Source organism: Myzus persicae, unplaced genomic scaffold (assembly GCF_001856785.1).
Source record: "Myzus persicae strain clone G006 unplaced genomic scaffold, MPER_G0061.0, whole genome shotgun sequence".
Taxonomy (NCBI): Eukaryota; Metazoa; Arthropoda; class Insecta; order Hemiptera; family Aphididae; genus Myzus; species Myzus persicae.
Genome location: NW_019104477.1, coordinates 427601 through 571779, shown reverse-complemented (window position 1 = coordinate 571779; position 144179 = coordinate 427601). Strand labels below are relative to the sequence as shown.

Sequence of the window (144179 nt, the reverse complement as noted above, 5' to 3'; positions counted from 1 at the left end):
AAATTCTACAAAATAGGATATTTATACAAAAAATTCCGATTATAGTTATTTTGTTGATCACTTTGAATAATTTAATAAATAAATTACATCGATATAATAACTTATAAGTATACACTAGACTTTTTATGAAGAAATTATGGTAGAATATAAGTAATTTCTAATTACTATGAGTAGTTACGTTAGATTCATTATTACTTTTTCATAGATACTATCACAATTAATATATTCGAACAACTTTCCTATTCAGTTTATAGTAAATGGTAACCATTAGAATCCGTAATCATTTTAAAATCATGGCACATGTCCATATTTAGCTAATATTTCAAGGCTGGAATCTTTATATTATGTCGTTAATATTTTAAACGTTTAAATTAAGACTTGTAAGTTATTTCTTATTTCATATTTGTATCATAATATAGGTAAACGTAGGTACATATTTGTGTCATAATATATTTTTTTTTTAATAAAATATTATTTTTACGTAATAATAAAAATGTTTATAATACTTTGTTTAAAATATAGCTTCTTAATATTGAAAGATTAAAATTTACACGGAGAAAACAACTATTTTAACGACAAAACATTTTATCAAATTAAATAAATATCAAACGTGTGCATCACAACAAATTTTAAACATTTAAGAAATTATGAAATCGAGGATATTAACACAAAGTTAATGATAAACAGTTATAACTGCCCTTAACTTCACCACCTATCATTTTCCAACTGTTACAGAAAATATGATGCATAAATTGTAGTGCAACCACTGACTATTGCTATTCAAAAGGAGATGAGAACCACAGAATTACGATAATTTGTATGTTTCTAATCAGATTTTTTTATACTATCATTTGAACATTTAACTTTTATAAGCGTTTTAAATGGTGGTACAAAAGGTGACTAAATCCAAGGTTTAATAAAGTGGTTGCAAATAATAATTATTTACAATATATTACATGGAGATATGTGTATTTCCATGCTATTTGCATGCGTATAAGTACCTACCTATGGAGTTAACATACGATTTTCCAATTTCAAACAGCTGTAGAAATACAATATAATATTCAAACAAAAGAATATCAAAATAAAATCACTACAACATTCATCAATAATTTTCGTTTAATATAAATGAATAATTTTATGTATAGCTTTAAAATGTATAGGTAGTTAAGGTACTGACATACGGTATAGTATGTGTACCTATATGAAAAACCTGTATTCATGTGTAGTATAGTTAATATGCTTGTAGCCCATATATATTATCAATATATTTAATATGGTTAAACTGTTGAATGCTTATAGAATAAATAATAAACGCATACATTTCAATTAGTTCCGCTGTGTATATTAATTTAGTTTGATTAGCACGTTTCTATTTATAAACGGTATAGGTAGATGTAAATATGTAACTAGATACCAACTTGTAAACGGTTCATTAAATTTTCATTTTCATTCTATCAGATATGCGTTATAATTTAATATGATTTCACGTACCAGATAAATATAACTTGTAAAACACTTTAATTACAGCTGTTTACTTTTTAAATGCAACCGATTCTGTGTTTTCCATGTTTGGCGTTCAAATAATTGTTGCTCATGTTATGCCAGTCACACTTCGTTTTGCTGGTAAGTAAACGAAGAATCAATTGCAAAATCATATTAGCATCATGTTTTTTTCTTTTTTAAGATTCTTCTTTAATCGTGTCAACTTTACCAAATTGTATCAATAGTAGATATTATTATAAAATTGATATTTGAGAATCCAATTCGCGTTCGCCTGGAGTCCGACAAATACGGCAACACAAAATGCGCACCGGTATATGTCGTTACTCACGGTGAACGGCCACGGCGCAGTGGAAGGGGCGTCAGTGGCGACGGTCAACATCCCATAATAATATTATCGTGTATGAAATAAAAATATAATTTTAGTGTTTGTCGCACCGGGGTCACATACATAGGAAACGCGATCCGCCAGTGCGCACAAACCATGACCGAACCAGTGGTTTATTTGTTCCGGCCGGTGAAGTCCTCGTGTATTATAATAAATACAATATACCTACGTAGCAGCAGTAAGTAATAATGGTGAAAATTATGATGATGACGATGATGATAACATATATTATCATGATTAGTAACGACTTAACTGTTTTTGCCAAACAGAGCACAAACGTTGTGCGTATAGGTATATTATTAGACCTACGTACTGTCGTTTTATACTAATCCTTTATCTCGCTTAACACAATAATAAAAATAATATTGTTGTTGACGGTATTTGTATAAAATTGCGCAGGATGAGCAGTGATGAGTACTGAGTATCACTGCTTTTAAGACTCATTTTCACATTATATAAAGTGACTACCTAGGTATTTGGTTTATTTTAATTTATCATCAAAATAATGTTTGATCTCGAATAATTCAAAAAAATTTAACTCATTAACATGTCATAACTATAAATGTGCCCATGTCGGTACGCCCCGTGTTTAAACAACTTTAGGCAATTTTGAAGGGGGTCTTCAAGATGGTGTAAGGTAATTGGTGCAACAAAACAAAAAACGAAAGAACAATTATTATATTATTAATTTAATTATACATAGATCCATATTAATTGTAAATAAATAATAATCAAATTTACCAAGTGCATATGTTTTATCTCACTATATGCAAATTTTGTTTATACATTAATGCAAACAATCCGTAAACAGCGAATAGGGTGTACCTTATCCAACTTGTTGAAAATTAACCTTCCAACATTATATTATTTGATACTAGTTTTATTTTCATTAGTTATTTTGTTTATATTATCATAATATAAAAAGGTCGTCAACAAATAGTATTCATCGTAATTTATTCTCAACATTAAGCTTATATTGAAGACAACTGTGCGCCGGGAATATAATGTGGCGTGCGGATTCATGAAATCGTGATATCAATTATTTCACGCTTTGCGGCCTTGGCTTAACGTGAAATATGGAAACTGCACCACGACTCACGAGTGTATGAATGATCCAGCAAGCTTTTGGTGACGGCAGAGCATTGTTTGAAATCGATGTTCAGTATAGGTACCGAATACCTCAATAACATATTCTATCTCGTCAATTATATTAATTATTGAATATTCTACCATCGGTCAATGATCATTAAAAGCAAGATCGTAACATTTTCGAAAATTGTCAGTATAGGTTCTATAAAGGATTAAATCGTGTACAGAAATCCACAAAGCACCACTTCACCGGAAACATCAATATCGAAGCGAAAATGGTTTGATCGAAAATCGAATGGCACGACCATATCATACAGACTAATATTATATAGCCTGATAGCCCGACGTAAGTGGAGAAAAAGGCTGACAGCCGCTGAGTTTTCCTTACACTGACTGGCCGACGATAGTAATTAGAGTGTGGTCACTTCCCCGCAAGCACACTGTACATACAATATGGATCGTGGCTTATGTTATAGCAATTAATAGTGAGCGGGTAACTACGATATTTTCCGTTGGTGGGTCTAAATGAAAATTGTGGCTGGCGGCGCAGACTGTTTTTCTCAACGCCGTTCGATTCTCAATGATTCCTTAAAGATTGAACAATGGGTAATATATACTCGTTAGTGAATAATCACTTTAATTTTCGCGTTGACGGTTAGTCTGTCAGAGGAAAACACGATAGTTTCCAGCCTTTTTCCCCGCACTTTATGGCGTTTATGTGTGTAAATGTGTTGAGCGTGCTTAAGATTTCACCCATGTATTAAACCAGGAAAACGAGATCAAGATGTTTTTAGAAAGATGGGGTGTTATAAGAGAGCGATTTCTCTAGTAGCATACCAAGGGTGGTATATTTGTGATATTTACACATATTAGATATATATTGTATGCGTTTATAATTGTACGTAACCAAATATATTGTATCTTACTGGAAAATCTTATTTTTATTAATCTCGTTAATATTCTACACTGCCGAGAACGGGAAAACACCTCGTGGTGTTTAAATTTATATGTATGAAAGGGAAATACAAGAGCAACCCGGTGCTCTAAAAACTTATTTAAGAACATTTTTTGGTCAATATTTTAAATATAAGATTTTATGATTCAACTAAACAAATATAAATTTAAATAAGTTATTTAGTTATTTAATTATTATATATATTTAATTGTTATTGACTACATCATAGTTAAACGCACGAAAATGAAATGAATATAATTATTGCTTTGGCACGAAATACCAAACAAGTATCGTTAGCGTACGAAGGAATAAGAGCAGTTCGTAGGTATAGCTGCAGTTTGCAGAAAGCGAAATCGCAAACATTCTAACGGCTCCAGGATTATTTGAAATCGAAATTTTGTACCTAATCAAGTATAATGCCATCCAGGATTTTTATTGTGTATTAAACTAACAGCTGATCACAGTTTTTATCGCTACATTTATAACTCCGAGAGTCACATCTCCAATTCTAACAATAAAAATAAATAACATTGTATAAAAACTTTTTTGTTTATTTTGCCCTGACTTAAACGAGTTATCTGGTGAGAAGAACGATTCTTCTGCTATCACGTGTTTGCATAAAAATTGATTTTTTTGGGCTACTAAAAAATAAACCTGAAATTTACTTGTACAATACGAATATAGGTACTTACTCAAAATATATTACACATAATAAAAATAATGTCACAGGATTGTTAGAAACTATTTATTTTTTAAAATGTCATAATTAAATATTTTCATGTTTTATTTATTTTATTTTAAATCCATCCAGTGGTGTGTATTGGTACCTATATAGTGTTGTAGTACTTATATTAATGCAATGTACTTATAGTATAGTAATAAATATGATCGAATGACGTCCAATGTCCAAACAAAATATTAAAATGTAGTAGATTTAAATACCAAAACTAGTATTTGTGGTCAGCTGTTTTACACAGAACGAGTGGAAAGTTACAAATCCACTTTCGTTGGTTTGTAATTTCGAACGTCGTAAAACGTTTTAATGTTATTGTAATTGGCGGGCGCGGGGAACATTCCCGTTAGAACGGCACAATTCAACTATAGGTAAATCGATTTATGGTATGATTTTCAATGTAGAGATCGTCAAATTTATTATTACGACAAACACGCATATGGATAAACGTGAAAACAAAATACTATTAAAAAAAGAAGGTCAATAGAGATGAAGATCTATCATTATAAAATGTACAGGTTTTGCGCTATGACGGACCATTTTGATGTGACGTCGGTAGATGTAAGTTATAAAACAATATCAATTAATGTCCAACAATTCAAACATGAAGATTAACTATTAAGGGTATATAGTGGATCTTTTAAACTGTTAAATATTCTAATACTGTTCATAACATATTAATATCTGAGGCAGGTACTTGAGTACAATATTCATCTAATAATTGTCTTTAAAATATAAAAACAATGGCAACAATATTATATACAAATAAATTATTGAAATTGACAAAGAAAACATCGTTGAATAAGTCCATCATAGTCCATACACTAACACTATTCTACTATACATAGTAGTTTTTGGATAAAATTATGATGAATTGTGTACGAAAAATAAAAAGAAAGAAACAGGAAAGAGAAATAAGTATAATACTTCCACATGGTTTGTAAAAGTGTCTATAGTTTCAACTAACCATAAATTCTCAAAAGAGAAGAAAAAAATCTCGGCTTTAGAAATTAAAAAAAAAAAAAATGCTAAAAGAACAATATTAAATTAAGATACCTTCAAGTATTTGTAATTAGAATTGTTTTGGATTTAGTATCGTAGATACAAGGAAATAAAATACCAATAAATATTAATAAGAATATTGTGCTAGGGCTCAACGCGTTTGGTGTTAAGTGACCACCGCTGTGGTGACCGTCATCGTACTGAGGTCGAATCCGTATGGACCGTATGTATATTATGTAGGTACAGATAATGTGAGTATACATATATAGATTTCGTATGTACTATATTCTGGAAACGACTAGATATTATCACAATATTGGGTATAATCTGTGAGCACTGGCGTACCTCAGGTTTTCCACTTTGACGCGACACGATTCGGAAAGCACATGCCGATGTTTTGTGACGACTTCGACTGTCCGACGGCGGATGTGGCGCGGCTGCAGCTGGCGTTGATGCTGGTCATCGTCGTCTTCGTCGTAGGCGGGAGTCAAGCTGTCCTGGAACTCTTCTTGGATGGTCTCAGTTCGGTCCACGTGTTCAGCCCTGAGTTCAATCACGGTTGTGTGCACCCCGGCGCCGTCAGTCCGGTCTTCGTAGTAAAAGTCCGTGTCCGACACTGACGAACAGCCGGCTGCCGTGTCTGAAGCCGACGCCGACGTCGAAGATGATGCCGATGACGACGAGGACGACGACGAAGAAGACGATCCGCCGGTCGCGGAGTGAGTGTCACCGTAAAAGCCGTCGCCGGTGCCACAAAGGTCGTCGTCAACGGCATTTGAGTTGGCGACGGTCTCTGCCGCCGTCACCGCAGGCGCCATCACTTCGGTGCCGTACGAGTCCATCCGGGTCCGGACTTCGACGGTCGGGTACCTGGAGCTGATCCTGTGCACGCGTACCTTACGCTTGGAGCCGGATTGCCGCCGCAGACTGGCCGGCCCTCGCCGTTCGCCGTCGGCGGTGACGACCGGCCGTTCGGACGGCGAAGCCATCACCACGGACATCAGACACCGGACGCTGTCCAACATGACGACCCGCGCACGACTGGCAGCAGCCCGACTCGATCCCGGCGCCGAACTCGACTGTATAGGTGTACACCTAACCTCCCGCCGCCACCAGTGTCCGGCCACTGCAGGGTCACCGGAAGCCCGAACAATACTGCGTGCCGTATGCAGCGTAACCGTCGTGCGTGTCTCATTTGCGTTCATTGTGTACACCGGGCCAACGCGTCCATGTTCGGTTGTACGACACATATTTTTATATTATAATTTATCGTTTTGTGCACTAGCGCTGCGAGTATAGGCAGCTACGGCGTATAGTCGTTGCCCGCCGTCACAGTATTTTCGTTTTATGCACCCCGTGTGCTTTGTCACGGGATTTGTTTTCTTTTCCCCGTCTACGTCGATTACTGCGGTTGTGGTATTCCGTTGGGTAACCAGGTTATTTAAGTGTTGATCGTCGGTATCAGTGTCGGGAATAATGAGGGGTACTAATATGCGAGGACGACAATGTTGACGATTCATTCAATCGCCATCGCTAAAATTACTTATGTAATTTATGTAAACGCGTTGATGATTAATACATTCCACCAACTATAATGTATTTTATACCTGTCAATGCCATGCTTGATATACCGAAAACAATTGATTTTTAACCGCGTCAATGCCGCCAATGTGATTAAGTATAGTAATAATAATAATATTAATAATAATTATGCTCGTTTCCTACTCGACTATTGTGATATTATTATATACATCGTGTAAAATATTTGATTTATGATTTATAGTAATAATGTAATAGGTATATTATACAAAATATTTGCTAGTATTTTCGTTTCGACGTCGTGTGTTGGAAAAAAATAACAAATAAAAGGTCAATATTTTGAATAAATAAACGGTATAAAAAAATTTCAATAACGCCTGGTGAAAAGTAAGTACATTAAATTCATAGTAAGGCGGATAGGGCGACATAGATAACTGGATCTACATTACCCCTGTTATACGAGTGGTCAAAACACTCAAAATTCAAAAGACTTATAATTTTACCTATTCATTCATCCAGACGCCTTCGTAACTGTCTGAGAGAAGACAGATGTGAATTGTTATTTTTTCTTAAGAATTTATCAAACGAGTTATCGAACAAAAAAAGATAACTTTGAATGTCTGTGAACCTGATTAGTGCAGTATTGTTAATGTTGAAATAAATGTATTTTCCATTGTCAAAACAATATATATTTAAAAACTTCGAGTAAATGGTGATATATTATTTTAGAAATAGCTTAATGAATCACAGGTTGACATTATAGACTTTAAGTTATATATTATACTCGTATGATTGAAAACTAACATTCTGCCTAAGAAGTTTCATCTGACTATAAGTCAATATAATTACAAAACAATGCTTTACGTTACGAACAATAAATACGTTAATTCGATATTAAAAATTAATGAATTTGGATAATGTTAAATGTTAATACTTATATTTGAATAAAAAATATTTTGTATTTGATGCCGTACCCATTGTGAGCATATACTTATTTTAGTGGATATTAGATTATTTTAATATTAATGATATGATCTTATGGTCGAATGGTTCATATAATATGACAGTAAAGTCGTAATCTGAATAGGGGAGCGTCACAGCCGTTGGGTATGGTAGTCGACTATTACCCACCCTCTCATTTCAAATGTACGTTTTTAGAATTATTAATAATTATCTAACTATGGTCAAAGCTATTTCTATTTTCTAATAAATTACATTTATATCAACCTTATAAAATTACTTAATGACACTAATGCAATTCAATTAAACCCGGTGTAAAAAGGTTTGAGTGGTTAATACTACGAACAATGCGCTTTTTAAAATATTCAGTAATAAACTACCTACCTATTAGATCTATCAAGGATTTCTGCTATTTCTACGAGTTATGTTTGACTGTTGATAAGATTATAATAATGTATATTCAATATCCATTTTTAAACAAAATTGGTTCAAAAGAAATATTGGGGCACAGCTCCATTAGATTAATAATTGCATATCATTTGATACTATATAATTTCTAGGTAAGTGTCACTACAACACGACTGCATTATTCAATTTACACGGGACGTGCTTATAAGTTGGTTCAATAATCGTGATGCGATATTTTATACACGGCAGTGCATATACGATAATTCACTTAAGTAGTAAGTAGTAGTTGCCTATAATACAAAACCTATTAGTTACAATTGTGTGGCACTGCGGCGGCATAAAGAAGTTATCATCATCGCTATATTGCCATCACTAAGAATATTAATACTTGAATACTTTGTAGTAAATCTCGATTGTGCGTATAGAACATGTGTATAGATCTATGTGCAGATACGTTTTCTTTTCGTCTATTGACCAAATAATGTATAGCACATTAGCTTCCTTTTGTGGTCATACTCTGATAACAGAATAAGAATTTTTCACGGTGTACCTACCTACCGTCTAATATTATTTACTAATGCATGATTTGCACTTGACGCACAAGTGTGACGGCATTTGGTATTTTTGGCCAACTCTGTATCATAATATACACATACATCATTCATGTCGTTCTTATATATATTATCATGTATCATAATTGACGAATTATTATATTATTATTGTTATTATTGATGTTTGCAGGATTCACTTTCGCCCGTGTCCGAATATAATGTGTCTGGTAAGCTTATATGAAATTCCGAAGGTAAATAACGAGAAAAGTGAACGCATATAGTATATTATACGAATACCATACGAGATTATAATATTGTACTTCACTAGTGCACGTTTCCTCTGAACTAATGCACGCGAATTCTGTTAATCACATAGCCGTCTACCGTAGAAATTATGGTAGGTAGGTACCATATTATAGAGATAGTATATAAAGTATAAACCCACTGTCTATACCTACATAATATTAAAATAATAATAATAATATACTATAAGTTATAACAACGCTATACCAACTATAGGTATATCTAGAATATGGATTAGATTTAAAATCACACTGGCATTGTATTGGTCTCTTTAATCAATTTTACTGGAAAATAAAAATAAAGGAATTTTCGTTTCGTGTACAATGTTATTATGAACAGAATTTCTTTTTACCTTAATCAAAACATAACAGATATACATATATATTATATATATACTTATTGAAACTATAATCAATAATAATGCAAATTATACCACATACATTCGTATGAGAATTGATTTTACCATATTAATCTATCCTATATGTGCTTATTTTGATAACTTTTTATTTTTCCAATCCTATTTTAGTCTTAGAATCGTTTGAATATATTTAATATTTTTTTTTTTTTAATATTTGCATCTATACACATTTTTGGGCCTAGATAACAAAAAATAACTAGAAATAAATAAAGATAAATACTATCTATTATACTTAAATTATAAAAATGTTTGTAGGTACCGATAATTTATATGCTTATCGAAACGTAAACAATCGTCATTGTAAACTAACGTTTATGAAAACCATCTTATTTTTCAAGCTCTGGTGGTATGGTTATTTTATACAAAGCTGTCAGAAAAATATTCAGGCTTACAGCTTTAAAAAATTAAGACACAGTTAAATACCTACGTAAATCATTCAATGTACTACAATAAATATCAGATCCGCTTGTAAAACGTATATGAAAAAGGAACGTGCGTAACGCTTCCATGTTTACCTCGTATACCTAAAATAATGTTGATACATACGGTATGAGGCTATGAAACGTTCCATTGATAATAAAATATTATAATAATGATGTAGCGTGCTTACATGTGCTTGAATATTGTAATTTTCGGTTTTATTTTTCAGTTTCGTAAACAATTATTGTTTAAAAATTAATAATAAATTAGAAAAATCTACTTACAAGTATACTGTTTTCCAATTAATATTATTAATATATATATAATATGTATATTGTATTATAAAGGTATATGTTTATTTTTACTTTATATTTTAACCAACTTATTTTAGCTATTTACGGTGGCTAAAATACTATCGGTTCACCCTATGGTTCCTCAATTGTCAAAAGGAACCAAAGGACTTTAAAACTTATATTTTCTACTATGTTGTCTGATTTCCAGAAATACCTAGGTAAAAAAAAATTGTAATTATTTCCGGATGGCTATCAGAAACTTACATGAATTGTTATTTAAAACACAACTAAATAAGAACTAATAACTACTAAATAACTACTGTTTAACTTTCAGATACACTTATTAATTTAAATATACAATTATTATAGAACTATATAAATATTTATTATTACATTTTATAAGTTTTTATTTTTTTTTAGGTAAGTTTATTATTATTTAATATGCGAACAAATGCGATTACAATTTCAAATGATAGCCCGTATCTATATTGTATATACGTACATTACCTTTACAAACTCCCAATTTAGTGTTTTTCCGGTACCTATCTATTCTCAAAAATAACTATAGAATCACTGCGCCATTTGTATTTTATATTACTGTACCTGCTCTACAAGTTACAACTTACTATCGCATAGCGCTCAATCACGCGAAAGATGGGTCACCAACCTATACGTCTTGACGTTGACCAAACACACTATACCCGCACTATAAATCGTAATTAATTTTAATGCTTGCAAATTGATGAACATCATTATATTATTATGTCAATATGATAACTATATTAATTATTTATATCTTTAGATTGTAAATGTGGCCATATTATATGATATGGTAATAACCATCATAATTTAATAATTTTTGCAATAAATAAATAAATGAATACTTGGCGTACATAGCGTAGCGACTGTAATCGCCAACTCTACTTTACGACTTTAATACCTAGTCAAATATATTATTACTATATCATGAGTTTGTTCAAAGAGACAAACAATTTATTAATTTATTCAGAAGCGTGAAATGATTGTGTATTTATATTTTATTCTTTGTCACTGTATTTTGTGATCAATTTAAGCGACAGTTCCATTTGGCAAGATGGCAGCGCGCTGACTTTGTTTGTTAGAATCTAGCTCCTCAGTCCCGATTCTATTTATTTTTATCTATTTATTATAAAGCTGAGATTTGTACTAATATTATTACCTAAACAGTAGCTGCAAATACATACCAAATACCACTGTTCCCATTTGTATTAAGCTACTAGAGTACTTGCAAAAATGCTGACACACCAGCATGACAACATCATGTCGGACTACATATACCTAATACATTATACAAAATACACACACACACAAAATGCATCCTCGTAATTCGTAATTATTGTCCTGCGGCAACTCCCCGGATAATACGCGCCCCCGATGATGACGTTCTCGGCAGTCGTCGTGGACGTATGGTTGATGGTGCAATGGTAGGTAAAGTTATACGAATAATTCAGTTAGGCCAGCAACATCATAACAATACCACCCGACCATTAACACAAACTTCGCAAGTCGTTGCATGTCCGTCGGCGATAGGCGTATGTCAGAAGCTTAATCAGCCGCAGTAGATTCGAATTTCGTTTAAACTTTGAGATTGCCGGTCTAATAATTACGAGTTACGAGGATGAATTTTGTGCGTGTGTGTATAATGTACGAGTTATCGAAATGTAGTCAGACATGTGGTCATGTTGATGTGTCAGTATTTTTACGAGTACTTTTGTAATTTAATACAAACGGGAACAGTGGTATTTTAGTGTGTATTTGCTAGATGCTGTTTAGGAAACAATATATAATACAAATCTCAGCCCTTATGGTTCAACAACAACAACAACAATAATAATAATAATAATAATAATATCTGTAGGTGACAATATAAATCATAATATTATAGAGATGAAAAAATAAAATAAAATCGGTAACTTAGGTGCTAGGTACTAACAAACAAAGTCAGCATGCTGTCACCTGGCCAGAATGGAACTGTTGCCTAAATTGATTACAAAATACAGAGATGAAGAATAAAATATAAATACTCAATAATTTCACGCTTCTGAATAAATTAATAAGTAGTTTGACTCTTTGAACAAACTCATGTACCATAATGCAATTTGACTAAGTATTTAAGTCGTAGAAGTAGATGAGCTAATCGAATTATTTACTAAGACACAAATAATGAAACAAAGGACAGGTATTATTGGTGATTAAAGTCATTATGCTATGCATGCAATTCATAGCATAAATTATTATGTAACAACCACATTCACGATTTAGAAGTATAATTAATATCGATGTTACACGGACACATTGGTTTAGTGTGGTACATTGGTACATTTAAATGGGGCGGGAGTTAAACAAAATTCTGGGATTATATAGCTACTACCCCCCCTTTAATCCTCCCCCATTCTACGCTTAAACACCGACTCTAAATTGACAAATATCATAATTAGTTATAATTGTGCGTGTGTGTGTAGTGTGTCTGGTCGACAACATGTATACACATTGATGGCCCACTTTTCTCTCAATTGAGTAGTGCGAGTTAATTCTTGAAAAATAAATAAAATTAAAATTCCACTCTTAGAGATATATTAAATATAATTTTTCTCAAATACGTTGTAAAAAATAATATATCATCTTTTATAGTGTCGGATAGACATACATTGATACGTAACAAAGCATTTTCGTTGATTAGCTCTCAACACATTTCTGCAGACGTTATGTATAAAACACGAACAAATTCACAAAATAATACAGTCTAAATACCAGTTACAATATATCGAATAAGAAATCACGTACCGATCGCAATGGATCGTTTGATGCTTTTCGATTACTAAAATAAAATAAAGCTGCAGCGTCATCGTCTGTGTGGTTAACTGACTTTGTTTACTTTTGGTATTATTTCCCAATCCATGGCGACCTAACCCATATCTATATTATACAGGTCTAAATACAGACTGTATATTATGAAGATTTCATATAGTCTGTGGTTGTAGTATATCAGTGGTGCTACAGTATTAGATGTTCGGTGCCTATCGCCTATGACAATAATATTCTACTTGCGGTCGTAAAACTGTAAAAGTATAGGTACTACACTACTACGTATATATATTATATTATATTTTAGCGAGCACGAACGATGACACGATGGGCGGCGGCATCGAGGTTATGGTCCAGACCGAAAACGAAAACCAATATTATAACGCACGCGTATTTACGACTGCGTCAGTATTGTTGCCCGGTGCTTTGAGTCACGGATGTAACCGTAAAAGTGAAACGCGGCGCGGTGAACTCGGCTCCGGGGCAACAAATCGAGTAAAAGATTAAAAAAAAACCGCGAACGCCGCTGTCTGTATGCACGCGCGGTTGACCTTATATACACGAAACCGACTGCGTATAATCGTCCGGCGAGATAGTTTGGATCTCTTTTCTCTGCCGCCGACAAAGGCGACGTTTCGTTTCTCATTTTTGGCGATCAGATTTTTTATTTTTTCGTTTGTCTTTTGTTCGTTAAATTATTTTAGCATTCGTAAAATGTAGGTGAAACCAACTTGTTAAGTCCCAGGGTGCCCAGCGTTTGCTCAGCACGTGGAACCGATATAACAGCTGTGCATATCGCGTAACACACAATATTCACATGGGCACGGGACCTAAACGGCAATAATTAGCGTGGACTGTATGTGTCTCATAACATTTTCTAACAACGAAATTTAAGAAACTTAAGAAACGTACTCCGTATACGTGTCTACTCTCGAGAAAGAGATAGAGTGAGACGCACAGTAAAAATATGATTAAAAACAAGACTCTGAGCAGTGCAACGCTTCGTCGTCACTGCCATTATGCACCTAGGAAATGTTATCGTATACGAATTACGAGTACTTACTACCTGTATACTACTGCTGGAATCGGCATGTATATCGATGTTGTATAGGATATATTATAGTTTATAATATGTTTCGTAGTTTGTACTCTGTATGCGATTTAGTCAGCTGTTTTTCATGAAAATCTCTATGAAATATCTCGACGAAGTAGGTCGATATATTACTCGATGTGTATGATATATATAATATTAGACTTTATACTTTGAAACGGCCATAAACTGCATGGAACCTTCTGGTTAGCATTCCAATTACCAGTTTCCATTTCTTCCAGCAGATGTGTTTTAATTTTTTTTTTTACCTTCCAGCGTCTTTTCCCATATTCCGGTTTACTGGCGATTCGATTTCTTCGACCCACATCTTGGGTAAATATCGAATCAACATGATAATACTATAGCTTACAATTCGTCTAGTGTGGTGTGGATATTATGATGCATAATGTTATAATATTATTATTAAACTGGAAGGTCGGCAGGTTGTTTCGATTTTTTTTAATTAGACATTCATAATTTTTGTTTTGTTTTGTTTAACTGATCTACCATCATAAACTATATTATACAAAATCGGCGTTCGTTAATTGAATTCAAAGTATAATATTGAAATTAAATAACCCGCTGTTTTTTATTAATTGCGTATTGTATATAGTATACACCCAATAAAGATCAGAATAGTATAATCCCAACGATATTTTCGGTTTTCCAAAACGTGAATTGTTTTCAATACGTTTAATCTAAATTTTGTGTAGATTGTCAAACTTTTACACTTTTATCATAATTTATAACGTCATATGTATTAAGTAAAAAAATCATTAATTAAATTGTATGTAACTTAAGGTTACACAGGTGAATGTTTTTTTAGAAACCATCTGAATCATTCAGTATAAAATATATAAAGTATGGGTTACAATGTTTTATTATCTGATTATAAATGAAAACCAGTATTCAGTGTGCGTTATAGATCATTAAACTCGACTGCGAGTGTTTGTAGTCATAGTATAGTGAAATCATTGCAAGAAACTGATGAGTTTACATAGTACCTACTTACCTATACACTATATTATGATTTTTTACACTAATAAATTGATTGACTTTGACAGTATTTTTCATTAAATATAAAATTGTTATACCTATATAATTTTTACTAAATCTATTTGATTAGATAATATTCATTCAATTTAACTGGTGCACTAGGCAAACATTTAAATTCAAATCGACGAGAGAAAAATAACAGTTAGTTTCATGTAAGTTTATGAAATATGTACAAAAAAATGTACTTAGTGATGTAGTTATCTTATCTAAAAAAATGATCATATTATACCATTGTCTTCCATTTTACTTCGATGAATATAGGGCATCGGTTAAAATGTAAAAGGCTATGAAATGTTTACTCTGATAATATCATTTTTTAACATCTTCATCATAGGATATTTGAGTTCATCGAACCAAAAATAAAATTGTCTTAATATGAAGTCATTGCAATAAATTAAAAAATCTGTGTATATAATACGGTACATTCCTTTGATCTGATTATGTGAATCTCACGCCAGATTATATTGATTATTTATGACTATCGGTGATGTTGGGACAACAGGCTGTAAACATTAATCGATTAGTTTAGGAAAACACAATAAAAACGGGTTTTTGGGGTTAATGAAATACGATTTAAACAATGATCAATTCAATTTGTTTTGTTCGACAGAATTGCATTGACCATTGATTTATTGCAAATCCGGGATTGTTATATGATTTCGTCGGCTCATGTCACACATCGTTTCCGGTTAAAGTAAGCTTTCCAATACTCCTCTTGTTCACACTTTACTTCATCACATTAAATTATTACTAAATAATAAAATTGAAATTTTAAATGTTATTTCCAATTGACTGATATATAAGGTATTTAAAATTATCCAAATCAAAACTTCACTATAATAGTTTAGACTGTTTAGATGTTATGCGTACAACTATAACTCTGAGTTAACCATTTTCAAAGAATAAATATAGAACACGATATAGACAAAGGTATTAAAAGTTATTTTTTTTTCAAAAATATATATTTGTATTCTTAAAATTATAAATACCTACCAATAAAAATACAATATACTCTATAATAATTAAGATATACAAATAATTTTAAATAACTTTTGATATTCTCATACACCTATATGTTTTTAATATATTATAACATTATATACAGCGCTGTAATCTTTTTTTATAAATTCGAATATTACATCTCACTGTATTAAAAACTAAAATAAAACAATAGGACCATATTTGAGGGGGGGGGGGAGTATCAGTACAGTTTTATATATTTATAGAAAAAAATATTAACCATTTGGTATTTTATACTTTTATGACAACTTTAGAGAGACCGTCAATAAATATGGGTACTAGACATAGGCGAATCTAGGAATTCATAGCAGGGTGTGCCTTTACCTCAAAAAGGCCCTCTGTAGTTCAAAATACCTCTCAGTTATCACACGTTTAAAATATGTTTCCCATTTGAAATCACAATATTAATAATATTAAATAATATTAAGATGAATTTTTATTACCTAGTTTAGATGCTATTTTTCGTGCTGTAAANTGGTACTAGATGATATATTCGATAAAAACTTGCAGATGATTTTCTTTCGATATTGTATAAAATTATCATGAATGCCGTACAAAAGAAAAACAAATAAAAGTATTTAATCTAATCATAAGTTCCTCTTTGCTTCCCAGTAAATAAATAACTTATATATTCCTCATAGAAAGCTGTTGACATTTTATCATGTGACTTCGTATGAAACATTGGCTGTCAAGAGCCCCCGAGTGAAATTCGTGTCATCAGTTGGTCTGAAAGAAAGCGGTCCTGGTGCATTTGCCTCGGGGTCACCAGCTTCACCCCACCGACTTTCCCACTGTCTAATACTTTAATGCGACTAATGGTATAATTGATAGTAATGATAACCTTCAAAGCGTCTGCTTACTAATAGGGTATATTACTATAATTATAAAATTGTTGTTGCAACCGTCCGGAATTTGAAGATTTTAATGGAATATTTTAGTGTGTTTACACGGGTAAATGGCAATACGCATATTTGTGTAAAAACTGGGTATAACTGCGATTATAACAAAAAGAAAGTGATGTCTAGTCATGATTATGTTTTAACACTTCCAAATTAAATAATTATAATACAACTATTATTTTAATATAGCTAAGTGTACCTAATATCATATGTAATGCTTAGGACATATTTTATAAAGATAGTAATTATAAGTCACCCTTTTATTAAAAACTTTAAATTTTATAATTTATAGGTTAACAATAAAGTGTTTGTCTACTGCAGAAACAAGAGGTAGTTATTTATTTTGATCAATAAATTATGTTGTTTTGAAACTTAACCACTGCTTCTTATAAAACTATATTTACAATATTTAATAAATAATAATAAACTTCATACGTGCAGTTGTAGTATACAGACATAATATTTGATTCCATAATCTAAAATCTGTATAGGTATTATTATTTATTATAGAAGGTAGTTGAAATAAAAGATTACACACGTTAATCTTACATGTTGTGCACTTGTCTTTATATATTTTTATAAGCATTGCAGGGTTTTGTAAAATATTTTTCTTCATCATTTCTATGATAGTGTACTAAAACTTTAAATCCTTAAATATTATTCGAATCCTTGTGGAACAATGGATGTATTGGTATTTTGTCTTTTCCATGCTTTTGGAGCATTAAAATGTTTTAATCTCAACTTTGAGTGTATTTTAAGCAACGAATTTCCCGTATTTTTCTTAATAATTGGGCGAACGAACATAAAAAAATAGGGAAAAACAGAAATGATAACGCAACACGAATTTGAGGTAGAACCGAATTCATTATTTTGACAACATTGAATATTTGCATGTAAGACAACAACACATTTCTTCAAATAATCACAAACATTATTGATATGAAAAATATCTTTAGAAATACAGGATAACGGACTCCGTTCAGAATCATTTTTTGTATACAATGTGTAATGATGATATGATATGATGATTGAGTTTAAATTTAACACATCCATTACAGTGAAATTCTCAATGACGAAGTACACTATACAGCAGAGCGAGTTCATCATTTTTTAAAAGTATGATAGCATAAATTATGTATCTACCACACTAACATAAAAAGGAGAAACGGTTGTTAATATTATGCTGTCACTTGGACATCATAATAAAAGTTTAATGTTGAATACTTGCAGTATATATGAACCAACGCTTATAATTTCAAACACGTATTTTCATTGTAAACGCGTATTTATTGAAATTAGATATGATTTCAGTAGTGTTTGCAGATATTGATGAATGGATAAAAGTTAATTTGATACAGACAAACCGGTCATACTTGAGTGAATAAATTCAACTAAATCCAATGAAAAAGATATGAGTATTGCTGGAATATTGATTCAAAATTATACAATGAATTTAGAAATTTTATGTTTGGACCTATAAGTGATCGCGATATATAAGTATATTAATATAGTATTTATGTGATACCAAACATGGACTATAATATTATCGTACTTGATTTTAAATTTATTTGAATAATTTAATATGTAATATATAAGTTAATCTTTACATATCTATTAATATGAAATTGTTACAGTAATGTCTTAATAAAATTACTTAAACATACATTTTTGTATTTATCAAATGAGATTTAAAGGAAATAAAAAGCAATAATATGATTCACTTTTATATTAAATAATAATACGCTAACTGGTAAATTTAATTTTATATTGACGCAATTAATGTATACGTAATGAAATAATATTCACTGATATAGTGATATATAGGAAATGAATATTATAGTAAATGTATGCAACATATATATATATAATTTACACATAATTTATTTTAAAAGGTAATTCATAACAATAGTGTAGGACATAAGTCATATTTACAGAAAACGGATAAATATTGGAAAACATTTGTTCTAGAGAAGCCACCCACTAATGACACTCCTTTAAGGTATTCGATTAAAAGGATTATGTGGAGGAGTAGGTAACAGTTATTAAGGGGGTGGGGATAGGATTGCCAAAATTGAGTTGAGATAATTTTTCTGCAAGTTGTATAGGTGGTTCTTAACGTCAAACAAAAATAAAACTATATAAAGTCACTTAGTCACAATTATTTTGCAAATAAAAAAATTATTATTATTATTTTAATTTTCAAGTTCCTATAGTACCTATATATTTTTCTTTTAATAAATGTAATTAATAAGTTCAATCCTTGACTCTTTTCTACAACCTAAGTTATACACTTATACGTAATCATGGAGTACATCATTTATGCATTTTGCCTTAGCCCTAAAATACATATAATTATAGATTTTAAAGAATTTCGACTGTCACAATAATCGTGTTTATTAAGTACGGCCTTAAAGTCCCATGTACAGGAAGAGTTTTTGCAACCCTACCAGCTCTAATTCAGAGAAAAATGTTAACTCAGTATTGAGTCCTAAAACAGAATCTGGCTACAATGGATGATGCAAAAAATTGTAAAATAAAACTGTAAATTAAAGTTATTTAACTTGGAGTGATATATATAAAGTTATAAAAAAAATCTGAACTGGATCAATAAAATTCATTTATCGTTTATGAGAATTTCAAATAATAACCAGTTATCACAATGTTATCGTAGGTATGTGAAGTCTTAGCAATACGAAATTAATATGCCAGATAGAAAATAGAATATGCTACCTAGTGGTGGATACTCATCAGTCATCTCACTCATTCACTTTAACACGAAAAAAGTGAGATATGGTAATATTAATATGGTGTTACATTTGAAAGTAATGATAAACATCTCTAAACATTCGATAAACGTTAATGAGTGGAGCTTTAAAATTATTCAGTAGTAGGACTTTTTTAAATGTAGAGAAAGTATTAAAGAGGAATGACTTCCAATTAACGATGTGGCATTACAATTTTTAAGCATTTGTTGTACCCCCAAAAATGTTAAAAAAGATAAATTTATCTCTCCGATAAAATATTCGTAAAACCATAAGATTTTTTTAAATGTTACTTAAGTTACCAGAGTTTAGTATAACATAGTTCTATTAGATTTAACTATTAAATTGATAATCGTTTCTGTTATTAATGAAATCTTAACGTCGGTTATCATTGCTACATAAATGGTATATTTCATTGATTTAAATTAACCTTAACTAATTTATATGACTGCAACTTAAAACAGTTAATTATTAAAATTTTAATCTTGAAGTTCTATGCAAAATTATAGTTTTGTATTTATTTAAAAATATTTTAATATTTACATAAATACACCATAAAAATATAATTATTAACGTTTACCAAAATATTTCTAATTCGGATTTGTTTGCACTATTTTTTGACGTAAAAGTTAACCAGTTCAACAGTTTATATTATAAGATTAAAAAAATAATTTCTTGTAAAACATAAAAGTTGTTAAACCAGTAAAAACAAATATATGATATATTTTTATTTTTATTTACGAATAATCTAAGGATTTTCCATATTTTAAGTTAATTCATATAGGCTGCAGTTTTTGAAATAAATAATGAATTTGAATGTGAAATGATACTACTATACCATTAGTGTTACAGTACTATGTGTTAAAAAAAGATTCAAATTATTTAAATACATAACCAAAAACTACTTTTAAGCCTCCAAATTATTAAAATGTCCAAATATTTCAGTTACTGACATACACAAGAAATATGATAATACAAAAATATTCATAATAGGTGCCAATACAATTTAAAGCGCTTATATAATATTCTATTTTATAAAATTATAAATTCGTGATTTGTATTTATAGTATAGTTTTAACAATGGATTGAAACTTACATTTGAAAAGTGAATTTCTATCTGGATTTTAGTTCCGTCGAAAAAAATATCACGTGTACAACAATAACACTTCACCACCACAAAAAAATCAAAAAATTTAAGTAAAATAAATGAATTAAAGATAAACGTTAAAGAAAAACAAAAACAAAAATACGAATGCAAAAACACCCTTTTCACCACAATAGATACCGCGAATAATACGATTAAAAAAAAACAACCATCTGAGCGCATTCGAAGTTAACGGACAAGTGTGTCGGGCAAAACAATAAGACAGTATAGCGTATGGTTGTTGATAGCGGCATCGTCCATTTCTCCGGAGGAAGTTCCCTCTCACTCTGTCGGTCGGTTAAGGTTGAGGTCGTTAAGTAATGAAATTATTAATATCAGTCAACGATCTTTCTTTTTTTCCGCAGACTAGTTTTAAACACAGTAGGATTAAAAATAATAATTTCAAACATTTTCTGAAATGTCTCATGTTAAATGATATATTTAATAGCTAGATTAAAGCTAACAGGTTTACATATAATAATATTGGCATAAAAACATCGAGCATAAAACTTTGAATACTAACGATAAAAGTGTAATTAATTTGTCACCAATCAACGGTTTAGCAATTCTTACATTCTAAAATCCACAAAAGAAACTTAATTGACTATTGCAAAAATTTAACATATATTGATTCTTTTATCATATTTTTTTATCGATTGTAAACAATAGCTTCTTACAACATTATTGTAATTATATAATTCTATTTATATGTAATATACTAAATACAATACATATTGATAATTCTATTTCTATACATATATTCATCTCTCGAATTTGGATAGGTACGCGTTATAATGATAATATGATTATAGGATTATGGTCTAAATTCATTAATTTTTTTTTCATACTAAATATTTTATATATATGATCCATAAATATGCATAAATCAACATATATTTATATTATTTATCTGCTTAAATTTTATTATGCTGAAATTAAAGATAAAAAATAAAGATTAGTTTTGAAGTTACGTACTAATAAACAAAAAACAAATAATTATAAAATAATTTTTTTTTCAAGAAACTTGTGGATAAATTCACTATTTTCAAATAAATAGTAGATTATACGATCAACACACATATAAATTAATAGCAACAGGCAAAAACCAACAACTATCAGCAACTAATTTTAACTCGTCTTATTTAATTAATTTATAAATTATCAATATCTAATAAAATAACAAAATACAGTTAGATGAACAAAAATTAAACTGTTTTTAATTTTTAAGTATTTTTATTATTTTTATTATTTTAAATTGAATTAATAATAACAGAGGATATAATAATATGACGCATATGGATTAAAAAGTTTTAAAATTATTAATTCATTTTTATATAAATAACTGTTTACGTAAATAACATTTACAATTTATAACTGCTACTAAAGATTATAAACATAACACTATCACCATCTTTAGCATTAATCTTTAACAAAAATTAAAAAAATATCTTCAATAAATGCTTTACTAATAAATAATCGGAGCTTATATCTTGTACAGAATGCAGTCTGTTGTAACATATAAAAATATTAATATTATCTTATAGTTCAGCTTTCAGATGAATCAGGCAATAGGTAATTTAATAATTGATTAATGTTCGAAATTTTTTTCTGAAATTTACGAGATTTGAAATTTCTAATTTCTGTTAGATAATTTGAAAAAAAAACCTGTTTATAAATAATTTATCATCAGAATCAGGCATTTAATAAAAATTAATTATTGTACTTTTAAAAATGAATCAGTAAAACTTGGAAATAATATTAATTTATATAATTATATTTATTTTTCCTAACAATAATATACAATGACACTTTGGATTAGGTAAAATTCAAAATCAATTAAATAAAATGTTAAAACTAATGTATCCAAATTATATATTAAAGTCATTTTATTTAAGCTTAACAAATAACAATTAAATAATCATTATATTTATATATATGTTTATAAATCTATCATTTTTATTATTGAGCTACAAAGATTATTCAAAAATATAATCAAATAAATTAAATAATAAAAAAAACTTTGCAAAATGAATTTATAAATACTGCACAATATTAATAATATTATTGACTTTAATACAAATTATCCTAATTCATGAACATTTTAAAGCTCATCAAAATTGAATCTTATTTTCTGAAGCATATTAGAAACGTAGTATAGGATACCTACATAATGAAATCGAGCCGTTCTACTTTATTTTACCGTGTTCACTGAATTTGAAAATTAGTCAAAAATTAGTATTCTACATTTTATCTTGAAAACATAAAACTCTATTTTATTAATTTAAATAGTACGAATTCCTATAGTTGTTTCTGCCTGGAAAATTAATGAATATATTAATATGAAAGGTTATTAAATGTGTTAATTAAATAATTACCTATATTGCAGAGCTATGAAATTTTAAATGATACTAATTTACATGGTTTTCAAATGTATTCACATTTCACTTACACAAATAATTTCAATGAACTATTATTCTTTGCAAACCTACACTAACCATAATCTTCCAAGAGATTGAGACAATGTAATAAATACCTACACACAAATGGTCTGGGAATAATAGAATTTTTAGATTATTAGATGATGTACAAAAAAATGCACCCAAAAAGATGGTTGGTATAAAGAATATTTAAATTCTAAATAATAAAATAATGTAGAAAATAAAGCAAGCAAAAATGTCAAAACCTACATACAAATAATAATCAAAAAATTCCATCAGTACTTTTTGATAACTGCATCTACGTGTTATGACATACCTATTGGCTATTAATTATTTTTATACTTAGTTAACATTTTTACATATTTAACACATCTTTTACAGTTTTACCAATAAATGAATTACCCATTTATCAGTAGCCTTTAAATAAGTTTTGTTATAGCCAACATCTAATGATACATTAGGCATTAATTGATTAATTAAACATAATACTTAGTACATTGTTTTACATTTGTATTGACTGTATCTGTATATTATTGAAGTAAATGTTTTAATATTAAGTGTCTAAGTTATAACTCTTAGAATAGGTAACTAATAGTAATAATGTATAGTATCTATTATATTTACATTATATTTTATTTTATACATTTAAATAGTACTAATTTAAATTAGAGGCCTATAAATATATACCTATATTTTATGATATCTATAAAATAAAACAGTTTATTAAATAGGTGCCTATATTATTTACGGTTTGAACCATTTTTATGAGGGCATATGAATTCTTGAATCATAAAATGTAAAAATGTCAGTAGACGTCTAATACACTTTCACAAATAAAATAAGTTATTTCCCACTTTTGTGGTAAATTCATTAAATAAGACATTTGAGATTAAAACTTAATGTTGATAATTGTTTTTTATTTTGCTCAATTTTATAATAAAATATAAATGAAAATGACCCATTTGTTTCAAACAAAATAATAGGAGCATGAAAGACGTTAATAAAGCTTTTATATATTTTGATTAATGACCGATTAATTTCAATCAGATTTCATACTTTCAGAATATCTTAGGCTATAAGCAGTATGAGCTATAACCTATAGGTATTATTAAAGCATTCGATATCTTTATAGTTTCAGTATCTCTTGAACAATCCAAAAAACTGATACAATTAAATATTTAATAAATAAATTATACTTAGAAATGAAATATTGTTATAATTTTTCATGGGGAATTTTTTCGGTAACTGTCTTCACTGATTATTGAAGAATTATTTTGCAATTAAATTATATTTTTAATGAAGACCAATTTTTTTTATAACTTTATAACAAAAAATATTTCTCTCATACATGTCTGAAATACTATATCAATATAATCTATTGATAAAAGTTTTATTAAACAATTTGTTATGTCATAACATATTATATTAGTTTAATATTTTTGTTCTAAGTTTTGTATCATACATATTATGTTGTATACATTTGTTTGAATACATACCTACTTATAATACTATTATAGATACATAAATATATTATACAATAATAATTAATATTTAAATATAACATAGGTGTATTATATTATTTTCTTTAATGAATGACCCCATAAATTATATTGTAACACACACTTGATGTATTGATGTCATATCTGAATAAATTTCATAGCTACCTACCTAATAATTAATAAATAATAGACATGGCACATTGGCACCACATGAATTTCAACTATAATTTGGAGAACAGATTTAATTATAGATATAAATGACAATAGAATTACAAAATGATGCTAAATCAAAATTTTCAACCGTAACGAAGAAATAATCACTTTTTTTACCAAAAAACCTCAACAATTACTTAATTGTATGTATTTTTTTAAAACTATATTTGACTTCAAACATTTTACATTACCATTCATCATTGATTTTTTAAGTAATTAAAATATTAAATTAATGGTAAAACAGATTTCCACAAAGGAATATATTAGTATTATGTTTGTTCTATATTTTGTTGTATTTAACACTTAAATACACTAAATAGCGATCCAGAATAAGTATCGTATTTCATATTCTTATAATAATATCTTTTAGAATAGGTAAACTAGTATTGGTAGGTACAATTTAACATGGACATATAATACACTGTTGTCTACCACGATGGGTGCTAGGTAGTCGTTAGGGAGTTGAAACCACAAAATTATTGATACTTGAACGGCTGGACATGTCTTATAAGAAACCACAGGTGTGACGCACTTATTTTATTTTAACAACTACTGCTTATTTGAGTGTAGGTTTTTTCGTTTCGTTAGGCTGGGAAGGAGAATTGAGTATTTTGAGAGTTGGTTGTAATGACTAACGGACAACAAATTGTTGGAGACAAACTCTCCACGGGCAAAATGTGGAAGAAGTACAATCAGCTTATTATCCTGAATTTTACTTGGTGGCTTTTGTGATGTGCATAATAATAATAATAATAATAATAATAATAATAATAATAATTAGTTATTATTAATTAATATACCTAAACGTGTAAATTGTATACCTAAACCTTTTTTAGTAAGAAATAGTCGCTAGCTGAAAAATAAATAATAATCGAACTCGACAACCACAGATGCTTCTAGGCAGATCGGTATCGACGTGGAATAATAAACAATTATTATAATTATTTAGTGTAGCTAGCAAAAAAAAAAAAACAATTAATTTTATCTGAATATCTATTATTAGTATTTATAATCAATGGTGTTACACTAGTTGTTGGTAAAAAATAACTAATAACTAATCGAATTTTCACAAATTGCTTGCTAAGGTGGATGGCAGCTTATCGGTGGATCCACAGTAAAAATAAAAATAAAAAATATTATTCATATAGAGTATTTACCTAGCGTGGGGTACAATGATAATATTATAATAAAATATAATATCCTACCTGATAATATATTGCTCGCATTATAGGTAATAAGCGAGTCTCGTGTATAGATTTGGCATTTTCAACGGGCAGCGAAGTGCACGGGATCAGCTAGTAAAAGTATAATGCTAAAATATTGATTGCTTAGTTATAACTTATTAGCCTCTTTAAGTTGTATCATTTTTGGATATCAATGCATGTGATTTTGTGATTCTATTTGAATAACATTTACCTACTGGCTACCGGTTACCACCATACAATTATACACAATTATATAATTATTAGTATTATTGACTCGATATTTGTTGTTTTATTTATTTCATATAAACATATCTTACATAAAACTGATAAAACTGTTGAATATAGTTCTATCTTTTATACTTTTATTAAACATAATAACCATAGACCTTGTTCTATACCTACAAATTATTTAAAATAAAAAACACAGTTTTTTTCAAAAATAAAAATAGTAAAACGATAGGTAGTTAATAATATTTAGGGTGTGTGTAAGTGTAATAATTACTCTTATTGAAATTTTATTAGAATTAAAATAATTCACGTTTCAGGTACGATCGACGTTGCGAAAGATAGTGTGCACAAATGGTCTGTTCAAGTTAAGAAATGTAGTGTTTGACGACCAGTTTTCGTCAGGCCGATGTCAGGCATTACCTGTTATTTGTCACCACCACCCAGTCAATTATCTGTATACCTGCCTAATAGCATCACCACGTCCCCGAGTACAAGTGTGCAGCTAACTACTTTTCTTAGCTTGAACAGAGTATATGTAGGTTATAGCCTATGTGTATAATACATAGGTATAGCTTATATTATATATTATTGGTATTAGATTTAGTACCGAATATGATATATTAATTTAGTATAATAATTAACTTGACAAACACATAATATATTTTGTGATGTGTAGGTTTGGTTAGGTTAGCTAGGTACATAATTTAGGTGTAAAGGTATATTTACGCTGACTTTATCTGTAATCGTACCTAAATATTTATATGATTCGACCGTTAACGACGTTGACCCGAATTCAACAAACGACGAAATAATAATATCAGATGACGTTTTCATATATGTATTAATGTATCATAATACCTAAACGATTTGATTTCTGTTTAAAGTAATATTAATATTCATATTATTAGGGATGTTGCTAATAACGAGTATTCCACACTCCACAATGTTCAGTCGAAAAGGCAGTTCGAATATTTGATACTGAAACCCATTCACCACATTATTAATTGTTATTTATTTCCTAGGTATAGGAATTCGCGATATTCATATTATGATGTATGAAATGTATGAACTATGAATGAAATCATGTTCCCTACTTAAAAAAATAATTTTTATCCATCCACCCACGTGGTCGGTTGTTCAAATAAACTTCAAGAACGTACTCGATACCATTGGGTTTTCAGGTTATAAGCCATTAAACTAATATGGTAAACGTAATCACACTCGAAAAACGCTGCTATGGCCATCAGCGGGTAACTGAAAAACTGCCAGTTTTCTGAGAATAATCCGTCGTAGAGAAATGAGAACGATATTATTCTAATGCCATCTACATAACAGATATGTCTCCAGCGTACAGCTGTGAGAGTATTCTAACCGTTATACGTACCGTCACAGCTAGAGGGCAGTGCACTATACGTAAAACCGAAATGCCATATTATGTTCGTTTTGCGTGTAAATTGTAAGAATATTTACTACCCATCTACAATTTTATTAGGAACTAAAAACATGAAACCGCTCTACTAGTATACTGTACGGTAGGAGTCAAGTTTAACTTGTCATCGAGTAGGTCACTGTAATGGATATTGTGTTAAATTTGAATTCAATACTTCAATGAAAAATCATTGCATACGAAAAACGATTCTGAGTTGTAGATACTGTCTGTCGGCCTATTACTTATTGAAGTAATTTATTCTATCAATTATAGTAAAACAATGTAGACTATAGAATGACTTGGATGGAATAAAATCAATCTTAATGTTTTGAAAATGTCATTGTGTAAACGAAATAAAATAAAATACGTATAAGTTTCTAATTGCCACGAAAAATATTTTTGAATTATAACAAAATAATTAAAGTCGCTATTCCTCGTTCAGCAAAACACTTTTCATTGACAATACCTACTTAAAAAGCTAAAAAATAAATTGAAAATTTCTTATGCTTTTTAATAGCTCACAAAGTGATAGAATTTTCTATCATAAACCACAATTAAAATTGAAAATCGAAGCATTTGTTCTATCATGGTTTGTTTATACGATTGCAAATAAAAAAACACACATCATTGTAAAATCAATACATTTACCGCTTAGCTCAGGGTCTATTATACACTAAAAACAACAATTTAAAAAAACTCTTGTGATCGATTGGCCACAGTAATTTTTAATATTTCATCCGTTTCAACCATGTTTGTTTCCTTTTCATTGTTGGGCACGTCTGATCGAATAAAATAAAATAACACTACATATTATTTGCATTACAAAAATTTTACGAGAATATTTGATTATAATAACTTTTATATTTGTGGTTTAACGTAAACATAATTTTTAATCTTAATTTCTTATTGGAGGAAAACGATGTCATATTTTTGGAGGAAAATGGCTTTGGCCATTATTTTAAATAAAATTTCCGTCTTCTACTTTAGTGCAAAGGTTAGATGTACGATATTATTTTGTTTTATTCATTCGATTTACACCGAAGCGTAATAGTACTTAATATCTTACTTACTGAACTGAAACAAGTTACATATTTCACCGAGTTAAGAACAACGGAGCAATTAGGAATTGTATATTTGACTTATTTTCGAAGTTATAGCCATTTGAAGTTTATCATTTATCACGTTAATCACGTCTAGTCTGCAGTACCAATGTAGCAAGTGCACATAAGTACCTATGTAGGAACATCCTACCTTGATGAAGTGTCCGGAAATGACACTCGTAACGTGTCATCTGGGCGGAGGTGATCAAGATTCATTTCACCAGTGCACAACGGAATAATTTTGAAACGCATGGTTATAGATCAAAAATATCGTCTTATTACATAAGACTGTACTTCAAAATTAAAACAAACTCGCGGACGCAAAAGCGGCGTCGGAAAATGTGCTGGTGATTAAGACAAACTAGAAATACAGGATTGGTTACCTTATGAAAAATCGGTGTAAACTTATATGATGAGGTTTTATTAGATTTTATGATGTCTGGGAAAGTTTCCTAGATATATTTTTTTAAATAGGTTGCTATAAAAGAGAAGTTTATTTGTAAAAATATTTAAAAATTAATGACTGTCAAATGTTGAACCCACAATTCGTCAAAAATGTATGTTGTTTATAATACATACATTTTTTAAATTAATTTTTATTGTAATCAACCGACTATTATTATGAATATTATAATACCATATAGGTGATATTTGATATTATTATTCTATTATTATTATTATTATTATTATTATTATTATTATTATTTACACGACAAATACGTGTATAACGGATATAATGTAAAGGTATAAATTGACTTGCAACACTTATTATAGGTAATACTAGACAGTCCTAAGTCTATGTAAAATGGGAAGGATATTGTTGTTGGTTGAATATATCATAATAATTTGATGAGCTAATTTAACATGGTTGTATACTTGTATATCATCATAATGAAAGCTCATCAGAACTAATTCACATGTCACCTGTAGCCCCTGTAGGCTATATAGGCAACCCGAAAACCAATTCGATAATTGGGAACCAATTCGTAGTCGTCTAGAAAAACAGCTGTTGAGACTAGGATTACAGTGAGCTGTGTTTATAATAATGCTCAGCGATTCCTTCTACCGTACTTAAAACGGTCGGACCGCATTGATTAGAAATCTCATCGGATTTACCTTTAAAGCGCTATTTCACATCTACCATGTTCACGTAACCGTGTGGAACGATACTCCCTGATTGGTCAATTCATTATGTCATCAATCAATTGATACCACAACAGTTAATGCTGTAAATTTGAAATATTCCAAATGACTAGTGGTTACATCGTTTACCAAAGCCGAAATAACCCGTGTAAAATAACCCTGACCAATATCAAACATAATATACTAAATCCAGAATATCAACAATGAGAAAAACGTCGTACGCGGCAAGGTGTTAGCAGAGTAGCAATTTTAATGTTTTCGGCGGCCACTTTCAAAAGTGCCTGTCAGTTATGGCAACCGTGGTTGGTCACTACCAGTTGCTTCGACCACAGTCTATTACCTTATGACGTATATGGTATATTTGCAGCGAGAGGGAAACCCTGATATTTTCAGTAGATTATAAATTCATAACTAATAATGGTAAGTATTGATTACAAATAAGTCTACCGACAAAATTCGTTATCGTTAACTTTTATTTCATTCACATTCATGATCCATCTCTCCAGATTAACGAAGATTTTTTACCGAATGTATTCGAGTGACAGTCTGAGAGTGAGTTATGTGTACTATAATATATTATGGCGATGTGCAGTACTATATGGTCTACGACTAAATTTGATGAAACTTTTGTTGATTGAAACTATTGTCTTATTCATATCAAATCCGGTCCGACAAAATTCACTGAAAGTTTTCCAAGGATTACTTGCCGAGTGGCTTAAAAGGTAGAATTTAGTTTATCTACAACAGTAAATTATATTATTTACAGGTTTCTTCTAGAAATAGCCGCAACCATTTCGACGCTTATTTAGAGTTTATTATGATATATGTGTATTGTCTATATCTTATAGGTTTTATTAGGTATTATTTTATTGTGCATAATCATTTTCTAACTTCGAGTTATTGAATCAAATGTATTTAGTTTATATAGATCATATATATTTATCACATACTATAAATCTGCTGCGTTATTTTATTATTGTGGTTAACAACAATGCAATTAGTTAGGATAGATTTTAGGATGTGCATGTATTTTTTAAGGTCATTTCACCTTAGAGTAGAACTTTCAGAATTAGAGTATAATTGTTTGATAACAATGATTAACTATAAATAATAATAAGTAAGGAGTAATTCAATATATTCCACGTTATCAAATCAAAAACTTAATCTTGTGCATTTTGTCTTTCTGAAGTTTTTTTTTATAATTTCTAACTTTTTTATTGATTTACGATGACAATATGACATGTATTTTTTTTAAATTAAATTATCTTGTAATAGGTATATTATGGTGGGAGCGAAGGCCTCCGAAGGTCCTCCTAAAATAAATTATTTAGTATTCCTTAACTTCACACCTAATGTGCTTCTATGGCTACCTACAATATAATTTAGGCTGTAAATTTATATCGACTACAGCTACTCGCATGTTTCACAATAATATTTTGTAGGTACTGTGTGATAATTCTATAAATGCATTTTATTAAAATCAATTTTAAAGTTTTTTAATTTTTGCCATGCTTTAACATTAATACGATGTTATATTGTTTTATTTGAAATGTATAAACTATAAGTAGAAATTAAATGGTCGTAGAACACCTATGCTACTTTTTATTTGTACTGCAAAAAAGTGCATCCGGAAATTAAAATAGAACATTAAATAATAAACTATGAAACTGAGTTAGTAAAAAATACTAATTCTGTGTTAATTTTTCCGACCTAGTCAAATAATAATATGTCTATAATTAGGTGTTTAATATAATGAAAGTTATTTCCATAAAAAGTAGCTTGTAAAAATATACAACGTAATGTTGATAAGTAATTGTTTGTATGTAACGGTTGTGATTTTTATGCAATCACGGCTAATTATTTTACACTTTTCAAATGTGATAACAGTATTATTATTCCCAATTTACTTTTACATGTAATATAATTTAAACAACTGATAAAACCATGACTCATTCACAAAACGAAAAAAAATGAATGCTGATGAAATGTAACGTGTACAATGTACACTGTACATCGTACACATCACACGCGGAACTCAAATAAACACATGATAATAATTATAATTTAAAATTAACATTTTAAACCGCATTGTGTTTACTTTTTTTATAAATTCCCAAATAATGTATAATTATATAATGTAAGTCAAAACGATTAAATAAAAAATAATTTTACTATAGAAACTAAGTGTTCTTAGTTACAACTATAGAGCATCAATCACTAGGCGCTATATAACAGCTATATATTCGGTATAAAAACAATTTTTTTTTTTAAACAATTTAAAACGTTAAAGTTGTTTTACAAGATTTATTAAAGGCAGCAATAATTATAGATGTTTATATTCAAACCAGTATTTCGTTTTTTCATTGTTGTATTTTATCAACAGTTTTGTCAGATCATGAAACTCAAAAATTTTGCCAAACTTTTAAACTTTTTACGTATCGACCAATATTTTTTCATTTTACAATTATCTTAAATGCTTTTAATTCCAGATTAGTAAGGTACAAATTGTATAATATCTTTGGAAAAAAAATTTATAGAACCTTTTAAATTAAATATGGGATATATATATATATATTTGTTTTACTCAAAGAAGAATGTGCAATCTGTGTTTGATGAACACAATTAGCGAATGAGATGGTAACACAAAATATATACAATATATAATATACATAATATATATAACTTATATACACATAAGTACCTATGGTAAGTAAACTTTTTGAAAGTTAAACACTATGTAAAATTTGAAATGCAGTGAAGAGTATTCAGTCTATTAATTTTTTAGTTTATGTAGTTTAAATTCAAAAATATTAACCATATTTTATTTACCAACGTCGGATATAAGAATCACATTTTTACGAATCAATATTTGAGGTACTTTTAATAATTAAACTAATTTATACTATATACTATATAGGTATCCAAATCTATATTTTAACAGATTACCTTCTACTGGCAAGGTATTCTTATGTTTTATTTAAAATGCTTAAATAGAAATTATCAAAATTGTTTTTATATAATCGGCACTTACTTGGACGATAAATGAAGAGCGTTGCAACCATCCACGTCCTTTTCTGAAGGCTTACATCCCGAGTACCTGATCAGCCATTCCATACAAGCTACATGCCCGTTGATGGACGCTTCGTGCAAAGCCGTGTATCCCACGCACGATTTCTTGTTCAGGTTTCTTATACCTTGGATTTTTAGAAATCTACAAACGAATAATTGTAGATATTTTTATTTACGATACGTCTGGTAGAATAATTATATGATGGCTATTCGCTGTACGTGTACAGTAAACCAACTGCGTGTTATAAATAATAATAATAACAAAAATAATTAAATATAAAATCAAAACAATTTCGCAAATTATTATAAATATCCGTTCATCGTATCACCTCAGCACGGACAACTGTCCGGTCCTAGCGGCGTAATGCGATCCCATTGCACCACGCGAGTCCTCAGCGTGGAGACGGTCGGAGTCAGAGTTGGCTATGAAACCTAAAAAATTGAAGTCTCCCACCCGGCAGGCACGCAAAACTTCCGCGTCCAGTTGTTTGTTACTGATCAACAGCACTTGTCGGTTGTTGTACATGTACGATGCGTCGGACATGACTGCGAACTCCGTTGTGAGCAGACTGAACGGGAAAGAACGAAAACGGATGGGGAAAATAAACTGAAAAACATCCTCTCGGCCGTGCCACGGCGATCTCCATACATACACACACACGCCGCTGAAGAGATGCGTATCGGCGACGGCGGCTAACGTTTCGAAACGATTTCGTAACTTTACGCGGCCAACTATGAGCGCTCGCGACTTTTACGCTCTGCGGGATTCCATCGTCGTCGATCGTTGATTTCGATAAAACGCGCTCGAGTTAAGCTTTTTCACGTGTGGCAAAATATAACGGTTTGTAATAAATAATGTAAAATTGTTTTGCGATAACACGACGCGAGCGAACTACCAGCCCGTGATTCCCGTATACAAATAATTTATCATAATAATTAAAAATATAACATAGAATTTTAGAAAAAACGTCTGTTACAATCCTCATGTTTGACCAAAACACAAAATAACTTGCATACTAGCTAGTGCATTACCAGTCAATGGACACTAATTTTCTCCAAAGACATAAAAAGTTATTTATATTCGTCGATAAACTCTATATTACTTTATAGGTACAACTACAAAAATCAAATTGTTGTAATACATGCAGTCGCATACTTTTGTATTTTTAGAATCCCCTATTTACATGTATTATCGAATGTTGTGCACGGGTTTTAGATCATGTTTTCTAATGCACTCTTGCATGCATGGTGCAATTTTTTAATTAACTAAACGCATATCCCGCGGAATAATAATACATACTACACAACTATATTGACTTGCCTGTTATTGTCATGAGCCGGGAGAGCTAAAGCCGGCAGACCTGAAGCCGGGGAAGCTGGAGCAGGGAGAGCTGGAGCCGGGGGAGTTTGAGCCGGGGGAGCTGGAGCCGGGGTAGCCGGCCGTGGAGCCGAACAGGGGCTACACGAGTCTTCGCACACGTTTTCCAGACTGAATTCACCGCTAGAAATGCCACTGTCGGACATATCGTCGTCCGACGACGTGTGATGCTGCTTATGCAGGTCTTCTCTCCCTTTGCAGTCATCCGAGTCCGATGAGTTAGTCCGCGTCCAGCCGAGAAGCAGCAACTTCCATAAACACATGATGATGTCCACTGTAGATATTCCCCGAACGTGGCGACGCACCTCCACGAAAGTATGATATAAGGTTTGACAACGGTATATATAGATATTTATTATAAGGCACTAAGGTATAACGTTTTAATATTATATCGCGCGAAATTGTATTTGGGCATGCGATGTACACTATAGACGCACCGCGCAGACCGGCGAGACGGAGACGAATGTGCGCTGCCGTGTATATGTTGCAGTGATTTTCGTGCGTACGACGATTTTCTACGGTGGAAATCTTTCACCGCGGCGATCAAGTGATTTCGGTAGCCTCAATGCTATTTTGTCTGTTTTCAATTCTCGGCGGACCGCGACCAATCGTTCTATTTTACCTGACCGTCCGACGATAACATCATACATCATACATATATATATATATGTAATAGGTATGTTAGGTTTGTGTGCGTCAGTGTGTGTGAGAGTAATGTATATAATACACACATCCGACGCAGAATCAGTGCATTGTGTATGTATAACATAATAATAATCTGCTTCTATATATATATTATTATACATGTGCCCAACTCCCGACGAGACGAATAACTTCTGTAGTTCTGTCAACGCGACAATATAACTTCGTGATGACACGTAGTCGAAAATCCTTCAAATCTCTCGGATTTGTATTTGTTGGTACATTGTACATCAAGGTTTATGATGTAACATTTAATCTAGTATACATATATACATATATAATATAATTGGGAAAAGCATCGTAAGACTGGTGGATTTCTCTAGACGTTAAATAATAAAAGTAGGTAAAAATTTGATTGCGTGAAGTAAGTACAAGCAGTATATTTATAATAAATAAAAATACAGGATACCTATGCTATAATATTAACTATTATGTGTTAGAATATTGCTCAGTTAATACATTACTGTATTACGTATTAAGTGGATACTATAATATAGAGTTTCGATTAAAGAAATAAACATATTAAATTTGTCAACCATACTTAATATTGTATACATTGAACACCCGGACTATTTGCATTCCATTGATTTATACATGAATGAAGAAATAAACTGTGTAAATGCGTTTTTTTCCCATGGTGTACAGTTAAGTGTACTGCATTTCGAATGATCGATTGTTTGAATTTATGCTAATACTACTGTTCGGTTGGCCTACCTATATGACTGATATAGATTTTTATGTCAGCTATATAAAAATAATTATGAACCAAATTCAGATGGCAATTATAACAAACAAGTATATTTTCATAAGAGTTAAATAAATTACAATGAGCAAATACAAGTTAAAATAATAAAATTCTTGTAAAAATCTGAAACTTACTAGAGTCAAGGTAACAAGTTTTATTTAACTGCATCGTCAAACGTGGAGTTGCTGGAAATTGTGTTATTGAATAATAAATTATTATTATTATTAATAATAACTAATTAATATATTACGATAATCATTTAACTATACTAGGTATTACAACATTAGTTCTGGTGGTATTTCACGTATAACTATAACATATTTTCTATCACGTGAAATAAGAACATTTACTATAGTAAATACTTAATAACTTACAATTCAATCTAATAATTCGATGAAATGTTTTTGAAGTGCATATATTTATTGAAAAAAATACTGTTAAGTCTTTGGAACATCATTTTCTGCGACAGTGCCAACTTAATATTACGTGAGGTGCTCACTAGAAAATATTATATTTTAATAATTAGATAGAAATTCAACATGAACTTAAAATCATGAAACTGCAGATGTATTCGAGCTGTTGCTATAGAACGAGGAAATAGATTGGTTAATAACCTTCGATTTTTTTTTCGTTATTCTACTTCAGGCAAAAACTAAACAACGACATAAATATGTCCGAGTATACAATAATATTCAAACATTTACAGATTATGCACAGAGTTGCCTATTTATATATGATTTATATATAGTATTTTATAGTTGGTGCGCAAGTAGTCGTCTCGGTCTCGTTTAGCTCGTGTTCTGCTGTATTCATAGGCGTATATATAATGCAAAATGCACTCGTGGATTCAAATAATAATCGATGAATCTATATACTTTAATGATAAATTGACCTGATTTAGTCCGACGATTTCCTGAAACGGTCAAGGCCATGACCGACTAGTGAGTGTGTGTTCACGTTTTCCCGATTTGACCAAGATAATCGAATAGGTTTTCACGGTCCATCCAAGTCCGTGAAATATGCGAAAAATCGTGTAACGCACTGTATACATAGCCTGAACAATAAAACTGCAGCCAGGAATAAGTGTGCTATAAGGCCTATAAATATACGTATAGGTTCACTATACGTGATAATACAATATTATGAATGGCCAGATATAACTAAACAACTAGCTATAATATAGTATATAGTACCAAACATATATAATGTGTAAACAAAGAACAACGCGGAAGGTATAAGATTTTAATGACTTTAACGTATATTTTATATTAACTAAATTTTTAATACAATATATAATATAAATATCGTTTTACTACACAAACATCATTTTTTTATTTTCACTTATATTTTTATTTTTGTTCAATATATCGAACCGAAACGTATAATATATAATATAGTCGTGTTTCAAAACTTCAGGACAATAATTTTCATGACAAAATATAATAATTTTAAGGAACCGAAAATAATATAGTAATAATAATAATAATAATAATAATAATAATAATAATAATAATAATAATAATAATAATAATAAAAAAATCAAAATGTTATAATATAATATAATATTAACATCGAATATCTAGACAATTGTTTCCCAAAAAATTTTTACAATGGTAATAATAATATATTATATACTTTTTAAATACATTTTTGTTCCAATTTATTAAAAAAATTTTTTTTTTGAGCAACTTAATACAAATAATAAAAATAAGTTTTTGGGGGAGGAGCGTATAATTTAGCATCAAAATCGTAGCTTATTATATAAAAAAATCATACCACACGAAAAAAACTGAACAGATATATGCGTATAACATAAACTTAACACCAAAAGGAACACAATAGAAAAAAAACCAATTGTTTAATTTTAAAACTATAATTGATTTTTGTAACAATAGAAACATCTTAAACATTCTGTCTGTATGAGTGTGTGTGTAAAACTGAAAACCGTATTATTATATGTATGTTGACTATTATTATTCTTATTCAAATATTGTAAGACTAAATATTCCAAACTACGTTTATAGTGTATATTTCATTCATTCATTAAAAAAAAAAAAAACACTGTCTAAATCCAGTAACTATTATGTAATGTAATTAGTGTAATATTATTGAAACTGTAATAATGTATTATTGTTATAATAATAATAATAATAATAATAATAATAATGAAAAAAGTCGTAGTGTACTGTAACTATTGTAACATAAACATAGTCAGCAAAAAACAGAAAACTAAATTATAACGATGAAACTACCTTTATAAATTGTTAATTGCAATATTCTTAAAAAGCTGATAAAATAAAACGGCAAAATGAAAACTCAACTGGTCTTGAATTAAAAAAAAAAAAATAACGTTAACGTATAATAAAGTAGGTACAAATAGCGGGTGGAAAATAAACAATAATAATAATAAAACTAGGTACCCATTATAAATTAGGTCGAAATAGTTTTATAAAATTAAACGTTTATTTTGTAAAAAAAAAAAAAACCAACAAACGAAATAATAATAATAAAGGTAATCACTTTGTACGTGAACAGTTACATTCGTCATCAATCAAACAATAATAGAAATATAATAATATAGTGAATTTGTCCATCAATATTAAAATATACCGAAAAACATATTCAAGGTGAAGGGAAAACTTAATAAAAAAAAAAAAGTTTAAAAATAACCATTGAACCGTTTTATTTATCTCAAACTGTAATTAGTATCATTATTGTTATCGTTATATGATTATTATTATGGTATTATTTACTGTATTTAAAACGGCACTAAATGTATCCTACGAACTATGTATTTGTATTACACCTATTAAGCTAAATAATATCCAACGGATTATAACTGATTATCAGTTTTAAAATAAATAAATAATTAAAAGAAAAAAATACAGATTCGACGAATCTGCGTCTGGGTATATATTATGTTGTTGGTCCATTGCACGTTCGGGTCCCGCGCCGGACGTCCCCGAAAACGATATGAGTTTGTAAGTACAGTAATGGTATGAAAGTAAGTAGGTACTTAATTAGTGTTGCGATAAGGTGTGTTTACGCGTTCATGAAAATTATCGTAGCGGCGAATAACGGTTGTTGTGGACGGCCGGGGGACGGATATAATATTGTGGAGAAAGTGAAACCAAAAATTCAATAACATTTCAGTATCATTCGACCCGAAATTTTGAACTGCTCGCAATGGCTTGTGTGTGTGTGTGTGTGTGTGTGGCCGGAAACTTTCCGGTTTGGGCTATTGTATAATACGCACAGTAAAAATATTATATCGTGTGATTAACAATTATATTATTAAATACGGTGCGTATTTTTATATTCGGACCTACCCGCTAAATGAATATATTATTATATTGAAATGTGCAAGAAAATCTTGCATCATGTGTGTGTGTGTCTGTGATACACAGCGATAGCGTGTATTTGGGCTATTGTTTATTATATTTATATTGTATGTGTGTGTGTGTGTGAAATACGCGATTTACACGGCTCGGGTACGCTGAAACATCGTTTGCAGATGTCCCGTCGTACATCGATAGATTCAGACATGATCGATTTATCGGATCGCGTATTTTTTGTCTATTGATCAGTTTAATTATTGTTTGCATTTCGTATCTATGTCATCCGTCAAATGGTACTGAGATTATAATAGAAACATGTGTGCTTTATATAATCATAATATATTATGTACGATCGTTTGTATATAGTATGTTGTGTGGTGTATGTGTTTATGTGTACATATTATTATATACCGCAGCTCGTTCGTCTCAGAGAATTAAACGAAAATAGAATTTGTATTTTTCCTTTATTTTATTGCACGAGATTGTTTTTGATTGGCATGTTGACGGGTAAAAAAAAAACAATAATATTAATAAATATAAACAAATAAAAATCACATAATATAATATTATTGTCCTCCTGCTCCCTACTCTCGAGATAAGAATAAAGCGCACGTGTAATATTATACTTGAAAGAGGAAAAATAATAAATTAAAGGAATTACCCACGAATGGTCGACAAAACGATATTTTGGAAAAATTACGAAGAGAACACGACAGCCGCTTTTTGTATTGGTTTCATGTGGACTACACAAATACGGTGAGCATATCATTCTTATGTATAACATAATATTCGTATTGTTATGCACGTGATATGAACGTATGGGAGGTATATCCCGGACGGGTTGTAAGCGCCGTACGCGGGGGCGAGAGCTAGGGTTAGACATTTTGTAAAATATCTTTACCATTTTATTATTTAATTATTATATTATTATGTACAGGGTTGGTTATTCAGAAAATATTTTGTTTTATAATTTGTTCATTGTATTTACAAGTAAATAGATAAAATAAAATGTCTGTTCTACTATTATCACTATCATATTATGTACAAGATTGCGCGCTCTGTCGTGTTGTCATAAGAAATTCAATGTCGAGGAAGGAAAATGCAGTGTATTTGAGAGAGTATGTTTTAATCTTATTTACATGCTAAAAATTATTACACGGTGTTTATTTCTTAAGCTTAAGTCTCCGAAAATATTTTTTCGTTTAAGATGCTTTTAATGGGGTAGTTTGCATAAACGTGATCTACCTACAATATTTCTGGGAGTCCTATAAATGGGTCAATTCATGAGACAAGTTCCTCTCCAAAGAAATTATAGTACAAGACAATAATCGTTTGATTAAAATTAAGTAAACGAAGTGAATAATGAGTTAATTTTTACTAAAAAAAACTATTTAACCAGAATAAAATAAAATTGCAAAAACCCCTTGGATGAAAATTAAAACTAAAATAAATACAAATTAACAGAACAAATTATTTGAATGTTTATAAGTAAATAATAATATTTTCGGAACCTAAATGTTGCTTTATATTATACGTTATTGGAATCTCTCGCTGAGAGATCCTTATAAATTGGATTTATCGATTTAAATGTAATTTGTTTTTATACAACTCACGTAAAAAACCACAAATATTATACATAACTGTACAAAAAAAATTTGCTAAACGACGTTTTTAAAAATCAGTTAATCTTTAAAATCGCAATTACATATTAATAAGTATATGTACAACTATTTACAAATTTGACACAAGTCGTCATCGACGTAGGTAGGTACTCATGACACGATCGACGATGACGACATGTCTTTCTGTGGGACAATTATTGTTTTGGTAAAAATAAAATTATTATTCTTATGGTAATAATAATATTAAGTAAAGTATATGCCTAGAAATTAATATAATAGTATAGTTATAATAATTAATAAATATCGTAGGTAATTACTAATTACAATTATAATAAATAATCATGTGCGCGCGCTGCAGCAGGTCCGCCGTTGAGCTTTAGGAGATGGATGTGGTAGTGGTGGTGGTGGTGGATGACGACAGTGGCATAATAATATAATAGTAGGTCAGTGGCTGGTGATGGTGGACGGGGTAGTTTGTGAGGGGATGGGCGAGGGGAAGGGTTTAGATGACCTCGTCGTTAATAGTAACTAAACTCTCATGGGTTGATATGACCCTGTTGGGAGTTACCGAAAGTGAAGCCCAAAGCTCTTGGGTCACCACCATGTAGCCTAAGTGCCTGTTCGAGCCGTTGTTCCTGGAGCCTGAGCGCCTCGGACAGGTCTGGTGACACTTGGCCTTGGTGGTGGTAAGGGTTCTGTCCGTTCATCAGCTGTCCCTGTGCCATGGCGTTGTAGTTGATTGCCACGTTTTGCTGGGGCTGATGCGAGTTCTGTTGCTGCACCGACGACTGCCGGTTCTGTTCAGGTACCTGTTGCTGGCCTGACGACGCGGCCACGGCTTGCGAGACGGCCAACCTGAGCGCCGCCTCTGCCTGAGACCTAAGTATGGCCTCCTGCATACGTAACGTCGGCGAGCTTTGCTCGTGGTTGGACTGTTGGTGGTGGTGGAGCATAGACTGGTGACCGGACTGCTGGTGGTGTCCACCCCCGAGGCCGTCGACCATGGACGACATGGAAGCCCGGACGGCTGCGTTCATGGCCATCTGGACTGCCGATTGCATTGAGTTTACTGACGAGTTCGAACCGGAACCACTGTTGAACCAAAAAGTACACATACGTATTAATACACTATTTGTCTATACGTGATGTTCATTATATCGAAAATGCATAAAACTCTGAAATTCTCTATTCGTTGACCTAAATCTTTCTATAACCGTGTCTTATACGGCCCACTTCAACTCTACATAACATGTCAATACTACCCCCCCCCCCACATTATTTAATATGATCAATATAATAGCGTACCTGGAAGTGGTGACCAATTGGTTTTGGTGCATGGCATTCGACTGGGTGATACGCATGGCTGCAGCGGCGAGATTGGCCGCGGCCGCTTGCACTACGGACGCCGGGGTTGGAGGTGCAGATCGCGGTGAGCGTGACGGCGATGGTGGGTTCTGCTGAAGTTGCTGAAGTTGCTGTTGCTGCTGTTGCTGTTGTTGTTGCTGCTGCTGCTGCTGCTGCTGTTGTTGCTGTTGTTGTTGCTGCTGTTGCTGTTGAACCTGCGAAACTGCTGCATGTGCTTGCTGCTGGCTCATGAATAATGCAGCAGCCCTCTGAAGGTCATTGGCGTTATACTGAGGTTGCTGGTTCATGTATTGGTGACCTCCGTTACCACTAACTGTACGTTAAACAAACGAAAAAAGGTTTTTAATAAAAAAAAAACTTAAATGCGTCGGGCTGAACCGAGAATGTGTACTTACTCATGCCTCCAGTTCTAGCGGCCATTAGCTCGGCTAACTTTATCGCCGTAGGATTGTTGTTGTTATTATTGTTGTTGTTTGTCGTCGTGTTGTTGTTGTTGTGATGCAACACTAACGGAATTTGGTTATCGGCTGGTGAGACGGATAGCCGGCCACCCGTGGGAACAACGACGTTACCGCCTGCTGCAGCCGCCGCTGCGGCCGCGGCCACCACAGCAACCACAGAGTTATTGGTGCCAGTGCCAACTGAACCTGTAGAACCAGCTCCACTGGGACCGTCCACTTCGCCGTTGTTCGATGATGACGAATCTGAGTGAACAGAATGAGGTGAGGCGGGGCCACCCATGCTGTTGGTGGCCGTCACGGCGGCCAGGAAGTTTTCTCGTTCTCTGCGTTCAGCAGCCGCTCTGCTCAGAACGTACTGCGCGGCAAACTGATGCTTGGGATCCATACGCATGTGTTCCATGTGTGTTAGCAGGCCTGTATACAAAGAAAACGCGAGTTAAGATTACGTCAGTCGACAATGATGTTGTGCATAAATCTATAGTTAATAATAAATTGCGGTGCATAAAAAAATTGATTTGTTTCGTATATTATACGCATGCATTATTTTTTCTCAGTCGGCAACATATGACGAGATTTATGCGACATGCGCGCCGTAAATCAGTTATCATCGCGATATTGCTAACATGGCACAGTATGTTTTAGTGATGGTCATTATTTTGTTCCGACAAACCGGAATTTGAATTAAAGATTTATAATCCCAAACTCGGATTCAATCCATTGAGATCCAGGTATACATGTATTTTTTGTATATATAACATGCATATGACTATCGTTCTAATCTAGATATTAAAGCGTTCATATATTTCATATGGTACGAATTAAAAAAAATATTTTAACTAAACAATAAATAATTTTATTTTTGTAATTCAGTATGCTCGATTGATTCAAGAGCTCAATAGATATTATATTCTGAACATATAACCATTAGAATTGATTGGTACTTGATGACTATCGCTGGTGCACTGCTAATATCATCACTACAACTCATTGGCTCACCTGATTCGTGGGTGAATACGGCTTGACAAACAGAACACGGCCACATCCTGAGTTGGGCGTACTGAGCTGTTTCCGGGTGGCAAGCCAAATGTTTGCGCAGACTTCCCTCATTCACGTAGTGTTTACCACAAACCGGGCAGGGATGGTTGGCCGTTCGACGTTTGGCCATGTACGGACTAGTACTAATATCCGAGTAACCTGTGAAAAAAGGCTAATGTGAAAAGTGCTCACATATTTTTCGAATGTTTTAAATATTTTGAGGACTTTTCGTTCGAGTCATTTTAGAATATTTAAACTCTTAGGACTTAGAGTTCAGAATAATTGTAGTCAAGTGCTCTACATTATTTGACTCACTTGGTACGACGGCCTGCGAAACGGTGGTCGGATCGTTGTGGTGGACTTTCATATGTTCGACCAGCGACTCGCTACCTAGGAACAATTTATGGCACAGCGGACAAGACGTAGTGCTCGCACCGCCCATCAAGGCAGCGTGCTGCTGGAGCACATCCATGCGAAGTTCAGCTTCCTGAAAATAAAAAAAATGTTCCTGAAAATAACAATAAAACATACGTCAGGTATAACCAGTAATCAGCGAACCCGGAAGTACGCGCGTGTTCGGGACTAGTTGGCGGGGGAGACACTATATATATTATAGTATATTATAATATACACACAGCCGCCGCCATTGCACAGCGTGTTTCCTTTCCGCTTCGCGTGAAGAAACACAATACCGACGTGGTCCCTTTGGACACACATAATAATCTACTACGTATCTAGATATACAAAATACATGTACACACATATTTATATTTGTATTTAAATATACCGTCTGCTGTGAGTTTGAATGGCCATTTTGAAAAAAAAATACCGTTTCCGTTTTGTTATACGTGCCATATTAAAATATTTTGCGTCTACGTACATCGTACAGGCATAAACCTGACCACCGCCGCCGCAAAATATACGCTCGGAAAGATCAAATTTATGGTGCGCTGCTGTTTAGGCGACGGCATGCTCGGATTTATCGTTGTACGCTCGTGTATATTATAATAAACTCTAAAATTTACCGACCGGAGTTTATTGTCGCACAATAATAATATTTTAATCGTTATTATTTTTTCCACCCCGTTCCGATATTACGTGCGACTAAAAATCATACGAGAACAAAACTATATACTGTTATGTATGTATATTGTATATATCATTATGTTGTATATACACAGTTTCTACATTTACACAATATGATATAATGTATATGAATGCTGGCAATGGTGTGCAGTGGCTATATAGAATGTTATACGATATCGGCGCCTTGGGAGATGTGTCCGAGCAAAAAGTACTCGACCGGAGGAGGAGAAGTAGTCGACGAGTAAAAGGGATGGCAATAAAACAAACGTAATTTTAATTTTTAAAAGCCCTTCCGACTACTTGCAGCCCGGTGACTTTTATTAAAAGTCCGTCTGCGGCGTCGTCCAAGTAGCGGAGATTTACATTTTTATTAAATATTTTATAAACAAAGTATAATTTATCGGTCTGAGTGTTCTCGAAAGTCGAAAGAATAGGCGCCCGCCCGGACTCGGGACACCGTTAATAATTACTGGCGGTTTTTGCACGTGATTTGTATACGGCTTTCGTCAAAGTATATAGCTATCCACTATCCAGTCCTTGTACACAGAATATACAGCCTACTAATCTAATAATGTTTTCTTAAATTAGCATTTTTTTTTCACAATGGCATACTGCAATATTAAACCCGATAAGTGTTACAAAATTAAAAAAATGAAATAATGGAAACATCGTAATTGACCAATAATGAGTTTTCAATAGTTCAATTCAGCACTGTGCACATTGCAATTAAATAAATTAAGAAAAACAAAATTTTTTTTTATTAGTATTCATTATATTTTTCAATAATACCTAGTTTAAAAGTTTACTAACTCAACCGGCAACCGCCGACGAGTTATTTGAATATTTAATGTTGTGTATTTTTTTATACGAGAAACTATAATCGCGTAAGTACACATTTACCAAAAGCGAACGAAAAATGTCATTATTAAACATTAAATTCACCGTGACCATTACCATTTCCAATATAAACTTTATATTAATGCCAAATACTTTTACTTTGTGTACCTAAATGATTTATGCACCTTTATTGCATAAAACTAATATTTTCTTCATGAATTTTATCGTTTTGCACGGCGGCGCACTGAATTAAATTATTTATAATAAATGACACACAGAACGCTCCGTGGTAACATGATTTACTTACGTACTTTCTTATCACGCCACTTATAGGCTAGCAGTTTTCAAACTATCTAGCCGTTACGATTTTGACTGAATTGAAAATAGATTTTATTATATGTTTAAAAAAAAAAACCAAGAGAAAAACAAAGATACAGAGTGGGAGAGAAGGAGAAAAATATGCGATTATAAACCCTTGTTCCACGAAAAAGTACTTAAAAAAATGATTATGTACGAAAATAGCGTTTGCAAAAGAAAGGATTATATAATAATAATAATAATATGACGAGGGAGACGACTACGATGAAATTGGAAAAATTAATTGAATTCCAGTGCTCAAATCCACTGGGTATATTATAATCATAAGCGTTATCGGCTGCTTGAAATGAAAAACGGGTTGGCATATTATTATTATAAAAATCATAATAATTAGGCGTAGTAGCTGTGTGGCACGTTATAACATTGAAGTGGGCGCGCGTATGTCATAAAAATATTAATTATTACGGACGCTTCTATTTTGTTTAATTGACAGCTAAAAAACAATACGCCGATGGTTTGGATGGTTTGACACACGTAAAATAACATAGTAGTAAACCATAGATGAAAATATTATTATAAATGTATCCATACGACATTTTTATTGTATTTCGTCCCGTGTTCCCGCGTCATGCCATCCATGCGATATTATATCTATTGCTATAATGTGTTCTGTTGTACAGTTGTCTAGCGAAACGTTCACAGCACACGCACGCACGCACGCACGCACGCACGCACGCACGTAAGTACGAGAACTGTAGAGAAAAATGCGGTTAAACTTTCCACGGTTTTTCGTGTACACGCCGCCGTTTCCCCGTCATCGTTGTCGTCGTCGTTCCATTTACGGAAAGTGGTCTGCGGCGACACGAGCGTCCGCGCGGTGTATTGCCCGCCGCAAAATTTATGGCCTCTTATTAGAATATCATGTGCGCGCGGCTTCGCTATAATATATAGGGAGGTACACACATACACACATAAATGTATATAGACACACACAAACACACACACACACACATGTATATAAGCACACACACACACACACACACACACACACACACACACACACACACACACACGTATATTATATTGTATGCCGCGCGCTCGCGTCACCTATCTATGCCGCACTCCGCTCTCCACCACCGTCGACGTTCACGGTCCGAAGATCGGTCCCGCTTTTTACGTCCGGATGAGAAAATAATGAGCTGCTGCCATTAAAAATATAAGAAAGAAAGAAATAAATAAAATATTATAACGTGCGCACCGGTAGATGTATAATATATCGTATGTACAAGTGAGTAAAAAGCGAAAACGCGCGTGCTGGATATCGATCTTCAATATTATATATCATATTATTATATTATATATTATACACTGCCCCGCGGAGAGACTATTAAATGGTTATTATTATTATTATTATTATTATTATTATGTATGAATGGATTAGTCGTATATACTATATTATATTACATATTATGTGCGAGCGCATGTGCAGTCTATTATAGAATATTTAGAAGTGAGCGTGCAGCGATAAACGTGTGTTATAATTCGAATAATGAAATAAGTACGTTCGCCGATGACATTAGCGGCATTACCATAGATCTAATAAAACAAGTACGGGAAAAATAAATGAAAGTAAAATAATTACGACAGAAAATCCTAAATAAAAACGTTTATAGACAGGTTTTCCGTTAAAGCAGTATAGTTCAGATGTCGAAATGTCGATACGAAACTTCTTACAAATCATACAACAAATACAATTTTGATAAAATATGATAGTATTATTATAATTTATAAAAGTTTTATACTTGAAAGTTAACATTATAAAATGGGAAATAATAAATACAAATAAGAATAATAAGAAAAAATGACCGAAACGCCGAACATTAGTGTTATTTATTTAGGACGATATGCATGTATGCATAATGCGTGTAGGTACTTAATTTTTTTTTGTATCTTAATAACGATTATTATGCGTACAGCAATTTGAATGCGAGTGCATTCAATCAAACGACAAGACAACGTGTAATTACCGCCGACACTTGCATTATTATTCAATATCGTGTGCATGTACATACAAACTGTTTCAACACCTGCTACGCGGGATGCATCGAGCGAGTATATCGCATATATAATTGTACATGCATCAGGAAAAAAATTGAACGTCGGATGGGATGCATAGGAAATTAAAATAATTGTTTGGTGGCCAAAAAAAAAAAAAATGTAACTGTACATAAAGAATTGTTTTTTTTTTTAAAAAAAGTGCCTGGAAAAATAAATAACACGCCCACGCCGGATAAAAGAAAGAAACCGAACAAACCACCTGTATGTACAGAAATCAACAGTCCCTAATTTATTTTTTTAGTTTCGATAGAAATCAACAGAAACATTCTTTCGTTTTGTTTTCGACAAGTGTTAATTTATTCTATTTCCGAAAAATTAATCGTCCTGTGCGTAGTATGTAAATCGGTTCACCTGCTCACGCACTACATAAATAAGCGCCTCGGGATCCGTCGCGTGGCCTATAAGATTTACGAAAAGTCTGTATGTATAATATATACGTTACTTCATTACGTTGTGAAAAAATATATTTGTGTTATCTCTAGTTCCCATGTTATTTTGGCGTTTTTGTTGTACTTTTTTGTATATACACATTACACAAGGGTCATAATACGCATAGAAGTATGTTAATAAAAGGCTGAACACAAGAAGGGTCAATAACGAATACTCTTAATACCCTTTTCACATTTTTAATGAATATCGTCGAATAGTGGTGTTTTTTTTTATTACGTCATATTTTTGCACAACCCTTTTCATTCTAATTTACATTCGTGTTACACTTCACCGGATTTTCGCCCTATTAAACATTTGTAAATACGATGATAAAAGAGCATAAAAATGTATATAAATTTGAAATGAAAAAAAAAAATTCTGGGAATCAAGTGCGGTCTGAACGAACCACATGAATTTTGAGTAACGGCATAATCAGTTAGGTTTTATTAGTTAGGATTGTTCGCATAGATATATTGAAGGATCTTTTGTGGTAAATCAAAATAATTGCACAAAAACACATTGGAATTGCAACGCCAAGTTTAACGACCCGAGAATGTGTTTATGGTTGTTTCTATTTTTATGGATCGGTCACTTGGCGATATTATGCAGAAATTCAATTTATATACATGCTCGCAGAAAAGTATTTCGTATCACTGCCACAATATTATTGAATAGACACAATCAAGGACGCACATTCATTTAAAAAAATTATTATTTAAACATAACAATAATAATATAATATATAAATATGTCTTTTTATGGTAAGGAAAAAAAAGCATAGGGCAATAAACACTTTGGTTAATTCAACACGACAAAAAAATAAAATGGAAAAAAAGAAGTGGAACGTTTTTAAACAAGAAAAACTTTTACCCTACTGTGTTAAATGTTTCACCCTTTCGTTAGACTATACAAACTTTGAGGCATAAATTAACAATAAATAATAATCAACGATCGTAAATGAAAGGTGTCCCATCTAAAGTTGAAAAAAAATGAAATGTCATTTTAATCGTATAAGTACCTACTAAAAATTATGACCGGATCATTTTTCAAAACTTATCTTTAAAGTTTAAATAAATAAAAATATTTTAATTTGTTTTATGATTTCTGAGAGTTTTGTTTACGGGATTTTTAAAATAACGTGTGTTCTTAAACAAAGTCATAACGTGTAATGTTTCCAAACGGCTCGTAGTAGTAATAACCGCACTATTGAAATAATTATTATTGCAACTTGGCACATGTTCTGTATACTACACGTACGACAAATAATACAGTATAAAATTTTTTTCTTTTACACTGCATATACTTTTGGATTTCCTACAAGATTATATACGAGCGAAATATAAAAATAACGTCGAAAAAATGTGATTACAGCACATTTACACGTTGACCCATTTTATATTCTAAATTTCATCAACAAAGTTATGAAAATATCTACCTTTATATATTTTTAACAATATGAATAATGTTACAATATTTATTTAACAGAATTTGGAACCAAGAGAATATTTAATTGTTTATAGTTCACGTATTTGGTGGTATTACTGTTTTCTTGTCGAGAGCGAGAAGAAAAAGAAATGATGCTTTTGCTTAGTCTGATCATCAGGAGTCGTGACGACGTTCGGCGGCAACGGCATCACCGGTGGGATAAGTGAAGCCGAGAGGGGAAATAAAGTCCATTTTTCGCAGTTTTAATTACAGCAGTGAAAATCGTAACGTGGCAGATTTGAAGAAATAACAAAATTAACTAAAAATATAAGATGTCCGTAAGAATTAAAACCCTTTTCGCCAGCTTTTTCCCATTAACTTTTCAAATAAGCCACCGGGTTGTCACTATATTTCATTGGCCGTAGCGCTATCCGCTACTTCACACACCCTCGTCACCCAGTCGAGTACATATAATATAATAATAATAATAAAAATAATAATAATAATATGGTGCGCGCTTGCGTGTAATGCAATCTCGGCAACCACGACGAAGACAGCAGAATATTATATACATATTACATATATCATAATATAATATAATTCTATAACGAGGAAAATATTATTGCGGTCGTTATCGTGACAAAACGATTAAAAATCCGTACGTCTAGCCAGTAACTGCATATATTTTATGGTCATTATATACGTGCATAATATATATATGTGAGAACAAAAGTTATATGAATTTGCAGTATTGTATGTGTGTTAAAAAAAACAACTTCTCTAACCTATTTAATCTATCAAATATAATATAGGACTGTGTGTGTGTGTAATAATATTTACACATTTTTTTCTTGCAGTTGTTTCATTTGTATACATCATAATTGAATTTTCCATCAGTCACTATTTTTCTTCATAAACGCATTGACACAAAACTATAATTATGATGCACACCATCATTCGCGATAAGTTATGACAACAACGACTATAATATATCGTCGTCATCGCCGACACGGAGAAGCAGGGATAAAAACCTACGCATTACTGTGGAGAAAATCCTCTTCACCTACATAACTGGGTCAAAGTCGTCTACCTTTTACGCCACTGCCTCACTATTCGGTCGACTACCGCAGCATTTGGTAAGCGGAAATTCGATTAAAACTGACAAAATATTTTGTATGTATATAATAAATTAATAACGTTATTTCTTAACGATACGAGAAAGACGTATGTACTCTTATATTTCTACACATATATAATGTATATACACACACACACACACACACACACACACATGAACAGTACGGTCGTTGTATATAATATAATATTTTTTTTATTAATAAGCGTTGGACACCTGCTATACAACATAATATAATGTAGGTATATATTATTATTATACACTGCCGTTGCCTATAGGTACAAAAATGAACACACACGGGCGCGTTGTGTGTCTTACTAGCGGACCGAATAATAAATAACGATATCGAAACAACGTCTCCTCACCTTAGCCGTGTGGGTGCGCAGACTGGACTCGGTGGCGAAACCTTTGCCGCAGATGGTGCAGTGGAACGGCCGGTTTTTGGCCCTCTCCACTTGGGCATCGTGGTTGCGGAGATGTTGCTGCAGATTGGACAGCTGTATGAAAGCTCGTCCGCACTCGGCCAAGTGGCATCTGTAAGGTCGTTCTCCTGTTCAACGAAAACAAAATACATGAACAACGAAAATATAATACGCGTTTCAACCGTCACAGTATACAACAGTAATCACAATAATAATAATAATAATAATAATAATAATAATAATAATAATAATAATAATAATAATAATAATAGTAATAATAGCGTGTCGGAAGAAAACAAAAACTTAAAAGTAGTAAAAAAAAAAATGCCATCATAACCGGTTATACTGCAGTCGTATAAGCGCAGCCGTTTCATATGCAAATACTGACAAACATTATACAGCGCTGAGCTCGATGTGTACTGTATAGGTACGCGCGTGCAACGATATAATATTATATAAATGTGGTCCTTTGCGGAAGGAAGAGCCGCTATTGTTTTAACACGTTAGCGCGATGCCATCTGATTTTTTTCCACTAGTCGTCGTTATATTATATTATTCTATTTATTTTTTTTTTTCATATCTTTTTTTCCCTTTTTGTTTTTAACAGTGCCTATTATTTATATATATATATATGTATTATATAATACGTGGACCTATGCGCGATGCACTGCCGTCTCCCGTGTATATCCCGCCGCGAGTGATACATACTGCGGCACCTTGAGAACCGCGCGTATCCAATTAGATATTCTTTTGTTACATTTTTACCGACACGTTATGGTAATTTTACCCGGATATGTGCATTTTTTGCGTCAACAAATATAATAATTCCCCTTTCGTCTAAACCCCTTTTCACAGCCTGCAACGCGATCCCCGCGGACGCTTTTGTTTTAACGCGAGCATTTCAAAATGATTCACTAATTTATTTTTTAAATTTTTTTCATTATTATTATTATTATTATTATTATTTTTTTTTTTTTTTGTTCACTACGCTTCTTAGCGCGTCTTCCGTGGGAGAGTATTCATAGAAATTCTAACGTGCGGACCACGTAGTACCTACCGACTGTAGTGAACTATACTTGAGCATATACAAAGGCTGTTGCAAAGGCCCTTAGTAAATTCAGAACGAACACTATTAATACTCGTTTGCTATAACAGTGCGCATATTTTATGAAATATTGTTGCTGCACGTTCCACACGACCATTATTCTTATACCTAATTTATACTCAATGTGTGTGAATGTGGAATGCGCCTACCTATGTATAAACAATTTTTATTTATCGTATAGTTTTGTATTCCAAACTGTTTTTTATTTTTTTGTGTGTGATTGGGGAAGGCTGCGTATACGATATACCGATAAACAGTTATTACCTATATGTACATTACACATATGCATGATGTGTATTATATAATCATGTTAAAATGACGTATACGGCTGCCAAAACAAACGTGATTGAGGGCAGTGCAATAAAAAACACACGGGTGGCAGACCGGGTGGATTTTTCCCTGAATGATTTTTGGAAAAACGTTGCAAAAAATATATATATATGCACATGTATGCGTATAATACATCTATATTATAATGTCACGAGATTTATGTACCGAAACGGGTGGACACATAAATCGCATCGTTCATATTTTTCGCCGCGGTGGTGTTATTTTTTGTCCAATTCCCATCGGTTTTTTGCGTGTTTTCATTATTATAATATTATTTACAGTCCCTAGCACCGCGTTGTTTTTTGGTCAAAAAAACAATTCGGCTCTGCTAGAATGATTTAAAACACTGGGGTCCACAAAAATACAAAATAATAAAATATATTATGCGCACAATATCGAAATTCATATACGTCATCCTGTCGATTGCCCGCACGCACAGCAGCGGCTAATGACAATAGTATTTTTTGTTTATTGTCCGGCCCTGTCTCTATAGTCTACATACACATGTATACAATATTAAACATTATTATACCGGGCGATTCACTAAGTATGCTTAACGAATTTTTTTAAATTTAGAAATGAATTCATTCAAATTTTGATTTTAGGAATTTTTAAATATGCATTTAAAGACCATAAAAATAAGGTTCTCTTTTGAAAACAGAAGTTTGTTTCTCCATACAAATTTTTTTTTTAAATGATACAATAAATAAGAAAAAATGAAAATGTGGTCTTTGAATACTTTTAAAAATTTAAAAAAAAATATTTTGAACAATTATATTATTGAAAAATGAGGTAGTGGGGTTATATATGTATATTATTGATTATTATTACGTTTACTCACTGCGATAGTATTATTACAATATTACTACATTTACGTATATCATGTACACACTGCACCTATCTGTGTAAAATTTAAACACTACGTTCTACATAAAATAGGCCACTTTTAAGTAATTGTACATTTCGTGTGTGTTTAATCGGACAAAGTAAAATAATAATAATATTAAATGATAATAATAACACGGTAAAACGGTTTTGGTGACAGGTAAATGGCAATATAACTGGTGGAGGCTATTTTGTTTTTCCAATAAAAAGTTCTCCGAAGAGGAAAAAAAAGTCCGGTAATTGTTTGCAGAAAGCGACTACAATATAAATAATTGAATTTAGTCCCTTTTCAACCCTTTGACGGGATTAAAATGGAGAAAAAAGACCTTTTATTATTATTGTTGGCGGTCGCACAGTAGGTAATGTTTTGGCTTCATCAACCTTTTTTTCGTGTGGTTTTCAATCGTTTATACGTTTATAATCGTGGTATTTATACGAATGATGCTGTAAAATCACAGTGGTCAGACCTTAATATCGACGTATACGTATATATTACTGAGAAAGCTACCCTAATTTTGCTATTAGTTAAAATGCATTACAGCTCTTAATGTATTCATTTATAATAGTTATTTTTTTTCTTAGGAACTATAGTAACTACTAACGAATGTGATTTTTATTATAACTTATAGTAATGATTACAATTATTAGTTTGTAATTTTGTATTATATCTTAATAAAGATTGGATTGAAATTGAAAAATGGCTAGTTGTGGCTGAGAATTAATAACTGATTATAGAACATTGTAAGTGCATTAATGCATGTATACCAGATCGACCTTTCAACTGCAATATTATCACATTGTATATAGTAGTGATCACCTTGAAAATAACGCGAACAACAGCACATATAACTATAATTCCCGAACTTATCCCGAGCATATTATATTATATTAATATCTATATCTGCCTATGTCAATATAATATAATATAACATTATAATGAAGTGATTCTAAATATAATAATAAACCTATTCTCGTCGTTGCATAATATTATGATAAATTGTATTATACGGCCGTATTTGTGCAAACATAAATTGGACGGATAAAAAGAGGAAAAATCTGTTAAGATAAGCGGTATACGTTTGTGAGCGGGTTGGGTGGATTATTATAATTTTTTTCTTTTTACCGATGCGTGCCTATGTCCAATAAATGTCGTTCGTGCCCATAAACGGCTTGTTTTCCGTTAACATTCTCTATGTGTACGCGTCCTATAACCGCCGCTGCGGTGCACACTGCGCGTACACAAGTCTATACACACACACTACAGGTATATATATATATAAGTGTGTATGTATACATATAACGAGCGCAAGATTGGAAAAATAAGAAAAAAATATCGAGTAGGTAAAGAAGAGAAGTAATCCCGTCGATATGTAAAAAAAAAAAAGAAAAATGAAAAAAGAAGAGAAAAAAATAAATATATGTAAGAAGTCGATTTAATCCATTCGGAACGTGACCAATAATTTATTGCCTCGAAGTGTTCAGCTGAATCTACATACTTAATGAACTTTGTCCACTTTTTCATTAACCCAACGTGTATAATGTCGATAAATTCTGCTGTAAATCATCGTACATCGCGAGCTAGACCTAAAGTGACCCTGTTCGGAGACACTTTCTACACACACTCACTTGCGCCTTATAAACACACAAACACATACACACACGCTCCATACACAATATACGTATACGACGAGAGGCATACATCGACCGTCGTCGGACTTGGAACATTGCCCGAACTCACTCTTGTATGTATATAAAATATTATAATATATATTTCACACAACGCATACAAGTATATACATATATATATATAAAATATATAAAGTGATAAAATATGAGAACCGAGTGCATATAGATTATAGATGCAATACAAACGCGTACCTACGTATAGGTGTATACATATATTATATAATATTATACACACAAACGTACGTTACTTCGACGACAGCTTGATGGTATCTGTATACTTGATGATATGTGCACTGATATTTATCAGATAAACTGTTTTGGAGCAAAAAATTAATGGAAAGATGTGCGTGGATGCACGCTAAATGTTATATGGACTAAATATTTTTATAATGTATAGATTACAGTTACACAACCAACATTATTATAGGTAGTTGTTTCACATTTTGCGTGTAGCTAACAATTATTCTCCGACCTTGTCGTCATCACATTTATACGTGAAATAAAAATACTAACCGATCGATTTGTATAGAGGCAACTTAAGTAGCGTAATTTTTAACAACCACTTTTTCTCACCTCGCAAAATACGTGACCGGAATACGATTACAAAGTACTTGTCGTTTGCCCAAAGAAATATTGTTATTATTATACGGAAAAAAGGCTCAGTTTTTCCGGACACTTAATAATAATACTGTATCGCCTTTGCTTCGTTTATATGCTAATGACCGTGCGGTTGATGACAACGGTGGGCGTGGACAAGGGCTACAAAATTAACTGTGTTAGACGAGAAAAAAAATGTATAAGAAACTTAAACACTCACCACCACCTTATTATCGTGACCCTTTTACGGAAATTAAGTGCGTACGTTTCGCGTGAGTTTTAACTTATACATTTTTTTCAACCCTTCCCGTTAACACAGCAGGTATCGTCCACTAATGTCTTCTGGTTTCCTGGATTAAATTGGCCTTACCAAAATATATTATATGAAAAAAAATATAATAATAATAATAATACCATTCTATTTCTCGATTACTTATTTCATTTCTGCCTATTCGCTAATGAACGTTTTTTTTTGTTGTTGGTGGTATTCGGAAAGGCAAAATGAGTTCAAGAGTTCAGACATATAAACCGAGAACCGCGATTTCATGACGCCACTGTAGTGGCTGTATAGAACACGTACAGTACACGACCGCCACTGGCACCACGTGACATCGTGTGTGAACGCGGAACGCGTAATGCATAGACCAAACGTGTTGACCAATAGTGAAATCGCTAGACACGGCTAGACCAAACCCATTTTCGCGCGGCCATCAATGCAGCAATTTACCCCCCACCGCAACCGACGCCGACGCCGCCACCGCATCCGACGTTGACGACCATCAAAAAGGGTGTCCGCCACCACTTCCATTTCAATTCCCGCCGCCCTCCTTTCCTTCATCTAAAAAGCGTCCCAGTTAGGGTCCAGAGAGCGAGAGAGACCGAGTGAGAAAGAGAGAACTGCCTATATTTACTCATAGAAATCAATAATTCCAGTTTGTATTTTAGATGCAATAAAATTGAAGATTTATCTAATATACGAAATACGCATTCGCCGTTAAAAAGTTTATGAAAAGGTATATCAAATGATATTCTGTTACATTTCATATAACAATTTTAAAATTCACTAGGAGGAGGGTTACATAATACATCAACATACCTATATCACGATGAAATGTATAATAAGTACCTACCTAATGACTAATTTAATGTGGGTAAATTACCTTGTTAAAACGTATATTATTATTAACCGTTGAACGCGTAACGAATATGTGATCCCCGCCACATATTTAATGCGTATAAGGTTAAAAGTACAACTTTTTAGACTCACTAATATAGTATTTAGTATTATATTATATTCATACGATATAATATTTATAATATATTGTATTATTATTTGTAAATCGGAAGTATCTATGTAGGCTTATTAAACATGAACAGTAGGCAGTATAAAATCCAAAATTGTTTTTATAAATTAAATTTTGTAAAAAAACAATAGAAAATGATTTGTGGGTACTTTTTTAGTATCGAACAACTAAGACGCATTATTTCGTTTACGTGAAAAAATGAAACGTTGTAATCGTTTGAACAAATGAGTATTGTGTCAGTAACGTTTAAAGATAAATCATTATGTACGACCCAGAGGGGGCGTGTAATTATATACATTTTTAGTCCGTGAGTTTTTATCAAAAAATCTCGTTTTGAATATTCTAGATTTTGGTTGTAAAAATAATATAGGTACCTACCTACCTAATGTTTTTCTTTATTTGTGTTATTATATAGGTACCAGGATGTTTCACCAACTAAATAATGGCATTAAATTAGACCTTCCGCAGTTCTCTCGGGTCGCAACGATCATTATGGATATTATTTAGATTACCCATATAGTAATATAGCACATATATATGTATGCATAACAAATGCATATTATAATTATACATAGTAATAGGGCGTACGATTTTCTCATGTAAATGCATTAAATGATTTAAAATCATGAAGTTTTTCGTTTTCAAAAGCATACGCTATTAAAATAATTTTTAATTGATCTTACTATTACAAAATGTGAAGTTAAACAATTGTTTGTACTCTTGATACTTATCCTAGAGAGGGCGGTAATTGAAGGAATAAGGTTAAAGGTTCAGATTGATGTTGGTACATTGAACCACTAAACTGATTTTTTTGAGGTCGTCTAGCTATGTCGGGTTAAAACGCACTGTTTATTATGTAGGTACCCACTACCTAGTATAGTTCCTAAATCTATAAATAAATAATATCCCATCGAAAATGTGCAATAAATATTTCAAATATGCAAATGATACTATGCATGTACGATATACCTAAACGTTGACTTCGTAATAATAACAACAATAATATAATATGCAAATGTTCAGATAAACTGCCATTGCGCGCCAGTTAAGACCGATTTGCCGCCAATCAGTCGGCCGCCGCCGCCGCACGGGACGTGTCCGGCGGACGTCTTTATACTAATATATTATACAAATAGGTATAGTGGCGCTGTATTACTTTACGTATTATATTATTATATTTCTCGACCGTCCGCGCGTGCCGTTTCCACGTTTATTTCGTACCTACGACGGCCGTTCTTCCCACCGCCGCCGCTCATTACGCGGTCGTACATAATGTACGCATTATACACTGCGCGTCGCTTTAAAATATTAACACACACCGCTACGAAACTGGTGCCGGTACTTCCGGTGAATATATTATTGTTATTATTTGTGCTATATATATTTTATTAGAAAATTATTTGCGAAATGCGAATAATACGAATTAATTCCAATAGGTACGTCCGGGGTGCTTCTTGTTTATAATACGTACACGAAACGCCGTCGTCGATGTTGCTGGCCGCTCGTTGTTCGTGACCGCCGTCCATGCCATACTTATGGCCTCATATATGTATAATGTATATATTGTGTACAGTATCTGTGCGATGTGTAGGTATGCCCGCAAAGTCGTAATTCGCCGATAATAACGTTCGCACACATATTGTAATAAATAATAATATATTGTTGTGTGCATCGCGGATATATTGTCGTACCCTACATAGGTAGTAGCAGTGAGCCTACATGAGGTATTGTTGTCATTATTATCATTGGATATTATACCTCTTACAAGCGGTTTGATTGCCTCGGCAATTTACCTGTCGTATCTATTATAGCTCTCCACCTCCCCGCTGACTACTGCGCCGGTGACGAAGTACAACCCCCGGCGACTGCAGGCGAGTAAAAACGCTCGCGCACTGGTCGCATTCGTATTCGGCGTCATTTATGTAGGTACAAATATTATGGACAGAAATTAGAATATTAGACCAGTTATTATAGTATTAAATTATCATTATGAAATATGGGTATGAAACTGTTGACCGCGGAAAAAAGTTCTAACGTCTTTTTACCACCACGTGTTAATAATATAAAATAATTTTTAACAGCGATTCTTTTTTGTCGACGGTAACATTTTTCACCGGAGATTGGCGTACACGCGGAAATTGGTTTCGGTAATTTGATTCATTCCCACCGGAGCCCGACCAAAATCACATTTACGAACTGCCGTTGCTATAATATTGTGTATTTATCAATTTTTGGATATGAATTTTTTTTCTCATTCGATACCGATTTTATTTCGTTTTACATAATTGAATGACCATTCGTGGGCATTAAAAAGTTCAGAAATGTGGAGGGATATTAATAGTAATGAGTTTATACCCGTGGACAAAGTAGCCTTTTTTAAAATACAAACTGCGTTTATGTGTAATATAATTTATAATTTGTAGGCACTGAAAATTGCGATTGAAAAATAATCGTATTATTATATGTTTTAAAATACATGTAAAAACAATTAAAAGTTCGCTGCAGTGTTTGATCTGCTATTTGATGTATTCTGATTATCAATATCAGGGAATTTTTGGAAACATACAAACAATATTAAATTATAGAAAAAAAGAAAAATGATATTCTTCTGTTGATAATTAAATGTGTAGTATCCGTTTATAATTTTTAGTGTATGGTCAACGGTTTACTCCTAACTTGTACTTATTACTTAAACTAACCTAACCGTAAAACGAACCCCGATGAAAATGATTATTACATTTCTATAAATTATAACATATCACATGCATGTATAATAAAAATATTTTAATAATATTCGTCGTGACTGCGATTAGACACAATTCACACATTGGTGGTTAGTTGTATCGGTGGAAATGACAGGGTTGTCAGCGTATAGTGTATTTGTTATACAATTTACACATACAGTGTATAATATAATAGTACATATTAATATTATAGTTGACCGCGATGCAAGAACGACATTTCATCTAAATTTGTTATATACCTAGGTACGCCATGTTATTTTATCATTTACAAATTATTAGTCATTAGTCATTACTCATTAATCATTAGGTACGGTAAAGTATAGCTCATCGGTGTCGACGTTGACAACCAAACATTGTACCTACATCATCCTGATGCCACAAAATAGGTACTTAACATCATAATATTATAATTATTATATCATTGCATTACGTATATTTTATCAATGTGTACATGGGTATATAATAATAATCATCATTTTTCTAGGATTATTCTATTACATCGATAACATTCGTATTACCCTAGTGTATTTTGCGTACACGGTGCTGGACATCAGCCATGTTTGATTTCGCACACGCCCACATGTGCGCGCCAAACCCCACCCAGAGGGGGTGAGAAATGAGAATGTGAGATATTACCTATTATTATAATATAACATACGATGTCGATGTGTGGCGTGTGAGAGCCAGTTCTGACGCAGCTGCAGTTTTAATCGCACGCGTACGAATCGTACGTAAAATAATAAAAATAATAATTGAGTATTATAGTGGTGTGTGTGTGTGTAAGTGGAAAGACCAATATTTGTTTGGCTATTAATTAAAAACGGAGTCTCTCCGATGATGCTCTATTAAAACTTTATATTATTATATTATCTACCTAGCTATGATTATTATATACAGAAATGGTGGAGGGGACACAACGGGGGAAAAAATTAGTGTTTCTATTAAAATTTAAAAAAATATTCAAACATAAGTGTTTACTATATTATATACATATTTACTTTTTAATAAATGTCAGGATTAAATGGAGCAAAAAAGCGGTGCCAGGCTACTTGTTGATGATATTGAATTTATCAGAGAATAATTGGAAACTTTTTCGTTTGTTTTTTTTTATATTATTTTTTTTTTATGCGACAACGCGGGAGTGCCTGCGAAACGCCCTTTTTTTCCAATATCTGTTAAAAGTAAATAACAATAAAACGACCAATGAGTTGACAAGGGTCCGTGCGCGCAGCCACCGTGGTCGTTGCTGTAGAGAAAAATCAAGAAGGTTTTTTTCGTATTTCGTCGCTCTTTTTATATTCATAAAAAGGGGGACACTTTTCTCCGAGAATATTGAAGGGAAGAAAATTAACGGGAATGAATAGCTGTTAATGATGGACCATTTTTCGAAACGTGATTTATTCGGGAAATGCGAAAAAAATGATTATATTTTTTTCGTGTTAATTTCATTCCATTTATTTATTTAGTTTTTTTTCCACTTGTAAATTGTTGATGCTCACTGCAATCTTTTTTATGGTCTGCAGAGGGATATATTTACATTTCAATTGTCAAAGCTCAAACGCATTATTTATATAAATTTCATCAGGCGGATCGTGTATATTATACTGAAGCTATACGATAGTACGATGGTTACTGTTATTATTCACACATTATTATATGCGTTCTTGTAATAATAATTATTAATAATTCGTGAATTACGGCTGACCTAGATTTTAATACAATAATAATAATAATTAATAATTGTTATTCGCTTATCGATGCGTTTGGTTTTTAATGAATTATCCGTACTTGACGCAGTTTGGTCGTAAAAGAGAAAAATAACAATAAAATGTTGCACACGTTATTAGCAAATAAATCAATTCATATCGTCTGAACAACGCGAGATATACATGGCTCTGCGGCGATCGGGGAGATCACGCCTCTCGTCCACCACTGATAAAGTTGCACAGCGGTTCACTGACACGGCCCGCGACTGTGTTCTCAGTTAATCTGCTGTCTTTATCTCGTTCAATTAAATAAAGAGTATAATAATATGTTCGTATTAACTTTATAATTTATATTGTACATAAAACATAATATATAATAATATAATATGTTATCGATACGCCATGAGACTGCTTATATCTATTATATATAAGCGATGTAAACAGTTTTGTGAAGTGCACGTCGTCACCGTTGCACTAGAGCATAGAATGTTTTATTATATCTACTGCAGTACCTTTATAATTGCAGAGCATTATATAATAATTCGTAATTTCACAGTGGAGTGTCGGACGTCATATGATTATGTATAATGAGATCTTTTCAATCAATAACAAAAAATTGCCAGAATAACGGTGAAAAAAAATGAGATATTAGGTACTCAGTTTTTATTTTTTACTCTGTCGTAAAAAGACAAAGCTGGGTGTTCATTCGATTAGTAAAAACGTCGGCGTGACTATTTTGTAAAACTTATCGGTCGAAATGTATAATTAAAACTCCGTCACCGTTTCGGCTTTTAGGAAAATATATATATTTTTTTTCACCAATCCCGAAACAGAACACAACGGTACATTTTTACAGGCAGCGGATGGAAAGGCTTTTCAAAAAGTTTGAATACATAATAATATAAGCGAATGCGCCTGAGAAAATGTCGAACAGAAAAAACGTCTACAACCGATAATGGGCGAGGGGTGAGTTCCGCGAGGTGCTGGAGGACACGGAGGAGAGGGTGCAAATTGGTTGGATATGATTGGAAATTCGTGGGCTTGCAGGAATTAAAAACAATATAACAACTTTACTCGACTTTCTTATTGTGTTTTACCTCGTCGTCGCAGCAGAATCAGTGTATATATATATAAGTGCACGACATTCTATAAAAAGAATTTTTTTTTTATTTACTTTTCCTCGCAATCGCGTTATCCCTTTATTTTTCGTTGCTTCTAAAAATCCATTTCCCATAATTACAGTTCGAACAGTGGCTGTGAAATTCCGGCAACTTACGCTCCCACCCAGACACAAGTGTTAGGTGTATATAATTTTTGCGCTTTCACTATTTGCTGCTAGCTATTTGCTAATTTAGTTTATTTGCACACTGATGTAATTTTAAAGTCAAGCATACAAATTTTATATCGAACCATAATCAAATCGCCCCTTATAATATATTACCCATATTATTATTATTATTATTTAACATTACAGCCTATACGGTTATTTTTAGAAACTATAATACATGCTATACAAATGTGTGGTACTCATGTATAGTATGTACTATTATACTATTTAGTGATATTTATTCAGTACCTGTATGCAGTCTGGTGTGCTGTTGGACGTGGCTGAGCTGTTTGAACCGGCGCTCGCAGTAGGAACACTTGTACGGCTTCTCGCCGGTGTGGACGCGAATGTGTTGGACCAGCTGGTGGTTGGAGCTGAACGACTTGAGACATTGCTGGCATTGGTGTGGTTTGCTCACTTCCAGGCCGCTGCCACTTAACGAACTACCACCGATGCTGCCTGGCCGGCCGAAGTCGCGAGCCTGCATCTGCATGGCCGCCGACTTTTGCATGAATATCTGTAGCACAAACGAAACGGCCGTGAGTAGGTAAGCGGTGGAGGTGTGGACGATTGTCGTGGAGACGGCAGCGGTGAAGGTTTTGCGTCCATGATATCGACAATCATGACGACAATAATAATCGAAAAAATCAAAAAATACAACGCGCGAGACGAAACTGTGGCTGCTACCACTGCTACTACTGAACTCGGCTGCTGTACGCGGACAGAGCCGGTTCGGGACCGGTATACGGTGTGCGTGACGAAAAAGGGTACAACATATTATTGTGTGTCAGCAGCCACAGCGGCAAAAGGGTTTGAGGACGGGGGGAGGGGGAAGAAACTAAAAAAATTGAAATACTCGTATATGGGGTAAAATAAACACGCCGCGTATTAGGCCTCGCGAGGGTTGGCACACCTGACGTTTTAAAACCGTATGCGCGAGATCATATGTATTATAACGCGTTGAAACGAGGGATTAATTAAAAAAAATAAACCCCTAGTATGGGGTTGAATTACTAGGTTACAGACTTTTTTTTTTATTTCGCTTTAAAATATTAATTGAAATGCTGCTTTTTTAACCCACCCGTGCGGTTAATTAAACCCGAGCAATTAAAAAATTATACTTCGTCGCCGCCTCCACGTCGCTGCCGTGTCATCGTCGCCCGGTGTAACACACTATTATTGCATATTATACTATATTATAGATTAAACACAAACACAAACACATATGATACACTTAAATACAATAGCTCATATACAGTATAATACAAGGAACATAATATTGCATAATGTATATACTACTGCACGGACATAAGCATCATGCGAGTGCTTTAGTCGCGTAAACATAAAATAAAATTGGCAAAAAATAGGGAAAAAAACACGAGACGACACTACAACAACTACGGTTAAAAACAATAAACCACTTAACATTGATTGCATTTTCTCGGCAACGGTGATGGCCGTGATATATATATATATATTTTTTTTTTTATTTAGCACCGACTGAAAGTATAGTGGTAAAAAGGGGTAAATCCATTACAGACACTTAACGCAGCCGATGTGATTTTTATGGATTCCGACGATGATTAAAAACTATTTTTTATTCTCGCTCGCCCGAACGCCGTTTGACTGATATCCGAACATTTACACGACGTCGCGTCGGCGGCGGCCGACACGGGTTGCAAATAAGACAAAGTACAGAAAAAAAATAACAGGGGGAAATTAATTTTAATATTATTAATTTTGATTTACGCTGTACTCGGTGACGTCATCCACGGAACACAAACACACACCCCGCGTGCCTATGATCACCTGCAAAACACCACCACCGTAGTAGTCAACATAAGGTCAACATAAGATAGTGTCTACGACGGTTCGAAACACCAGGTGATGGTCGTAACGGGAAAAAAAAAATTTAACAAACAACCCTTTCGGAAACCCGTCAAACACGACTAATGAACACTAATGAACTATCCAGACAGACACAATCCATCAACCCGTTCCTCGATGCGTATCAGTACTGAAATAATAATGATTATTATGACGGAAAAAAATATAAACAAATCTTCCGATTGATTAATATCAATTGCATTAACTGCAACACTATCTAAAAACAAATAACAGACGGGCAGATTTGCGGAATGTATAATGCCGATGGATGTGAAATTACAGTCGTGACTCGCATCGTCGCGTCGTCATTCATCAACGACGTAGGTACTATATTATGTATTAATGTCTATTATGTAGCTGACGCCTGACATATTATTATGAGCTGTACCTATCACTCGGGTCAACGCACCGCGCAATGATAACGCTTATCGTGTTGAGGTGGGTCAGTGTAAATATGCACGCAGAGGACGAGAGCTGTATGTCGGTACGCGATGCATATATATTTATACAAATAAATATAATAATAAAAGATGACGAATCGAAAAATAAATCATAAAAAAATGTAGTCCAAACGACTAGGACACTCGGTAGGGGGTCCCGTGTGGTTTTTGGGTTTCTGTGAGTTGGGATGGTGAGCGGGTGAGCGGTGGGATTCGGGTTCACGACCGGGCGGACGTATTATAATTAGATATAGTCTAAAAATAGCGGACAAGGACGCGGAAGGAATCCGGGCGAGTTGTGACGCGTCGCGGAAGACAAGAAGACCACCCCGCAGTCACGATTGATTTGTGGCCGGTACAACGACACTATTATAATGTCATAATATTAATATTATGCAAGTCGTTAGACAATATCTATTGATAAACAGTGAACGGTTTGAGTGTATCCGTTTTTAAAATTTCGGCGATCGTGCACCGACGGAAACGCGAGCAGGACGCGCGCTACGCCGCACAGCCGCCGTCGGCCACATGTCGGAGCGCAAGACCTATGCAACTGTTGTGTGTGCACTTTAAATTGTGTGTAGGCGTGTTTGGAAAACGTTGGTGCTCGGCTGTAAGAGTAAATAGGAATAATAAATAAAATAAGTTATGTATAAAATCGAATAAGAAAGAATGTATAGAACAAACATACCCCGTCGGTGGCGGCGGCGGCGGCGGAGGCGGCGGCTGGTTGACCCAGTTAAATCGGTGCGGTGAACGCGTGTGTGGCGGAAAAAAAACTAAAATGTACGCGCGAGTCGTAACTATTGTATTACTCACTTTAATCTGAAAGTCTAAACAATTGGATTTCATGGTAAATCCGACGAACCATCAAAGCATTTTTCCTTGTTTTTATTCGAACGACTTTGAAATAATAATGAGTTAATATATTATTGCAATATTGCTTATCGCGCCAACCGCGTCGACAATAACATCATCACGGCGAATTTCGCGGTTAGACGCCACCCGCGGTTGTTGGACGAACGAAGACGCAGACAGTACTGTACGCCGCGCCGCCACCGCCGACGTCGATATTAGCCTAGCCCAACGTTGACTTAGGTCGGGAACTTTACATATGTGCAGTGTGTGTGTTTGTGAGTGTGTGTGTAGGTGTGTGTGTGTGTGTGTGTGTGTGTGTACATGTGTTTTAGAGTGCATATTATAACTGGTGTTCTTTCTTTATCGCATCGCGTATACGTCACCAGACGTTTAACGACCTCGCCGCGAATCCGAACCAAGACGATCAGCCGCAAACCTTTCGAGATTATAATATTAATAATAATGCCTAATTATTAATAATATGCCACGACGTTGCGATCGTCGTATTGTGCAGTGTCGTTGTATTATATTATTATCGAGTGCCTATGGTAATATCGAGTGAGTAGTTGTCGTTCTTTTCGCTAACGACGGGCACCACTTCGTTTTTTTTTAAACATTTAATTTTATCTGTTTAAAATTTGTTTTCTTACACAGAAATAATAATATCATGTTAAGAAAACACCGCTGTACACACGAGTGGGAAACACGATAAATTTAATTTTGATCGGAGATTTTGTGCACCGCGGTTCGTGTGGCGTTTTTGGCCAGCGAAATCAGATAACGATATTGTAATAACAATAATTTTTTTCTTACTTTCGAGGGGGTTGGGCGGCGCCGTCCGCCCCGGGGCAGCTCGACAATACTATAGGTTTACCTATTTATATTATAAAATACGCGCGCGCGGGATTTTCTTAGCAGAAAAATAAACGCAGTGGCGGCGTTTTATTTATGGCCCCATTCGCATTTCTCGCGTGCCGCGTTCGAATTTATTTCTTTCGGAAGCCTCGACGACGTTTTTCGTTTTGTTTTACTACTCGCATTATAATAATATTATCATTATTATTGTTGTTGTTATTATTATTATTACTATTATGTATAAGTATTTGCGTATGAAATTGCTGGGTCCGAACTGCCGCCATTGTGGTGCGCCCCCTCCCCCTATCCACCATTAGTATCGCTAGGTGTTGTTTCCTCGGTCCGGCGATTTTAAGGCATTGTGTTCTGAGTATTTTTTTATAATTATTTTCGATTATTTTTTTTTTTTTTCGATACAATTTTTCATTGTTTTACAATAATAGGTTTACGCGTACTGCTGCCACCATCAGGCCTTCGGATTTCGGACCGCTTCACGGGTTGGTTTCCGCCGGCCGACGTGATTCGAATGCACGCTCACTACTGTACAATAATTTAAATACTAAAAAAATGTATTTCTCGTATCATTGTTTCCGCGATGGGAGCAAAAGGCATAATATAGTGACTAATAATATTTTATCGAGGCATAAGATATTACACCGGCGGGAGCTAGATAATTAAAATTGCAAATATTTTTCCAAAACGTTTGCGTTCAAATATTGAAACATAATATTATAATATATACATGTATATACTTGACCGGTGGTGGCGATCCATGACCGGCCGAAATGGACCGGTAAAATGAAAGTTGAAAATTATAGTCTGCATCTTTTAATATTAATATAATTACATATTACATAATGGATACACGATATCATTACATCCAGCTACGATACCAATGAATCGAGACCTTTGATATCAATGAATTTTTGTTAAATAACTTTTTTTGAGATTGAACAAAGAATTTGTTAAAAATCTGTAGTTATTTATGGTGATAATCACAAAAATATTATATAAAACCCGAATAACTTTATTAATTTAAGTAAGTTTTAAGCATTTGATTATTATTTTTTGTGAGTTTAAAATTGCTGCAGTATACATTATAATGAAACTAGCAAATGACGCCTTAAGTATTACGTATTAAACTGATAACATGTTTTGAATATTGAAAGCAATCGAATGAACATGAAATGAATAGTATTTAATGTAATTTATTTGATCATAATATTAATTGCATGTTATGTGTAGCTACATAAAGACAATTTGATTAATTTAATTTATATGTACATAGAAAAATTAAGATAAGATAAAATTTGATCGAAAAAAAAGAAACATTTTAATACCGTTTTAGTGGTGTTTTTTTTTATATTTTAACCGTTGTAATGCCGCATGTAAGAGATATGATTTTTTTTAATCCTCTTGTTAATGAAAAAAATAAACCGGATTGTCCCCGTATGCTTGATAACAAACTGGGGTTTACATTTAATAAAACAAAAGGACCGGGTAAAAAAAAATGAAATAATTTTTTAACAGCTGCTAACGGTATTTTCTCACGGTTTTGAAGATGAACCATCGAGGATGGACTTTCAATGACTTTTATAGATGCACCGGTGAGCTCGTATATCGCTCTAATTAACCTTGATGTCCGTGGCACATGTCAGCGTCATGTCTTCTCGGAAGAAACCGCGACGTGGATAAGTGGGTGCACTGGGGAGAGGGGGGATAAAAAAAAATGTAAAAAGGAGAATTCATTAATTGAGTTTGGACGGTGGAATCAAGATAGCGGATGGATGTATATTTACATACAAAAACACAATCGGACTTCATACGGCTATTGGAGGGACGGGAAGACGGCGCGGCGGTAGCGGTGGCGGCGGTCGCTGTTACCAAATAGAAGGAGTATCCTTTGTTACGACAAAATGGTTTTAATTGACGTTATGCAAAACTTATAGAGGGTCATCGATCCTATATAACAGTAGAAAAATGGAATATTTTACCCCGAAGATCTCTATCTCGGTAAGTTTATTGACAAGCGATTTTATATTGTTCGGCGAGTGGTTTTTATTTAATTTTCGTTCAAAATTGTCAAACGGTTAAATATGAACGAAATATAAAAAAAGTATACTAATATTAAAAAACAATATTATATGGGTGTACGACGGTACATATATTTATATACTTATGTAGATCGTAGGTATATAATATGTTTTCTCGTGATAGAATCAAATGAGCAGCTTGATTTTTTCCACACGATTGCCTGCAAAGGGTATTTCTGTGTGAGTGTGTATTGACAGGAGACGTCCGTAGGTAGAACGGTCGCGTGACCTAAAGACTTTTGTAATACGGTATTTTTCTTGGTATATTTTTAGTGCTCTCACTCCACCCCCTCTTGACTGATATACCCATGTATAAACAAATAAACAATACCTATGTGATGTGTTGTATAGCACACAAAAATAATATCGAAAGGAACGTGCAGTAAACAAATTTCAGTCATATTACAATAAAAAGCGATTTCGACTTTTCGGGAGGGTAATAAAAACATGCAGGCGAAAAGTGAGCAAAATAATAATGATATAATAATAACCAAACAAAAATTCCACACACACACACACACACACACACACACACACACACACACACATACACACAAATACACATACACGCAATAAAACACGCTATTCGTTCGAAATAAAACCAAAACAAAATTAAAGTACAATAAAATATTATGTAGAATACTATATGATTGTAAAACTGTTATATGTAAAAATAGCGTACTGAACGAAAGACGTTCCAGCTGACTCGCTGAAGAGTGGACCAGCATTCTTCAAGAGTGCGGTCTGATATCGATCGGTTCTGCACATGGTGAATCCACAATAAGCAGCATTAAAAAAAAAAAAAAATACAATACACAAATGTATCTTTTTTTCTTTGGTTAGAGTCAAACGACAACACATTTATTAGTAACAATATATTTTTATGTGTAGCTCTAATGTTGTACTGCTTATAGGTAGGTATAGGTAATACAATAATTAAATAATCACGATCCGGATATTTGGGAGTTTTTTTTTAATCGATAACAATATCGTATTATTCATATGTAAAATTATCAATTATTAATTGTATTTTATCTTTATCTAATATTAGTCTGATGTTGAATAGTTTTATTACAGTCGTTTAAAATTCCTATTGGCAGTTATTATTATTATTTGTTATTGTTATATTATATTATAATTTATTATACATTTATAATAATCATCCATATTTTTATTTTTGAAATACGTTTTTCAGACACATGTTGTTTGGCTTCAAATCGGCAAAGGGGTTGTGACTCGTGTTGTGTTCACGTGGTCACTACGGTTTGGTGTCGGTTTCGGGCGGCAAAAAGCTCGGAGTGAAGAGCGCGCCACCGCACACTATAGTCGACCGGCAGAAACGCGCAGGTCCTTTCCGATTCCTTTTGCCCCTTCATCCTTAAACAGAGTTTCCTTATGTCCTCCCCGTCCATATTCTCTATATTTTCACCCACCCACAAGTTTTTACCACGCGAGTTACTCCTATTTTTTCGTAGGCAAAACTTTCCGGCCTTCGGTTGTTTCTTCTCCTACTACCATAAAAAAAACTACGACCATTCTCAATATTATATTATTGTTTTTATTGCATAAAAATTGTAATAATTATTATTATTTAGGAATAATATAAGTTTTTCTGGGCAAATTAAAAAGTTGTGTCGAAACTAAAAGAACGACAGCGGCTCAAATGGCCAGTCGGCACCCCAAAAATATATAAAATGAATTACTAAGGGCTACCCCATTTCGAAATACCCTACATGTTAATAGGGGTCGCGCGTGTTGCGCAACACCTCCTGGCGACCATCCGGTTGTGTAGCCCGTGCTCAAGCCGGTCGACCGGTTTTTATAAGGTTAGGCATTCGAGAAAAAAACTACCCCCGTAGGAGTTTGGGCAACAATGACCACGGCATACTAGTGTACCGTGTCCAGTCGTACACTTCAATTTCACAATTCAACATACTAAATTTACTCATTAAACATGATCATATTTTTTGATATTTAATGGTTTTATAGTTATTTTTTTTGCAATGTTTTTTGTTTATTTTGTTTCGTCGACAGTGCATTTTATTTGTAAGTTTATAGTTATGTTCTACATACTTTTAACGCTTAATTAGTTTGCTATTTTTTGTTACTGTACCTACTGTACAATTATTAGTAAACGAGATTTATTTCGGAATGCTTTAATTTTTTAGTTTGAAGCCTTTCAAGAGGAATGAAGCCAAAAGCCCATGCTTGGCACGTCATTTGATGTATATATTATAGATATTACTTATTAATTTATTAGTTAAGAGTAGAAAAATATTAATTATAAAAGTTCGATGCAATAGAATAAACATTTTTACAATTTAAACTATTAATTCAACATGAAAATATTTTTAAATTAAATAAAAACATAAATATAATTTTTTTATACATAAAATAATATTGTGGTTGTACGATTAATTAAATTAACTGTCAATAACTTAGAATCAATGTCAAGGTTTTTTTAATTTTTATAGTTTATAATATTATCTATTGATACCTTCATTTAAATAAACTTCCACAAATTATCATTCTCATAAAAAAAAATCCCATCTGACTATCAATATACTTACACCATTAAAATAAATGTTTTTATACTTTGTTTTATTTTTTTCTTATAGAGAATTAAAATTAAATGGCTCTAGAAGATTTTTCTTAATATAATTGGGAAAATTAGAGGGTATTTATATTATGAACATCTAAGTATTAATTATTTTTAATAATTGCGATTGAGTAACAAAATTAAATATTAATATACATAATATCTTCAGCTTTTGCCTATCATAATTTTTACCTATATGTCACTTTTCATTACGTTTTTTTCACTGGCCGTCATCAACTTTTTCTACTTGATATTATGCCAACAATCTGTTTTGTATTAATATTATTTCAGTACATTTATTTTTTTACCTCGGTATAATTTAATTTTAAAAATAAAGATGTGTTTTTTCTACTTATTGCAATCCAAGTACACGTGCAGGCTTTTTTTTTACTTAAAAATAATATTTTTTTTGAAACTAATTTATATGTGATATATTTTAAAGTAAATATATTTTATGAACAATAAATACAAATTTTGCTTTGAGATAAAAAGGGAAATTTAGTTAAACATTTTATTCATTGATGTTTTGGTTAAAAAGTGTATTTTTTTTCAAAGTTTAAAATACAAATTCAATAGCATACTTCGCAATGATAATATTTTGAGTGATATTTTTAAAAATATTATAAAGACTAAAAAAAACTATTATTTTAACTATAAAACATTTTTCATCAAAATATATATTTCAATATTTTTTCAGTGATTTTATTTTATTTCATTCATTTGATTAAATTGTATCTGACATGTTAATAATTATGTTATACTTATAATTAATTTTAATCGTTTATAACATATTATTTTATACGTTTTAGTTAGAAAAATTAGACTTTTAGATTTTAAATTTTATTTTTTAAAAACTAATATTATTTACAGGTAGCATTATATCATTAAAAAAAATTATAATAATCGCTTTACGGTGAAAAATATATTCCCGGGAAAATAAAGTAAAACGCTATACACATTTTTTTCATATTATATTGTTATAATATTATTTTTTAAGTTTAATATATTTCCCTATTGAATAATGAAAAAAAATTGAATAGAAACACTTGTCGATAAATATATTGTTATTTTATAGTGAAAACGGGTTATTATTATTTTTTTTTTTTGTGGGAATAATATTAATTATTACAGTGGAATTACGAGCGGAAATAAAATGGACTCACCTGTAGTTCGCTGACCAATTTTTCGGTCATCATTTTTGGGTCGCTCAGTACCAAAGCATTGTTCTGGTTGATGACGACGGATACGGTCGGGTCGCCGGCGGCCGTTGGTTGTCCGGCCAATCCTGCGGCTGCCGAAGAGTCCTGCTGCTGCTGTTGCTGGACGGCTGCGCGGATAGCCGCCGGTGACGGTTGTCCGACTATAACGTCCGTGTCATCGGTCATCTCGACGTTTTGCGTTTGTTGTTGTTGTTGTTGTTGTTGTTGCCGTTGTTGGTGTTGTGCGACTTGTTGAGCGACCATGGCGATCGCCTCGTCAGCCGTCACCTGTACGTTGTTCGGCGTCTGCTGCTGTTGTTGTCCGACTACCACGATGGACGATGGAACTTGCTGCTGGTCATGGTTGACTTGCAGCGTGGGCGGCGGTGGCGCCGCCTGAGGTTGTGGTGACGGCGAAGAATCAACCGCCCGCTGCTGTTGCTGTTGCTGCTGTTGTTGTTGTTGCTGTTGCTGCTGCTGCTGCTGCTGTTGTTGTTGTTGCTGCTGCTGCTGCTGGAGTTGCTGTTGCTGTTGGTACTGTTGCCGCTGTTGCTGCCAAAAATCCGCGGCCGGGTTCATCTTGAACACCGGCCGTTGCAACAACACAGACTGCTGTTGCTGCTGTATATCCGCCGACATTTCGTTGTCGTCGTCGCCCTGCAGGTGTTCGTGGCCGGGCGAGGCGCGAAGATCCAGCGGGACCGAAGAGATCGTCTTGACTGATGCGAAACAATTTGATGATATTTTTTTTCTCTCTATTCGCTCACGTGTCCAAACGATGATCAGACACAGTGGTGGCAGTAGTAGTGACAGCCGTAGTAGCAATATTGGCCGTACATGACGCGCGTAAAATTCGTCCGGAAGCAATTCACTCGATCTGTATAATTACACGATTACGGAAAGAGAAAAAGGAAATTTTTCTTTCAAATCTGTAAAAAAAAAAAATTGAAAACTCGATAGTAAAAACGTGTTTTAAAACATAAAAAAAAAATATTTATATTTTGGAAATAAAAATAATTAGACGATCGCGCGTGCCAGACGAGTGAAAAGTTATTATTAATAAATAAGCTAATAAATTATAAAATATATCAACGAACCGTGCGTAAAATAATATTGCGACCTGCGATCGCGACACTTGCAGTATACGATTTTATATACTACCGGAGTGTCGCAGAGATGTATACTGTATGTGCGTGCGTGTACGCCTAAATCGGGAGTCGGGCACCTAAGGTGTTCGCGACGTCAGAGTAGTCTTGAGACTGAGCGACGTCTCAAGACGCCGGGCCGGAAAAACGTCGGCTGTACGAGCGCGGCGAACTGAGCGCGCGCGTGTGTATGTGTGTGTGTGTGTGTGTGTAGCACTCGCGGCGGCGGCGGCGGCGGTGGTAAGAGCGGTAAGAGCGGCGGCGGCGGTGGCGGCGTCTTGTGTCGGCGTCGCGGCGCGACTGAGGAGATACGCGGCCAAGATGTCTTGGAGTCGCGGACATATCGCCGTCCCTGTCGGTAGCGTGTGCCGGCCGCCGCGCGCCGTCCTTTTCTACGGCCGTGCGCGCCGCGGTGCTATAGGGGTCGGGTTTTCCCTCTTAGGAAGAGCGCGCGGTACACCGCCAGACGTTTTCCTTACTTGCGTATTTCTGCGCCGGCGTCCGCCCCTAGCGCTCTCTCTTCTCTCGGTCGCTCGTCCCACCCCCGCCGCAGACGGCGAAGAAGCGATAGGGGGTGTAGTTTTCCCTTCGTTCTACCCTTATTCTTATTTTTTCGTTTTTCGTTTTTCCCGCCCCAGCCGCAGCCGACCCAGTGCCTTTTTTCCGCTCCCCGCACCGCCCACCCACTATGCGCTGCTTGGTTTTTCCGTTTCCTTTCACACCGTCTTCGCGCCCGACGCGACACGCTAGTATCGTATAATAATAATTTTTTACGATATATATGAGCACGGCGCCACGCGAGAGTCCGAAAAAGATTTTTATTTTTATAAAATATTTTTTATTATTTATTTTACCGTACTAATATATTATTGCATTTACATTCTGTATAGCATAATAGCATGTATACATGATTTTGCATAGTATATAATAATATTGTTGTGGTTTGGTTGCATGAAGGTTAACGTTTGAACGCTTGTCACGAGAAACAATTGTGATATCGAGATTATACTGATGAGTCAGTCGTATAAAAAATAAAAATATCATACATAATGTCATATTGCATATAAGGTATGTATAAAAAATACATAGACTATGTAACATCAAGAGTGTATGCAATTAATTTTCGTACGTTTGTAACTATAAAGATAATCGCTTAAATTGTTCTGTTCTATTTTTTTTTTCGTTTAGATTTTAGTAAACTTTCATGACATCAAAACTCGTTTTTGATTATTCTGAACGTTTTGTCTCCGTCTGGTGGCGCAGCCTTACGGACACCCTTCCCGGATTTAACCCTTCCGCACAGAAAGGGTTGAAATGTTTCGTATTTAGCCCGGAAGATATCGTTGCGACTGCCGTTTCGGAACGAAAACTATTGAATTAAATTACGCATGGACCATTTTGATATTATTTTCATATCAACACGATATTACGTGTAGAAGTAGGAAACGTAATGACCGATGAGATAAAAATATGATGTGAGTAAATAAAACAAATAATAAGTTGGTAGGTATTAAATTAGTTAATAAATTAACATAAACACAATTTCAGTGATCCATACATTTTGTCTTTCATTCATAATTAGGCGATAGTTCTTGTACATACATAATAATGTATATTATTATAAATTATTAAATTCGATAACAATAATACAATATGTCTCACATATTTTTATGCAGGGGTAATCGCCCCAGTGATACAACTTAATCGACTGAATAATAACGATAAAACCCGCTTTTAGTTACATGTTAAATTTACGGTCGAAACAAAAAATCAAATGTTATTTCTAATACATAATATATTATAATAACTACATATTATTTATCAAGCAAAACAGTTGTGTAAGAAAATCATTTATACATCATTATATCACTATATATTATGAGCGTCGATTGATCGATCATCTAAACAAATAAAAGTAGCGTGGCACGCGTCCACGAATAAAACAGAAAAACAAATATTAAAAAAAGATAATATAAATACATACACCTGCTAATAACATAAGACACATAATATTATAAAGGTACTATTATAACATAATTATTTTTATTTTATTTCTGACCTAAAAACAGGCTAAGTGCCTCGAAGTAGTTTCCGGGTTTTTGAAATATATAAGTATAAAATATGTAGGAATAAAATATAGAAAAATATAATTAATTATGCATTTGTGCAGTGTGCATTGTAATGCGTTTCTGATAAAATTACTGCAATGTTTGTTATCTAACTCGAGGGTTCAAAGATTTTTTCCTGAAATGTTTGCTGATATATCGTTATAATTCTTCCAATAAAAAATATGCAATATTATTATCACTTCAAACAAAAGGGTAATAAATAAAAATATACGGTAATTTATACATTTTCTGTTAATGATATATCATATATTCATATGTAAAAAACCATACCGCACTTCACACAACAATAAGCTCAGAATAGTTTTATTTCATTCATAATTTAATTTTCAAATTGATCCTACCCAAAATCTTTAAATCGGTAATTCTCGTGAAGGATTCATTACATTTTCATAACATTTCAATAATTATAATAATTATTTTGTTTATTTAAATCCACGTCATGTTGCATTAAAAAAAATCTCTTTATCCGATCAATCAATTTATATATGGATTCGATTTGCACTCAAACACTACTTTATTGTTCGTTTTTAGCATTATTTTGAGCCTTTAGTGTAAATAATGTAAATTAATAAATAATAATGAGCATCTAGGTACTTGTTATTTGAGACGCATAATATTTTAAGTCATTCTAAATTTCCAACCCAAGTACATAAACATCATCCAGTGTCATCATATAACACATGTACGTTTCGGTTCTTTAAACTTAACGTCTAGTCGTCACACAGATTAAGAAATTAATAATTTTATGAAATAATATTGCAGAATACATCATATTTTAAATTTTTGATACGTTGAGTAAACGCGTACCAATAGACAAATTGCATTAGTTTTTTTTTTAAGGTTAAATAATGGCAAACAGATGAACTTCGGTTTAAAGATAACTTCCTATTACATATTAGTTTATTTATCTCGAGTAAAAATATAAAAAACTATATCTATGGGAAACTATGGTTCGGTATCGCTGTATAAATAATTTTTATCAGTAGAACATTATGCTAGTTTATTTAACCTTTAACGCGGTTCTTTCATTTTGACTTAGAAAATATTGTATAAAGTATAAACAAGGTTTTTTAAAAAAAAACACTGATTGCACAGTTATAGCACGTTGAGTAGAGCACTCTGCAACGTTTGTGTGTCCAAGAAACAAAATGTAACCTGGACTCAAATATTTTTTCTTAAATATTTTATTTAACATTTTAGGTAAATACTACTTTTATTTTTGATCATTATATTAGCATATTCAGAGAAGGAAATTTTTATAATTTATTGTCCTTTGAATTTTTTTTTTTTCAACGGATCTTGTTTGTAAATAATAGTGTAGAAATGTATTTATTTGTTAAAAAAACATTTATAAAATTATCGCAATTACCTATAAATCTAAAAAGTCTATTATTATTACAACTGTATTTAAAACGTAGGAAACGTTATTTTTCAAAATGTGATTATTTACTTTAAAAAAGTAATCCATTCCGTATTCTACGTATTCATAAACTAAAAGTTAATAATGAAAACATTTCATCGCTGTAGCGTACAGCACATTCGCATAATTATTTATTATTATAATATTATGGGCGAGTATAAAACGGGAAAAGTTCGAAGCCAGGTGCGCGGCAAACATGCGCCGTCTAATCCGATGGAAAAAAAAAAGGGATGACCATCAATGGCCCATTAATAATAACAAAAACTAGTATTTCCATGCGTGCGTTGAAACGAGCGCGTGCCTTTATACGCCACGTGAAAAAAAAAAACGACCGAGCACTTATTATATTATTATTGTTTTCGGTCGACGGTCGCGAAGAGGGATCCGCTCGCGGGATACACGAACGGCGCGCGTTATGCATATATACCTATATTATGTGATGTATGGTCGCGTTGTCCCGTTTTCGGTCAAAGGGTCAACTGGCGGCTGGTCGCCCCTTAAGGGGGGTGCCGGGAGACCGTTGCCTCGTGCAGCTGGCCCGCGGACATTTATGAATAAATTCGCGGGCATCGCGAGCGCAGCTGATGTGCAAGCGTATTATAATATTGTACATAGTATGTGCGATATACAAGTCGTCGCGGGTCGGTCGCGATGATGACCCGCGATCTTTTGTTGTCCGCGGACGTATAAATGTAAAAAAAAAAAAACCGAAAACATTTACAGCATTGTTTAACGAGAGAGACATTGTGAGAGTGCGAGAGAGTGACGAAGAGGAGAGAAAAAAAGGTCGTCGCGCCGTTATAGCTGGCATTATGTATTATACAATTATGACCTCGGGTCAACAATCCCTTCGCGGCTTTTTGTTTTCTTGCCGCGGACACTACGACGACGCGTGCCCCCCCCCCTCTAACCACGCCAAACCCGTCAGTGAAATAGCGTACACATTATATTCCGCGATCGCGATTTATTATATTATATAATATTATATGATATTATTATCCCTCGCGGACCAGGTGTCAGGTATACACATATTATTATTATTATTATTTTAATCAACGTCCGCGTGTATAAGCACGCACGCACACGGACGTCCAGCTGCACGTCAGTTACCTCTGGCCCACCCCTCAAAAGTGTTTTCCCCTATCGCGCCGTAACCCTATTTTTTTTTAATTTCGACGACGGCGCTAATTAAACACACCGGCCGGCCGTGACCGCCGAGCGCGCGCCCCGACACGACGTCGCATAACCAATTTTTCGCGTGTGCAAACTCGTATTTATCGTAATATTGTATTAAATTGTTTGCGATGGTGTTTGTGTTTTTTAGTCCACTTTACAGAATTGTCGTTTCCGAATGCGATGTCATTATATTATAATGGTTTTTTTAACGTTTTATAATATACCTATGTTTTTTTTATAATTAAAGCTAAAGTTAAAAGGTTGTTGTTGTTATTCGATTATCACGATAGTAATATTATGTTCACGTTGCCTTTTTTTTATTGATTACCTATAATAGGCTATAATTTATATTGTAAAGTTTAATTATTTCAATATTATTTCAAAACCAGCAAATAAATTTCCCGCCGTTATAAGTGTTGAGGTAGGTGCATCATATCTTCGTATAGTATATGTTTCTAATTATTATAGGATTGGTAAACATTAAAACTATTTTAATATAAATATTTTTTTTAGCGCATAAACACATACACACTAGAGATCTCACTCAATAAAAATTTGGAGTTAATTAGGGAAAATTATTTGAAATTTGAATTTATATTTCATAGGTATAGGTTCTATCGATAATGGTCGAATAAAAAATTACACCAGAGACCAGACTCACAATGAAACATCTAACGAATGCTTTACTAATACATCGTAATGAAAGAAAACCTCGGACCTTTTTTTGGAACAAAACAATTAATTATTAAATTTTGTAAATCAAATATTCATTTCCAAGATTTAAAATTGGAATATTCAAACTAAATATTAATTTTTCATTGCTCGTTTACATTATATGACATATCCTTATTCGAATTAACTGTAAAAATGCTAGGCTGACAAAGTTGTAAAATATTAAAAATATAATAATATAATAACTTATAATACTTATATAGATAACATTTTCAAAAAAATATATTTTTATGTCACTTAAATTTATTTTTCGATAAATTAATCACAATAAATACTGAGCTTTCATGTTTTTACAAAATTATTTTTTTAATTGTTATTTTTCTCGTTAATGTTTAGTTTAATTTCAATAGTATTATTAAACATTTTTCACTGATACTCATATCATTATACTCGGATGAGAATCGCTTATTTTTATAATAAGTGATTAATGATCACTTTTTTTCCATTATTTATTTTTATCGTAACTATTAAAATTTATTACAGTTTAATAAAATATAAACAATATTGAATAGACAATGTACATACTGTCTATACATATATGAACCTGTACTATTATTATTATTTATTTTTAATTGGACGTTGAGAACAAACTTCTAAAGTTTTCATAATATAAAAAGTAGGTAGGTAGGTATAATGGCCGATAGTAAAAGTAATGCGCTATAAACCTATAACATGACGGTTCATTTATAATTTTTTCGCGTGTTATCTTTTGTAGCGTAATAAATATTTACGCTATAACCGTTATAAACTAGGAGAAATAAACGACGTCGGGTGCCTTATTTGGTATATGCTTTGTGTTTTTTGACGGCAAAAAATATAATAATGTACACTGCTTTTGTATTTTACACGCGATCGCTTAAATTATTATTATTATGATAATTGTTGTTTGGATGCACTAAATAATATCATAATATGTATCATAATACGCGTGTGTGCTATACAGCACGACACTACGGAGAGGGGGGGGGCAGACGATTTCCAGAGAAAATACGGTGCAACACTCGTTGCGACGGCGTGCGCCTCGATGACGGGGAGGTGTGTATATTATAATATGACGTATAGTGCACTTTCGCGACGAGCCCTGCTGTGCCGGCCGATATAATACTGTTTTAAACATATATACCTAACCTTAACATACAGGTATAATATACCTACATAATATATTAGATCGAAGTCGGTAATCCGAGCTCAGTGGCGGCATACGCTCTCATATTATTGTTTCGATTCCCACGCGTGGCGGCTGTGGTTACAGCAACCTATATAATATATTTCTATATATAATATTATGTGTTGTATATATATATTCCTACAGTACATAACATATACACCTATATATTATAATATTAATATTGTACGCGCCGCGTGTCCGTCGTCCGTTTCCCCGTCGCAGTAATAATAACGTAATAAATCGGCCGCGGATATAATATTATTATAAGAAAAGTATAAGGAAAAAAGGCAGAGAGACATAATATATATAATATATAATATAGAAAGGGCGCAAAGAAGAAATTATGACCGGCGATTACGTGTAGTGTGCGCTGAAAGCTCTGGGGTTTTGGTATACGAAACCGATAAACAATTTCGATATGTTATATTATACGTCTGCGCCTTCAGCCCGCGCTCCGACGACGAGACTACACGACGACCGCATACACATAATGTTATATAAAATTATCATATTATGTTGAATATACCTGTATATATATATATATATACGTTATTTGTGCACGAGCAAAAAAAAACAGAATACATAATGATAAATATATACACACACATATATATAGGCTGCAGGTATTATACCTATCCCAATAAGAGTCGAGAGACGAAAAAAAAACCAAACTGCATCGAGAGCACTGAAAAATTACGTCGGCCCGCAGCTGCTGCCGCTCGTGTCTCATTTCCCTGCTGTAGTGTACCTACCTATATATTATTATGTACATGCGATTGCGATATTTATGATTTCCTGGCCGAGCATATTAAATAATAATAAAAATACGAGTTTTGTTCTTCATATACTATTAAAGGTACCTATATATACCTATTATATTATGTATACTACTATATTATTTTACGCGCAGAGTCGTACACGCATTGGAAAACGACTTTTGAGGGCGACACGCAAAAAAACCGTACGAAAAGATGCGAACAAATATCATACCTACGTTATTCACGCGCATTTCTCGTTGATTTATGTATCGCATTCCGCCGACGTGTGCACGGGTTACCTGCAGTTTAGCACCGTTGCAATATCGAGAAAACGAGAAAAAAAAATGCAAATAGCTAGGTACGACAGGTGCATCGCGTAGAAATTAACGCACGCGAAAAGAACGGAGAAGATAATAATATAATATAGATTTAATAATAATAATAATAATACAATATTGCATAATAAGACGTAAAACCATTTGCAGACTTACCCCGTGTATATTATTTGGTTGATCGGACTTATTGTGCCTCACTGTTACCGGTATATTAAACATATCATGATGCTTAGGTATAATGTATGTGTATTTATACGAACAGTCCGCGTGTTTGCACAACAACACCACTCACGGTCGCGCAAACGTACGATAAAATGTATTTTATACATCATCGCGGCGAAATATACATATTATATTTTCTAGTAACGCCCCGGTGGCGCTGCCCGACAAAATGCCCTCCCCTAAAAAACGGATAGGTCGGTGGTGGTAGGGAAATCGAGGGGGTGTCCGCTATCACAATAATATCATAATAATATGAATACGCAACGGCTGTATAAAATATATGTATGTGTGTATAGTGGACGGTGTTTTTCTTGTTGATTTATCTGTCGGAATTCCTAAACCATTACCGTTTGTTGGTATTATATTTTCAAAAGGGATTACAACAAACCGCTCGCGGTCATCATAACAGATACATTTTTATCTATCCCGTTCACCCGCCATCCGGCAGCACATCGCCCGCGGTCCGTCCGGCGTCCACCGTCCAGCAATAAATATTTAAATTTCCGCCAAAATGGATTCGGCCATTTACAATATAAATATAACAGCCCCTACAGCAGCCGGTATGCTTATAATAATATGTATGTGTATGGTATTTAGATACTAAACGGACACGGGACAGAAGTGGCTGCGATGGGTGGCGGCGAGGGCGCGGGCCATGTATTGATAATAATTATTCATCATAACGATAATAATATTATATATACAGTGGACTACGGAGTGCGAGTTTATACACGCATATATTATAATAATAATAATATAGTCGGGAAACTCATTCGGATACATATAATACGTCATACACATTGTGTTTTTGGATGTCAAGTGCAGCGGTGAGGTGGGAAACGCGTATATATGCATATATATATTTCATAGTGTGCAGAATGTGAGAGTGTGGAGAATTTCGTGCCAATATATTATAGGATTAGTCGATATTAAAAAATAGCAATAATTACAGTAAAAAATAAACGAAAAAGACGTATATTTGACGTGTATTTCTACCCAATTCTCATATTATATTACACTGCGTGTTATATGTGGAGGCACCTCCAATATTCAGTGCAGTGTTTACATAGTAATATATTATATCATAAATAACCCCATTTCGGAATATTATAGGGTGGGTGCTCATAATATTATTTGGCTGAAAAAAAACTACACGACTTTGGAATAGTGGACGTTTACGATATAATATAGGAAGACCCACAATACTAGACCAGCGATAGAGCTGTCGTACTAGTTTGCGCGTGTGCGTGTGTGCGTGTGTGCGCGCGTGTAGGCGGAGCTAGACCAACCCAATATATACGCGGGGATGGCCACGGGCGCCGCCCTACCCCGACTCTTCTTCCTCTGTATAATATATATATATACATCTAGCACTGCCACTACTACGAACGTATAATATAATATAATATATTATTATATGCACACGTGAACATTGCTGCCCCGTCGCAATCGATTTACCCTTCGGATCCATTTTGGAAAACACGCGATGACCGTCGTATTCAGCTTACAGTATTTTGTCAAGGCTATAATATGTTATGTAAAATTTTTACCCCCTGTAACAGCGCTGTAACGCGGATAGCGCAAGGCAATTATATCGGCCAGGAGCAGATTGAAATATAGCGTCCTGCAAGTGGATTTTCGACGTATAGGTACTTAACGGAAGCCAAAACTGTTTTCTGTGTATTATGTAATAACACTTATAATAACCATTTTAACCTAATAACCCCTATTATTATCATAGAATCTAATTACATTAAGGCTTAATGTGTTTTTTCACCATTTCGTTTACGAACGTTTAAGTCTCTTTAGTAATAACCCTGTTTTAAATTGACATATGTAAATGAGAGTCAATCAAATCATATAGGTATATAAAACAACAGTTGATATGAAATAAAATCGGTTTCATACAATTTACAAATTAAAAAAATGCAGGTAGCTTATAAATAAATTAATAAATTACCCGGAATTCTATTTTTAAAACTACTATTTAGATTAAGTTGAAACTAATACCTAATTAATAATTATATAATATAACTTTGATTACTATACGAATAATTTATGGTAATTTAAAAATATTATTTTTTTATAAAGTAAAATAGTTTCTAGGCACTACTCATTAATTTTTAATAGAAGTTAAACCAAGTAAGGACAGTAAGGCCAACATATTATGTACCTATGTATAGAAATAATAATAAATCAACAACAATTAATATCAAGTACATCAATTTCCATAATCTTATTGATTCTCAGATGTATGTAAAATATTTGTGTATGTCAGTATTCGATAGATAAAACATTGACTACACACAATATGTGGGACCGATATTTTCTGCTGTTAAAACAATTTTTGTGATGTAAAAGCATGTATAGGTTATAACCTAACCAATATTGTATACCGACATAATACCTACATTCTTATGACGCGGTCGAGTAATTTCGGTTTAATACTATCTCATATTCTCATATTATATATATTTTGTATTTTATAGATTTAGATTTACTTTCATCAATTTCATAAAGAATGCAATTAAATGTTCACACAAATTATGTGCATTTCGTAGCTGTATTCCCGATAGGGATAGTGATACGATAATGCTATTGATATTTTCCATAGTTATATTAGTACAAAGAATATTTACTTTCTATATTTTTAATTTGAATGCTTACAATTTTTAAGATAAAATTGCTATACAATGGTGTACATTAAATATATAAATAAAATACTATCAGTTTTTAAGTGCAAAATACCAAATAATCTGGCATAAATATGATTCAAATTTTAGTAATAGTAATAACTATAGTTTTTGACTTATAAGATTATAAGTATATTAAATAAAAAATAGTAAAAAAAATAATTATAGTAATATAATAGTTTGTATAATATTGTTGATATTTAATCAATAATACCAGTAAAAATAAATAAGTAACGTCGAAGGGAAGTCATAGCTTATATGTTAGTACTTAGTACTACAATATCTAATATATAGTAATATTGATTTAATAATATATTTACTTAGTAATTAATTTAGTTTAACTTACTTATCTAGATATCTGTTAGTAATATAATAAATTAGCATGTCTTTTATAAGAAAAATGATTTTTATATTTTATTAAGTTTCTCAATTTATTAAGACATTTTATTGGTTTGAATAAATTGATTTTGGTTTAATTCACATTTTTTTCACATAGCCAATAACTATTATTTATATAGTAATACGTAATAACTAATAACTAATATTTCATAACTTACCGATCGGATTAAATATTGTTTGGAATTCCGCGGTTGGCTTGTTTGTTCGTATAATTTATAAGGACATATAACCTATAGGAGAAGGATAAAATAAGGAACTAGGTACCAGTATATTATAATATTTATCTTTCTACTGAACGTTTTTCAAGACACAATGCGTATAAAAATAATATCACATCAATTTAATATAAATACTTCTTTCTTATATCACACAATATTCAGGAACATTCGAAAGGGTAATATTAATAAAGTTAAAAATTTATAAAATGTTGTATAATGTATTTCTGATAATTTTCTTATTGTATAAAAGTTCCGAAAATAGTCATTCATGTAATTGAACAATAATAAAATATTTGTTTAAATTTATTTATTTACTTATAGTAATTAATTTTTGTAAATTTGTTTAGAATTTCAATGTTTAAATTTTTGTCTTTCAAATATATTTTTAACTTAATTTTGTGCCAAAAATATATATTTAAGCAATTTGTTTGATGGGGAAATGTACGTTGCAAAGTTTTTTATGGGTGTAAAGTTTGGAAGAATAAGATTGAATGAATTTGGAGATATCGAGGAGCGTATTTATATTATGTATATAAGATTATGTCTGTATGTTTGTGTGTATGTATGTAGTGGTACTATTAGGGATGGGATGGAGCCTGTATGGGGAACGTTGTGCTACGTGTTAAATTCTAAACCATTTGTCCCCTGTCGTGTTCACTCCGGAAAACGATCCAAACAGCTGTGGTTAAGCGGCACAATATTTCCGTTTCGTGTGATACTGTTCCTATTGCCCAGGTCCGGTCATACCGTCCGGTGATGTGGTGACAACGACGATGTCCTTGTGCTGTGTTGCCGGATCGCTAGTCCTCGGATCGTACCTTCGCCTCATTTATACCGCTCAAATCTCCTGCGAACCCAAAGTCAACATTTAATAATTATGTTACCTGCTTTGTATTGCATTTATATATTTAAAAAAAAACATTCGGTATGCCGATGTATGAGATTTATGTGTATTTTATATACTTCACAAGCTAAAATGAATTATTTTGATTTAACTAAAACCAATTTGGTTTTTTTTTGTTCAAACTATCCGTATGGAACAAAAATAATACTTATGTAATAACAACACTATACTGTCCCTATTCGGAGTGTAAAATAATTATTACTAACGGATGGGAAATTTACTGTAACAAAGTTAGCATCATCTTTTGTTTTCTCCCCCTTTATTGAAACATCGATAGACATTATGTTACACGAAGCAAATCTTAGGGTTGTTTTTCACGGTTAACATAATATTATATTTTGTATTGAGATTTAAGGAATAGAGTTATATTTTTTATATAAATATATTTGAATTCGAGACTGTTTATTCTAAATAATCTATTTTATTGATATCTGTCATTAGTGTTTCAAAATAAATATGATTACCTCATGATATCCAGATAAACAATGTCACCACAGGTGCTACCGTAGTAACGTGTATACATTATTATTATTTTTTTTTTTTATTTATATTTTTAACATTTTTTTTTTATAACATTTACAATAGTTTAGACAGAGAAATTTTATAATAATTTATGTATCTATAATCAGTAAATTATACTTTTCGATTGTCATTTTTGATATTATTTAATTTAAAGATTAAATAAAATATCACCGTATAAAGTGTATAATTAATAAATAATAATAATGTACTGAAAAAATAAATAAAAAGAGTAAAAATTATTATTTATGCTATACCTACCTATAAACCAAAATTATATGCACCTTGTCTATAAATTATTAATACTCAATTATTTATAAAGACATATTCAAAATATTTACAATATTTTTTAATAATTATTACCCAACACAGCAAGAAATATTTAATCAACATTTAAAATTGATTTTATACTTACGTTTACATATTTTATTAGGGAACATAAATTTGTTTTAACTTAAGTACTGTTTTGAATGTTTAGAAATATCTTATTCATTTGTTAGGGATTTGACTTTCACGAAGACTAGATAATTGTAGATGTTTTTTTGAAGATCATTTGAGATCAATTTTGTTAAAAAAATACGAGTACGTGATCAAAGCACGTTTACTCTTACCTATAGCTATTGTTAATTTTTACATTTTTAATATCATATTATAATTATTTTTAAATTAAACCTGTTGGTAAGTCCATATCAATATAATATATTTAAAGACTATAATATCATATACAATTTATATGCATCAAAAGATATTTTAAAGTACCTATATTTTAAAATCCTCTTTAAAATCCTTAACCCGGTATGGTTTAGAACAATGGAATAATGTATATAATTAAAGTAACAGCTGAATAATAATATTTATAAGTGTTGTTCACAATTGTGCACCGACATATTATGCGGCCTATTATGTAATATTATATAAATATAATATATGTTGAATCATAAATTAATCATTGTGGTCACGTCCAACTGATGCAATCATTTGGCACATTCGATGGACACGGGTTTTTTTCGATAATACGGGAGTATTAGTGGCCAAAAGTGTTTATTGATTGGCTTTAAAATTAACTACTCTGATTACCTATTAGACCGAACGTTTCAAATGCAGTGAAAAAAAAATTGATTTCACGTAAAAAAAAAAGTATTGTTTGTTCACACAGTGAGGCTGGCGGCGCTAGTTCCACCTACCATTATTATTATATGCGTATATTCGGGGACGGATTTCAAGCGCCAAAAAATCGACCCTAGCGTATTATTTTATTTTTTTTTACCAGGGGTGGGTGGAAAAAGTTCCCATTAATCACGTGTCGCCATAAAACAAAACAAAAAAAAAAAGATGGTTTCTCCCCGTTCCCAAAGCAGTGACGTTTGTTTTTTTCCACACATTTTGATTCGACCGAAATTCCCTATAACGGATGTACGCCTATATTATTCATAATGGAATCCACGCTAGTGTTGTAAAAATAAAAAATAAAAACACAAAACAATAATAAAAATATATATATGTATATACCCGCGTTTGCGATAGTATTGATTAAACATTATATCCCAGGGGAATCCGTGTTGGCAATCAGCATTTAGGGAGAAAAAAGTGGAAATAATATTATTATGACGCACAGCCCAGTTGCTTGGGGTATGAGAATTTTAAACTAGATTTTATACAAATTAATCATTATATATAGTATATACAATAATTACTTATATAGCTAACATATAATGTAATACTATGTCTTAAGTGCCTAACTAATCATGTATCAATCAAAGGAGCCTAATACCTAAATGTATTATTTAAAGGTGTATGTATAAACCAAATGATGAAAGTGTAAAATAACTGCTTGTGTTCGTTAAATAAAACATGATGGATAGAAACCCTTTTTTGCTTTGCGTAATACCAGTAGGTATGTTATAAAAAAAAAAAATAGTTAATTCCATTCGAACAAATTTCACTCGAATAAATTATATGATATAAATTAATTGTGAATATTGGTTTGTAATTAATAAACTACATAATTAATTAACTGTATTAAAAATAACTTCATAAAAAAAAGATCGTAAATTAATTACATAGGTAGGTATAGGTATTATGGAATAGGTTTTCAATAATATGTAAATATATATTTATATATTTTTTTAAAAATGTATATGTTGAGATAAACCATCTATACAAAAAATGCATAATAAGAATACCTATTTGATAAATGACATAGTACATCTAGCTTGGAATCAAAAAAAAAAAAAAAACATTGACGAAAGAAGCCACTTATTAGTTACACTTCAATTTGATTACTTAGTATCGGAATTCAGTATTTTTTCAGATACGGTATTATAGAAGAGCAAATATAAAAATATAAAATTAATAATGTCGATAGTATGGGTGTTGGCTTGCAGATAATAGTCATATATGGCCAAGGATATAGGTAACTTGATGTATTATTTGGAAGTATCAATCGGGATAGCCTTTCTTCCCATTATATATTTACTTATTTATACCATATACCTATGACATAATAGGTGTACTAATTAATTTTCAAAAGCTAAAAAAAAAAATAGGAGTGTTTGTACAGAATATTTATAAGTTATTGCCATTTTCGATCTTACTAAAGATATAAATGTATTCGTTATATTATAGTTTTATAAAAATACAATTTTTTTTTTGTAAAAAACTAATTGATTAATTTAGATGTAGTGTTTGGATGGTGAACTGAAAAAATTGAATCTCTAGAATTTATCTTTGTATTCAAATCATGCACTAACATTTTTAAAAAATTTTAAATGTCATGTAATCGTTTGCAGTAAATCGGTTTTTGTTTAAGCATTTCTAGTATGAGGCAACTTTGTGAAACAGTTTACTGTTTACTTGTATAATGTTGGTCATTTTTCATAATTAAAAAAATGTATAATCTTAGAGATTTTACATTTTTGAATTATTCAATTGAATTTTACAAGAACTTAAATTAATTTCATAACGTTTATATAATGTTTGTGCTAAAAAACTAAAGATATCTTTTTAAAATTTTGTTGTTTCTCATCAGTTATTTTTTTCTTCATGAAAGTTCATTACCTCATAAACCACTAAATAAACGATGTTTTTAATAAGTTATACTTTATAGTGAGGTACAGAAAAATTAAATATCATCAAACCAGTGATATTTTTGATTTCTTTAAACGTTTTTACTGTAGCATTATTACTTAAAAAGTTTCATGAACCAGTATGTTAAATATAAAAAATGATTTACTATACTATTAATATTAATAAGTGATACTTTGAAAAGAAAATTTTCAATTTCCCTAGCAATATCCTTATAAACAAAAATAAAACTATCAAAAAACGAATATTGATTTAATTTTTATTAATTTATTTTATATTAAAAGTAGTAGTACAACAGTATCCTTGCTGAGGTCAACTTTGTTACGTAAATGCTTTGCGCTAGGTCTATATCCGACATTTTAAAGCGTCAGCTAGTTGTAACTATGGCATAGGTTTGTGGTACCTACAAATTTATAATATTGCATATAAGGTTAGGTTATAAAATTTAAAAAATATTGTATGCATCAATAATTTTTTATTTGAATATATACACCATTTAATAATCATTTAATTTTCATACCTAATCATAAACACTAATTTAAGTCTACTTAAACATTTTCAAATACAAATATGTATACGTTTATTAGAATAAGCACGTATTTTCTAACTTATTATACCAAATTACTATTAAGTTTTAAACATTTTTATAATTATATAATAATTATTTAGGAAATATTATGGGAAGATTTAAACATAAAAATAAAATTGTATTTGAAAATATTTATTCACTTATTGAACTAACTCATTCATAAATAATAATACGTTAAAGTGCATTTTTCATAATATTCCAAATTTCCATATCTAAAATTTGCATACATTGTTATTTATACTCAATTTTTTTATTAAAGATTTTTCCTGTAAGAAATGAAAAACAAAATAATATATGGAAGGATGTCACACAGATCTCATCTAATGATTTTAAATTATGCAAATGCATAGGTCAAGACACACCATTTCCGTTTGAGTCGTCTAAGCGGCATATGTAAAGCTGATGAGCTATAATTGGAATTAGATTGAAGTTTTTCACGGTAGCTATGAGATTTATTTGAGACAAACTAGGGGACGAACTAGGGGACAAACTCTGGTAATTAATTGAAGACTTTATATTTAAGTGTATCTACGACCTGCCAATAAAAAAATGTTCATTGTGGTGCGCTAACGTGGTTATCAAATTCTTAAACCATACAGTATACTAAAATTTGTATTAACATTTGTACCTATTATTAGATATTTACGAATCAATAATTGAATCAAAGTCAACTTACATTATTAAAAATTCCACTAAAATAACTGTTAACTAATTGCCCAACAAATGTTAAATTGCAAAATAAAACTTAAATATAGTATGTGTAAAATAAATGAATTTAAATTTTGTTTATAAATTAACTTTGAGTTATTAATAACAAGTGAAACACATTTTGAGACATTAACGAATTCGACTAAAGTTAAGCAATAATGAAAATACTAATATTCTACCTCTAAAAAATTAAATAAAGACGAAAAAAATATTTAAGTTCAGAACAAATTCATGAATAATTTATAATTTAAATGATGGTATAGAAAATACATAATATTATTGTAATTAAATTCGTTTTAAATAAAATATTCAATTTTAAATTTAGTAAAATACAAATTAAAAGTAAGACCCCATCTAGCTATGAGAAAGAATAAATAAGTGTGTACTTCTAATACTATTGTTTGTAATTATTTGAAATCATGCAAAGCAAAAAAGTACAATATTCTGGAAATTATGTAATATTATGTTCTAAAATAATAAATACTAAATCTAATAATAATTATTATATTACACAAGTTTGATTACTAACTTTATAGGCTGGTATAAAATCCGGATGGCACTTTTTGGTGTCACTTTTCAATGTAAGAAACAAATAAAAACAAAAAAACAAAAATAAAAGTATAAAAGAAAACTTAAAATAAATAATAATAATATAAATAATAAAATAAAATAAAAATAAAAACCACCGTAGTAGTGAAAACCCGTCGATGCGTTCAACTGGTGTAAGTTCCGCGTAGTACGATCGTAGAGTAAATGCCTACTACAGTTATCGGCCAACTAAAAATAAAGTAAAATAACAACAACAAAACACATTAAAAAAGCACATCGGTCGACCTGATCTAGTGCGTCCCGAATGTAGTTTAAACCGGTGAACGGTCGGCGTGAGACATATAGGCTGTGGCGACTCGTCGGCTATTACACCTAGAGCGAACCGCCACCACCCCCGCCGACACCACCACCGACCCCCGCCGAGGCCACCGCACACGTCCCCCGACGTTCAAAAACACCCCTCGTCCTATCCCACCACTGCTGCCACCAACACCTACTCCTTCATCCCCTCAGCCCTCCACCCGGCCTTAGTACGGCATTTCACCACCCCCGCACCAGCACCCCCGGCACTCGGTTGCAAAACATTTTGCAAAACCGTGCGACCACCCACGCCACCTCCACCGCCCCCGCGCCACGATCTACTATCCCTTCACCCCCTACCCATCGAAAAACACACTCGCATACTACTTCAACCCCACTGCACGCGTCCGAATGGAACCCCTATATTATTTTGGCGTACAGACATAGCGCGGCGGGAGAGAGACAGACAGAGCGAGAGAGAGAGAGAGAGAGAGAGGGAGAGAGATAGAGAGAGAAATTATAATAAAAAAAACTCACGCACAGTTCGAAAACGGGGAGAAATTTAAAAAGTAATAATAAAAAAACGGCCAAATACCGATATGCTGCCGTTACGCGCAGGTTCGTCAACGAAATATTGCCCATAATATTATATTATTATTATTATTATTATTATGTACATGTAGGCACGCTATGTATTATACAGGGTTGGTCGAGTGCTGATGTACATCTATGTACGAATAACGGTTTATCGTACAGTTCGATCGGTAGATTATGCACAAATCATTAAGTCGTTAATATTGTGGTATAATTTGCAAAAACGTACACACATTATTGTGCATTTCATGTATTGTTAAAATCTATTAGAGGTAGATGGTTGACGTGAAAGACGGCAACGACAGCTTCAAACTATATCAGTGCACTAATATTCAGTTGCATTCAATACCCACTATTAAAGCACAGTTGTAGCCGGTGCATAATGTCGTGTTTGTGTGTTACGGTATAGTCTCGATGTTATAAAATAATACCGTACAATGTAATCGCACGTGTACATTGCGCGGACAGAAGGAAAAAAAACCGCAACCCGCGTATAGTTATTATTCCCGTCCAGAGGTATTACATTTTTAATATCCTTTTTACCGTGAAATTAAATGAGGATGTCGGCGGCGGTATACTGTTATCGCGCCGACATCGGATGAATATATGTATATACGTACCCGCCGACTGTGCGTATTATGCGAAGGAAACGCACGCGCCTCGCCCAGCGAAATGCTAATCGAACAGCCGCCGCGCCGAGCCTCACCGTGCGATTCTCCGGTGTCACGATATTGCGACCGATCGTAATCGCGAGAGCGGTCGGCCCGACAACGGTGGCGGCGGCATCGGCGCGTACGACTTCATTAAGTATAGCTAGGTACGTTTGTGCAGTACAAGGGAGATGAAAACAAGCCGTACGCTTTTCATTGACGTCTGCGAACATCGGCGAAATCTCGTTTGCCGTCATTTACTGCGATATTATTTCATATAACGCATGCCTGCAACCGGTATACACGTGTCGTGTTCGTATTCCAGATAGACGCAAGAATAAAGAAAAATTTAGTCCCACTGTGATATCATATACATATTATTACTTATATAATATAATTATACAATATATTCAGAATCCCGCGTGGGAAATAAAATAATCACGTGTACGCGTCTTTATTTTTTTTTTATAGAATCGTACCAATATATTCTGTAACAACGTTATAGTCCCTCTCATACCCATGTCCTGTGCAGTATACATAGAACTACGTTAACACATATTATATAAGAAGTATCTATTTATATTGACATTACGCAGTTCTAGTCGTGCTGAAATGTCCAATCGATCGCATTAGGTATTAATATTATATAAATACGTATACCCACACGAATAAAATATAAAACAAAGAAAATAAGTATTATATATAATATAATATGAATAAGTTAGACCATCGTCTCTCAACCTTTTTAGTGTCACGACCCTCGAAATAGGTATAAAATATGGCCAATCACTTCGCGACCCCCCCCCCCCCTCTATCTATATTAGGTAAAAATTTGAACAGTAAAAATATCCTATCATTAACCAAACGAAATATAACATTTTAAATATTAATTTTTTAAATACCATCATATCTATGTATATCCTTATCGGGATATTTTTATCATTATTATTTTAATTTTTGTTTTTCAATAAAAAGTCTTAAATATTTAAATAAAAAGGTACATTTTGTAAATCAGAGTTTTATTATTTTTGACCCACGCGACCCCAATTCAAGGTGTTTGCGACCCCCTGGTTGAGAAACGCTGAGTTAGACGAACGTCTGCGGTACGTACACGAGCATACCTAATATTATAATACGTCACCAAAAATTCGAATATAGGACGCCCATTCTCGTTGCTTACAGACGCAATACCCACTGTTAAAAGTCCAATTCTTATAATATTCGGTCCGAAGACTATATTATTATTATTATAACTCGATTTATTATTACCTGACCGCGAAGTGTTATTATTAGTAGTAACTACCGACTCCAGCGGCAATTATACCGCGCGGTCCGCCGAATAAACCGGTTGCTCCGGCGCCACCCCATCACACGATAACAATAATAATATGATGTGCATCGCATGCGTCGCACAGGCGTTCGGATGCTGCACCGACTCGGCAGACACAACACCACACCTGGGCCGGCAGTGGCGGCAATAGGGTGACCCGTGCCGGGGGTCTTATGAATGGTCCCGGGACACGCGGCGCCCGTGACCCATGAACCTTATTGTATTGCAATACGTGCGCGTAATGTGCACGCGGTGTACACCTATGTCGTGCGTATATATTATATAAGTGACCCACTGTCCTAGTCGGAAGCGCGCGAAAGGGGTCGTCGTCGTCGTCGTCGTCGATGCACCAGGGGTGTCTTACATTATTCATCCCTACGGACGAGTATCACGCGCCACGACGACGCCAGGACGACTCTTCGCCGACCATTAAATAATAATAATAATAATATCGCCACGAGGAACTCGACTGTTGTGTGCGGAGAGGGTGTACGCGTTCGGCCGCGCTCGGACCGGACTGCGATATTGTGCGACTCTCGAAATAATGTTATTCAGCACTCTCGGGGTGTATACGCGTCTGGTAAATTATATTATTGTAATAGGTACGAGTCGCTTACTCGACCCACGAAAGGACCCCTACGCGCCCAAACGCGTATAATTACGCGTATAAGCCCATGTCCCTTATATATTATATTATATAATATTGTATATAATATTTTACTAGGAATTAATAGTATACGCGCGGCGAGATAATATAATAATAATAATAATAATAATAATAATATATAGGACGCGCTCGTTGTATCCCGTATAGTTTTACCGCGGGATAAATAGAGCTCATTTGTCGGCGGCAATGCGGGGGGTCGGGGTGGAAGTGCATGATCGGCCATTTTTGGAATAGACGATGACTATACTAGACCATTCGACTTCCGCGCGGCTAATGCACACGCAAACACACACACATGACAGGGTCTGTACGCGGGATTTATCGTCCTAGGCAAAAGCGTTGTACATATATATATAATAATATACTATATAGGGTGTACAAGAGAGCTTTAAATGTACACACACACACACACACACACACACACACACACACACACACACACACACACACACACACACACACACTATTACTGGCCATCACGTCAATCCGCTGCTGGACTAATCGATTTCGGACGAACTGATGGTGAGGCGGCGGCGGTGTTAGCTGCGCGATATATACATGCACGGAGGCCGCGGTCGGCGGGTCGGGCGCGGGGGTCGCGAATCCAACGTTGGGGTGTCACCCCCGAAAAAAATTATTTTTTTCCCCTCGTCGTCCGCCCCCGCTGCCGGCCCAGCACAACAGCCATTATTGTTGTTGCCGGGTCGGCCATATACCGCGAGCGGATTCCCTATGGGTGCTTATATACAACACATATATATCATAGCACAATAATGTACGTATATCCCGCACACGCACACGCGGAAAGAGGATCTCTGCCGTCCGCGCTTAATAAAATATAACAATGCCTACATAGGTACCGATGTGCTATGTGCGCATTTCGAATTTCGCTGGATTAAAAAAAAAATATATTTAAAAAATCGTACCGATAAACCGTCAGACGAGAAAGGGTTTTTCGGCCGCGTGGGCGGAAGACATTAGCATAAATCTTGAACGACGAGGCCGTCGCCGTATATGCAAAACAAAGGCGCCCGGCAACTCTCCCACGCTCTCGGGCTGCAGCCTCTCAAACCGGTATGTGCACCTATACCTTCGCCGCCGCCGCTGCTGCTTGCAAGTGCCGTCCGTTATGACCGTTTTTTATGTATGTGCCCGTGACAACAAAAAATAATAATAAAATCAAAATAACGTTACACATATAGAACCATAAACAGTAACACCCTCCTCGAGTCTCGACATGGTACAGTAATGTTAAAAGCAACCCGGAAGATATTGCCTGCGAGTATCATGCGAATATAGGTAGGCACCTTTACGGTTTTAGAGAATGGTTCTTTTACATGTATTCGCAAAATGTGCAAAAGACCATATTTTTAGCATAATTTATTGTTACATTTAATTAAGATTTACACGAGATAGGTAAGCTGGATATTATAATACACACGGTAATAGATTTTTGAGTTTTTTTAATATGAAAAAAAAATAGCCCGGAAACAGTAAAACTATCTATTAAAGTATTAAACAACTATACAATTATTAATAATTAATGTGTCTTATATCATAGAATATAATATAATAGAAATACTGTATTTCGTACGTACCAATAATTAAAATCATTTATATTGATACATTTTTATCAAAGCTGAAATCTATAGATTTATCAATTTGCAAGTAACATTGCTTACTAACAATGTAATATAACAATTTACAGATCATTGACTTTAGTTTTAATTAGTTAATTTCCAAACTAATCAACGTAAAAGTTAAAACGTTGAAAACATAAGGTAGCTTAAAAAATAAACCTTTTAAATTACAAAATATTATATGCTTGCCATATAGATACTAATAAAACACTTGGTTATTAAATTAACGAAAATATTTATTTTAAGTTTAATCAGCCTGCAGCAACTATTGCAATTTATAAGGGCCTGACAATACATTCAATTATATATAGCTATTATTCTTATACACAGGATGAGTAAGATATAAAAAAGACTACATACACTTTGACAGATAAGCAAAAAATTAAAAAATGAATGTTATTATCATCACAAAAATGCAAAATATTCGACATGTGAAAACAATTATTGACATTTTTTTAGAAACTGTGCACTTTAAACAACATTGTTCGACACATTTCTATTATATCAATACCGTTTAGTTGTAAAGCGTATATTAAACGTAACTCAATTTGTAGACACGTTTCAATGTTGTATAAACGTATTGTTTGAACAACGTTAATCGATTAAACATTTTTTTTAATATATGTATCCTCTGCTTTGTTTTTATGTTGGTAAAAAAATTCGTAATTTATTTTGTGTTAAAAACCAACTCTATAGTTTTCTTTAAAGTTTTCTAAACAAATATTTCAAATCGATGTATAATAATAAAAAATTCGGAAAAGTTTATAACAACAGAATTCGTAGAAAATTATTATTAAAAAAGGGATAATTAATCATATTGTGAATATCATTTTTGAGCAATGCTATTGTCATTCTATGCGAAGTACATTGTGCATGTACATAATTTATTGGACTGAAAAAAGGCAAAATAAAACAAAACAAAAAATTTGGCCGTATAAAATAATGAATGTGCGGTTGTTTAACGGAGGGAATCAATATATTAAACGGGCCATTAGACGCATAATTAAACCCTTTGCCAGTACACGCGATCGTATTATTTTTATTCGTATATTTATAGATAGGTAATATTAGTGTGTAGTATAACGCATAAACGTGTAGCGTACAACGTATAATACTCAGTGCACCTTGTACAATGGCAATATCGCAGAGCACACAACAAGTGTGTAGGCATGTGCCCCTTGTGCGGGACACGAGCTGATAGTCACGGGACCACAACAGTGCAGTCATGAGGTCCGCGTGCGACCCGACAGCGGCCGACCCGAGGACCTCTGTTTAACCTCTCACACGAGCCAAATGTGTTTGCGGTGGACCCGTGGATATGAATTGGGTATATTATACTCGATGATTTTAATGACAATGATATTATAGTAACGAAAATAATGCAACACAATGCGGAACAGTGGCGGCGGTGACGACGATGGATCGAATGCTATGACGGTGACTTTCTCACGGTTCGTACCTACACGCATATACCCTGCAAACTGCACTGTACACTCATATATACTACGCAGGAGCTACACACGGAGTATGTAGGAACCGGATTTCCTGTTTGCCTCTTCCTCGTCGCACATCCCTACAACGAAATGGTTTGTTCCTGCGTGTATGCATTTGTGTGTGCGGGGGTGGACCCATTGTTAATCTTCATTTGCACGGTCAGTGTAACGTCTTGGCGGTGGTGGTAAATTACCGTACGCGGTTTTTGCACAGCGCCGCACACGAAATTCGTAGGAGGGAGGGTCACCTGGATAATATTATCGTCGTCGTTGTGCCGGCGATTATTCACTTACCCCGTTATTTCCGCTCGTGGCGATTTATGACCTGCACTTCAGAAATTGCCGTCTGTTTTGTGTATTATACTCGGTAAAATTTAAATATACTACGATGTTCTAACCCACCGAAGCCGCCGACGATACGTTAATTTCAATGGGAATAATATATATATGTATATGTATAGTGACACTGTACCTATTTATCATTATAAAAAATGTCTGAATTAATCACTCAACGGCGGCCATCTATTTCCGCACACCGGAAATTCGAGGTTCTAGTACTTCTTATGAATAAAGTAACTTGCAGACTCGAAAGACTAATAATTAGACGATATAGTTATAAAAACAATATAATTGTGTTGTGTATCAAATTACTTATTTTAAGTATCCGCAGTCAAACGAGATTTGTTTTCAAATGTACATAGGTAATATCAAATACGTGAAACGTTTAATTTTAATTTGTTCGTATAGAAATGTTTGAATTAAAAAAAAAATACAAAAGTGTTTATTATTTAAATCAATACATTTGGAAATGAAATAATACATACTTTGTGTAAATATTTAACTGATATTTTCGTCCTGCATATTATTCATTAGTTTTAATGATATAACAATATTAAAATTGACTGCTGTACGTGCAAACAACTTCTCGGTAGTTTGGCAGATGTAAAAATTTAAAAAAAAATTATATTCCGAATACTCTCAGTATGCTCGATCAAAGTAAATGCTTTAAGGAATGTGTGATTCTTAAATAAACCTCAGTTTCAGTCGATTGTATGACTTTTTTTAATGTAACATTTGTTTTCCACTTCGAACAAACCGGTAAAGTTTGTTAAGATAAAAGACCAAAGGGAAAACAGAAAATATAAAACAATAAAAATTTCCAGAGACAAGAAAAACGCAACCTTCTAAAAGCTGCAATAAATTTCGGTTAAACTTTTTTTTCTCTTATTATTTTGTTGGCGTTTTAAATAAAAACTTTCGACTGTGAAACTTTTCCGGTCGTTTTTCTTCTCAGTTTTTCTTCCCTTTTTTCTCCGGTCCTTGCCACACCTACTCTACTTCCTACACTATAAATTTCCTGGTCTTGTTGTTGCTGTTATTTTATTATTATTATTATTATTATTATTATTATTATTATTATATATACAGAAATAATTTACCGACTACATCATAACCTTAAAAAACTTTGTATTGTATGGTATAAAAAAATAACTTTTTTCGGTCTTTGGTCGTGTTTAACAAGGTGGCATAAAATATCTACTGCTATTTTTTCGAGCGGAACCCCTTTTGTTTTAACCAACTCATTTATACAAAAGTTATGAGTTTTTAACCTTCGTAAAAATAAACGACATTATACTGTATATAATAATACTCGAAAGCAAATTTTGTTTTCATAAATCAAATATTTCTAATAAAACATTTTACAATAGCTTACTTTTATATACCACCTATACTTTTTAGTATATCGTTTAAAAAAGGGTCAAGTTCATAATTTTAAAAGCATTATTATTAATTCTTTGAAAAAATAACATGGTCATAAAATTATCGACACATAACCTATTCATAAACATATTTTATTAAAAATAATAACGAAAAGATCCGAATTAGTTTGTTACACATTTGAACTTATAAGCAACAATATATATAAGTGCAAGTATAACACATTGTATAGTTGTATAATTGTATGAATCAATTAATATTGACTTACGATAGTATTTTATTTCAGAAAAAGGTATTTCATGCGTTATACAAATAAATTAAAACGTCGCGGTCGGTGTTGACTGCATGATACGTTTTTTTTTTTTTACACAATTTTGGATGTGCACAGCCAATCAATACCAACCAACTCAATTTAAAATTAAAAAACTAAATACCCATTGTTCTGTACAGTTTAATGATATACTCGATATTGAATTTGTTGTTGATTGCACTTTTTTATTAATAGGCACTTAATTATTTTAAAATTTATTTTTTTTTAAATACCTTATGTTTAAATGCAAAGTATAATAAAAGTATACAAATTAAATAATAACTAATCTTACATCTACTATATACTATTTAGTATTTACATTATAATGTAATGATATATACTAATGATTACAATATAAACTTACATATTTTTTGTTTTGATTCATTTTCAGATCATGAAGAGGAATTGAAAGAATTGGACATAACACTAAAATTCATCGATGAATAATATACCTAACGAGTATATAAACAGATCAATTTTGTATAGTTTTGTGAAATAAAAAACTTTTTAAGCATAAGTAAAATTTTAAAAGTAAGTTAATTTTGACTGATTCATGAAGTTCATGATCAACACGCTCCTCGTAAGTTTTTCTTACTAGTGACGAAACAAGTTGAGCGTCCATCTTCATTTTTACAAACGTCTGAGTTGGTATTTAATTTGATTAACAGGGACTAGGCATTTTTTTAGCATTATATATTATTATTTACAATACACAATTAAATAGTTAGATTAATTTTAAACTATTCATACCTTTGACCGGTAAGTATACGATTTGTCGTAAATAATAATAATAAGTAATAACTTATTAATAACTGTTACCCAGTAATAGTGCATACAATAATTTTATCAATCTATTTTTGAAACAAAAATGGTTCAATCTTCACTATTACAAATAGAAAAATAAATATAATTACAATTTAATACATTCATTGCTTTATATACTCAATGACAATGAACACTTGACACACACTAAAGATCAGAGACCGCGTTTTTTATGTCTGTAATTATTATTTACTTTATTTTTACTTTAACTTTACAGTGTTTTAAATATCTACTCATTGTGTAAGTACTTTCGGTACTAATATAATAAATTGTTTCCTGGCGCCTTGTATTGATTTGGCTATTATTGTTTTTAGTATTTCATTGTTAGAAACTATAAAGTATATACTTTCACGTTTTTAAATGTTATATACTTATATATATATATATAGAACAAAGTATAAAATTGTTACTAAATTTTTGTGTTACAATTAAATAATATCGTTAATTTTTAAAGGACGAACAAATCAGTAGGGAAACAAATGTATGAAGTATTACAAAGAATTGCGGATCATAATAAACTGTGAATAAAATAAATATGGAGAAAAAATTATGTAATATAACAATACAAGCAAAAAAACTTCAAACATATTGCAGAAAAATCTTGATCTATCGTATTCGGTAATAAACATAACGTCATAAAAATCAAAGGCATCTCAAATAAATATAATGCGTAATGATGGGTTTCATATTGATTGCCAACTACATAGGTTCCAATAAAATTACACTTAATAATAGATGATTCATTAGCTTCCTCGAGCATTTGAAAAATGCCATGGCTGAGCGTACCACGGTACTTTGGTAAACAATTGATTTAGGTACAGACCCCCTTATAAAATATATGACCACAATACCATATACCAAATAATTATGTACAGATAGATGAAATTGAAATTAAAACACTGTTTTATTAAACTAATATTAAATGATAAAACGTATTCCTATTTGTCGTAAGTTGAATCGGGTTTTCAGCGGTTTTCCATTAAGCCGGTTGAAATGTAAGAAAATAAAAAAATGTCTTTCTATATTAGTACAATAATATATTTTGAATTCCCGGAATAAAGTTTGTCATCACTGTACATGCAATTTTCTACAGATAACACGGAATGCATGAGGTAATGGTATTGGTATTACTTATATAATATATATTATCATATTTTCACATTAAAATAATCACCGACTTTTATTAGTACATCTTACTTTCTATCAGAATCTAAAATCAAACAACGTTCAAAAATAATAATAGCAACAATAATATTATAGTTGGATCGTACATGGTATGTTATATACTTGTCATAATCCATTACATTATAATAATTTTACAATGAATATCTAACAAGATAATAATATTATAATAATAATAGAGTGCGTTTGTCGGGAATTCTGATAAACAGGATTGGGCAAAATTTTATCTTGATAATAACGATTCGAGTATAATGTAATAAAAATGTATTCGAATAATTTTCAAAATCGATATTATTCGAAATTTTTTTCCAATAAGTAACAGCGTATGTTTGATCTAATACGATTTAACTGAACACCATTCGAATATGATCAATTACGCTGCAGTCTGCGGACAAGAGACAAGCAGAGATTGTTGTAGTCGTCGTAGCGTGGCACAATATAGATCGTCGTCGTCTCCTCGGGCATCACACAATCATATCACATGCATATACCTCTACCTACTATTATAACACATAATATTATGTACAATACCGAGCGCAATTAAATCTCAACGTATATAGGTGGAACCCGTGCGTGCACAATAATATATCGTACACCTATACCTGTACTGTAATGCAGCCGGGCAAAATAAGAATGCTCGCGCCCAGCGCCTCCGAGGTCGGGAACGATCGCTTTTGCGTGCGTCGAACGTGTACCTATGTACGCGGCAATATAATATTAATAATAATATTATAATGTGTAATCACGTACGATGTGCTCCGGAACCGTCAGACACGGTTAACCCATTTGGCTAGACCCTCAAGACCCGACCGACAGGTTAGCGGGCGCGCCGGCAATGTACCTATATATACACTGCTACAACTGCGGGCGGCGTGCTTTCTACTCTTCCGCCGACGACCCGCAAACGTAACACGCGAACGATGATGAATAATCGACGGAGGCCAGATACCAGATACCACTGATATTGACCCTCTCTGCAGTGGTAGGCACCGTGGTCTTGGTCACCTCCACGACCTCGCCTCGCCGTATCGCATTTTCAAACGGCGACATTTATGTACGATCTCCGCCCGCAGGGACATATTTTCAATATAAAAAAAATTGCATGTTTTGAAGCCCTTTATTTTTTCAGTTAGCCTTGTGAGTTTTTATCATGCATTACATGATGATGAACAATTTCTCCGGTCTCTACATTTAATAATCACGTGTTATTCTGCATTCAACGGTGGTCATGTACAGTACTTGGCACATTAATTTATTAATATTAAATAAGAACTAATAAACTTTAAGAAATTACTTATAGATATGACATACCTTAAACTTTCACCCACTACAAAGTGCAGATAATATGCCGAACAGGGCTATCGACTAGAACCGTCACCTCCTATGAAGTTAAATCGAATATTATAATAATTTATTCTCATAGCTAATTAAATGGTGCAATATTTAAATCCGAAGATAAAAATATGTTTATCTATATCTTCTAACACAATTCAAAATATTATAATTACTACATTATATCATAGGTACCAAAATAATTTATTAGTTATATCATAGCGCGTTATATTCAACCTTGAAATAATTTTATAATGAAAATGTTAGACTCGTTTTTTATTTATAATGGTATCCAATCGTTTTAGTGTGTATGAAATAATTTAAATATTCAATTTTACCAAAAATAACCTTATGGATATCAGTTTGTACTTTGTAGTGCAGTGATCAAGTCTATGCTTGTTTGCTGCAGCAGCTGACCTATTTTTAACCAGTGTAGGTAAAATCAAAATAATAATATTATATGAATTCACGCGTGCCCGGCATAGGCCAAAGGGTGTGTGTATTGTTCACCATTTTACCCCAACATAGGCGAGGGGTAAATATTCTGCTGTCGCGTCCACCTGGACGGCCAGCGGGTTAGTTCCGAAGAAGAAGGGTTGTCGTCAACAACTTTCACGGAGCCCACTATTGTGTATTTTCGAGGATTACGAATGGATTAAATAGAAGGGGAAAAGACACGAGGACTTATTATTCTTTTTCCTTTCAGTATTATTTTCGTTTTTTTCTTCGAGCTAAAGGCATAAGACGTAAAAAACACATTAACGGAAATTACGAAGGGGAAGACGCCATGTCATGCGCTGAAATTAACAAAAACTTCCAAACGTTTTCTCGTCTTCGTTAATCGCCTTTTTGCAAACACATTTATATTTTTTTTTTCATTTTACGAAACCAGACAGAGATAGAAAATGTTGAAGAACGGAGAGAAATACATTTTGTTAATATCAAAAAATAAAATGAATATTCGCTTTTTTCTCTTCACTCGTGTCCGATTTATTGTTTATATATAATATATTATATTGCCATTGCCGTCTAGCTCTGCGGGTTGGCAAGGGTCAACTACTCGCGTGTGATTTATGTCGTATCTTATGTGCCCTCTCTTATGCCACACAAATAAATATGTACATGAATGCTTCGTGTGCGCGTGTGTGTCGTAAGTTTCATTGGTGGTTGGCGAGGTAAGAATGAGGTGGCCGAGAAGCGGAAAAACCGGAGAAGAAGATTATCGGATATCGCAGGATTAATTGCGCATCCGGCCTGATATACATGTCTGGTGTGCGCGCGATATACATAACACAAAGTATCCATTATCCTCGTGTATCGGCGACCGACGTTATTTATTTTTATTTTATTTTATACGCTTCATAAACCCGTAGTACAATATAAATATATAATAATATAAGTAGGTACTGGGGACGGATACACGGTAGGTAGAATAATAAGGCCAACAAAAGAGTAACTAACGGAAAGCCGACAATAACATTTAAAAACCAATGTGTTCAATATTGAATCGAAACTGTGGATCTACATTTTACATTTTTGGTGTACTCAAAATCATCACTCTATCATAATGATATATTTTTTTTGCATATACTTTTACATGCTTGAAACCCAGAACAGTTTATGAACAGAATTACCGTCAAATTTGTCTGGAATCCACCACTGCTTGATGTGCTTATATAATAAATATGATCAACGACTAATATTGAAGAATTTGATGTATACCTACAATTGCGTTACAACTTATTTCCAACTGTATTTATTCAAGCACACGGCGGTATTCATATGTGAATGTATTGTTTGATTAAACTGCTATGAATAATTGTTAATATTATCATGACGATTGACGATCAAAAGCTGCTAAAGTTTTATAAGTTATAATGATTAATTCGCAGGTCTGAAAAACTTTGAATAGTCACACTATAATATTGTTTCAAATAAAGATTCATCCCCGTTTAAGAGAACATTAATTTTTTTAGTCTTCAGTTATTGGTTTTTAAGTTAATATAAATTATAACATAATATGATAATAATTAATAATGAAATAAATGTGATATTTTTTGCACAAATTAGTTCAACATAATATGGTTATATTGTAATATAAATAAATTATACAATAATTATCCTTAGGAATAGTTAAATAGAGGCCGATTCCGCACAGAAACGATTTTTGTATGCAAAGATTTATCATATATTACTTCGTTTTTACACATTCATTACGGTGGTCAGTGTCAATGACGTTATAAATTATGCATAAATTATAAATGTCTTAAGTTAAATCGATGTCTCCGAACAAACATCTTAATACCCTCAATATTTTTAGTTTGACATTTAAATAAAACTCAATTAAACAATTATTTTATAGACAATAACCAACTATAATTGTCCTCGTACTAGCAGTGCAATGTACGTGCCTATTTTTTATGTAATATTTTATTCAATATGTTGCAATTTGTAAAATATTGTACGTGATAAATACAAACATATACAAATACATGATTCATTTTTTAATTCCCTACTTTATACTTGTAAAATATTACAACGAAATCAATATAAAATATGAATATGGTAAAAACGGTTTAATTAAATACCAGCACGTGAGTATAAAATCACGAAGAAAATATTAAGGAAAATATGAAAAATCTTGAAGACCCGTCATCTATACGAATTGCTTAAGACCTCATATTTCGTTATAATTTTGATATTCTTATCTGGCACCAATCGAATTAAAAGCGAAACCACAACGAGGTTTTTTCAGTAAGGTCATTTATGTTAAATCGCATGATAACAACAGTGGGATGCCTCTACTGCGCTTTTTCTCGTGTGCTGGACGAAGTGAAACAGGCGATAACGTCTAACGCTCTGTGTATAAAACCCGCCGAGGCGAAGGGAACCAAAGGGAGGGACAAACAACAAAAGAACAATTTTACGTTAAAACCCGTCTTTTTTGGCGGAAAACTACCTATTGTCCTTTGAATATAAACACAAACGTTAAAAAGTTAAGTCCATAACATCTTTGTTCTCAAAATCGTTATTTTTCACGCAATTTGTCTTGCTGCCCCACACCCACTCACGTCCTGTTGCCAACTCTACGACAAAATCCGAGTACCATCTCTTCCACCCGTTTCTTGTTTCTATTATTCATTTTTTTTTTCTGGAAGGCAATCAAAAAAACCTTGGGTTATTTTTTACTGGCTATTGTATTCACAGTTGCGTAGTGCGTTATTATTCAATAATTGCAACGGAAGTCGGAAAATAATGTGCTTTTGATGAGAGTTTCTTTTTCTTTTAATCCTATTATCAAGTGGCACCAGTTTGATCAAATTAAAAACAAAATAAATATTATAAATGGATCGGAGCTGACAAAATATGATTTTTTTATTATTTTTCTTAAATATTCCATATTTAACGTTTATTCTTTCACAGTATTATTCATTTCGTATTTATATTATTTAGTAGACATTTTTCAATTACCGCAGACGTTTAATCTGAGTTGAATCAAAAGTTTTTGATCCCTCGCGAAAACGGACGCGACCGCCGAAATCGAATAGATAACGCGGGTTAGGCTTTGATCCGAGTTTCGTGGTAGAGTACTTTCGGTAGAAGGAAAAATAAACTGTAGAAAATCTTCAAAAGTTTTTACATAGAAATGTTAATGGGGCATAAATCACACTAATCCTCTAAATTATACTTAAATTTTATTTATTTTTCACTTAGCTACCACAAATCATTAAATTTTCATAACAATGAAAATTGAATAATATTATAATATTGCTTTAAACTTTTTATTTGAATTAACAGTTTTATAATATAGTATGATAAATATGTTTTCTCTAATAAGTTCGGTCATTCCGATAATATTTAATTCTTTATAGTTTACTTTTTATTATTTTTAGCTTTCAAAGGTCGTTTTCAATAATGCATGTTATGTTGCCTATTCCCAATCTACCGGGCATAAAAATCTACATTGAAGTCACCCCTAAATATAATATTCTTTATTCATATTCAACCATAAGTCATAACCCTCATAGAATCAATTTATATTTTATCTTATAACATTATTTAAACATACCTACATATATCTTTTATAAACAACATTCTTTAATAAACAACACAAGAACAAATTTTTTTTTTTATTTTTTTTTAATAATTGTACGTTACATGATTTCTATCTATATGTGTACGCACGAAACATAATATGCAATTCTTGAAACTTTTGAATTTTGAAACTCCAATATTAAACTTACGGTAAACTTATAGATACATACAGTTAATTTTAATTTGTTTATACTATATAACATTACTTAAAATCATATAAGAGTGAAGTCATTTTGATATAAAAAAATAAGTTGTAGTGGTTGTAATATTTAGACTTCACATAGTCTACGGAACAGGTATTATTTTATTGTAAAATTTGTTGTGTAAATAAAATCAATTACAAGTTATATATTCTGAGCTTAGCAAGGACGTATGGCTTTATAATGATGAGTATTTTTCTTAAATTATTTTTTGGGTTTGATTACACTGTTTAAAGCATACAAACTGATTCCTTCGTGAGAATGGTATCCTTTAGAAAATAAAGGCTTGTTACTTAAGATAAATTATGAAATACCAACTACTTTCCTTTATAACTGGAAAAAACTAACCAAAAATCAGGATATATTCATATATTTACGTATTATCAGCTTTCGAAAAAATTGTTTATTTTTGTTTTATTTCAGGAACAAATATAAACCTGCTGAAATATGCTTTCAAGGCATATTTATAATTGTATTATATAGATTTAATATAATTTTAAAAACATTTAATTTGTTTTTGAATTATTTAAATAGACTTTTTAAATTTCCTATTTTTGTTTAGATTTATGTAGATACAATAAATGTGCCTTCTAAGTTTTCCTTACAAGAGTATTATCTCGGAAACTTATTTTATCTTTTCTTATACATTATGAAATTTTCAAAATATATTTTTAAGCTATTTATTCTACGAACCTTTCCCTACAGTTTTACAGTATGTCCGGTATCAACTATAATAAACCTGACGATTTAAGAAAATACTAATAAGTAATAATATAATTTAACATAAACTATAATAAACTATAAATACATGCTATCACCCTTCTCCTTTGCTGTGAACAGATTTTTCATATTTCACAATAACTTATTGTTGAATTCAAATTTTGATATGAGCTTATTGGTCAATATCTGAACGCTATGCTTAATGACCAGAAACATTCCAAACCTGAGAGTAATTGCGATTTTCCTGTTTGTTACTTTCATAATTGGTTGACATGTCAGTAATTAGTAGTTGAATTTTATGAAATACTCTTCGTGATTTTTATATCTCATATAATTTCATAATATGTGTCAATGATAATTCTATATTCATGTATGATATATTAAGTTCCGAGGCTATTTATTATCTATACAATAAACTATGGGAATAGTGAACAATTGTGTGGTCTTTGGATATCCGGAACACACATTGTTGTACTGTAGTTTGTAATATTATGCGCAAAATGCTTTTAATATTTTTTTTTCTTAAATTACGTATATCGAAAGCCAAAAGGTTTTGGGTATACTATCACAAATGAATTGCAATGATCATTCAAACACAGGCGGCGGCACCGGCGTTTTTCTTATGTTTTTGTGGAGGGAAGAAAGCTCATTTGAATTCGCCGTCTCTGATGAGATAAGGGATAATTAAATCCATTAATTTTTCGGACAGAGACTATATTAAACAGGAACAAACGCGCGGGGATACGACTGAATAAAAGGTTTTTAATTATATTTTTAGTTTTGAAAGACGGCGCTTCTAGTGACAGATGTGTTCGTCGAATAACTGTGGGAGGGAAGAGAAAAAAATATTAAAACCCCGACGGGAAATCCAATCATTTTACGGATACCCTTTAGGGTTGGTAAAAATAAAATTCACTGAGATTCACTGTAAAAATAAATATTTAAATTATAAATTGAATGATCCGCGGGCTTATTTTATTTAGTTTTGTATTATAATTTATAATACATTTATTAATATGAAATTTAATGAATAATGGGTAAAATTTTCGCAGAAACAGTAACATTTTATTTAAATTAGAAATTATTTGTTATTAAGTACCTTATACAAGTTAGTAATTGTTTTCAATATTCTCATACATTTTATTAGTTTTGTAACGTATTTTATTATTTTATTCGAATTAATAAAAGTTTTACTCAGAATTTGTCAATATATTATTGCTAATATTCAATTAAAATAATTTATATTTAATTAAAAATATTTTCTTATAGATCATTTTAAATAAATCTTAAAACTATATTCCAGTCATATTCATTCTAGTATTTATACAAATTACAATAAAATATAGTTTATAAGATTGTAATGTCCAAAGACATTTTTAATAAAAACACCTATGTGGACAAAAATATAATTTAAAAAACAAACATTTAATAGAAAGTTGTCCTCTCTCTATATCTTTGCCATATATATATACATACAACTTCTTGTATTCATTTTATGCTGATTGTAAATATTTAATTTCTTACATAAAAAATAATAAATATAAGTAAGCAATTATTAAAAAATCATTATTAAATCATTTTTCAATATCTACATCATTGAATAATACAAATTATGTTTTGTATGTTGCGTACTATTTAAATAAAATTTATTATAAATTGAAATGCATTGGTATAGGAATTTTGCAATGTCGTCAATTAAATCATAAAATAAGTATATTAATAATTTTGTAAAAATACTTTCAAAACGAACTATATTCTAGTTTAAGCCTAGTTTTAAATAGTTCTCTCCCTAATGTGTAATTTTATGATTATTCACTATGATTCTATAATAGCAAATTAGTAACTAATCCTGTTTTCTAATTACAATTATAAATCACATTCCGATGTGATTTCCATTATTTAGTTATCTGGATACCAATATTTAACAAAAACAAACATTTGTATATTTATTTTAGTTTGGAAAAAAAATAGGTAAGTAGGTAACTACTTTGATGTAATATAGGTTTCGAGTGTACCTAGTCATTAAGCCAGTTGTTGTAATGTATGAGTTCAATTTTAGATTAATGATTAATTATTATTCATTTATACGAAACAATTCTGAGCGAGTCGATCAATCTTTAGGTATAGGTATTTGTATAATTTATAATATTCTATATTGCTGTTAAAGTTATTTATTTTGTTAGTAATTCGATAGTATGAGTCTATTAAAATTCAAAGCATGTCCAATATGTCCATAGTGACGAGGATTATATTTTAAGAATAATAAAAAAAACTTTTCATAGTATTGGGTACAATAATATTCAACTTCGACAAACTCAACAGTCCTAACACCCTTGACGTAGCACTCGGACAGAACACAGACACCACCTACCAAATTTTAATTTTTCTAAGAAATTCTGATTTTTTCAATTTTAATTTTAATTAAAAAGTTATAATTATGAATACACATTAGAAAAAATAATTGTTATCAATGCAACTACAACAATTAATGGCCGTTGTCGCCGATGTTTTGTTTGATCAATAAAAAAAAAAACTAAAAAAATGTGTCTCTTAGTTTTCAAATATTCAATAGGTAATGAAAGTCATAGTTTTATTGATTGACAGATGCATCAAAAGACAAACAAGTAGCTAATTTATGCATAATATATAATGAGAAAATGAAAAAAACCTGTTAGCCATTTTAGCTCAAGTCGAATAGACAGACAGGCTTTTAACTTTTTGGAATTTTTTTACCAGCACATATAATATGAATAAAATATATAATATATATAAATTATACAGATTAATTATTTGTTATTTATAGTTTAATCTTATTATATTAAATTCTTGGAAAAATCTTTTTAAAAATAAAGCCATTTTTGTACCGTTGCCTACACTAATTTTTTTCAATTTTATTACCAAAAATGCAATTGTTTAGTGATTCAAGACAGTGATTGAGATATTATTATGTTTACAAAATAAGGGTAGAGGAGGTAATGCGTGACATAATTCGGTGCCAAATATTATATAAAAACGACAAGATTCTTTACGAAGATCTTTATAATATTTTCTCATATAAATATCAAAATATGTGTTACACGTACACATATGGTGCGACGCGACGTCGTAATTCAAAAGCGGAGCATTAATAATTATTATTTTAATAATTGATACTGACGGTTTTATATACTAATGTATGTATGAGAGATAACTGACCGTCGTCAACATTATTATTCTTACGGCATGGTCTACAACGAAAGGACCGTCTGGCTGGTTTTAAAAATAAAATTGTCGTGGATGAGCCAAAAAATCGAACAAAAAAAAAAAAAAAAAACAAAAAAAATATAAGACGAAAAAATCAAAGAAAATAAATTGCGTCTGACCACGGAATCCGACGGGACCTATATAATAGCTACAATGGCATGTGTTTTTGAACATTCATAATATTATGTTTTACATATACATGTTATGCAATAACAATAAATTACGGACCGTCTGGTCCTTCAATTTCTGCGAGATAATTATAATTTTACTATTACTGTTTTTTTTTTCAATAATTAAAATATATGATGGTTTTCATCTATTCCGACATGCTGCATGTACCTATGCAAGTTTGTGCATTCCTACACAACTATAAACACTGTATTAATTTTTTACACATGTTTTTAGACGATCTTAAGGTCTCTTCGAACTTAAATTAATTTAACATAACTTTTTATGACTACAAGCTTGTGATGTATGTGTGTATGCATAACCATTTAAAAACACGGTGGAGGTGAATTATATGCGTGTGAATTCTATTTGTTCTTATAAACAACTTCAAGTTATATATAAGACTATATAGGACAACCACACGCAATGATTTACAATACCAAACAGTATAATATTCTAGACCAATATCTTTATTATATTATGTTATAAATATACTATTTTTTACTGCCAACAGTATGAAGTTTGTGTGTCAATTTATCATAACGTTACTTTTTTTTTATAAAACTATGTCATCTATTACAGGTTTTTTTTAAAACTATACAACAATATCTTAGCTCCCAAAATATCTTAAATCATTAATAGTAAATTATATTGCGTATGATGTAAAATAGGTAACTATAGTGGTTTTATTTGTGAGCAATTACATTTTACTTTTCACAGATATTAGCATTTGAATTGTTTGAACATTTATGACGTATTAGCATGTACGATACGGAACCAGATGGATGTAATAATATCTTGGTTTTAATTCTATAATTAAAGATTTAAAGAAATTGCACTTCAAAGTAGTTCATACATCACCGACGTGTATCCGTCAAGTGTCCTAGGCATATGTAAGTCCAGGTTCTGCTTCAGCTATTGTTACAGCTATAATTTCTATTACCTTTTATAATTTTAGACTATATTAATTGTAAGATTGTGTGTATTATTTCACAGATTAAGTCAGAAGAAGAAATATCACACAACATTTCTAATCAAAAATAATTTTTTGATACAGGATGACAGTCGTTCAATATTGTGTAATATTTCTTCTTTTATTTCACAGGGATACCAGTATTTTTGGGATAATAGTTTTAATTCGATTGTGAGTACAATCTTATAGTCCAAATTTGGTTTTAAAATTGTCTGAAATTTAAAGATATTATGATAGTATCAAATATCTAGCTATAACGAGCTTAGTAAATAAATAAATTATGCAATGCACAACAATTTCATGTATATTTTTATTTTTTTTAGATAATTTGTATGCAATATTTAAAAATAAAAACAATATATAACTATCTATACATTTCAAATGGAAATGCATTGTATGAATTATTATCTAATTGTATAACTTATAACTACTCTAGATAACTAAACATCCGGTGTGGATACTACATGATCATCTATTCACCCATCCAAGATCTACCCACATGCTAGCTTAATACAAAATGCATTTTATTAACCGGTTGTAATAACAGTGTGTGGATGCCCATCAATATTTATTTTATCTCCATCATTTTAATATTGCATAGCTATTATATAAGATTCGAGATAAACAAATTAAATGAAAGTAAATATATTCTAGAGGTATTAGGTCTTAAAGAATATTTTTGATATTAGAAAAAAACGTTTCACTATCAATACCATTACACATAGACATACAACTTTGACTCAAACCAATTAATCGTAAAAATAAATAAAAAAATTGTAATATTGGAATCTGAAAGTAGTAGATAAAAGTAACTAGTATTTTATAATATTCAAGTTGGTAATAGAATAAATATGTACAACGTGTCGTTTGATTTACTGTTGCATAATAGATAAATACTTGCTATTAGACAATAGTGGACCAGGATAGCAGTTTCTTAAACACAAATCAATAATAGAAACGATCAATAATTGATATAATAATTTACAACTAATAAATAATCGTGGAAGTGTTTAAAATTATAATAGGATTAATTTTGATACTTAAATCTCTGGATCTACACCAAAAGTGGATTACCCATTTAGTTAATAAATTCCATACAACAGTTTTGTTCTCCGGCTTTATAGTTTATTATCAATATCCGTTATAACATATATATTGAAGATTTGGAATTGTTTTGATATTCAAATGAGTACAGTTTCAATAAGATACGAATTACGAAGAATACTATTTATTGTTTACACGCATGAACGATAGTAATATTTCATAGAAAAACATGTAAAATAGGTACCTATAGTATGATTTTGTATACCTACGTATTTTTATTTAACTACATTATTTACATAATATACAAATTACAATAATGCATTAATGATAATTAATATACGAACCATAAAAGAAAATATCTCTTTGAGTTTATCATGAAAACATTAAAATCATATTGTGTTTATAGAGGGTTAAAAGAAATGTTCAATTGATCTTTTCATTACGGTAATAGTAAAAATATATTCTATACGACCATGGCGTATAGGGGGAAATTCTATTGATTCTAGAGTTTCCTGGACTTAATACTTTCTATTAAAATTAAAATTTTAAATATGATAGACACATTCTATATTATGCTTCGTACAACCAATGAACTATTAGTATAACAATTGTCATATATTATTTTATTTTACCTTTACGACAAACATATTTTGGTGCTATCAAAAGCTTAGGTATTTTGTGTAAAGTATTTTTCTAGATTTAAATAAAGTACAGAATGTATTATATTATATAAAAATTTAATTTTTGAATCGTATGTAAATATATTATATAGAAGAAGCAACAAGTAAGAATATTCGTTTTTCATGATCTGACTAATTTTTGATAAAATTAATTTCGTTTGGATTTTTGTATCTTTGACATAAAGTTTACCTACATTTTATTTAAAATATATTCCAATGAAATTGAATGTGTTAAACAATATATTATATATATTTTATATAATTCCATTTAGCTTAATAATTACCTATTTAAATCTCAATATATTTATACAAATGTTATTGAACATGGTCCATATAATATTTATCAAATGCATTTTATGTTTACTTGAATAACGTTTAATTACTTTTCAAGAAATCATTCAGATGGGAGAAGTAAAAATATAATACCGCCCCTTGAATATAACAAAATGTGTAGTAAATATATTTTAATTTATTACATGATATTCATATCATCTTGAAATTTATATTGTTTTTATTAAATGTAACTAGCCAAAATAATTTGCATTCACTGTGATGTTTTTCCAAATATTGTGCCTATTTTTTAATGAAGTTACGAATGTTTATAAGTCTTATATTTAATAACTTTTTTAATAAGCATTACTTTGTAACTTATAAACTGTAAGTTATAGTTTCATAGTAATAAAATACAACTGACCTTTGAGCAGTATACTATTGCAAGGTGCCGTTTAGTTAGTTGTATAAGAGTTTTAAGAATAAGTAAAATACATAATTACAATCACGATAATTAGTATTAGTTACTTATCTTATGACTCATTGAATAAATAAGTTTAATTAATTATATCCAAATTGTTTATTTAGATGATTAGACATACAAGTACCTCCTTTATAGCTGAAAAAAATAAATTGAAAACATACAAACTCTTTTGTTAAGTTTAAATATAATGATGATTGCTTTATTATGATATCTTTACCTATATCTACATAATGCAATTTATATATAAACTATTATATATAGCTTTAAAAAGTTCTTTACTTTTTTGTTATTGGTTTATCTCTACTAATTTTTTTAAATTGTAATAACCATGAGTAGGTGAGTGCTTGGATATTCTTAAAAGAAGATGTGAAAAATACTGTGTGGAATTAAAAATACAAACTGAGTTAATCAAGTATTATGTAGTTGAGGTCTTACAATCGAGCTTGATAAATACCATAAAACGAATTCCTAGACTAATACCGACTAATATAATTGAGTCTTGTTTTTCTTGTTCAAGAATTAAATAAAAATACTAAAAACATTAAAATTGAAATATATTGTGTCAGACAACTGGGAAATAGTTTGCTTGTTTAGTAAAAGTAGAAGGAACTTTTTGTATTAATATTGTATTCTTCATAAACATTAGTATTAATAAAAATGGATTAATTTCAGGTTAATCATACTCTTGTCTCTCTATAAAGACCTCTCTAATAGACAAAAACACAAGAATCAACTGACTTAGAATATTGGACACAGAATACTTACACGTCGATACCGTATGTCAAGAAATTTACCTATTATCTACACTACCTGTGAAGTACAACTCACAAGCAAACATTTATCAACCGAAATAATAATTTTCTAGAAAAAAAAACAAAAAATCTTTCGTCCACCGACCTCTGAGTAGTTTTCAGTCTTGGACCCAACTGCTACAATACAATTATTCTAATATCTCATACTTTCACACCTGTGCCATAAAATATAAAATTTGAAGTAGGTCATAGGTCGTGCCGCCTTGGATGCATTTAATACATATAAAACAAGATATGAGGGTGTTATTACACACGACAGAAGTGAATACTTAAATGCATTTTTAACTTTGATTGAAATTAAAATAATAAAATTGAACTTGATTGTATGGTTGTCGACTGTTGAATAATACTCGTAATAACAGTCAATAGTAGAGCGATAATAGTTTAGAAAAATAATACATAGATACAGTGGCATATCCAGAATTTTGAAATGGGAGGGGGTAGGGTTAAGAAGGCCTAGATGATCACTATTGTAGGCTCTAGCCACTAATGACTAATGAAAAAAAAAAATTTAAAAAAGATCATTAGAAAAGCAGATACAATATACCAATATAATGAGCTTTTAATAAGGTACTACGCAAGTACAATACAATAGTGAAAAAGACTTAATTATAAGAGCTTAAACTTAAGTAACTTACCATTTATATTTTAATTTTATTCAAATATTAACGTGACTTACCCACAATAATGTTCCTACATCAACAATTTGGTGTCATTAGTAATGTTGTATTTTAATACCTTATTAATAAAATTAACATTGTTAGATTATCAAAATAAAATAAGTAAAGCATTTTGTTTGTGGTTTACCCTCGTTTTTTTTAACTTTCAGTAGGTACTCTTTTTAAATTATTTACCAGTTAACTAATGATAAATAATTTGAATTATTTGTAATTGTAATGAATGGCAAGAGAGATGTAATGAAATTCGATAGCCTATCGATGTAATATTATGTTCCGAACTATATATTTCAAATATGAAAATATCAAATATCATTGGTCCCATAATTTAAGATAATTGAAAAGAAAACAATATAATGCAGACATTATGTATGCGTTTGTAGCCTGCGTGTGGCATATATTTTGTAACCGTGGTTCTCGTCGGGATAAAAAACGAGTGTATTTTTGTTTATATGATACGAAACAATAGTAGAAAAATCCGTCGTAAGCCGTTTCTCGATAACTCCCACGAACAATTTTTTCGCCTATACACGTTATTTTTGTTATTTGTAGACGTTATACTACTGGAGACAATGCCTGCTGAATTTGGACGGATAGTAACAAAATAAAAACAAAAATACTTAGAAGAAATATCATTTTTTTTTCAACTACCTACACAATATATAGGCGAATAAAACACAATAACATTATATGTGAACAAATTATTTAATTTTCACCTGTTATTTTTAGCATAAATGCAGAATTGTAAATTTCTATTATTTTTTCTTTTAATAAATGTTAGAGGTTGATTGTATTAATAATTAAATAACTTATAAATCATTTATATCTATAAATTGACTTGCATTAGACAAAGCCATTATTGATTTAAAGATTTACTTATTAGTTATTTAACTTAACTAAATATCTTCAAAAAATGTATACATTGGGCAAAATTAATGCTTTGATATGAATGATTTTATTTACTCACAATAAATATTAACTAAAACATATACGTAAGCGAATATGACATTAATGAAAATTTAATTCTCAAAAATGTATAGATGTTATTATTTTTAGTATTAATATTTAACATGATTTTGAATTTATATTTAATTAAAGTATTTTTTGTTTAAACTATTTAAAACATCCAATATGTATTTGAATTTTTTTGTCTGATAGAAAATAACAATCTTAAGATCGTATAATATTTTTTAATTTTTAAAAATTCAAAATTTACATAAAACAACTAAAACAATACGTTCTAAGGTTTTAAAGTTGTGTATAAATTTTTATTTTTATAAAATAAAAAAAATATTTAGAACACAATGAAAGTAAATAAAGATTATTATCCTTCTTTAAAACTACTTTTTTGTCCAGTAAAACAACTGAGTCACAATAGATTTTCTAAAGAAAAATTTAGTTTAAATATATGTATATAGTATAATAATTATAGTCAACAACACATATTTTACTAGTCTCCGGAGGTTCATTACTTCAGCACTGTCACATACGAGTATAGATTCCACAATTATTCAGTATAGTATGTACTTTATTTTGTAGAATTTTGTACAACTAATAAAAATATAACTTTTTCGCCAACATATCTTTCATCATTTATTGTTTATAATATATTACATTGAGAGGGCCTCAGCCGTATTTTTCGACTCTGTTTTACAAAAGTATATGAAATGCACGTTTTCTATAATAAATCATATTTTGTTAGCTTTAATTTAATAGAGGATTTAACTATAACGAAACTTAAAGATAAGAATATTTGCTGTGTTCTCTAGGTAGTTTTCAAGATATTTGAAATTTGTTCATACTTATAACTCGTATGAAAATACAATTTTCTTAAATATCGTAAGAAATCATGGCTGTAGCACAGATACATATTATGTTGTTACTGTTAAGTTTGATAATATATTAGTTAATTCACCTTAATGTTTAATTGACAACACAAAATTGGTTCTGGCTTCTGGGGTGGAGTCATTTTTCTTTTTTTTTTCTTTTAATAGTTTTACTAACTTAACAGGCCGGTAAGTGGAAAGTGGTAAGTGGTTATTCACCTATTGGCTTAGCAAAACTATAGCGTACCACTGTTTATAATACGGTCTTTACAATTTGCATTTAAACGTTATTTTGATACATTTTTCCTGCAAGATAATAATTGTTATTACTATAATTCCACAAGAAAATAATATCGGTCAAGAATTATGCATGGTTGGAAAAAGTAATCCCAAAGAATGTTAGGATATGATAATGTAAAAATTTTTATTCAAACACTTTTATTCCATTATTTTACAACACCGCGAGTGTGTAGAAGGCACGATACATGTGTATCTACAACGGATCGCCGCCGGGCGGCTATGTTTTATTGAAGAAAACAATTTTTTTTCATTAAAACGTATTGAAGCGGTTCTTTTGACCTATATTATATACTAACAACACTATCCGTCGTCTAAAATGTAATCATTTATACATAAATAACGATTATCGACACGACACGCTGACAGGCGTAAGGTCGTAAAATCTAAATCTTCATTTCAATTAGTCAATTTTGATTTCATAATACGTTATCTTAAAGTTATATTATGCATAGATACATGGTATAACAATTTAACCAATACTGTCACATACATAAAATATAAAATGCAAAATATAAATGTTTAGTTGTTATTTATTGTGATTCGACAGAATCTAAGTATAGTTTGTGAAATATAAACGCATACAATGAATAATATTAACTTCAATCATATCCTTTTTAATGATAAGTTATAACTGTTTTAAAATAAATTTTATATTATCTGTCCAAATACTTGACTCAAATTATTACTGTTTAATGTTTACTAAACACATTATTTACAGTAAAACCTCTTTATAACGGACCCTCTGTTAGACGGAACCCTCCTTATAACGGAAAATGTCAATAGTCCCGGTTCAAATAATATATAAAATTGAACTCTTTAAGACGGAACCTCTACAAAACGGAAACGGAAAATGTTCGTAATCCAATTAGTAAAAATACCCTCTGTTAAACGGAAAATAGAATTATTTAAAGATAAATTACATACACTTACATAAGTATAAACATAGCCATTGGTAATTGGCAAGTCTAAAAAACCACGGTGTTTTAAGAACATGGACATTTCTTCGTTACCTGTCATATGGAAATTTAATAAAAAAGCCTGGATGACAACAGAGATAATGGAGCAGTGGTTGCGTTATTTTAACGCAGATATGCGATCTCAGAATAGAAACGTCCTAATATTCTTAGATAATGCTGCATGTCACCCAAAGATCGAACTATCTAATACGAAAATACTTATGTTGCCCCCAAATACCACATCGATCACCCAACCAATGGATCAAGGAGTGATTTACACGTTCAAGTCTTACTATCGTAAGTTTTTGCTACAATCGTTATTATGCAAGATGGATAATTGTTCTTCAGCTCATCAGCTCGCTAAATAAATAAGTGCTTTTTATGCAGTCAATTGGATAGCGTTGGCTTGCGATAATGTAAAAGCTGAATGTGTACAAAATTGTATAAATTGTATTTACCTAAAATATAATTTTTTTAATACATACGTACACATACATAAATTCTTGAAACATTTTTTTTTTACCTCTCTAAGACGGAAAACTCTTTATAACGGAAAAATTGTTGGTCCCAAGCGATTCCGTTATAGAGAGGTTTTACTGTATACAAATTGTATAACGTTGATAAGTTAAGTATTAAATAATAATAACAATAGATACATAAGTGCATAAAATGTAAGCATTATACACTGTTTTATAATGTAAATTAAATTATATTTTAATTAAATTACATTAAAAAATTTATAAAATGAATTAACCACATCATGTCAAATACCAACAAGTATTTTCAAAATTCATCTATTTATTTGTTTAAAATAAACGGCATACATATTTTTAATAACATACATAAAAAAAAAAATGTTTGAGTTGTGATAATTTGTGATAATTTGTAAGTAAATTAGAGAGATAATAAATTATTATTATTTTATATGAATAAGAAAAAGAGGGGTCTAAATTGGCTTGCTATATGAAACCATGAGGTTGGTCGATTTTCATAATAATCAGTCAGAGACTTAAAGAAGAGAATAATGCGAGAAACTACAAAAGGGAACTTTTAAAATAATTTAAGATAATTTTCACCTTATTTTATTTTATTATTAACAAAATGGAAGTTACCCCATGCGTTTTCCAAACGTAGATAAACCAAAATATAGAGGAGAGTTATTATTTTAATATTATTTGATTAATTATTTTGCAATAATTATACTTTGATTATTTTAGTAATAATTTCATTAGTGAAGATCACTATATTTCTCAACAAGTATTTAAATAAGCGGGTTTCATAGATAATATTATAGACCATATTTAAAAATGCTTGAGTTTTTTGCACTACATAAGAGGAGTGTGATATGGAGATACAAACTTTTCAAATGACTGCCTCGCCATTCTACTATTAATTATTTTTCTGAGAATTATGTAAAATCTAAATCTGAATTCAAACGAGTAACTTTTTAACATTTTAACATAACATTATAATTTGTAAAAATGGTCCAAATATAATACATTTTAGTTATTATATTACATTTACTTTATATTTTCGTGAAATTTTTGTTAAGGACTGTTACTTTTAGTATACCATTTTTAATAACTAAGCAACTAATTGTTTATAGTGCGGTACAAAAACATTTTCAAAAAAGATATTCATAAATAATTTGCTCTAAAAAATTAGTTCTTGTTTGAAAAACAGAAGTTAATAACATTGCAGAACTTTCCTTAAGTAGCATAAAAAATCTCAAGAATTTTGAACTATGGTCTTTAAGTGTATTTCAAACTTAAAAAAATCATATTTTGAATAACTGCATTAGGTATTGAAGAAAAAGGGGGTGAACATAATTGGTGAATCACGTTGTTTAAGACTCTAATGCAATAGCTGTATAGCATAAGTTCTTGAACTTTTGTTTGCTCTTTTTCTGTTGTACGGCCGAGTTTGTCAATTATACTTAGTTATCGTGAAATGTATATTTTATTTACATTACACTAAAACGTATACATAAAATAATTAACATTTTATAAGAAGAAAAAATGTTTAACTTTTAAATTAAACGGTGGATGAAAGATATTTTGCAGATGCCACGTAACTTTGTTAAAATCAAGTGATATTAATTTTCAAATAGCTAACATAAATTACACTTTATTTTATACACTATTTTTAGGTTTGTTATTTGATATTATTAACAAAGCGTTGTGGAGTACTATTATTATTAAATGTATTATAATATATATTACCATACAAATAGTTTATCAATTACGAAAAAATATTGTCTAATAAGGGACCAGATTCATCATCACCTAGCTTGAACCGGTGAAGCTATGAGTACCTATGACAATTGACCAGTAGTTTCTATTTTTTAATTTAGAGACACACTATAAGAGGATTTTCCAAAATTTGAATTTTAAAAAAGTCCTCAAACAAGGATTTTGAGATTCAAGGTGGAAATCGAAATTTTTTTTGTTTATAAATAGTTGCCATCAGTTTGCATTAAATCGTCAGAGTTTACATGGCGTTGATTTAAGATATATCTTAAAATCAAATGTATCTTTGTAGCTTTTATACTGAAAAACTACAGAATTGATTTGGATGAAAATCTCAGATACTGTTTTTAGAGACATCAGAAAAGTTTTGAGAGTAAGTTGTTTAAGCTACTTTAAAATATACACCAAATGCTAAATCCAATCCATGAATTGTGGTTACCCATTTAGTTCGGATTATTTCTCAAAACTAGGTAAATATAATAACGCCGATTTGTAAATGAACTCAGGTACACTAAAACTGAGATACACTTATATAGCGTATATACTATATAGGATTTGCCGCAAAAATAAAAAACAGCACTCGCACGAAACCGGGTTATTCGCTAGTATAATTGAATTTACTATCCTGCTAAGATATTTAATAATTAATAAAATAATATGAAATATAGGTTATTATAGTTTAAACATAATAAAAAAATAACACTAATATAACTTAGTGGTGATATTCATAAATAATAACCCTAATAAATATAGTCAGCATTATAAATACTTCTCGAGAATAATAAATAAGAGAAGCTCATGAGTAACGTGTTAAATTAATTTACTATTACATTAAAGTTAAATAATTAGTATTAATAAATCGTAAATGTTTTTAAAATAATGTATATCATATTAATAGGTGTTTAGTGATGTTTAAATGTATCATGAAATAAGTTTAAATAAAGCTCTTTGTTTATTAAAAATAAGAACGTACATAGGCATACCTAGGTAAGATAATTTAATTCATAATAAAAAACCTATGAGCTATGACTGATAATCAATATATGTATAAACATTATAGTAGTTCATATAATTTGTGTATATCTATAATTTGTTTATCATTTTTAACTATAAAAAAAATATATATGCCTACATAATATTACGTTAAGGGTAATGAGGCTATGTATACCTTGCTCAATGTTTATGAGAAACTGCAACTCATAAAAATAGTATTTAACCTGAACAGGGAATGTATTGGATACTGAACCAAAGTAGACTTTTTCCGAAGTAAATTAGGTATTGTTACTTTAATTGAAAAAAATGAATTTTATTAAATTACCAATTTTAAAGATGTATAAATTTACAATATAAGTTACGGCATATTGTATTACAGTGTTGTTTTTTTAAATACATTTTGATGAAAAAATGTTCCTCTTGGTCAAAAATCTTGACAGTATAATATATGGTTTCTTATAAGTTGTTTTTAAAATTATTTAAAAGATAAAATAACAAAGATACATATTATTATGTACAGTTTTTTTTCGGAGAAATTTCAAGTTCAGATTTCGATATAGCTGTATATTTAAACAAAACATATGTAATGGTTTTAGGTAAAAAATTAGTTTAATCTCCCGACTACCATATTACTAGTATAAATATAAAATATTAATAGCAAATATATACTAAAATATCCTTAGAAATATAGACTGACACTGATCGTTCGTTTCTACTCAGAATTGATTTTCATCGTACATTGGTACAATGATTTATTATTCAAGTTTAATTTAATACATCCATTGCAGTCATATACTCGACAACGATAGATACACTCAACATCTTTTTATAAACCATTTACAGCACAGTGACTTTTTTATTACGAGACTTAAGTATCTAAAAATATGTTTACACATTTATCACATTTTACTCTGCATCATCTTAGAAGAATTATTTTAGTCTATTATCTACGCTATTGAATGAAATCGATTTATTGTAGAATATTGGTAGGTATTGGTATTTAACAACCGGTAAAGTTTTATGACTTTTTTATAGTTCCATTGTAGTATAATTGCGCAGGCTCATATTATATATTGCGCGTGAAAGCCGCTTACATTTTTAAATACTGCACTTATATACAAATCAACTATACACAATGTATAATTTGTATAGAAATATATTATTTCAGATGTGTATAACTGCTTGTATCATCTTATTAATTAAAATAAAGTTTTAAGTAATATAAAGTAAAATTCCAATGTTCTAGGATTTAAATATATTATTATATGCCACCTATATTAAAGATATTAATATACCTAATATTAGATAATAATATTATGATATGTATCAATCAACACGTATAATTATGATACATTATTACACTGTTATTATATTTTGTCGAGATGAACAAAACTATGAAAGAACTTTCTTATCCACAAGCTGTTTAAATCAATGTCAGATTTTTCGAATTACATTTTTACTTTTTATATGATATTATTTATTTTAGTAAACCTTAAAAACATTAACCTTACTCACTTTATTAATTATTGTATTTTTAAGTATTTTTAATTGTTACTAGATCTAATTTTGTAAAAATCTTTAACTGGATGGTTTAACTTTTTAGAAGGTAATTTAAAATTCAATAAAAATATATTATTGAAGATTGTATTATAAAAATGTTTTTCAAAAATTATGATAGAGACGTTTAATTTTTTATGACAGATGTTTTCAATATTAAATTGTAATAGTAATTATAGTTAAATAAATGTTTGATAATAACAGATTTATTCAGTGTCAATAATACGGTTAAGGTAACTCATTATATAGTTAAAATAATACTGATTATGTTGAATACTGCATTAAATGGTAAGCATATTTTGCATACGAATTTATTCAAGACTTTGATGTCAATAATTCAAATACAAACCAGTAACCACCATATTAAACTCAGAATAAACTTTCAAATCTGTAACTATGAATATCAATTTATAGGTATTTAATGTTAAATCAATTTGTACATTGTACACATTTCGATTATTTTTGAGTGATTCGATGGTTCTTAATGTATAGGTAGTAGGTACCTACCGTGAATGATGAAACTAAAAGAAGAATAAAACTAAATAGGTAGGTACTATTGTTATATTGGTGTTTTTAAACACTTACACTGTTATTGTTTAGTAGGTTATGAGATTTGTATGCGTTCTGTAGTTCTTTTATTGTTTCATAAAATAAGATCATCTACTTATTTCAACACAAATTAAACATCAAAGATTTTGGAATTTTTTAAGAGATTGCCACCAAAAGTTATTATAATAATAAAACAAAATCCATGTTTATATAAGCCAAATCCATCTTCTCGCTCAATTGTTCATCACTACATCTCATAAACTACAAAACGTATGAGCTTGAAATGTTGAGCAGTGATTGCTCTAAGGATCAGATGTATAAAAAGAAAGGGTTTTTCGGTACTCGCAATTTTGATTTTTAAAGAAGTCGTCAAACAGGGATCTTCAGATTCCTGGTGGAAATTGAAAGTTTTTTTTGTTAATAAATCGTTTTCATTGGTTACTGGGGCTGATCAGGTACAATCATGCATTAAATCATCGAGCATAAAGCCTCAAATAAAGAAACTCGATCTTAAAACCAAAATATACATCTGTGTAACTTATGAACTCAAAAACTAATCAATTTAATTTTACTCAGATTTCAGAGATAATTTGTAGAGATGTCTGAAAAGTTTAGAGAGTGAGTAGTTTAAACTATGTTAAAAAATATAACAAGTGCTAAATCCAATCAGCGACTTTCGGTTGTCCATCTAGGTAGAATAATTTCACAACACTATTTAGGTACACAACACCAATTTATCCTTGAGCTTAGATACACTCAAACCGAGATACACCTATTAGCTATGCAGCGCATATACTACATACGATTAGCACCACAAAAAAAATTGCACACGGGTAGTTAGCTAGAGTATTTATAAGTCTACCAAATTTGAATGTATATATTTGCTAAACAGATTGTTCTAGTCAATTTATAAATGTATTATAATTAAAAACTGTGTAATGAAACTTCAATTATTTTTCACTAATTATGTATGTGAGCATTAACTAGAAATGATATGATTTTAATAATATTTTGTCTCTTTTGTGATACCTAGGTATTTATCTATAAATAATTGAATGTTTTCAAATTTTTAGTTTTTTTCAATTTATGCATGGCGAAACGTTTTTTTGTTGGTGTTCCTTCTTTTGAGGTCCGTTTTTTTTGATAAAGAAAAATAAATTAGAACATGGTACAGTGGTAAAAAAGTAATAATAAATAAGTACATTTTTGGCTGGTGTTTATTTCTATTGAACAAATTATATAATTAGTGAAACACAATAATTCCATTAACAATAAAATAAAAAAAGGATAATAAATAACAACAATAATGATAGGATCCGAAACGCAAAATATGTCGTTCTGGAAATTGGAATACAACTTAACTCAAATTCGCACAGCAGTGACAAAACGTAATTAAGTAAAACGGGTGGTGATCGCGGTAGTTATTCACTGTTGGTACTGGCGCATAATTGCGTAGGCACATCGGCAGTCCACTATGTTAAATGAACCGGTTATATAATAAATTATATGATAATACAAAAAACCCTAGAATAACGAACAGTCAGTAAAAAAGATTGACTTTTTAGTATAAAGTACCTCGTAATTTATTTTTAATGCAATTAAAACATTTTAAAAGCTCCCCGAAAAATTTCTTTCTTAAGGATAATCATTTAAATTTTGTAAGAAATTTGTCAAATTTATGAGAATAAATAAATAATTTTTTAGTTAAAAATTCATAGTATTTTTAATTTTAACACTCGAGGCTTAGAAATTTATTACAAGATTCCTCATAAGCTTATTTTTCTATATTAGAAAATAAATATTAGGGTAAAACCACATTTTTTTTTAATGAACAATTTAAGTAAAAATGTTGACAGAACTGGTTATTCAAACGTATAATTACAATATATTTTATCATCAAACAATTAAAATATTATATTACAGGTATTGAAAAAAATATTATCTCTAGTAACTATGCTAAACTATGACTGAATTGGTCATTTTATCTACACAATGCAATTTTCAAAATAATTTGACTAATTTTAAACTATTTATATAAGACAATTTTAAATTTATGAATTTATTAAAGTTTTTTATTTTGAATTGTTGATAAAAATGTTTATACTCGTTCAAAAACCTTAAACATTTAAAACAAGATTCGAATTTAGTTTTTCTTGAAGAAATTTAAAAACAATTATAACTCATGCACTCAGTCTACTTATATAAGCACATTTTTTGTTAAATTTACGTTGTAGTTCAAATGTTGAAATTCGACATTTTAAAATTATATTGTAGAAATGTATAGCATTTTAGTTTTCATAGTAAAAGTTGGACATTTTAATACAAGGTTCAACCTTTCATGTATTTCGATCAAAGGGTAATGACTTAAAATGACCTAATTGGTTTAAGTGTACCTCCACCTGCGAAAATTAACAATTTTAATTTACAACACATTATTATTGTAAGTAATTAGGTAGTATTATAGTTTACATGGCATTTAATAAACAAAAAAATAAAAAGTGTAAAACTTATCGGACGTTCACTTATCTTTAAACTTTTTTGGTATTTTTAAGAACACTCTGAAATTTTTGTAGAAATAGGTTATAATTTATATTTTTTAACTCTTTAAGACTATAATCCATCAACTACACACACATTGTTTTAAGCATTGTATGCATTATTCGTAGAGGCATGAAATTGGGCTGGAAGTCCAAAATCCCCAGTTATTTTTTAAAATAATTGAGAAAAAGTAACAATGCCGAAAAACAGAATTTGGATCAACACTAGTTTTCGACAGAATGTATTCATTTTTGTTGTTGTTATAATTGATAAAAAATCACCATAAAACCTAGAATTTTTACAAAAATAAATATTAACATGTATATTAGGATTTTCTATGTACATATATATATATGCTATAATTTCCAAAATAGTTTGAATTTTCTGACCTAATAATTATTATAATAAACATTATAAATGTTTGACTATTTATAGTTTTTTTAGTTATGTTATTTTTCTTTGTCGACAATAACTTTAAAATTGAATAAAAAGATCCTCCTCTTAAGTTATATATTTATAGCAGAAAAAAAAATCATCATTCGTAGGTATTTGAAGTTCAAATTTTGATCAAATTTCAAATTTCATATTTAAACGATGGTGATGATTTTCGTTTTTTATTTTAGTTATTTTCTTATTGTAAATTATTTGATAAATATTGATCGTTGAAACTTAAAACTTTTTTGGCATGACGTATTTATATTTCTTATATATTAGGCTATATAGGCATAAGATAAAATTCTTAAAAATATTTATAGAAGTTTTCAGTTATTTATGCCACCAATTTATTAACACCGTTCTACTACAATTATATATACGTCTGTATTGACTTACAAATTCATATTAATGGTATATACATCAATATATTGTAATTCTAAATACTATATGATGGACCGATATAGTAAAAATAAAAAAAGATTAATATTACTTATAGTAACATAAATACATCGGTTTCCGCTCAGAATAGTTGACTAAAATATTTTTAAAAAATCCATTACAGTGACCTATTTAATGAAGAGGTAAGTACGCTGGAAACCTACTATTATATAACTGAGCAAATTCGCCGTTTTTTTTATTCACACCTGCACGTTCGGTCTGCTAATACAACAATAGATTGATAGTGGCATATTATGCATTTCAAATAATGCATTTGTAACTTGTACCTAAGTATGCAACCTAATTCCAATCTTAAAAAACACAATTTAAATGTGTTAATATAACATATTTAATCATAAAATCTGTCGTACCTAGCTAGAAATGATCGATAAAAATTAATCACATAATACGATCCATCATGAATTATTCATCTCGAGAAAGATAATCTCTCAATTCGCATCTAACCATCTATTTCAGCAGGAATCAAATTTGTGGCAAACGTGTATTGCGAACCACATTCATTTTTTTTTATGTATAGCATATAAAACACTGGCACTTGGTCGTTACTTATAAGACATGTATCATGTAAGTACCAGTATACACTTTTTCCATATATATATCAGATGCCTACTGATTTTTTGAAATGAATTAAAAAATTGAATCTTTGAGTACCGTATTATGTTATTATATAACATACGACAATGCTCTTCAAATGCGGCTTTTACACTAGCGCAGTGTATTTTACTATATATGTTTGTAATTATTGCCGAGTATGCGTGAAATAATAAAAAGGAAAAAAACCAGAGAACTCTATCTGCTGTATGGTAGGATAAGAGTACCTTGATAATGAATATAATGCAATGAAATGTGTGTTAAATTAGAATACAACAAAAAACAATTCAAAGTGAAGTAGGTATAGGTAAGTAGATCTGCATTTATTTCTAAGAAAAGTTATAATATTATAAGAATTATATATATATATATATATATTAATAGGTTAAACTAAGTTTTATCTAAAATATCACATATAACTTAACTGAAAATTAAAATTATATAATTGTTAATAGTGTACATTCATGGTATAAATAGTTTACAAATAGTAGATACAAATATTTTAAAAAATATCATTCTATACAGAACATGATACAATAAACAATATCAGAAAGTTTCAAGTTGTCGTGATTAACATTTTCCGAATCACTGCAAAACAACTAAAATTGTTTTAACAAAAAAACATTATTTTTCATTAAAATATCAACTCATCAATATTCGAACTTAGAAGTTCAAAGTTTCAAACACTCATAAAAAAAACATTATTCAACACTGAACATCTATTTTCTATTTACTTTTAATTATTAACATATTATATTGAATGGCTTTAATTCATAAATAACTAGATAAAAGTCATCGTTAATATTTTAAAAACTATACCGTGTTTAGAAAATGGTACTATGATAGTATAAAATAAATGTGATACAACTATCAAGTAAAAAATCTCTACGGTCATTATGTCTACCTGAATTACAAAAAAAAAAAAACTAAATTGATTTTGTTTTGCAGGTGTTCTGAAAATACTCACGTTTTTCAACTGTTTTTATTTTTTCCAATAGTTGAGAAAAGTTCTGGGAATTTTCGACTTTTTTCCCTCAAAATAATACCAACTAGATGAAATTGTTTACCAGAAACTACCCTGAATGACGAGGATCAAAGCAGATCCGAAATTATCTATAATAATGAATTAATGTATTAATGTACGAGTGTTTGGGTGTTTATCGATATGTTGGGTATAAAATTATAGATACGAGGGAACGCAGCACTATTGCCACTAAGGTCGTCCAAGTATATCAGTCGTCGTATACCATGGGTTGCAGCACGTCACGGACTTCGCTTAACAGAAAATAGTATATTATTTTAGTTGGTTTCATGTGTACCTACAATCTATATAATAGAATTAATAAAAATTAAAAGGGAAGATCCGACTTCGAGTTCGCGCACACAGGTAAATATGCACCGTGCTACAAGTACATACCTATAATATATATTTTATATATCTATAATAATATACGTATATATATACGCGATCGTTAATCGGCAACGCCGCACGCACCACGTACATACGACTGCAACGGGGCGGGGGCGATATTTAAAAAAAAAAAGTTAACGCGTATACTCAAGCGTCGTTGGCGGGGTTGAGGGGGTGAAAATATAAAAGATAAACGTGAAATAATAATAACGCGAACCACCACCCCCGTCGGACGGCGTACTGTATAACATGTGCGCGCGCAACGCCGCTGTGGCGGTGGTAGGCGGAGCGGACGTTGTGCGCACTCTCCGGGTCTGGACAAAAGGGCACGCTGCCTCTGCCCGGTGGTACGTGCGCAAAAATCCGCTCCCCTAATCTATATACGCAGCCAACCGACCGCCCTTCCGCGAGTACATATTATATTGTATATGTATGTGCACAGGGTATGTGTGTGCGTGAATGTACTCCCCCACCCCTGTGCAGCACGATGACCATACACATACATACATGCACACCGAGGCGGTGGCTCGATCGTCACGCGTGGAGAAGGGTTTTATCAACAACCAAAATGGCACTACAATACATAATGGCTAATGCCAAACTTTACATCCCGCGTGAGTCCCCCTCTCCCTGTGTATATAATATATATATATATATATATTTATATCGTATATATGTGACCTCTCGTCTGTACACACGCACACACATGTATATATATATCGCTGGCACGCGGTGTGGTGGGGAAATGCGTGGAGATCGAAAAAGGGAGGAAATTATATATACGGGGTAACCGAAATGCGCGACGCACAAAGTACCTCCGTTCGTATACATATACACGCACACGCACACACACACACACACACACATTTGTGTATGGAATTGCAGCAACCCATATCTGAATAATTTGATTGAATGATGAGTTTCGGGTCCTCTGGGTGTTGTTTATTGTGAAGGGCCCCGGCCGGACCCGGTCGTTAGAAATATGTGTTCGTGGTGGACGAGAGTGAGGGAGAATTGGCTTCAACGAAAAATATCGCCAAAACTATATTAATACGTTCTACGTGTATAGGCACAAGCGCTATTCTAATAATTAATATTATTTCCCATCCCCCCAAAGCCATTAGAATTTCTCGATAATATAATATTGTTGTTTTCCCTACACCAAACGCACGCACACACAATACGCGTAAATAATATTATTATTATATATAATTAGCAAAAATACGCCATAAAACGCACGGGCGTCGGCCAATATTTGCAACTGCTGCGTTTTGTGTTATCTTTAAATTAATCGTGATCATAGGGCACCATCACGAGCTATGGATAGGGTAAGGTTATAGAGGCATCACGGAGAGGTTAATCAATTATTACAGAAATATTTTATAATACTTTATGGACTGTAGTACGCCAGCTGTAGGTAAATGACTCATTTACTATACGCTTTAATGGTGATTGTACTGAACCATTTTTCTTACGGTGTCAACGGTTTTTACATACAAAGAGTTAATGCGAACTTTAAAGAGATCATCTAGATTATTATTCACTGCACAAGTCATCTGCTCGAACAAAAAAAAATGTATTATAAGATAGTTGTATCGAGATCATAATGTATTACAAATTATAAAAATAACCTACCTACTTTTATTAAATTTGGCTAAAATTCATTTCAAACGAAAATTAATATTCTATTAAATTATACAAAATATACAATATAATATAATAATAATACGTGCATAGTATTAGGCAAGAATTAATAAATAGGTAATAATGTTTCGTGGTACCTATACATTATTATATTTATATTAGATTTGAATTTCATAATGTAATAATATTAATTAAAAATAATATCAGCTGCAGTGGTCCCTATATTTATTCACGAGAGGAAATAATGTATCTAACAAATTAAGTACCTATAATGCTATTTTAACTCATGAGTGACATAAATCATTAAATTTATTTATTTATTAAAGTTTTATAGGAGGTACTAAGCAAAGTTGATGGGTAATTAAATTCTTATTTAAAATGATTTTCAATTCATCCATGAAACAAAATATTTTTTTTCACATTAGAAACGTAAAATAAAAATGAACTGCGGTATCAGTAATAAATTAATATTATCGATAATGGACATGTCAAGAACAACAGGCTAAATTATTATAATACAGAAAATACATTGTAATCGATACATTTTAAAACCAAGACAAATATGTATTAGTTCGTTAATAATGATACTATATCAATTATTATTTCTCATTTATATGTACCGTATTGAACGCAAACATATTATATGATATGTATAAATAACTATAATTTATTTTGAAAACTCCCTTGTCAAATGTGAAATAATAATAATGATAGTAATAATAATAATAATAATAATAATAATAATAATAATAATATATGTTGTTGTGTATGACACTTTTAATACTGCCCGAAAAACAAACAGTCGCTGTACTAGAAGCACCTTCCTAAAATTACGCATTTACGATAAATGAATAAAATAATACAACGTTACGATAATATTCAGTTTGCCGTGTATCGAAAATGGAATTTTGAATAATCGAATTAATTACGCGTTGGGTTGCACATAGTTTTGTAAAAAATAAATATAGGAAAATATATCGTTTTATTAAGATGATCGACGACCGTTTAGCTGAGATAAAATAAAATAGCTTTAATTAAATAAGTACGACGCGTGACGTACTACATACTTGCAGGTTATAATTTTATTTGCGCAGTGTTCTTAGAAACGTTTTTAACCATATTATATTGTTCTTAATTACTAGGGTCAGTATATAAAGTCGTTGCGTGTCAGAATTGCATAAAACGCCGTCGTAGGAATGTTGTGGTTTTGTTTTTTGCATAGGCGCAGTGTACTTGTTTCAATTTTCGATTGTCTACAGTCTACGCCTACAGTATATTAATGTTTCGTTTATAAATCAAATTATCGTTCCTTTCGCTTTTTGCACAATATATTTTTATTATTCACAAACTACTATAATCACAATTATTGCGTACTTAAAATATTCAAAATAACAAACAGGAGAATATGAAACTAAAGTATCTGGGAAAATCGACTAAGAAGACCGTTTTTATTATAATATAATAATTTAATACAATTTATTGTATTGTTATACTAAAAATAGCGAAAGTAACGATTTTTGTCCCTTATTTCTACACATATAGAATTAGAAAAAATGTATACTATGTCTGATAGTAAATTAAACGTAATTTAAATTGAATGCCAAATTCAGAGAAGATGCGGTGCTGTGTAGTTTTTAAGAGTATCAGTACAAGGTTTTAGCTCACAACAAAATGTTTAAAGAAATGTGCTATGTGGGTACATATACGTACAAAAAAACAAAATATTGAATACCTAGGTATACTACTATAAAGATATTACAATATTTATGGGTAGCATTGTAGTTATTTGAATTTTTGTTGTTTTGGTTATATTGACAATAGAAAATATAATAATTAGTCAATAACTGACTAATGCTAATGAATTAATTATTAAATAAATAAACATAACTCTAAAGTGTTCTGCAGTAATGTGTATTGAGTTTTTTTATAGTTTTAAAAAGGATTTCAAATGATGTGATTGAATTATCATTTTCACCAAAATCATTTTTTGGGGGAACTTATAAAAATGCCATTCAACTATTCAAAACGATATTTCTAAATACTTAACTAGAAATTATTTTCAAAATTAAAATAGGTATATTATATGAATTTTATTACCTGATATACCTTAAATCATAAATAGTTCTAAATATTATAATTTATCAATAATAATTATTAATATTACGTGTCATTTAAACATATTTTGTACGTTTATACAAACTACATGTCATACACTATAGATTTGAATGAATTTACATATTTTCTTATTTTCGTAACGGTTAATCGTGTTTCGTGTTAAATAAAATAGGCAAAACGTTATTATCAGATGATTATAATGAAAAAAGACATTTGTTCAGGAGTGGATATGACGAGGGCGTGGTATAATCCACTCTCACAGGTGTTGTCTCAGGTGCTGTATCCAGCATGCAGCTGGTGCAGCAGCCGCCGTTCTTGTCATCTTGTAAGAATAAGAGTTGAGTAAGGTTAGGATCTCAACGGTCCATGACTCGACGTCTATACGGTACATGCGACCTTCGGAGTTAGGTTTTTCTGCAGCCTCGTCCGTATAGTGGCAGTAAGGAGAAGCTAACTTAATATTAAATACATGCACGTATATAAGGGTTAGGTCTTATTCGCACTAAGAGTAAGTTCATAAACAATTACTTTTTAAACGTTATATTTTACTATGTACAATATTTATCAAGCCCAACTCTATAAAATGTAAATGTATAACGTATTTATAAATTATTTTTTAAATCAATAAAGGTATCTCTCGTAAAGTAAAAACCTGCGATTGTTGTAGGTACCTACTGTATACAATTTTATTTGTTAGTTTTATGAGCATTAAGTTATAACATGCGTTAACTAATATAAATCTTTAGTCACACCCGAATTCCAATTTTAATTTTGTATGCCAGTTGATGAAGCATTGGAAAATTATATTTAAGCACAATACGCTGTTTTTTCTTCCCAATAGGTGAAAAAGTGACTGCTCAAATTGGATAAATATTATTCATGGGTGCATCAATATGTTCAATATACAGTAGAAGCATAACTCACACTCCAGGTTACAGAAAAGGCTATGGAGATTACCGCACGCCTCAAAATTACTGAATTCAGGGAATCGACTGATTGGCTAAACAGATTTCGAAGTATTGCATGACATTTTTTTAAATTCCCATATAAGACGCTTTTTAGCTTAAGACACTCTAGGGAGCTCGTCCCTTAAAAAGCGACTTAAGTGAGTTTTACTGTATATCGAATACTAGTTACTTCCGTGCCGTTATATATAAATCAATTTGAAGAATCTGGACACCAACAATTCCAAGAAGTTCATTAAAGATTACCACTAGACATTGGCAATCTATACTGAATAGATTATTAAGACTGTATGACGTATGTAATGTATACTGTATGTATACCGGCAAAGGCTTAACATACAAATAGGTTGACGTCTAACTTGTGCAGGAGAGAAATTTCGGTCTTCGGCAAATTTGGACACACAGCACACGTCACCGGTGACTGAAATAACTGTCATTTCCAGTCCGCGATATCATACAATAATAAAATATACTATTTCATCTTAATAGTGAAAAATTATTTTTTATAATATTTGGTATATTTATAATACCTACTATGTCGTTAAGTAGTTAATGTGTAATTTCTTATTCGTTCAATATTTTAAATAATTGTATTGTCTACTTTGCAGGCTCTGTGGTGTAACTATACGTCTATACCACTTTATTAATACAAGTATAATATCATCAAACAAACACTAATTTACAATATTATAGTAACTAAAAAGCCTTAATTAGTGAATTGTGCAAGTATAATTAGTTTTTCTAATTATCATTGATTAATATGTGGAGGCTGTGTGGGCCTATATCAAGCACACATTCATGTACTTATATAAGCGTCTTAAATTAAATACTATAGATAGGTTCCTCAGTTCCTCCTATATATTGTACTTAAATAATACTTTTACATTTTACAATGAAGTATAATAATACTATAGAGTTCAACAGAAATCACTGATAATTATCATTAAATACCTGTAAGTGAAATTCTTAATTTATAAACGCTATCTCTCCATTGCCATATGTCGTAGGTCAAAGATTACAAATCGACAGGTAGGAAACTAGGTGTATCTTGAATAAAATACTAGGCAGAAAATGTCCTTTTTACCTTTTTGCTCAAGTTTTCAACTTATTCGTTTTAATATTGAAGTTATTATAAATAATTGTTGTTTAAAATTTAATCCTGATAATATACTATTTTAGTTGCACGGATTACAACATAATAATTTACTATAATCTGGTTAAGACCATATTGTCAATCGTGGTTATTGTTTTGTACTTTTTTACAAAGTTAAAAATATATAATATGTGCAGTTGAAATTATCTAGATGCTAAGTTATTATGTTATAATATATAGCTTTGATATACATATCTCGCGTATCAATTTATAGAATGTATAAATATTTTATTGTAAAAAATTATTTTTCAAAACATTATAAACTCATAACAATTGTTTAGCATTTAATATTTATTTTTTAACCAGCTAGGTACGAATTATTAATTATACCATAGACCTAGCTAAATAGCAGCCTACCAAATAGAAGATTCGAATATAGTGCTATAGTGTTGTAAAATGATTGTTGTTGAACATCGGCCGACGTATTGGACGTATTGGACCATACTGCAACCGACGAAACAAAACTGATTGTTTATTGAACAGCAATATCCAAAATAAACATAGAATTAAATATAAAATGCATTATCGTGACCCTACTAGACTGACTTGTATAATATAATTTTTAAGTTAATTATAATTTAAAATCAATGTATTCTGAAAATTATGTTAAAACTATCATAATTTACAATGATCTTGTGAAAGTTAAAATTAAATTGTTCAGTCTACCTACAAATATGAATTCTTCGAAGAATAAATGATTTTAATTTTATGACTTTTATTGGTCATAAGGCTAAATCAGAGATATCTGATAATATTATAATAATTTTCTACAAAACGCAATTTTGAAAAACTTGGTTTTGATATTGAACATTTTCCAATCTGCAACCATCGAACAAAATATGTTTGGACATTTTAAAGGTTAAACTGAAGACTTTTTTACCAATTCAACTTGAAAATACCAACTAGTTACCTATTATATAGCTATATTTTGCTACTACAAAGAAATCTATAAATCATTAATATGTTTTTGTTAATAAGTAACCACAACGAAAACCTTACGAAAAATCGGTCAGAAATAAAAAAAATGATTTCAACCCAAAGAGACGTATTTATGTTAAAAATAGTAATTAGAGTTGAATTTTCATATTTAAAATTGATTGTCCGTTTTAATAATCAAAATAGTGGTTTACATAAATGATATTTTAATTAATTTTGCTTATTCAATTAAACACTAAATATAAATTACCGATTTTAAAATGTGTTCGTAATATATAAGCCAGTTATCATCTTCATTGATTAGTTTACATTATTGTAAAGGCAAAAAGATTTTAAAAACAAAATAAAAATGCAAAGTTGCAACTTTCAGTTTTCTTGGAATAATATGTTTTTCTTATATTATTATACGATATAATTATAGAATATGTTGATCTGTTTGAAATAATTTTGATAGAGGTCTGTTTTAAAACCTTAATTAACTTCCCATGGTCCGGAATAGTTCCTAGGTGCCTATATTTTTATCTTCATTCAAAACCTTTACAACATGCAATAGCTAACTTAGTATATTTAATTATTTGAAGCAATTCAGTCTATTGCACCAAAACACCTGAATTATTGGTACAAAAACGGCTTAGAAAACCTATACTCACGTACTTCATAATCATAATAATGCAACATTAAAATTGATAACAATCGAGAATTTTTTTGTTTTCTAAATAAATTTATATTTAAATCGTATATTTCAGTGATTATGGTTGAACTTATGTCTCACACTGTCTGCAAATTGCAGAGCAAATTAATTTCGAAGTTCCCGTAAAGCCCTGATGTCTTAACTTCATATCTAACTATTATAGTATTGTTAATTATATTGTTCATATTTTATTCTATAGTAAGTAATCACCTAACTATTTTATATAAAAACAAATACTTGTTTTTAAAATGTAGAAACAAATACCTATTATTCAAATAGTTCGATTAGATCAAAACAATGTTTTAAATAGTACGATAACCATCTACACCTTAATATTATAATACTGTATGTTATATTATAGAGGTACTTAAACCATATGATATACGTCTGCAAGAACAAAAATAATTTAACGTTTGACGTAAAATGGAAACAATTGAATTTGATTACATTATTCAAATTCGTTGAATGAAATTGCATTTAAGACAAAACGAGTATTTGAATATGTTCAGTTTAAAAGTATAATAATTATACTTGAAACCAGAAACTCGTTTATGCTTCACTGGGTGTATGACTATTACTATTATTTTATTTTTTATTTAATATAATAGCGTGGGTTAACGTTGGTAAAAAGGTCCATCGGTTGTTGTTATAACATATTATTTGGTAAATAAAGCAATAATCAAATTAGGTGTGCGTAGAAAAAAAAGGTTTTCTTATGTGCCAGGAGAGAGTAAAATAATAGATAAATGCTCAATATTATTTTATTAAGCATTTGAATAATTTAATGTATAACAGTTATTCATTGAAGCATTATGCTCCAACTATGATTTATTATAATTCGTTAGATTAAGAAACTAATTATATAAAGATCCATTATACTTAAATAGATTGTGTGTTGTGTTAGTTCTGATTTATATCGACAAATACATAGAATATTGCTGATGAAAATGTATTCATTATTCCAATGGGGTTTTATGAATTCGTGAGAAACCTCCCCTCGAGCTTTAATCAATATTCGTAGGGACCGTACAGCGTCAGAAGCAACCTATAGGGGGTTATGAGTTTCACTGTTATTTACTACCATCCAAAATGGCCGGGCGACCATAGAATAATGATCAAAAATAATTTTTATGGTGTACGATAAATCGCCTCCATAGCATAACTGCAAAGAAGGAGGTAAAATATTTTAATCAAATAAAGAAACACTCTTCTCTTTAATTGACATTAAAAGCAAAGTTGAAAATATGAAACAAAAACGTTTTAAATTAGGTATAGATAGTTACGCAACAATATAATACAGACAATAAATAGGTAACAATAATTATTGTAATCACTTTTTATTTCAAGCACGTAAAATATTAAGTATTTAAATTTTTCTGTTCAATAATATTACAAAATAAGGGAAGCAATATTACTTATATAAGAATGTTTTTTCCTCGAGTATTATTTAAATGATTTATTTATGAAAATCATTTCAGAGGTTACAGACGAAAATATAATGTACAATATTTTATATGCAATTTTATCATACTGTAGACTGGATAAATTATTTTTGAAATAAATCACGGATCAAATATAGAATAGTGGCGGTGACGGCCAATTCAACGTATTCGGTTTTAGTAAAAATAAAAATCCTCTAGTTGATGGACGTTTTGTGGTAAACGTTGATGGTGATATTACATTAAAACGACTGCCAGACACGAGGGTCGTGATATATTATTATCATTATCATCGTCGTTGGATTGGATTTCGGATTTTCCGGGAAAGGGTTCGTCGGTTTAATTAATGCGTTTTCGCAGTATAATTTAAAATACAGTGAGTTATAAAGTACTCTAACTATAAATTGTGTTATAAAATATGAAAAATAAAGGGTGGAAAATATAGTATGCATACCTCGTGCAGGATCGAGGGCAAAAACTGCGGGCGACGTTGCAGCGCACGCGCGGATGGATCAGCAGAACAGCAGCACTGGACGACGACAACGATGATATTATTACGGTATACAATATTATTCTAATATTATATTATTATATTCGACGAAACTCGCTACATCAACCCCCGAAACGTACTATCATCATGACGGGTACGGGTAAATCAAATTGTTACGCGCTCAATGAATACTGCTATAATATTATGCGATTGATGCGTACACGGAACTATATTATTGTAATTCCGCGAAATCCAACGCGGCGGCGGCGGTCATATTAATAATAATTCTGACGGCGGGACGCACTCGCGACGGATTCACGTCGTCGGCGGCGGCGGGTGGAAATTCGCGCGCGAGGCACACGGTTCAGCGACGGCGGCGATGCGACTCGGACGGTGCGCAAGGTACGACACACGACACTGGTGCAGCGTACACGCGGCGCGGGAGATCGCGGCCGGTTTGCATGTCCTGTCGGCTGTCGGCGGCGGCGGCGGGGCCGGTTGTCGGACGGTGGAGACGGTAGTCGGCCGAGGTCGGTGCACAAGACGAAGACGGGGTCCGGTGTGCTATCGGCGAGGAATGGCGAGAGTGGTCGCAGCAGAGTCGCGTATTATTATTATTATTATTATTATAGGTATATCGTTGGAGAGAGAATGAAAATATAAGCGAAACAACAACGGCACACACGCACGCACGCTCTCACACAGCCACGTACGGCAGAGTGTGTGTATGCGGGTGTGTGTGTGTGTGTGTGTGTGTGTGTGTTTGCTCCTAAGTTTGCGTGCGTTTTGCACGTATATAAGAATAGAATCGCCGCATTTGAATAATATTATTCGTTGCGTGCCGACGCCGCGGTGGAAGGGGTCACCGGGTGTTCCCCCGTAGTGGTCGTCGTCGTCGTCGTCGTCGTCGTCGTCGTCGTCTTCGTTCGGGCCCGTTCTCACAGCAGCACGACCTCCTCTCGACCACCCCCGCTCGACGGTAAATTTTTATTTCTCATTACGAGGGTCGATGGTCCGCGGGGTGGTGAACCGGTTGTGCGAAAGTTTTTTTAAAAAAAATTTCTTTTCGAAAATTTCACCATCCCCCCGGCGTCAGCAGGGGGATCCGTGAGAAAATCTGTGCCGGTGGGGCGCGCGAAAATAAAAAGTTCGAAGTGTCAACCGGTTCTTCTGAAAAAAGCGCTTACCCCCCTCGCCGCGCCGTTCATTTGAGGGTTGTGCGTGGGCGTCCGGGAGGGTGCAGTGGGGTTTGTTTACTGCTGCACTAGTGTAAAACCCGTTAACAATGGTATATTTTGTGTTATCGTGGTTCAGTTTTTCGATTAGATAATTTTGATTAGTCATTGTCTGTTTTAACACACTATTACATTAAATAATATGAAATAATTACATTGCGGCGTGCAAGGTAAATTTTATTGTAACATTATAATATTACATACAATATTATAATACGCTAAGACGCTATGGCGCTTCTGACATTTTTACTGTAGCCCAAGTGACCTATACAACTCGGATGTAGCACCAAATAAACGATGCACAAAAAAATTAATTTTTAATATAAAGAAAATCTATTTTCAAGTCATTTTAATAATTGGTACATGGTTTTTGTTATATAATACAATCGATATTATTTCCCCGTAAAATCAGAATACAGAGTTTAAAATATTAATATATTATAATATTATATTATACTATAATATTAAGCGTCTGCAAATCTTGTATACCTATACATATACAAGAATACTTTTACAAGTTACAACTATAATAACACGTGATTCTTAAAATAACGAATAGGTAACGAATATTTTCAAACCGTCCTCAAGTAAGTTTTTTTCCCTTCCGCCCGCGCATCATACTGTGCCCGTGAGAAACCATAAAAGGGGGACCCGGAAAAAAAAGTTCGACGCACTGACCGGTTTAGGCGGGCGAAAAAACGCGCTACCTATTCATTCGTGGAGGGTTCACCCCTGTTTATAGGACACAATTTTTTCGGAATTCCATGGGAACGGCCACTGTGCATATGGGAATTGGTATTGAGTTGAAATAAATTTTTTTAAATTGGCACAAAGGTACAAAACTTTTGCGAAACTGGTTTGCTGAGACAATAAATAATAATACCGATGGAAAAATTTTTATCAGCTACAATTTTTTTTTTTTTGGTTGTTGTTGCCTACAGGTTTCTGGTCACAGGATTTCCACACATAATAATATAATAAGAGTACCTATACACCCTATACACAGATAAAATATTTTTTCTCAGCTCTGCAGCACGTCGTTAGGGAGGTAGATTCCTAGCTCTGCCGTTGGTCAAATTAGTATAAGTTTTTTTTGTAAGTTGTTATTATATACTTTATTTGCATTACCAAAAAAAAGTTAACCTTTTATATTATATTATCTGCAGAACTCTTCAAAATCTTCCGTTACAGCCTATTATTATTATGTACGTTATACTTATACCCGTTAGGCGTGATAACACCCGTAATTTATGTATCTATATTCTATGTACAATCTTTCCGTCCGTTCATCTGAGTGTAGACAATATAATATATTCAAATGTGTATACATTATTGCTTAATAATGTTATACACCTTTGATAATATTTAGGAATTTAACATAAACATTTATTATATCCTTCCCTTCAACTTATAATAGTACAACACATTTCAGTAGTACCTACTACAGCAGTGCCAACACAATATATATTTGTGCTGATCAGAAATAAATTGATAATTTATGATTGAATATTGTACAGGAACTGATTTAACTATTACAAAAGGTTTGGTTTATACAAGTACCTACATTTACTTACTAAAATATACGAGTAGGCACTATGTATTCGTGAACATAATAAATATTATATTTTACATTGAACAAAAATCAGAAGTAGATTTATATTTCCAAATTCTGAGAATTCTTCTATTTCATTGTACTTATTTGTATTTGTATTGCTTTTTAAATTCTTGATTTTTCCAGATTGTCAAATTTGCATGTGTTATC

At 31.5% G+C, this 144179-nt stretch overlaps 2 protein-coding genes across 9 annotated transcripts in view; both read right to left on the bottom strand.

Annotated features, from left to right (window-relative positions):
- Window positions 1–35357, bottom strand: part of LOC111042452 — a 73496-nt gene extending 38139 nt beyond the window's left edge. The window contains exons 1-2 of one of the 4 annotated variants that reach the window (XM_022327076.1): window positions 35023–35357; window positions 33664–33843 (exon numbers count right to left, since the gene is read on the bottom strand). In XM_022327076.1, coding sequence (XP_022182768.1) covers window positions 33664–33843; window positions 35023–35342 — 500 coding nt within the window. In that variant the 5' untranslated portion in view covers window positions 35343–35357. Of the gene's footprint in view, window positions 1–6015; window positions 6696–21329; window positions 21593–33663; window positions 33844–34030; window positions 34247–35022 lie in introns of those variants that run through there. The other 3 variants (XM_022327077.1, XM_022327079.1, XM_022327075.1) reach the window with 3 other exon arrangements.
- Window positions 35358–41310: 5953 nt separating this feature from the next.
- On the bottom strand, window positions 41311–141326 carry LOC111042420 (Krueppel homolog 1-like). 5 transcript variants are annotated; one of them, XM_022327018.1, is made up of 11 exons: window positions 141147–141326; window positions 86068–86974; window positions 73697–74661; window positions 70617–70694; window positions 64051–64318; window positions 52061–52245; window positions 44663–44855; window positions 44309–44506; window positions 43247–43726; window positions 42792–43164; window positions 41311–42578 (listed from the first exon to the last, which is right to left on the bottom strand). In XM_022327018.1, the coding sequence occupies exons 3-11, from the start codon at window positions 74369–74371 to the stop codon at window positions 42023–42025; spliced, it is 3006 nt and encodes a 1001-aa protein (XP_022182710.1). In that variant the 5' UTR covers window positions 74372–74661; window positions 86068–86974; window positions 141147–141326; the 3' UTR covers window positions 41311–42022. The 5 variants fall into 5 exon arrangements, with proteins under 5 accessions (XP_022182710.1, XP_022182709.1, XP_022182708.1 ...); XM_022327017.1 differs by lacking the exon at window positions 141147–141326 and adding an exon at window positions 92461–92830; XM_022327016.1 differs by lacking the exons at window positions 86068–86974; window positions 141147–141326 and adding an exon at window positions 74830–75727.
- Between the last annotated feature and the right edge of the window lie 2853 nt (window positions 141327–144179).

Excerpts from the sequence above, each read along its gene's own strand:
- LOC111042420 (XM_022327018.1), bottom strand. The coding sequence starts at position 74,371 with ATGTCGGCGGATATACAGCAGCAACAGCAGTCTGTGTTGTTGCAACGG. Across the intron at positions 64,319-70,616 it reads GCTGGAACGTCTTTCGTTCA|ATATTCATGCAAAAGTCGGC; the intron begins GTACGCTATTTT and ends TTTGTGCTACAG. Across the intron at positions 44,507-44,662 it reads TTCGCAGGCCGTCGTACCAA|GTTACTCGGATATTAGTACT; the intron begins GTGAGTCAAATA and ends CTTTTTTCACAG.